The following is a 144,179-nucleotide window of genomic DNA, read 5'->3' as shown; positions in this document are numbered from 1 at the left end:
AAGCTTGTTCATTTTTACCTCAGAGAGCCATTGTCTTAGTTTGTTCTCCCTGTCTTCCTTTGCTACTGTAATGGATCAAGTCGCTCCCTTGGAAAACCACTTGGGAATATTGCTATGGAGCAACTAGACAAGGAATTATCTTCAAATGAGAAATTAAAGAGACAATCTAGTCCCTGCTCCACACTGATGGATCAGTGTCCAGTCACTTCTTGACATTTTCTGATGAAGAATATTCCAATCCTCACACATTTCTGCCACTATATATTTTTTTAGAGTTGATTTTTTCCCCAAAATCACATCTTCTTTTCTGTAATTAAACTGATCACTTCTTGCCAGCTGTGGAAAACAACTGGATGTGGAAAGCAATTAATCATTATGCTCTTCACAGTTGTCTTTTATGTACCAGAAATCTGTTATGATCACAGAATCACAGAATTTTCACAGTTGGAAAAAGCCTCTAAGATCACAGCATTTGACCATCAACATCCTCCCCACCCCAATAGAATAGGTAATATATATACATATATATATATAACAATATCTGATCACCTTGCCCACAAGAGAATGTCCTGAAGTGCCTCATCTACACGTTTTAAATACTCCCAGGGATGGTGATTCCACCACCTCCCTGGACACTCTGTTCCAATGCCCAACTACTCTCTCATAAATTCATCCTCACATCTAGTCTGATGACGTTTCCACTCCCTTCTCTCCTCCTAAGACCGAACAAAAGCAGTTCTTTCAACTGCCCTCAGAGGTTATGTTCATTCTCATAATATCATGGTTTTCCTTTCCATGCTTCTGGCATGCCTCCAGTTTGTGCCACCTTTTCAAGGGGACTGAAAGATTCAGGTGGGAAAAGGTCAAAAAACCAGAACTGAACAGAATCTCACTGTCTGGTTGCCAATTTTTTTTGGCAAAAAGGTTCCTCTTGTAACACAGTGGGCACAGATGCTCTCCGCTGAAAGATGCTTCTGCACAAGGGTACAAGCCCTCCCGATGGCTGTAGATTCCCCACGTTCCCACACGAGAATGTCCTCAGCTCTCAAAAGCAGAAAAATGCACCCTTTCAGGCCAAGGCAATCTAAAACCCCATATGCCCTGCTTGCAGAGCTGGCACACACAGTACGTGATGTGTCACGGTTTAACACTGGCCCGGCGATTAAACCGAATAACAAGACACTCTCGTTATTAATCTCTCTCTCCTTGATAGAGAAAGGAGAAGAGAATAAGGGAGAGAGACATTATGGGGTTGGAAAACTAACTACAACAACTTTATGAAACAGTAATGATAAATAGGTAAATTACTAAATTTTATACAAATATGACAGGAAAATGGAAACCACATTCCTCCCCCACTTCCCCACAATAACTCTTCACGTCATCACCGAGGCTGTAGGGCAGCCCCTGGGAAAGTCCAGGCTTGGATCCTGGAGTCCGGCAAGTCAGTCGGCCGACTGGAAGGCACGGGACACACAGATATGGGCTGGCACGGATCAGGAGCACAGGCCAGATGGAACGGACAGGATCCTTCCAGTTATGCCGGATGTGAACGGGAAGGAAGGAAGGGAAATCAGGAAAAGATCTGGCTCCGGCCCTCGTGATGCCTTCAAATTTATGCTGAGTGTGACGTATTGGGATGAATACTCTTGTTTGGTCAATTCTGGCATCTATCTTGTCTGTTCCTCCCAAAGGAGGGCTCAGGCGGGACCTCTGTTCCTCTGGATGGTAAAATGTTTTCCTCAGAGCCTGAGCAGTGTCCTTGGCTCTGTATACCAGTCTCTAGCAGTAACTATAAACATCAAGTGTTATCAATCCTAGAAGCATACACTGTCTGAGAAACTTGCTGTTAATTTCAGCAAGTGCAAGTAAAAGTACAAAACAGAAAATCACCTTTATCCTGGCCCAAACCAGGACAGTGATGCTACAAGGTATGAATTAATATCAGATTAGCTCATTTATTTTAGACAATCATTGTGCTTCTGCAGTACAAGAGGGATTGCTACTGCCTCATTTTATTTAGATTCACATTTTCTGAGGATTTGTGGGTGCAAGAAATATTTCCTGTCTTTTTCCAATAATAAAGGAGGTCATTATTAACTTAACCTGTATATCCACATCTGAGTCACTCTCTAGCCTAAGTACCTTTCGTTTTATGAATTATCTCATAAGCTCCGCTATGGTAAATTATGTCAAAGATTGAGCAACCAAACCAAAAAAGTCCGTGAAATTTTTACTGGAGGAACTCAATGTACAACAGAGACAGCTTTGCATTGGATCAAGCATCTCATTATTCTCTGTTCTTATCATCCACACTTCTGCCAGCTTCCCCTGTCATCTGTGTAACTATGTAAGGACATACATAGGGCCTTCCAAATCTCCTTCTGCAGTTAACAAAAAACCATAGACACTTCAGACACCAGGATTGTAAATGATGGTAAATGCAAAGGGCCAAGAAGGAAGTTTACACACTGAACTTGAGCATGTGTAACTTTCCTTATTTCTTATGTTTATGATAGCTTCAACTAGTTCTCTCTAAGGTTCACACATGCCCAGAACAGATGATAGCAAAATAGCTCCCTCAAATAGACGTCCCACTTCAGACATGTATCTTCCATCTTGCTCTATGGAAACCCCACTTCGATTGGTCTAAAACACAGCCCTTCTGTCATCTTAGGCACAGGAACTGTAGGAACGCAGAGACTGAGCTTTGGGCAGAGAACCCTCTACATGGAACAGCAGAAACCCAGGGCCATGTACCCTGCAGCTCATACATCCCTATCCTACACTACCAGTGGGACCAATACCAACATGAGCCAGGCGCACCAGCTGGATGTGTGGTCAGGGAAATCGCCTACCTGGCCTGGTAATGGGAAGGTTTTCTCCTCCACTAGAACAGCTTAGGACAAAAAGTCTTGAGTTTAGGTCACACTTGTGCACCCAATAGTATCGATTGAAAGCCATCTGTTGTTGGTAATTGTGACTCCAGCGCAGATTTGTGGATGTCATACAAAGGGGTTTAGAGGAGACTACAGACCCACATGGGTTTCTCTTCCTGTCTATTCAGGAGGCCATGGGTAAGAAATCCTCATTATATACCTAAAGGGAAGTCCCACTGACCAACTTTGTGAGATACCTCAATGCAAACTATAGGGTGAACAGGGCTGATCATTTCTCTCAGTGTTCTTTTAGCAGTTACATGTTATTTTATATTGAAGGAAAGCAATAATTTCTCTCATCAGATAGCCCAAAATATTTTGAAAATCTGTACGGTGAAAAGCAGTTATTAACATGCAGAAATTTCAATGTGTAAATTACAGCTTTTAATTGAAAACTGGCACTGGTACAAGCATGTTGCTGGGAAAGGAAATATGGTTTGCAAATACTAGCAGTGTTGAGCCCCACAGTGGGCTATTATTTAATGATGTTTTTATACATGCAAACCGCACACCCATTAGCAAGCCACTTCAGTAAATAAGTAGGGTACAACTGTAGTTAACAATTATAGCAACTAAGGCAGCACTGAATACAGGCTCTTCTGATCTGCACTCAGACTTTTCCCTTTAAGCTTGCTGCTTGTTTACGTGTGAAAAAATGAGCTCTCTTTTTATACGTTTATACTTGCCTTTCTGCATTATCTGCCGCACACAAAATAGCAGCAGGGCTGAAACCTTCAGCATGACTCAGAGAGCTAAGAAAAGCCACCAGCCCCACTGCTAATTGATGGAACTTCCTGCAGAGCTGCTAACTGCTTCCTGCAAAGCCTCCCCTGGGTAATACATCTTTGCTGACAGTCTCCATATCATTGCTTCCATACATAAATGTATACACACACCGTGGGGACAAGCACGGCACAAAAAAAAAATGTGGTCTGAAGTGAAGTCAATCATAAAGCTCCTGGTGGGTTAAACACTTGGCCTCAGGTATTGGAGTCTATGTGCTGTGAACATTGCATCTAACTGTGGGTCTGAGCACAGCGGGGGCATTTGCATTTTAGTTTACCCTGGAGGGAACCCCAGGAAAGTCAGTGTGTCAAAAGTATGACATGGGCTCCATACGTCACAGTGCCTGGCTTAGATATGAGAGCATCCCCTCACAGCTGCCATCCATGCAGCCCTTTTCTTAAGCACTTGCAGCTCAGCCTGTAACCAGGTTTGCTATTCCAGTAGGCACAGGATTGCTCAGCATCAGCTTCACCTTGTAACCCTGTTATTGCTATGACCCCTTTAAGGGAAAAGCAAAATCATACTGGAAGGAAGGAGGGAAGGGAGGGAGGAGGGAAGGAGGGAAGGAGGGAAGAGGGAAGGAGGGAAGGAGGGAAGGAGGGAAGGAAGGAAGGAAGGAAGGAAGGAGAAGGAAGGAAGGAGGAGGAAGGAAGAAGGAAGAAGGAATGAAGGAAGAACGGGCGAAGGAAGAAGGAATGAAGGAAGAACGGGCGAAGGAAGAAGGAATGAAGGAAGAACGAAGGAAGGAGAGGATAGGAAGAAGGAAGGAAGGAAGGAAGGAAGGAAGGAAGGAAGGAAATGTAATAAGAGCCACAGAAGTATTTCTCTGACCTCATCTTCTCTGTACAGACTTGCTTATGTTACTGCGATATACCATGTATTAATTCTCACAAGCAAAAACCCCATCAGAGTGTTGGAGACCATGCTTCTTTGTACACAGCTCCCTCTTTATGTTTCTTAAAAAAAAAAAAAAAAGCCCACTTATTCTGAATACTAATGAACTTCAATTTTTGCCCAACTCCCATTTTTCCCTTTCCAGCTTTCAACACAGAGTTGCACTGTATTTCAGCTTCAGTTCTTTTTTTCCCCTCTGCAGTCTATGCAGGAAGGTTCCTCAAGTGTTTTTTGGCATGTCACCAGTGCCATGACGCTGCTGTGAGCAGCTGACCGGTCCTCAGCTGATGTGTAACCACTGCAGCAAATAGGTCATTTTATGAACTTTCACATTTCCACTACGCATTCCCAACACCAGTTCAGGCAGTCCTGTGTTTTATCACAAAACTTCAAACGTTATATATTTATTTTTCCTGAAGTACAGCAGCACCTCACCACTTCAGCAGGTTTCCCCCCTTCCAGGTAGCAGTGCCCAAACACACTCCATAACAGGGACAGAAAGCAGAACAAGGTGCAACTACAAGTCTGGGTCTCGGGCTCAGTGCAAGCTGTTTGGGTAAGCTCTCTGGTCAGGGTGTGGCTGAGGAGGCTCAGAAGCAAGCCCAGAAAAACCAGACTTGTGCTCTGCTGTGTGCAATCATGTTCACTGCCAGGGGTAACCATGCCCTGTAGACCCTGGCATGGTTACCCCTGGCATACCCCCTGCAAATTCCAGCTCTGAGAATGGGAAGCTTTAGAGCAGAGAGATTTCACAGAATCACAGAATATTAGGTTGGAAAGACCTCCAAGATCATTCAGCCCAACCTTTGATTAACACCACAGTCAGCTACTAAACCATGTCCTTAAGGACCAGGTCCAAACACCTTTTAAATGCCTCCAGGGATGGTGACTCCACCTGCAGGACATTCAATGCCTGACAATCCTCTCAGTGAAAAAACGTTTCCTAACATCCAGCCTAAACCTCCCCTGGTGCAGCTTCCATCCATTCCCTCTGCTCCTATCACAGTTCCCTAAGGAGCAGAGGCTTTTTCCCTCCTCTCTCCAACCTACCCTTGAGGCAGCTGAAGAGAGCTCTAAGGTCTCTCTCAGCCTCCTCTTCTCAGACTGAACACCCCCGCTCCTCAGCCTCTTCCTCACAGGGACTTGTGCTCCAGGCCCTTCAGGAGCTTTGTTGCCCTTCTCTGGACACTCTTCAGCACTTCTGTGTCCTCCTATACTGAGGTGCCCAGAAACTGAACACAGGACTCAGATGTGCCTCACCAGAGCTGAGTACAGAGGATGATCACCTCCCTGTCCCTGGGTGGCCACACTGTTCCTAATACCAAAGCCAGGATGCCCACTGGCCTTCTGGGACCTGAGCACATTGCTGACTCATATAAGTAGACTGTAGCCAACAACCCCGGTCCCTTTCCAACTACAGCCTCTCTAACACACAATCCCAGGGTCCTGTAGCGCTCACCATGGGGTTGTTATGACCCAGGTGCAAGACCTGGCATTTGCCTTGTTTAAATCTCACACCATTAACCTTGGCCATTGGTCCAACCTGTACAGGTTCTCTGTAAGGCTTCCCTACCCTCCAGCAGATTGACACAGCCCCTTAGTTTGGTGCCATCTGCAATTTACTGAGGGTACATTCAATCCCCTCATCTAAATCATGAATGAAAATACTAAAGAGGCCCCAGTACTGAACCCTAGGGGACACCACTTGTGACTGGTTGCCAGCCAGATTTTGTTCCATATTTATTCCTCCCTTGCTGGTGTAATAGGTGACCTCCTGGCCTGGAGCAGCCAGTGGGCTGGGGGGGCACATTGCCCCTTTGTGCCAAGGATAAATCACAGCCATTCTGATTCAGCAACCTTTCAGAGATGCTGGTGCAGTGGTACCTGACGCCCTCTCCTCCACATCAATTTTCTGTTCACAAGGTGAAAACAAAGCCCATTACTGACCAGCAAAACACTGCAGAACAAAACCAGCCCTTACTGCAGGGAGTATGTGTTTTCTCTAATTAGGGCACCTTCCTGATAGCTCTGTTTTTAACTGCTATGGCACACGTTGGCATGAACATTCACAGATCAAATGGAATGGGAGGGAGGCTCTGAAACAAGTGGAAAGACCACATTACACTGTGCAAAATGACGCCAAATGCCAGCAAGGTTAGAATTTATTTAATAAGTGATATGCATCAGGTACAAATTTCTTTTGCCTACAAATAGGGTCAGAGGTAGAAGACTTACCAGCTGAATTTTCTGGAAGTATTTATCCTTTATAATTATCTTGACATTCTTGAAGTGCAGATGTATTGGTTGAAGGAATGAGCATTTGTTATCTACAACAAATCTGAGGCAATTACTCTTCAAAGTAAAAATGTCTTTAAATCAAATCCAGGGGCAGTCAAGCAGTGTTAAAGTTGTTCCTGTTTCTCTGGATTCAGTGCTTTCCTGAAGGAGCTGTAATGTTCTGCTCAGGCCAGGACCAGCACCTCCTGTGTTCAAAGACCAGAGGGGCAAACATGGGCACTACAAAGTTCTTCTGAGTCAGAACTGGCAAGCAGGGAGAAATGAAATACAGCTTTTGTTCTGCAGTTACAGATAAATGTAGATACAAAAATCAAAATAATGGAAGGCAATTGTGCTTCAGAGAAAGGGGAATGTAATATGAGTTAGTATGCTGGAACTATATGCTTGAGTGTGACATATGATTCCTATTTTCCTTCTCATTTCTAGATGGGAATCCAGCTTCACTTTTATCCCTCTTTACAGGCAAGCTCCTATTTTTGTCCTGTGTTGAATCTACACAAAATGCATGCAAATAAGATTTGTGAGGAACAAACCCAGTAGTTTCTTATCTCATTCCCATTGACAGCAGAAGACATTTCCTCTTCTTAGTTCTTCTTGATGTCTTATAATAAAATTCATATACTACAGAGCATGATGCAACCAAATCAAGAAAAGGCAAAGTTTCTTCCTCCAAAAAACACCAGTCAAGCAGTTTCACTACACATCAGTTTTCTAAATCCCTTTTAACAGACATAAATAACCTTTTTTTCAGTTCACAGTGTTCCAAGTTTTATCAGCAGAATAAATATCTCATATACTATTCCAAAGTTGAAGCACATATACATGCTGAAAATAATCTCTGCTTCTTTTGCTACTTCTACTAACTGGGACATTCTTGCCTGCTTCTTTATCTCTAAGCACTGCTGTGTATTTATGAATTTGAATGTATACAGCATGAAAAGGAAGGCAAGTGCATTTTCTAAATGCCTTTTTTAAAGGCCCCCCCCAAATAGAAGTTGGGGAGAAGCTGGCCTTGCCACAGGTTTGCCTGCTCCTCTGTCCTAGCTGCAGAGTGGAACCATTTTACTAAAGATGGAAAAATTGATGCTGGGCAAAGGGAGCTACCTCCCACTGATGATGTGTGGGGCTTCCTTTTTTTATGGGTGAAGTTAGCCAAGTGCTCTGCCAGCTTCCTCCAGAAGACTCAGGATTTTTTCTGGACAAGCTGCTGCAACGAATGGAGACAAAGAAAGCAGCATGTCTTATGCAGGATTGCAGATAGCATCAGTCCCAAGGAGGGCTGCACTGGGCACCCAGGGAGCAGAATTGCTGTGAAATTGGATCAACTTCTGAGACCAAGGCATGCTGAGCAGTGAAGTTAAAATCACAGCTGAGCCCCTGTCCCCACAGCAGTGCAGGCTGTCCCAGTGTGATTTCCTCTTCTGAACCAGAAGATTTTTTTCCAGTTTGCAAATTGCATGAGCTATCTGGACCACAGGCACCATAGGTGCTGTGGGCTGCTTCCCTGCCAAGACTTCCCTGATGGGACTGAGATATTATCCCAAATGAACTCAGTGCTGAGAGGTGAGAGTGCCTGGCCCAAGTACTTAAATGAAAGTGCTTGAAATGTTCTTTTTGCTCTCTCTGTTAAGGCATTATTGCTCAAATGATCTTTTGAACAGGAGAGGAAGAGGGGCTGTCCCTGTGCCTGGCAGCTTCTGCCAGTATGCCAGAGGCAGGGAAGAACCTCCTGTGTCCTGTGGAGTGGAGGTAGAGCAAGCCTGAAATGCTTAAAGACAAAAAAACTTGAGATTACAGCAAGGCTATCAGCCCTCTGGAGGCTATGAACTTCAGCTCATGAGAGCTGAGAGATGACTTGAAAGCTTGTCACAAGAAACCTGGCTCCCCATGAAATGACCACCAAAATAATCTTTTGTCACAGCAAGTTACACATGTAGTTTGCCCCTTTCTGCTTTCAGATATTAAGTGCCTACTTCCCAGGACATCAGCACCTTTTGGTCTGTACAGATCTAGGAGGAAAGCTGTATCTAGCTGAAGAAGCTAGACCTAAGGCTGAAGAGACAGCAAGGTACAGAGGAAGAACAAGGTAAGAAGAATGACATGGGCTTTCCAAATTATACCTCTGCCCTTCAGGGCTTTGCAATATTCAAGGAGGGAAAGGAAAAGGTTCCCACTTTGCCTCACCCCTTTCACTAGGGGTTTTCCAGCCAACTGATCTATGGCTATATCTGTTAAATTCTGCCACCTTTGGCCCTAATTCATCCTTTTCATAGCAACTTCATCTTTGACAGTTACTGATTCACCACAATTTCCAAAACAGTAGAAAGAACCCCTTGGAGGCTTCAGGGTACAAGGGCAGCTGGATTCATGGCTTAGAGTGAAGAAGGGGTGGCAGTTTCTGGCAATTGTGAAGATGTAACAGTCTTTGAACCAACAAGGAAAGGCTTCTCTTACTCTATCAGCTGCTTTTCTGATCTCAACAGTCATTCCTGAATGCCCACCAAGTCAATGTTAGTTTAAGTCTATAATATATGTTATTTTTCGCCCCGCAGTTCCCTCACTCTCTCTTGCAAAGCACCCTGTCACCTAATGGGAGAAATCCCACGCTGGTGGTTTCATGGCTTGATCTCCCTGACACCCACCAGCGTGGGTCCTCCATCAGAAGAGCAAGGGAAAGCAGAGCAGTGGCCCCAGGATGGTGGAGCAGCAGCTCCTGAGCTGGCAGCGTGAGGAGGCAAAGGCTGAGGACAGCCTCAATGAAATGCACTGCTGCATCAGGTAGGGGTGGCCAGGAAGCCTCCCTTGAGGAGTTTGGGTCAGAAGCAAGGATTTGCTGTTTTATAGAGACATGACATCAGGGGAGAGAGTATTGCTTTAATCAGCCTGAATCTGTGGGGGGAAAGAGGAGTAGTTTTGTGGAACAGGACTACCACAAGCTTTGGGGTAGGGAGAGAGCACTGCCCTGCAGGGAAAGGGGGAAGTGCAGGAACAAGAGCATCTGAGAGGCTGATAGGTTTGCTTAACATGCTTCAGCTATGAAAAAGCACAAGGATAGCAAGTATCACCTTGATAAAATAGGCTTTTTCACTGGAAAGAAGCTAAAAGGGTTCTAGAGGAACATTTTTTTGAGCTCTGTCAAATTCTGTGTGCTTTATGGTAATTCCTGTTGGAATTTTATTTTCCCTGTAAATTTTAAAAGTTATCCACCACAATTCTATAGTTATAGTCTATCTTTCTTTTAAAAATATAATTACTATGAAAATTCTTTTCAAATATCATAATTCTCTATGAAGTTTATGAGGAGGTCACCCAGATAATCCATGTGCATGGGAACTTCAGCTACATAAGCAGCAGATATGGATACTTTGTGGGTGTGTATCCCTTTGCAGTAACTCTTTATTATGCAGGTTTCCCAAATCAATATGTGGGTGGGAGTTAAGGAGTTATTTTCTTACAAATGCTTTTTCAAAAATTTCTTCTAGCAAATCAAAAGTAAACAACTTAAATACACACCATTTGTTCTAAATAAAGAAATTTCCTTGTTTTCTACATCTTGAAAATACCATTAGTTATTCTTAAATTCTCCAACCTCATAGCAATTAATTTATTAATTTATAAGCAGTCAAAGGGACTGGATTTAGAGAATGCTTTAATATATAAGTTATATAATTAATATATAGGTTAATAGATGAGTTTTTGCCCATTAACATTGTCTATTGGGTTGGTCCACTTACTGGACAACAACACACTGCCAGCAGCTTCTGAACATCCTCCTAACTTCCAGCTTTTAACATAGTGCAGATTCTCCAGTTGCTGATTTTCAGCAGCTTGCAGTGAATTCTGTTGTCCCAGCTGTGAAGTTTACAAAATCAACAAGAAACAATCCCTATTTTCAGTTTTTAAGAGAGAGGTTGGGCTTTGTTACATTCACTGAATTTGTTGCCCGCCTCATCCCTAAGATCCCTTCCAAACTCACCTTTTCAAAACCTCCTAAGGACACCCAGACATTTTCTTGTTCTCTTAAAAGTATGAATTGTCCCAGGATTTTACTCTCACAAGGAGAGACACAAGAAGAACTGAGAAAAATATCTTCTCTTCCTACCCTTCCTCCCATCCATTCACCCAAGTTCTCCCATAGTTTGAAAACCAGATGTAGCTGCAGTGGCAATGGAAGTGGCAATGGAAGGAGGCAGAGACAGTGTCTGAGGTGGCTTTGATGTCTCCTGACTCTCAGGCCCTTCAACAAGCAGTAGAAGTGAGGAGACATCACTTGGCCTTCCTGGGGCAGCCAAGGAATGGCTGAGCATTTGCAGATCCAGTTTGCAGCTTCTGCTCTCTGCAGCACCAGCCCCAAAGCAGGAGGACAGGGTAGTGATGCTCTGAGTTGCCAGTGTGCTGGACTTCATGTGGGCAGAGGAGTTCAAGGGCTTGCCTAGTGGATGTGGACCTCAAGACATCAAAATTTCTCCATCATCTACATTTCTGTGTGAAGGAAGAGAGAACCCAGTGCTCCTGAGACATTCCCAGTGTTACTGGTCAAGACAGTAAAGGGCAGTGTTCTTCCAGGGGCAAATGCTGACTGCATTTCTTATTACAGAGAATGCCACAGGATAAAAGATAAACTCCTGCATGGCCTAAAAGGGAAAATGAGGAGAAATTTCTTTTTATACTGCAAGATCTCCCTTGTGGAAATCAAGGCCATGACTGTGGATTCAAGTTGTACTGAAAAGACCTAATGCTAAAAAGACCTAATGCTCTAACGCTAATGCATTAGAGACACTTTCCTAACATCAGAAACCCTCTTTTCAATTCCTCTTCCAGTTTCTCTCCTATGGAGCTTGAAATTCAGCTACTGGTAGAGCAACAGAGCCTCTTTCACAGCTGCAAATTGTTTGTTTGTTTTTTTTATTTTATATTGAAGCCCTTTTGTCAGTAGTCATTTGGAGAAAAAGGCACATATTCCCTTTCCAAGCCAAGGGTGCCTTGTTGGGTGTGACACAAGCCAGGCACATTCCTTTCATAGAAAAACAGATTTAAGCTGGATCAAATGGGGTGGAAGAGAATCATATAAGACACTCCACCTTAAAAGATGGTCGCTTTTCTTGGGTAGGGCAAAGAGGGCATTGAGAGCAAGACAAAGTGCTGCCTTACCACTGTTGGCTCACTTTGGCCTGACTAGTGTCATTTAAAGCAAATAATCCATATCAGGCTCAGGAAAAGTCCATGAAGGCCACCAGGCAACGTTGTGATATCACAGTGTTGTGATCAGATCCATGTTCAGTCGGTGTTAGTCGTCTTCACATACCTCTGTCTTCTCCAACAGTGTTTGTTCTCACCCTGCTCTGACTCCCCAACAGTGAGCAGTCAGTACAAAGCCTCCTGTGGTTACCCACCTTTAAGATGATGTTATGTCTCTCTCACTTCCACTGACAATATAAAACATCTAGGAGTTTTTTGTACTAATATCAGTGTGGAAAATGTCAATACGTCTTGCCAGCAGCATAGCACCAAACTCTGACAATGATTTCTCTTTGACTTGGGGGGCTGATGACTGTATCGGTGAGAATAAGTAGATCATAGAATCATAGAATCATAGAATTGGCTGGGTTGGAAGGGACCTCAGAGATCATCAAGTCCAACCCTTGATCCACTACCACTGCAGTTACCAGACCATGGCACTGAGTGCCACATTTTGCTTTTCACCTGTAGCAAGATATCTTCTGAAAAGTTGAAGTATATTCTAGCACACATGCACACACACATGTACACACACACTCCTGCCCACAAAATTTGGCCTTCTTAATTTATATTACATGTGTATATATATGTTATATTGGTTTATTATACTATTTTTATATTTACTATTTTATATGCTTATATAGTTATATTTTTTATAAATTACTCACTTAAAATATGCTTAATTATAGCACATTAAAACATTTTGCCCTTTAGTCTACAAATGCAGCCTGCAGACATTAATATTCATTATGTCATATAAAGAATTAAATAGAAAAATACCTGTACTGGCATTACACAATAATAAGCACTGGTACCATAAACAGTTGATCAAGAAACTGATCTCCTTTGTAGGAGTAGGCAGGGATGTGATTTTTCTTTCTATGGGATATCTGCCCTTTTAGGACCCTCTCCATTCAATTCAGGTGGAGACGTTTCGTTCCAGAAGTGGTTGTCACTCAACTTACCATGCAGCTGTTTTCAATTAGTAACAATGGGATATTATGATGAAGCAAATGGCCTCTTAGTTCACATCCTGGTTTCTTTTCATGCCTCTCTCCCTCAAAAACTGACAGGCAGCTGCTCTGTGCCTTTAAACTGGTCCCTATTAATTTCCTATAGGGTGTGCCCTGACACGGATATGTTTTATGCATGCACACCAACACAAAAGAGCCTCCGTCTTGCTTCAAGTGTATGAAAATAATACATTGGACTAGGATGGCTGTAATAAATAGTAGTAATTATGCAGAAAACATCCATGTTCCCTTGGTGATGGCACCTCATTAATTTTGCTGAACCCTCCCTAAATTACAGCAGTGAATTCTGCTGTCAGGTTTTGGGTTGGGTTTTTTCTTTTTTTTTTTTTTGGTTGGTTGGTTGGTTGGTTTTCCCTTTCATGAGCAAATTGTGCCACAAAAGAGTAAGATGGGAACATTTCTGCTGGGTTTCAGTGAACAAATGGCCCATCAGATAAAACAGAGGTGGGAGAGAGGAAGAGCTGTGATGGATGGTACATGCTAAAATTGTGCTTGCCAACAGCTGTAGAAAAAGTATTTGACAAACAAATTCAAGTAGTTTCAGAAGTGAAGGATTTTGATTTCCAATGGATTATGTCTTGTGGGGGAGCTGCATTGCATGAAGGCTGCAGCATGAACTCACCGTATCAGTAGATATGAGAGAACCCTCCAAGGGGAAAGAAATCCTATGAATTCTGAGAAAATTGCATTTCGCCAAAGTTTTGGGTTTGGTTTTGGTTTTTTTTTAATAAGTATTAAACGCCAGATAATCTCCTTAGTAGCCAACCATTGGCAGAAGAGAGAACTCTTCACTTGTTACTGACCCTGTGCATCCTGCAACTGAAATTCAGCCATGAAACATAAATCACTGGAGACCTTGAAGACAGCCAGGGCATCCCTTCAGTCTTCATATGGATCCTCTGGCAGCTTGTACCACTTCTGCTCAGGCTGGAACATCTTTCCCTGGGTAACGAGTTGAGTGGAATTGCAGTCTCTTTGAGGCCTCCAGCAGGCTGCCCAATCTGGTCAAAACTGAACCACAAGTTTGAAAGTTATTGAGAAGGAAGATGGTGGTGGAAATATCTGTGCAGTAACAGAGAATCAGCTTAGTTTCTTAGGAACCCAGGCTAATAAAGAGCTGTGATTTCATTATCATTAGCTGAAGCTGGCTGATAATCATGTCACCAAGCTGATGGCCCTTACATAAAAGTCTACATGTATTCCTCTCAACATCCTTGACTTTGGAGGTCAGGGCCTTTAATACACATATTTATTTTCAGTGGACAAACAATACAGAGTATTGTGTTAAGAAGCAGCCTTCTACCCTCTATGTGCCACGTAACTTTTCAGAAGGAAAACTGCTCCAGCTCAGCAGGTAAAAGGAGTGACTGACATCAGGGCAAGACATTGTTGGCAGGTTCATTCTTTGAGATTGAGTCACTTGTGTGCTGAAATAGTTAATGAAATGTAGCTTCAGTGTTCACAGTGCAGCCTGGGAACCGAGAGTCACAGAGATTCAGAGATGGAGCAAGCAGCTACTGCTCCAGTGCTGTTGGACTCACACAGCCTCAGCACTTTTCAAAACATAATTATTTCAAAACATTATTATTCCAGTCTCTATTCCCATTTTCAAAAGACTATGAAGAGGCTTCTTCAAAGACTGAGAAGACACTCAAAGCTATTCTGATTCCATTTACAAAATATCAGCTAGATAACTCACTGCTAATAAAAACTCCACAAATCCCAGGGGTGTGTGAAGTGCTGTTCCTTATTACTCTTTGTGAAGTCCTAGAAAGGATTTCCTTTGGTTTGCATTTAGGAGGGAAATTGTTATTGTAGAGCCTCCTATACAAAGTAACATTGATTGTTAAGTGTTTTTAATGCATTTCATTTTATTCTCTATACTACTGGCAGCAGTAATAGGAACTGTTAATTGGGTTAATTCACCACTGTTGCCCTGCTGCACATAGAGGAGCATACAGATACAACTGCCATTTCTCAGGTTTGAAACTTTAATTTATTATTGGTGTGTTTCTGGTTTCTTTTTTTTTTTGCAGTCCCTTGTTAATTTTACCCCATCTAACCCTATAACTCCTTGTGAGGGAAGTTCCCAAAGAATCCCAAGAATTTCTTCAGTTTCCCTCACTCCCAGCTATGTCCCAGCTTTCACCCTGTCTACTTCTCACCACTGAAGGTGTTGATGAATGTTTTAGTATGCCTGATGTATGCCATGCTTTTCCATCTCTTGTGGTCTGCAAGCTGCAGCCATACAGCATCACTGTTTTATTGCATTCCGGTTTATTCATTCCTTCCATAAATCGTGTGTTTCCCAAACACTTCTCAAACAAATATGAATGTGCAAAAGAATCTTGATACAGAAAAAAGTTAATAAAAGTGGGGGGGAAAGAATTAAAATACAATCTGAAAAAAAATCAAAACAAAATTTGTATAGATTAAATAATTGGCATGAGTATGTGATATTTCTTTAAAAGCCAATGAGAAGGTTGGAGAACAGTTGGGAAGCCCCTGGGCCAGTTGTCCTTTCTGTTGCACTGCTGGAAGTGCACTGTTCAGTGCAGCCAACATGCCTGTGGAGCCAGGACATCACTTTCAAAGTCACTTAGCCTGACATTAAGAAATATTGAGTATATACAGGTTGTCAACTCGAGGTAGGAGTTCTTGGCTGTAAAAAATTGTGTTTTCTAAATTAAATCCCCAAGTGGGAAAAATATGAGTCAGTGCCTTTCCTACTAGCTGTTTCAATAATTCTCCTGTTTTAGTGTAGTGGCTTTACATGGCAAGATTTTGGTAGAAGGGGGACTGCAGGGGTGGCTTCTATGAGAAGATACCAGAAGCTGCTGCCCCCATGTTGGACAGAGCCAATCCAGATGGCTACAAGACCATCAGCAATGGTGGTAGTACCTCTATGATAATGTATTAAAGAAATGCTAAAAAACTGCTGGTCAACAGATGAGAGAGAGAAGTGGGAAAAAGTGAGAAAAAGAACTCTACAGGCACCAAGGTCAGTGAGGAAGGAGGTGCTCCAGGCTCTAGAGCAGAGATTTCCCTGTAGCCCATGGTGAGGACCATGGTGACACAGGCTGCCTCCCTGCCGCCCATTAAGGTCCACAGAGGAGTAGATCACCACCTGCAGCACCCCACAGCAGAGCAGGTGGATGTGCCCTGAAGGAAATAGCAGGCTGTGGAAGTCCTACTCTGGAGAAGTCTTCTGACAGGAGCTCCTGCCTATGGAGAGAAGCCCAGACAGGAGGTGATTTTCTGACAGGACATAATTAGGCTATGTTTGACCCCATTCCTGAAGGACTGCATCCTGTGGAAGGGATTCATGATGGAGAATTTTGTGAAGGCCTGTATCCCATGGGAGAAACCCCCCACCGGAGCCAGGGAAGGACACCAGTTCAACACGTTGTCTCAGCCATGATCTCCAACCCCAGTTCTCTTGCAGCATTCAGGAAGCAGGAGAATGAGGAGTAAAGTTGAGCCTGAGAAGAAGGGGGTGGGGAGAGAGAAGGTCTTGGGTTTTTTTCTCCGTATCCTACTCTGTGACAGTTACTTGGCAATAAATTAAATTTATTTCCTCAAGTAGACAGTTTTGCCCTTGTCATCAATTGGTAAGTGATCCTCCTGTCCTTATCTCATCTCATCAGTTTTCTTCAAATTTCCTCCCCTTGTCCTGTTGATGTAGGAGATAGGTGGACACCTGGCAGATAGTCAAGGTAAGCCCACCACATGCATGGATATAGCTGACTCTTTTTCAGAAGTCCTTCTGATTCTGTTTACTCTGTTAATCTCCTTATCTGATACACCTTATTTTGTCTCTCTTCTATTGGCGCATTTCTTACGTAAATAGACAATCACCCATATTTTTACTAAGCTTTAGTTACTAAAATTGCTTCATTTTTATTCACAAGCTGTGCTACTTAATGATTTTATTCCAGTTTGCTTGACCTTTCGAAGTCCATATTCAGTCTTTGTTAGTGCAACACATTATTCATTCAATTCCTGAGGTACTCATAGTTCTTATGACAAATGCAACAACAGTCCTGTCCTCTAACAAGCTTACAGCTGAAGAAATAGATGAGAGAAGAAGCCTGAGCTGGGGGCAATCAGGCAATGATAAGATTTGCACACTATACATTTGAAAATAAGTTGACCACAGGCTATATATATATATATCATCACATCCTTGATGGCATGTAACTGTGTCATCGAGGCCTGATAAAGGCTTCAAGACATCAAAGAAATGAGGTTTTAGAACAACCTTCTTGTTGGAGTTGTGGGGACAAAAAATGATCATTCTTAAGCCAAAGCCTGGTGTGTTTCCAAAATGGACTGTGTGATGCTGTTGCCTGCAGCAACATAATAGCAAAATAACAATTATTGTTGTTATTGTTATTATTATTGTTGTTGTTATTAATATAATTATTATTGGTTTTTATTATTTATTTCATTTTGGGGTTTTATTATTATTATTATCTTTATTATTATTTATTTTACTTTTTTTACAGTGTTTTTGTATTTGCTTACTGTGAACAAGGTTACTGGAGTGTATATTTGCAGGAGTTGAATGTCAAAGATGCGTGCATGAGGGACAGCACTCAGGGACCACCACCTTGTGAATGGAAGAAGTGCTAGCACAAGATCTAGCAAGATGGCAGGCTCATTGAGTGGCTTTCCAGAGGTTTTCCCATCTGCTCCTGTGGCATCTCCTGTCCAGGCTCAAGAGGCAAAACTATTTGGTTTATTCCACAAGAGACAGACACTGTGCTGCAGGTTAAATACTGATGCTGACCAGCAGATCGTGGACTAACCCAACAAGTGTGCTGTGCAGAGCTGTCAGCAAGTGGTGCCAACCCTGCTAACCTCCCAAACTCTATTAAAAGAAGCCATAAATTACTTTCCAAACAAGCTCTAGCTTTTGGAGAGCTAATAAAGGCAGGAACGAGAAGGAAGGTTGCTTGGTGGGTGGAGAAGAGAAGGGGGGAAGCATAGCCAGAAAACTTCACTCCTTCATTCGCTGCCCATTTCACCCTCCTCTGCAAGCCCCCTTTTGCTGCCTGGCTGCTGAAACCTTGACACTGCAAAGAGATTTCATCACTCTCTACAACTCCCTGAAAGGAGGGTGTAGCCGGGGGGGGGTGGTCTCTTTTTCCCAGGCAACGCTCAGCAAGACAAGAGGGCACAGTCTTAAGTTGTGCCAGGGGAGGTTTAGGTTAGATATTAGAAAGAATTTCTTTACGGAGAGAGCGATCAAGCATTGGAATGGGCTGCCCAGGGAAGTAGTGGATTCTCCGTCCCTGGAGATATTTAAAAAGAGACTGGATGTGGCACTCAGTGCCATGGTCTGGGAACTGCAGCGGTAGTGGATCAAGGGTTGGACTCGATGATCTCTGAGGTCCCTTCCAACCCAGCCAATTCTATGATTCTATGATTCTTTCTGCAATTGCTGTCTCCCACCCTTCCTGTCCATCTGTGTCTCACCACCCATGGAAGCCCATCAGCTAATTAGATTGGCCAGGGAAGTTCAAGGATGGTCTTTGGCCAGCACCCAGCATGCAAGGATCTGAGTGAGCAAGCACTCCTGAGTACAACAGGAACACAAAATATATTGACAAAATAGTACTTGAACTACAAGTGGAACTCTGTCATAAACACTCTCAAGAGCTTCTCTCCCCTCTCTGTGGCCATGAGAAATGGGGGGATGATCTCTCTCATTGTGCTGTCTTCACCAGATGTCTTTTGCAGCACACCCAGAGGGTCAGTGGGCATGGGTTATTTCAAACCAAAGCATCAGCCTTTAAGAGTATTCCTCTCTGAATCTGTATCTTGAATGAAGACACAAAAATAACATCTCCCTCTTCATTTTCTTGGAGATGCTTTTTATTGCATTTCATACTGGTTTGATTTGCTGTCTGTTTTTATTCTTAGGTGTTTTTCTGGCAATAAAAGTGTATTATTCTCCATGAGGGAGTGGAAAGTGTTTATTCCTCAGTTCTATAGATCTGCTTCACCTTACCCTGTCTTTTTCAGGATGAGCCATCACTGGCAGGGCTGGGGAAAAACAGTACATTGAACTTACTGAAGCCAGGCAGGAGCTAAAATTTATTGGATGTGATGATTCAAACATGGAGTGTCACAACACCTGTGCCACGGTTTTGGTGAGGGAAAGGAGGAAAATTATAGCAGTCCTCACTTCTGAGGCCTGAAGAAACACTTCTTGTGAGACTCCACCTACAGCACTGTGTCCAGTTCTGGAGTTACCAAAATAAGAACATGTCCAGAGGAGAGACACTAAAATGATCAGAGGGCTGGAGCACCTCCCCTATGAAGACAGACTGAGGAAATTGGGGTTGTTCAGCCTGGAGAAGAGGAGGCTCTGAGGTGACTTATAGCAACCTTCCAATATCTGAAGGGGGACTACAAGAAAGCTGGGGTAGGGCTTTCTACACAGCTGTGTAGCAAGAGAACAAGGGGGAGTGGTTTAAAATTGGAAGAGGGGAGATTTAGGTTAGACATTAGGAAGAAATTCTTTAATTCGAGGGTGGTGAGACACTGGAATAGGTTGCTCAAGGAAGTTGCGGCTTCCCCTCCCTTAGAATTGTTCAAGGCCAGGATGGATGGGGTCTTGTGAAAGGTGTCCCTGCCCATGCAGGAAGGTTGGAATTAGATGATCTTTAAGGTCCCTTCCAACCCAAACTATTCTGATTCTATGAAATTCAGGGATTGCATCCACAACCTGCTCTCCAGAAGACCAGTGGTGGTTGCAGACATGGCAAGCTCCAGTATATGCCTCTTAATTCTCAAGGAAAAATATCCAAAAGCCCTCATGTAGAGATACAACAATTAATCCAAACTCCCTGAAGGGAAAACTGTGTCCTCATTGCCCCACATATGGAATAAAAGCAGAGAGCCTGAGAGAAGTTTCAGGTTATAACCTGATACCTTCAGAAGGCTTCCCAGAAAGGCAGGAAGACAGGTGCCACCAAACAAAGTTCTTTTTTTTTTTTTCTTGCATTATTCCTTTATGTTCATATACAGATAACAACACAGAAGGTTCAGGCACTGTAATAGCTAAGATTTTTTTCCAGCTCAGCTTTGTTTGAAAAACAATTTCCATCTCAGATTAATCCAAAATTTGCTTCTCTTCTGACCTGGGACTTCGGACCAGCCAAAGTTATGTGTGAGCTATTCATAAAGCTAGTTTTGAACTTGCTTATAAGCAAAAGGCTTGTTTGGATATGAACTACCTGGATATGAACTGAAATGATCATTCATATCTTGATTCTAAAAGATGTTTTATGCTTTTTTGAATTTAAAAACGACAGCACAAACAGAGAGTTTGCTGATCATAAAATGGTTTCTGTTGGAAAGGACTTAAAGATCATCTAGTTCCAACCTGATTCGACCAGGTTGCTCAAAGCCCCATCCAACCTGTCCTAGAAAACTTCCAGGGAGGGGATGTCTACAACCTCTCAGGGTAATCCGTTCCAGTGTCTCACCATCCTCACAGGAAAAAATTTCTTCCTAATAATTATTCTAAACCTAATCTATTACCCCTTGTCCTATTGATAAATACCCCTTTAAAAAGTCAGCTTTCCAGTAGGCCCCTTTCAGTCCTGTAAGGCCACTATAAAGTGTCCCTAGGATTCTGAAGCTTTTTCACTTAGTACAACTTAGGATATTAGGAAAAAATTATTTGCACTGTTACTTTAAGCAATTAAAGAAGTACTATCATGTTTTCATGCTTTTAAATTTCCTGTATTACAGTTACAGAAGCATCTTAAACTTCATTCACTGTAGTTCTAACATCTGTATTTTCCTTGGGAATACTTCACTTATCAGAAATTAAAATTCATTAGCACTAATTAGGCATTCTGATTTCAAATTATCATTTCCGATTCTAAATATAAAAGTAATTACTCTCACATAGGAAAACCCCAGTGGAACAATTTTATCATCATTCCTGGAAGTAACATCAATGCTTTTGTTGTTTCTTGTAAATGAAAAGGCTTTACCATAATGACCTCCTGATAGTCAATAGAAGCCATTACAGAGACCAAAAGAATGAAATAATTGCATGAGGGATTTAGAAACATTTTCTACTGATGAGAGTAAGAAACAACTACAATGGACAGTTATTTAAGTTGCTATGTGGAGTTATTTAATGCAGGGTTGGTTGTTTTTCTTTTTTAAACTCATAGAAAAACTGAAATTCTAAAATTCTGAAATTCTAAAAACTGCAGCACCACCCGGCAGTGAAGAGAAGTTGGTGCTGCCTGTAAATCTCAATAAATAAAATTACTTTTTACTTAAAGTACTTAAATTACTTAAATAATTACTTTTTATTACTTGAATAAAATTACTTTTCATTTCGGCATGCCAGTATCTCACTTTGCAAACTATAAAAGTGTGCTGCAGATTCATAACCTGGGTGTCAGGAATAATTTTGTCCAATGCAAACTTGACATTTGTGTCCTACAGCACCTCTCCTTTTTCAGCACACCTTTTGCAGTAGGCAAACATTTCTGTTAGCATCACCATCCCCATTAAGACTCGGTTCCATCAAGCCTTTATGCTTTACGTTGGACTTCCTATGTTAGACATAGAGTGTCACAAGGTGACTAAAAAAGGACACAAGGAAATAGGTATTTACAGACTGGCTTTACCTAGCACTCATAGCTGAGAGCATCTAAATAATTTTTGCATTCATATACAGCCTGTTCCTATCCTACAGGGCAAAGAAGCTGGTGAAGGGTCTGGAGTACGAGTTTTAGGAGGGACCTCTGAGATCATCCAGTCCAACCCTTGATCCACTACCGCTGCAGTTACCAGACCATGGCACTGAGTGCCACATCCAGTCTCTTTTTAAATATCTCCAGGGATGGAGAATCCACTACTTCCCTGGGCAGCCCATTCCAATGCTTGATCACCCTCTCCGTAAAGAAATTCTTTCTAATGTCCAACCTAAACCTCCCCTGGCACAACTTAAGACTGTGTCCTCTTGTCTTGCTGAGAGTTGCCTACCCCTGTGTGTCCCTGTGTATTATAACACACCTCTACACAGCCTCACCCATGCTTTACAAATTAGATTTTTAGACCAATAATATTGAATATATTCAGAAGAATGAGTGATTAAGAATGAATGATTACATAAGGACATAAAGAACATTTCCTCATTGTTGACTATTTGCTATTGAGAAACTGCATTATGTACACACTGTTCTGGTTTATTTTAATGGGGAAATTTTTACAAATAAAGCACCATACTGGATATCTGATGAGATGAATACTTAGACAGATATTAACTATGCCCCCATGTCTATTGCCATTTCACACCCATTTGAAAGACATGAGAACTTTGTGAATTTTTACCCAAATGCTTCTTCTCCTGAAGGTAGAGAAGACCATGGGTGGAGACTGATGAAGAAAAGACAAGAAAGATCTTCTTGGACTGTCAGATCATGTCTTCTTTCATCTTTATCAGCCATAATATATATATTTTTTTCATAAACAGAGAAGTACACAACTTCTTTCCTCCTAGAAACCAGTTACTAGTTAGAATCATGGGGTTCATTTCCACTTCGAGATTATTCCTGTCCATGTTTATTTCAGTTGCTCTTGTATCACCAGTTAAATGCAACAAGGTCTTTGGTCACCTGTCAGAAAATGGGGTTTCCTTTCTTATCCTCCTCTCCCCTTGCCTACTACTCTTTAGAAAAGATGGATTATCACAACTGTGTGTGGTTTTTCAGATGGGAACTTACTAGTGGTTCACACAAGGTAAATAAGACTTTTCCAGCCTCTGCCAGATCCAGCCAAAGGCCCCTTGTTGGCCTTCCTGCAGTTGCATCTCAATCTGTTCACTCTGCAGCTGTTTAGTATAACAAGGTCTTGTTCCTTCCTCTTTTGTTTCCTGATGATGAATTCCAGCTTACAACAGGAATTTTTGTTACTTAGCAACATTGTAATTTTGACTTTTACAATTTCATTATTTACCTATGAAGTCAAGATTTAAGGTCATCCTGTTGTTCCTGGGCTGTTCCTGCCTCCCAGATGTTCCCATCAAGAGTTCTTCAGCATGTTCCTACTTGTTCTGCCAAACTCTCAAACATTTCAGAGCCCCACATCCAATCCCTGAGGAATTCAGACCTTCTCTTTCTTCCCGTTGATTAATTCCTCCTATTGATTAGTTCCCTCTGCTGCAAGCCCTTTGCTGTCTGCTTACTGGCCATCTCCTTAGCTATCATACACTAACCAACACAAAAAAACTCCAAACTGATTAATCAGTTCCAGTGGGGAAATGTTTCACTGAAGCCCAGACAGACTGGAGCTACTTCACTTCCCTTGTATCAAAAATTAATTGACTCATGAGAGATAATATTAGGTTAGACTGGCACAATCTACTGTCAGGAGAATATAAATCTGTGCTGTGTCTTAACCCATTCCCCATCTAGTCCTTTGCTTTTAGTTATTCTTTCAGACTTCTAGGACAAGAATTATCTAGCTTTCTAGTTTGACTGAATTCAGCATTTTTAATTCAAATTTGGTTATGGGAATCAGCACATTTTGCGATCAAGCTCAATGTTACTGGATTCAGTTGAAGATAAGGTAACATTTAAATATTTGTAAGGCTATCTTTTGATTATTTTATATGTCTATTGGGAATCTATACTGTTCTTTTTTGCTTTAAAGTACACTACAAAGTCTAAATAAGTACCAGTTTTCTACAGTTCTGGCTTCAGTCATAATCTTCTTGATTTTCAAATTGTCATTTTCTTTTGCTGATCTACCCCTTTCTTTGCTGATCAGTCTGACAAGTGCCTGGCTCTCTAAACACATCCTGAAGAGACTCTCAGTGGCTCAAACGTAGGAAGACTTTATCAGGCATTGCAGATGCCTGAAACCAGGAGAAATGAAAAGCAGCCTGGAAGTCTTTCAAATACACTGCAACTCGTTCTGAAGTGAGGCACTTAAAGCATAACACAAGAGTCTGAGGTTTGCTTGCAAAAAGCATTTGTATGATGCTAATTGTTCCTTTGAAATTTTTTTTTTTTTTTTTTTAGGTAATTAATGAGGAAGCTTGCTATTAATCACATCCAGGAAAATTGTGCCCCACTGTTATTACCACGGCTCTTCTTTCTACACTTGAGAAGGTAGTTTCCTCATTCATACTGCAATTCTTACTTGCTTTTAACTTGAAGAAGCACTCAAATATTAACATAATCAGATGCATCCACACAAGCAAGCATGAAGATAAACATTGGGGGAAAAAAGTCAAAGATGTGTGCATAATAATTCTGCAGCATACAGTACAGTAGTACATTTGCATTAGTAGAAAAAGTCTTTCTCACTGCCATCCTTACTGGCATCTTTATAATCACCTGAAATGTTTAGCTGCACACACATTTCTGGTATAGTAAGAGAACTAGGGAATTTGACTTAGCAGATAGATTTAAGAGAAACAAGACAGACAAAGGAAGAAATTGGAGGACTTCAAGGCAGGATGTTGCCAGGGTTACAGGAATTTGCTCATGCAATGCTCTCCACCACACTTGAACTATTCCAGGGCTGCTTCCTAGGCCCACACACTGACCTAAGTGTGTATGTTCAGGTCTTGAGAATGTAGTTTATATACAACAGGAAATACAAGGTGTGTTCTGTCCCACATGGCTCTAAGCTTTGTTTCTTATTTTTATCAAGCCAAGTATTGTAAGTCAAAACAAACAAACAAACAAATAAAAATCAATGAGATGAGCTTGGTTTGAGGAAGTTAATTGCACTGTCAAGATGTTTCAGTACTGTTCCCAGGATGCCATCATTTTAGTAGACTCTTAACATTTCATAATGGACTTCATGGCAGTGCTGAAGAGTAACAGAAAAGCAAACCTACTTTTAAAGTCTGCGTTGATGCATACGTCAAATTATCAGCATCTGACCAAAACAAAATGTTAGTTACAAAACAGTGCACTGTAAAATTCCCTGAAAGAAAGCCAAATGTTAAGATTTTGAAACATGTAAACCAGGAAATTCTCTGACCACATGTCCCTGTCCCTTGCAGCATCTCTTACTGACTGTCCATCCTGGTCATCGCCATGTCCCCTGTCCTGCCTCCTGCAGGTACTGCAAACTCACATCTTTCTGCTGCCATCTGGGCTCCAGACCTGACTCACCACCTCGCTTCAGCTGGGACTGGTGGTGGATCATGCCACTGTCACCCACCCACCCCTGCTCAGACCCTGCAGGACAGACCCTCATCAGAGAGGGCAAACTAAACCTGAGCTCCAAAGGCAACAGGGCTGACAACTCAGGGCAAAGAAAGCACAAGCCCTGTGAGAACTATGATAAGGATTAGTCTTCCCTGCTTCTTCTAGACTACTTTGACTTTCCAGGCTGAGGTTTAGTCCAATTGAGCACAACCTGGCTGAAGCCTGCCTACACTTCTGCTACAGCTCTCCTTTTGGACTATTTTCTGTGCAAGGATTATGTAAGGTAGTGTAGGCAGTAGTTAGCTTTGCCTGCCAGTGGAGTTTTGTTCTGCCTGGGAAAAGCCCTTCTTTTGCTGGATTACACCCATCATACCATAGCAGCTACCAGTAGCACTCTCCACGGTCCCCTGGGGGGATCCACAGGGCCCAGAAGAAGCCAGCAGCATGTGAAGCTGGATTTCATCTCAGAAATCTCCAGCTTGGCCTCCAAATCCTGATTGCTGCAGATGCTTACCACACCACGGGGTGTTAGAAACTCATTTTCTATGACTGCTCTGTAAAGCACCCCTTTTCCTCCTCAGATCATTCTAGCCCTTGTTTTGTTTTTTTCACAGCTAGCCACTAATTATTCCATTGATCAATGCAGAAGGCTGTGAGGGCACACCCCTTCTGACAGCAAAAAACTTTTTTTAAAAAAATCTTCACTGAGGAAAGTTGAAGATGTGGTTTGTCTGAGGCCCATATGCCTAGAGATATAAGACCTGTCAGACCCATAAGAAAAGATGAGACCAGAAAGATCTCACAGGCTATATTTTCATTAATAAAATTAACCCCAGCCAAGGGTTAACATGAGCTGAGCATGTCTTACCTGGGTATTTGTGGGAACACTTAGTACACTTCCCAGCACATCTCTTGGCTTGGAAGCACTCTATGGTGACACAGAATGGGGACAGGAACGGGTTCATCCTGCTGGTGGGCAGTCTGCCATCCTGACCATGTTACAGTGTTACACAAACATAATGCCAGCAGTCCCAACGCTGTTGAGGCACGTATGCACCAATGAAAGGCCCCAAGTTCAGAACAGAGGCATGATGCCCTGCCTTGCATCAAACCCAGCCCAGCCCAGAGGCCTCTTGCACAATGCAGCTCCAAGCCTCTTAATTCCTGATTCCACAAGCAGCTCCCAGAACTCAGCTGCAGAGAAGGGCAGAAGTCAAGCTGTGCTTCCTTCGGCTGCCCCTGAAGGCTCCTAGCCCTGCCTTAGAGAGAAGCAGTGCTCAGACCTTAGAGAAGGGTCTCCAAATCCCTGGGTGTGGAGATGATGAGAGAAAAGATGATGCTGGAGTGAAGAGATGGGACGGGAGAAGAGAACTCATTGTACTGTGACCTCGAGTATCAGTATTCACTGCGGAGACACATCCCAGGCTCATCACCTCTCCTTTGTTCCTGTTCCAAAGCATTCAATGTTCCAATTCTCTGCTAATCAGCATCACCCTTTGTGAGCAATACAGGAAGTTTCCCATTTTCTAGATACAGCAAAATAATGCCCTGATTGAATTTCCTCCCTCCAGAGAGACAGAGGGAGAAAGACCTTCTTCCATCCCTGCCTCTACACTAGGAGCCCCTTAGCACAGCATGATTTACAGTGCTAAGGAACAAATTCAGCTCACTGTCTCCACAACTGATAAACAGGACAATCAAGAACAGCGTAAAATCTATGCTGCAGCTGCTTCAAAACACCCTTTGACTGACAGCTCTGAAGCCCAATTTCAGAAGGGAGACAAGTCCAGGCAGTGAATGACTTAAGATGCCATGTGACATGGTTACAAAACCTAGGCTACTCCATCTCTTTTGCTCTGAAGTTTATATCCAGAGCTTTTGACTTACCAAGTAACTGTAAGCAACCCACTGCAGCTACTTTGTCTTCTTAAAATGAAAGCCTGACACTCTGTGAGCCTCAGCACTAGTAGTACGGTGACTGCAATAACTTAATTGGGTAGGGACAGTATATACCTGTAAAACAATATATATGTCTTTGCAAGTCATCCCCACAGGGAATCTTGGAAATCATGCAATGTGATTACTTTAAAATTTGTCTTAGGAACCACAAAGAGGTAGTATTCAGATGCTATCCACTAGAGATGAGTCTGGGGATGACACAGTGATGCTAGGGGTGAAACTAATAGCTCTGCTCAAGAGAAGTTTTTCCTCCACTAAGGACAGAGCCACAGACAGATGCCCTGGGCCTGGAAGAGAATCCCAAGCCAACAGGAAGGTTGTGTGGAGACAGATATAAGCCCTGCCAGTGAAGCTGCTTCCAAGGGGATGCATCTCAAATGCCTCTATGCAAAGGCACAAAGCATGGGGAATAAACAAGAGGAATTGCACCCATCTGCCTGCCTGCAGGGCTGTGATGTTACTGGTACCACTGAGGTGGGAGGGCTCTGATGTCTGCAGAGTGGGGATGGTTGGGTATAAACTGTTCAGAAAGGACAGGAAAGGCAAAAGAGGTGGGGGTGTCACTCTCATCAGTGATCAGCTGGAGTCCATGGAGCTCCACCTGGGGATGGATGAGGAGCTGACAGAGACCCTATGGGTCAGGATTAAAGGGACGTCAGGGGCAAGAGGCATCATAGTAGGGGTCTGCTACAGGATGCCACCCAACCAGGATGACCAAGTGGATAAGGCCCTCTTTAGACAGACAGGAGCTGCTCTGCACTTGCAAGCCATGGTCCTCATGGGGGGCTTCAATCACCCTGACATCTGCTGGAGGGACAACACAGCAAAGCACCAGCACTCCAGGATGTTCCTTGAGTGCATTGAGGACAACTTCCTCCTCCAAATGGTAGAGGTACCACCCAGAAAAGGAGCAGGGGTGTTGGAACTAGATGATCTTTAAGGTCCCTTCCAATCATTTTACGATTCTGTGATATAAAAAGGCAGTATCAGTTTGTGGAAATTTTATTCCATGTTGTAATGGTCCTTAAAACAGCACAAGTGGTACTCTGCACACAAAAAAGAAAACAAGAAGTAGGCAGGGGTCCTGGCAAACAGTGTAGTCATTTATTCTAATTAACTGAATTAAATTACAGGAGTCAGACAAACTCTTTCTACAACCAGCCAACAAAATCAATACCAAGGATTAGTCATATCAAATTTAACAGTGTTGCCTGTTACGAAGGTGGCTGGACATTTCCTATTAGAAGACCTGCTTCTGAATTAATTTTTCCTTGCAGAATTTCATCTGTCTGGACTGAAGTTTCCCAGATGCGATGTCTCATTTTGACTGATCCTTCCAGAAAACTTTGGCAAGAAGAGTTCAGCCATTTCCAAGAATTAAAACAGTACATAGGATACTGCTTTGGCCTTCTGCTTTCTACAACTTTTCTTTCCACCTTCTTGACCTTTGCTTTAGGAGAGGGATTTGAAATGCAGTAGGAAGTAGGGAAGCTAGTGTCAGGAACCAGATTTGAGGCCCCCCCATACAGCCTAGCCAAGCTCAGCTAAGTTTTTCAGCCTTCTTTCTGACACACCACAGATGCTCTGGAGACTTTGATAGCTTCAATGCCCAGAGGTCCAGCCTCATCTTGGGCCACTGGCACAACAACAACATATAGGAACTCCTCAGGGAAGCTCCCCTGAACATCAGCTCTTAGTCACTGTGGACCTACCTGAAATAAGCAAAGAATTTGTACTTAATTGTACCTTTGGTGGCACACAAGAAACCCAAGAGAGGGACCAAGTCCACTTTGAATAAGGGAGGGAAGTGAATCAAAATAACAGGAAAGGAAAAGTCTGTCCAGGTACAGGGGACTCAGACCTAGGCCCGGGACAGGAAGAAACAGAGGCTGTGACAAGAGGAGCAAAAGGATCATGCTGAAACCAGCACCCAGGTGACGGACCAGATGGAAGCCCTGGCACATAACAGCATCCTCTCCAGGGTGGTTTCCATGGGGAGAAAGATCCCTGGAGTTCACTGCAGTCCAGTGGTGCTGATTCAGTGTGATCAGAAAAGCCAGGACAGGAAGGAGGACAGGGAGAAAGTAGAAGATATGGCACACCAGCACACTGCAGGGAATACTGCTGTGAGTGACAGGAAGGTGGTGAATATTTAGTATGAAATCAAAGTTCTGATCAATAAGTATTAAAAAGACAATAAGGTAAAATTAACACATTAATTTTTATTAATCCTCTTGCTCTTCTAGGTGTGCTGTCTATTCCTGGCCCACAATTCAAAAGGCAACCAAGCATCATCCAGCCACACAACAGAGCTATCAAAAACTGTTGCCAGGACACTTCAAGGACTTCTCTCCTAACCTGTTTAGGTCCTAGTGAGCTTGGGAGTAGCTGTCAGATCAGACTTGATCTGTTCTAATAAACTTTTCAGGCCACTGGGGAAGAAATAAAACATTTTATTATCTGACTTGCCGTGGGCATAGGTATTTTTCATTTCTCAACTGAGAAATTCAACCTCAAAAAACTTTCTGGTCACTTCCTTGGGCTGGGACTTCAGAAGTGAATCTAATTGTGGTCCTATGTGTTCTGCAGAAATTACTGTCTGTTCATATGTTATCACTTCCTTCCTGGAGGTGAACACTTCCCCATCTCAGTCAGGAGAACCAAATGTCAGAGTTCTCCTCCACCAGTCCTCTGCCAGCAGTCAGGTTGGTTTACTGTTCGTTAGAAGGAAATTTAACCCACCCTGCCTCGCTTTGCCCTGAGGGGGATGAAGAGATCTCATGTTAGCTCCAGGTGGGGGAGCAATCACCTCTGGAACCATCACAGGCATTCCAGAAGGAATCATCTGCCTAAACTTATGTTGTGCAAATGCTTAGAGTAAAATTCATGTCCCAGAGCACCCACTCGCTGCCATAATTTAGCCCACATAATGCTGCAAAAATGAAAAGTGAGGACAACCCAGACGGGGTTGCATTTCAGCAGTTGACAAACATCTGAGTTGGAGACTTTGGCAGGGTGACTATAGATGAGCAAAATAATCTCAGCTCTGGCCTTTTCCCTGTATCTCTTCTCCTGTGAATCTCAAGTCTGAAAATGAATGAAGAAAACCAAATGAAATTCAGATAAGCAGTAGGTCATGCTTTGCTAAAAAAAAAAACAAAACACAAAAGACACAAATTTCCACAGTTTCGACAAAAAAAGGCAGGACACAGGGAAAGAATCTAAATGAGGCACATGCGTGGGCAAAATTCTCTCTTTTTCATTTCAAAACAATTTGGCTTCAGTATTCTTAGCAATCAGGTGTCCTTGTACAACACTGAATCAGACGTGCAGAACTGTGACTGATAGGAAGATCAGCCAGCAGTTCAACCTGCCATTTCTGCTATTTAGCTTCACCAGAGGGAGCTGACAATGTGAATGCTACCTGCCTATAGCACTCGTGAAGACAGGCAGGGTGGCCCTGTTAAATATTGCATCACCTCCCTTCAGTTTCCCTGTCCACAATGGGAGAAGGGAGCTATGAAACAGCTGGAAACACTCTTGACTTTCAGGATTCCAATTCTTTCCTTCACAATATAGGTTGAAAACCTGAAATCTTGTTTCAGTCTGTGCTAGCTATCAGATACCCTGATTTTTTCTTTTGAACTAACTCATTTTGTGGGAAAACCATGATATAAGGACCATTTTCCAGTAACCTTTAGAAAGCTGTTGCTTTTAGAAAGCTGCAGCTGTAGTTTCAGCTGCAGCAAATGTCTAATACCATTTCAAACAAGTCTGAGGAGAGAGAGAAGAACAGAAACCTAATTTCCTCTCTTCGTCTCAAGCAACAGCATTTAACAGTGTTGGCAATCCAGTGGCCAAGTCTGGTGGGAACTGCCCAAATAAGTTGTTCCATGGACAAAAAAGCAACTCAGGAGGTACAAGCCCAGGGAGGCATCTCACCTGTGATTCTCTTCCCTTGGCAGGCACATCTTGCTTTAGAGTGTATGGGCCACCCTAATGTGACTACAGCAAGTTTTTTTCAGAACTATAAATTCTTCTTTCCCTGCATTAATTAATTGGAAAATTGCTGTCAATCTTTTATTTTGGACATTGCTACCATTCTTTGAGACAAGAAAATAATCTCTATTAGGAGCTGGCAATTAACCTACCACAGAGATGACATGAAGAATGAAATATTAAAACCCTGGCTATGACACAGCACTTTACCTTCCTTCTGGTGCTCAAATTCTCACCAGCACTCATTTGGTTTGTTTTTTTTTATTTGCTGCAACTGTCTCTGTGTGGCCTTTTATGGTTTGTGCTTCCTTGAATCTAAACCACATATACTAAACCTCAGAAATGTGCTAGGTTACAATTACTAAAAATGAGAACTACAACAAATTGCCATTTTTTAAGTCAGTGCATAACCTTACTCTCTTCCAGCCCCAAACTTCTCGCATTCATGTAAATAGCACATAGATAAAACTCTTGTTTTCATATAATGTGTCTTCCTGGTTTCATTCCAGCACATCTTTGTTGTCATCCTTGTAGAAATAAAACATCTAGCTGTTCATAACAACAAGAACAAGATTTTGTAACAGAAAAATAGCTCAGGGGGCTCATGTTTCAGTGTTCTCTCCAGTCCTAGTCTCCTTTGATCCTTGAGATGAGAATATGGATAATTTGGCCTTTTGAAGATTAGAACCTTCTTGTTTTGAGCCCCAGGTTGTTAAACTTCTTCCCAGTTGGCACCTTAAGAAATCTATGCTTGTAGCTCTCCGGATGCTGACTCTTTCCATAGGATGTGCTTGCTGGTGAGGAGAGAGCCCTGTGCTCCTCAGCACCCCTGGAATCCAGCACTGAAAACCAGTGTGAGAACATTTGGGTATTTAGGCAGCACTGTTCTCTAACCCTAAGTTTAAATGCCAAAGCTCCCATACTCTCATATCTATGGCATCATGAACTATTTCACTTGGCATTAGTACTTCAGTTGCTCTCATGGCCAAAGCCAGCCTTGATCCAAAGACCCAGCAACTGTTCTGTTGACACCCATGCCCAGATTTTCAGTGAGATAAACACTTTGAAATATCTGGTTCCATTTACATCAACAAGGAGATCTGGCCTCTTAATGGATATATCATAGTGAGACAAGAGAAAGCCTAATGAAATCCATGCTGGGATATTTCATTATCTTGCAGGCAATAAAAACCATCAAAACAAAGCCATCCATTATCTTTCCTATTAGGGAGGAAAATCAGTGATCTCTATCATTTGGATTATCTCATTGTCCTGACTGGTCAAAAATGATAGTGGCATAACAAACACTAAAGAAAGCAATGTATATTACTCACTTGTTTCCACAGTGAGAAGGCAGTGCCTTAGAAGTAAGAATAAGCTTGAGGGCTCAGCTGAATAAAAATCATCTATTTTACAGATCATTGCATTGTTAAGTAACATTACAGTGCAATTTGGGCTTTGGGATATAGTTTTACATAGGGTAGACATAGCACTTGCAGATTTTTTTAAATGTCCCATTCCCCCAAATAGGTTATGCATAAGCAAATTAAATATTTGGATTTTAAAATCTGTACTAAGTGGAGATGACTATGAGCACACACGACAGCAGGCGGCTTCTGGACTCCAATTATGAAAACATAATTGTTTTTAAAGTGATATATTAAACACTTTGGAATTGCTTGTCTCTGCTGGATATCTTGTTAAAATAGATTATAAGCTCCTTATGGTAAGAGCTCTGTCACATCAACACGCCATAAGGCTGTGATCCAAATAAGATATTTGGTGTGATAAAAAAATACAACTATAATAATATTTTTGTCCTGTTTCATAAGAAAACGAGACTTCTGTGACTGCATCATTTTTCCCACTTCTTCCTCAGTTTGTCAGTGAGCTTCCCATAACTTTGGGGAAATTTTCAGTCAAGTGCAACAGAGAAACAGGGGTGTCAGAAATGTTAAGTTCTTCAAACTGTGGAAACAGGATAGAAATAACTAAGTAAAAGGCAGTTATTTGTGATTAAAAAGCACCAGGGATCTGAGCAAGTGCATTAGCTAGATGCAGGCTGGGCTGACCTGTACTACTACCAGCCCAAGTCCTAGCAGAAGCTCTGCTGGCTTGGAGTCACAGGCAACTGCTCTGGGGCCTCTTCTCTGATGGTAAGAAGAATGCTCAAACAGGGCACACCTTGCTCCAAAATACACATCTTCCATACCTCTCTCTTAACACGAGGGGAAAACTAAATTAGTACCTCAGCTGTTGCAAAGTTTGCTAGATATGTTGTTCTTATGCAGGAAAATAAGATATACTGGTGAGGTATTCTCCCATGTTACACATTCCTGCTCCTCCTTTGCTTCCTCTGGTACTTACTGCAAGAAACACTATATTTGGTGTCTTCTATTCTTGCTTTATTTTTCAATATAAATACCTGATTAGATAGCACTATTGAGCTACTAAGCCATATTAGATTATAAGGATTTGGTTTCAAGGTCACCTTCTAAAAAGGCTTAGCCATATCCAAGGGAGTGTCTGCAGAGAACCATCAGATCCCAACATGCAAAATGTGTTCAGCCTGAGATGGGCAGTTCTCAGGCTTCCGACCATTTAATGGAGGGGAGAGGGGAACCTTTACCATAGCAGAATCCCCATTGGTTGCATATGGAAGACACTCAGTACAGCCACTGTATTTCATGATGGTTACACCAGAAGCAGATCAAGGCAACTGTGGAGCAGATCTATCCAGCATTTGCATCCAACAAAGCTAGGATTTTACATCTAGGAAATTACTTTTCACAGTTTCCTTTTTTTTTTTTTTTTTCAGTTAAGGCAGAATGAGGATATAGTCTCCTTGGCTGTGGGAAGTAATCTGAAGCAAAAGGATATGGCTTAGAGGCAGAGGCAGCAATTGAATCAGAGGAAAACTCAGAAGAATGTATCATGATATTGCCTATCCTTAGATGATAAATTAGAAAGCAGCATCTGAAAGAGGAGCAGCATATATTTTTCTTTTCAGACTGGAGTCTCCTACAAATAAATTGGAAAGAAAAAACTGTTGGTAGCAAAGGCAGTCAGATTGTGTTAAAATAAGAAAGTTCCGGGTTTCCCCTAAAAAAGAATTTCCTGATAAAGAATATGGCTAGCATGCATGATTTTTATAAAGCTTAAGTGTAATAAGTAGGGTTTTTTTAGTAGAAGAAATAAAAACTCAGCAGGAAATAGTGCCATTTCATTTCACAATGGGAGGGAAAATTCTGCATTATGTTCTGGAATTGAATTCTTAATAAACAAACTCATTATTGAATATATTCGTTGAGGCAAGTAAAATGGTTACCTTGTGGTAGCACTTTCATTCTGTATTATTAAACAGATGGCATAAATGCCATTCTCCAAAACTGGACTTTCATCTCCAGATTCACTGCAATGTACAAATCTGTAATTGTTGGCCAGCAGTAGATGATCCTTTGTGGTAATATAGCCTTTAAGCAATTAAATTCTTAATGCCACTGTAACATAAACTTTTCCTACCATTTTCAGCTTAGCTGGAAGAAGAGAGCCAAATGGTGCCTTTGGGCACATTAATGTAAGCTACATGGACAGAAGAAAGAAATTCAATTGTTATTTGTAGTTACAAGTTCTCAGTTGAATCCAGATGAGCCATATCTGACCCTGGAGCTGTTATCTAAAACCTATCTCAGATTAGATCAATATGTATGAACCCATAATAATTCTTCTTACGTGAATTTTTTATCTCACCAAATACTTGCACATTGCTTTTCATCCGCAATGCTTTCCAGAGGAAACTGAGGAAACTGAGGCATGCACTAAGAAATTCATTCACCTGAGGTTGTGCTGTGAGGAATAAAACCCTGTTTCTCAATCCATACTTCTGCACTCTAGAAAGAAGACATCTTCTCTAGATCCTAAACCAGACAGGATCATATATGAACACATATATATCCCACATACTACAGTACAGGTCAGGGATACTAAAGCTACCTTTAAATAAGATTTTGCAGAAACTGCATAGTCATGGAAATAAGGAGCAGAACATGCAGCAATATTGGGAATGGATTTCTGGTTCCACAGATAGTATGAATAAAAAGGTATCATTTTCTTCACTGCAGGTTTCAGTAATATAAAGTAATAAAACTAAGAAGAGATGGTGTCCATCTCAGATACGTGGGACAAAGCATACTAGACATCCAGCTGCTGATTCATCAAAGGAGACTTCAAACTCATTTTAGAAGAAATTATAACTAAAAGCTCCTTGGGTAAGAGATATTAGAAAATACATATAAATAAGTAAGCCCTCAAACTGAAATGGACACAAATCTGCAATGAGAAGTGAGAAAATCAAGAAAGAATATTTTGCCAGAATCAATATTTATTTGTACTAAAGCCTGTTCCTTTAAATCTTCCTCAGGAATCTCACTTACTCAGTGACAGTGAAAAATGAGATGCCTGAAGTGCATGACATGAGATAAAGTAAGAAAAACATGGCATAATAGGCAATGTTACAATGCCATCTTTTGGAAAGTAAAGACCTTTTTAAGTTGAATATTTTTAAACTCTATGGAGAAGAACAATAATGTTTTCTCTGATACTGGGATATTTTTAATTATCGAAAAAGGTAGTCTGGGAGACGGTATAGGGTGTCCTGCTCTGTTCTGTTGTAAGTCAAAAGACAAGGCAGAGAACAGCAAGTCTCAGAATGAAGAAAAGCATCCATAGTGTTTGACTTCATATCACTGATGCAGTTCTTAAACTCCAACCTGAGCTACATTAAAAAAAAAAAAAAAATTTTGGTTACATCACCAGGCAAAATTTCACTGTTTCAGAAATGAAAAAAAATCATAGAAACACAGAATGGATGAACTTGGAAGGAATCTTAATGATCATCTAGTTCCAACATCCCTGCATGGGCAGGGACACCTTCTACTAGACCAGGTTGCTTAAGACCCCATCCAACCTGACCCTGAGCACTTCCAGGAAGGAGGCAACCACAATTTCTCTGGGGAAACTGTTCCAGTGTCTCACCACTCTTACAGGAAATAATTTTTTCCTAACATCTAACCTAAATCTCCCCTCTTCCATTTTTAAACCATTGCCCCTTATCCTCTCACCACACACCTATGTAAAAAGTCCTACCTCCACTTTCTTGGTACATGTCCTTCAGGTACTGCCTCTATAAGGTCACCTCAGAGTCTCCTCTTCTCCAGGCTGAACAACCCCAACTTCCTCATCCTGTCTTCACAGGGCAGGTGCTCCAGCCTTCTGATAATTTCAGTGTCTTTCCTCTGGACAAGTTCCAGGAGCTCTGTGTCCTTCTTATGCTGGGGACTCCAGAACTGGACACAGTGCTCCAGGTGGGGTCTTACAAGAGCAGAGTAGAGGGGGAGAATCACCTCCCTCAACTGGCTGGCTGTTCTTATTTTGATGCAGCCCAGGACCCAGTTGGCTCTCAGAGCTGCAAGTGTACATTGACAGCTCATGATGAGCTTCTGGTCCACCACCACCCCCAAGTCTTTTTCCTCAGGGCTGTCCTCAATCCCTTCTCCTCCCAGCCTGTATTGGTACATGGGATTGCCTCAACCCAGGTGCAGAACCTGGCACTTGGCCTTGTTGAACTTCATGCAGTTTGCATGAGCCCACTTCTTGAGCCTGACAAGATCCCTCTGGATGGCATCCCTTCCCTCCAGCATGTTGAGTTCACCACACAGTTTGGTGTTATCAGCAAATCTGCTGACAAAAAATGGCTTTGCTGTAGCGGGAGGAGCCATTCTTGCTCCTGAAGCTCGACGAGCTGCTGGTCTCTTCCAGGACTCCAGCCACCACACAGCACTTCCAGGGTAGAAGTGTAGCGGGAGGAGCCTTTCTTGCTCCAGAGGCTCAACGAGCTGCTGGCCTCTCCATACCTCGCACCAGAGTGAGCTGAGGTGCCTTCTGTGGGTGTGTGTCCCACCTTTATTGGCCCCCTGGTCTTGCTCATGCCCAATAGGGGCCTGTCCTAATCAGGCACAGGTGGACTCACACCCACTCTTTGGCAACCCGAGGCACCTGGTTGACAATGTTTCTCTACACTTTGCCATTTTCAGTGTAAAGAATCACTTCACCTTTTTGTCCCCCATCCAAAACATCTACACTGTTGAATATAATCATGGACAACATTTACTGGCAAATGCTTAGTAATTAATGACTTAAGGATTCATCTTCAGTAATTATTTTGTGACAATTATGAGTCAAATCATTTTCTGGCTGGAAAAAAACTGTAATTTTCAACTTTCAGAGAGATAACAAGTGCAAATATTTAGCTTTTTAAGGGACCATTCCAGAAGCATAAATAAGATACGGATGACAAATCTACTTACATTTTTTATACTAAAATATCTAAAATGTTACTTAAAAATCTGTTTACTTTTTTAAAGAATAAGCAGACCACCCTAGAGTAGAAAGCAACACAGCAGAAAAATACTGCTTAATTGTTACAGGATTGTTGTCCCAGCAATGGTGAACCAAGGGTAAAGTTTTCTTAGATCAGGTTACATTGTTGGGAAAATCAAACTCAAAAAACTGAAAAATCTTTTCAATCCATGAAGATCCATGAAGATTTCTTCAAGTTTGTTCCTCCTTTTCAACTTAACAGTTGAAGAGTTAACCAGTGTCAGAGCCAGCAAAGCACAGGGTATTAGCACAGACAGCAAAAGACACCTGGTCCTTTATCAAGCTCATGCTACTGAACACACTGCTGAACATTACCAGAATTTTAATAAGCTTGTACAGTAGGAAAAAAAAATTACATTAATTGTCACTCTTGTAAAGTAAGGTTCCTTACTGCTAAAGAAGCAAGCAAGCAAGCAGATTGGGTAACAGCCTGTTAACCCCTTTCACACTCATTCCCCTGCCTAACAGGACAAGATGACCAACAGATGCTGAAGGTATCACTGCAGAAAACTCAGTTTTGGGGAACTGGCACTTACACATTTTATTTTGTACCTAGATTTTTACTTCACATAGTCATATTTTAGCCTATTCACAGGCTCTTGGTTAAATTTTAACATTGACATCACTGCTACATTAAGCAGTGCACATAAGCATGAACTTTGTATGATTACTTTAACCTGCCCCACTAAGTCTTCTGTCAAGTCTCAACTAAAGCAATTCTAGGATGACTTCTACATACTTTTCAATTTAACAAGCAATCCTGCCTTTGATCCCCCGTGAACTCAGAGCTGTATTACCCAGAATAAAAAGCAGATCATTACATGTATAATCTCTAATTCACTTATTTATGCCAGAGGTAATCTCCCAATTCTTGCCCCTCTGGAAGACTGATTCTTTCCTGTTCACAATACAGTGCTGCTATCTAACTTCACACAGCCAGGAGAGCTTTGTGTCTTCAATTAGTTGGAGATAAATGTTTGGGGGTCAAAAGTTCTTTCTTAAAGCTTGTGTAAAACTGACAGAAAATGCTTCCAAGAGTGGTATCTTTGTAAGTCTGTATAGACAAGTCTGGCGATAATAATGATGTTAGCAATAAAACAGCATTCACAGAAATAACTTTACATCAGGAATCAGCTTTATACTCAATGCTAAACTAGGACTGACCAAACTTTGTAAAAGATGTGCCAAGACTAAACAAAGGGAAAGTGTATTAGGCAAGCCACAAGCCTTAGAAGTTAATGTCTTGACTGTTCAAAATTTTGAATGCTTATTCAATTTTTCAAACCTTGAGACTCAACCAAGGCATATGATTAGGCAGAAATGTGAACACGAGTTCAAGTTCTTCCAGGTAGTGCTTGCATTGGAACGATGCTGAAAGCAGTTTTCTTTTATGTTTACAAACTTCCTTCTATCCCTTTTAGAATAAACTAAATTAAAATCTTGCACAGGACAGACAAATGAGTAGCATGTCCAGCAGAGAAAAATAATAAGCATTCCTCAGCCTGAGGCTGGCACTAGCAGAGGCAAAGGTTGGCACAGGCTGCTATGAAGCAGCAGGGATAATAACTGGATGGACAAAGCAGTGATGCAGCAAGTTCTAGCCATTAGAGAGAAAAATAGAGGTGCTGTCATTTCTTCCCATTGAATCTGTGTCACACCACAGAAAAGGGTTCAGGACTTAGCTGGTCAAAAAGAGGAAGCCAGAGGGGTTCTTTAACCTATTTGTTATAGCACTGGTTTAGCAAATGGGAGTTCTATGCTCTGGCTCCTTTGCCAACGACTGGAATTGGCTGCCCAGAAAGATTGTGGAGTCCCCTTCTCTAGCGACTTTCAAGGGCTGTCTGGATGTGTTTCTGTGTCACCTGCCCGTCATGTCAGGGTTTAGGCCCAGCTGGTACCAACCAGGCCCCCGCTTGCTCACCCCCCACTCCCACTGTGGGGCAGGGAGGAGAAAATCCATCCAAAGGCTCAGAAATCCAGACAAGGACAGAGAGGTTTGCGTTCCCAAATTGCAGTAATGGGTAAAAAGCAGACAGGCTCAACTTGGGAAGGAAAAAACGCTCATGTAATCCACAAGGAGATAGAGAAAACATGGCCAGATTTTAGTACCTTCCCCCCCAAGCCCCTCCCTTGTCCCCTGTCCAGGATCCCTTCCCTGCTTCCTCCCTCTCAGGGCACAGGGAGGGGCAGGGGGGGTTTAGGGTCAGTTCCCCACACGCTGTTTCTGCCGCTCCTTCCTCCTCAGGGGGAGGACTCCTCACATTCTTTCTTCCCCCGCTCCAAGGCGGGGTCCCCCTCCCGGGAGAGTCCTTCAGGAACCCCTGGGACATGAGTCCCTCCCACAGGTGCAGTCCCTCAGGCACAGACTGCTCCCGCCTAGGCTGCACACAGAGTCACGGCTGCTGCGGGAGCAGTCACCTCCTCTCTCTCACACGGGCTCCTACACGGCTGCACAGACACAGCTGACCCTCTCCGGGATCCCTCACAGGCTGCAGCTCCATGTCTGCCCATGACACTTCAGGGGCTCCAAATCCAGATCAGCCCCACTGTGATTCTTCAGGGATTGCTTTCCCTTGCTTCTCCATAGGCTGCATAGCAGCAATCTGCCATCTTGTAGGGAACCAGCATAGAAGGAATGCTGCAGTATGGAACCCTACTCAACAGGCTGCAGAAGCAAAGGAGGGGGAACAGGTGCCTGGGCAGAGATTCCCCCACAACCTGTGGTGAGATGGCAGGTTGTGGAGTCTCCTCTAGACTTTCAAGGCCTGTCTGGATGCATTTCTGCGTGACCCACCCATAGTGATCCTGCTTTGGCAGGGAGGTTGGACTCAGTGATGTCCAGAGGTCGCTTCCAACCCCTACCATTCTATGACTATTTCTGCCTTTTGTTCCATTACCACTTAAAATAACTACACAGACCTGAGCTCAGGTGCCCTCTCTCCCTTGGCACCTCCTATTGCCAAACATACAGAATCAAACAGTGGCTGCTTCTCTGGTACAGGACCAGTGATGTTCTTTGCAGATGGTCCCTCTGCTGTGGGACAGTGATGAACATCAGCATTTTGAGTGGGTTTTAGCCCTGTTGAGCTGTCAGCCTCCAAAGGAGAGGGGGCCTGGCTGTCCCTGAGACTGAGGAGGGAAATAGCCATGTCTCCTACATGCTGGGGTAGTGCTCTAGGAAAGGGATTATTATTTGGCATAGGAGGGAGGCACACTATGTGATAAGATGTGAGAGCAGACATGCTGCATCTGCATGGAGTTGGGCCCAGAAAGGGCATTCAGAGAAGGCATACCCCAGCACCCACACCAGGGAGATGCTGGTACAGCATCAAGGCTGAGCTTACACAGGAAAGAATTACTAAATTCTAGTCCTTGACTAACACTGAGATTGTCTGAAGCCCACAGGATGGATGAACAGTGCACTCTGGGGAAGCTCAGGCTGCTCAGGGGTGAGTCTGCTTACCTGATCCCCCAAAACAAGGGAGTCAGTGAGAAACCATAAACCAGTGGTAGTGACTAATCTCCATTTCAGCACCTACACATAAGCAGTAGGATAATCTGAGCAAACACAGGTATCTGAGCCATTTGGGACAGGCTCTTCTTTATGCTTCATGACAAGAATAAAGCAACATTCATAGGTGATTCATCTAATCTGCTAAGGATGACTGAGAAGCACATGTTTTTTACCACTGATTATAAAAAATTCTGTGGTGAGTAGCTCACATATAGGCATCAACATTTAGCAGACTCGACACTGTGCAGGTGCTTAGCTTAGTATGGTTTACTTATTTTAAAACAAGGACCATGGTGCTGCATTTTACATTATGTCCCACCACTGAAGTAGGATACTTACCAAGCTCAAAGAGGATACAGATCAGGTCATCCAGGGAGTACTATGCTGCCTGGTTTCTGGTCTCACATGGAGATACAGCCCTAGAAACTCATGGGAAGATGCCTGTGTGGAAGTTTGAGGAAGCTTTCAGCAAAAAAGTGGCCAATGGGAAGGTGAAAACAACACCCATCTATGGTAAGAACCATTTTTGGGGGGGCACAGGAACACTTAATTGTTCCTACTGGCAGAAACTCATTAGATGCACGTTGAAGACTTCCGTGGTAGTGTGTCATCCCAGGTGGGTTCTGAACTGAATCACATCAGCATTGGGAATGGATCTTCAGTTTTATTTTCTCTAAAAGGAATTGAGGTCTGGTGTACAACAATTGCTATGGGAAACCAATCAAAACCAGTAAACAGAGTAAATTTGCTTCAAAACTGTCATTATTTCTCCAAATTCCTAATTTAGACTTAGACAATGAGAAACAGGTCCCAAAGGTAGCAAAAGATAGACAAGCCAAAAGACACCTGAGGTCATATTTTTATTTCTCACATTAACTCTGTGAAATCAGGAATTTATGAAGCTGTTATTGGTTGAGCTTATGCATAAAGTCAGAGCAGACAATTCTAACTACTTCTTTAAATATATGGAGTTTTGGATTATGTTTTAATTCAAGGCTTGAGTCAGTTGTTAGGTTATCCAAACTATGCTACTGTTAACTTGACTGGAAGCTTCCAACTGTTAAGTTTCTTAAATAACTAACAGAGAGCCAATAAAGGTAGAAAAGATAGACTTACCTTTCCAGGAGCACTTCTGAAACACAGAATGCTGTCTACACTTCAGGCAAAGATGTTTTCCAAGGCTCTGATCCAAATATGTGTGAACAAGTTACCAGGAGACCAATAAGGCAAACAATTTCCTCAACTCAACTAGGTAGGATGTTACAGGCAGAGAAAAAAAATTCATATACAAACAAACCATCAAAGCATAAAGATTAAAGTACATAGTTGCTACAAGATGAAAGACACTGTTACAGACATTATTCTAGCAGGAGGTCAGTGAGGTGCAACCAGAATGGCAGATCCTGAAACCCATGAGGAATTTCAAAGAGCAAGGAACTGGACAGTACTAAAGATGACTCACTTATATATAAATAAAGAACAATAAAACTGGTACACCTCCATGCTCCATAAAAAGTTGATTCACTTTTGTAAAACAGCAATTAAAAAAAAATGAAAACAAAACAAAAACCAACCCCAAAAACCCCCACTTTACAAAGTTTACAAAGAAAAACAAAAAAGTCAATCAACATCTCTGGAATTGCTTTTTAGAATGAATTTCCAACAGAGGCAACACAGATGTTTTCTTTGGATCACTAACAGACGCTTATGTGAACATTCTGAGTCATTTTAGGGGAACTATACAAATATCACACTCCTACGTAGAAGAAAATACATAGATTATTTTCATATCCATATTTTAGGTGAGTCCTTAATTCATTTCACCCCATAAACACAAAGAGGTTAACAATTCAGATATAACTGGATACCTGAAAAAACTGAACAGTACTAAGAACCTGATGCAGGCAGAAATACACGAGACACTAAGTTCACTGCCATTAAAAATACAAAGGCTGGTAACTGGGAAAATGAACAAACCCTCACAATAGGGTGTCAGAATAGGGTGAGCTGGGCAGAGGAAGAGCTTGTCTGGAAGCTATCACAGAGCTAACAGCTCCAATTCACCATGTTAGAAAAACAAGTGTTACGTGGGATAAAATGCTGAGGCACAGAAATGTATTCATGACTCTCACGCAGACACCCAAGTGAAGAAGACTCCTCCTGCTTGTGTGCCAAGATGAGGTGTTATTCAGCCCTAGGTACAGAAAGGATTTTATTATTTTCTTCCCTGTTCTGCTGCAGTGAGTGAGTTTCCCCAGGATGCCAGAGAAAGCCACGTGTTCCACCTTACTCCATTCCTCAGGAAGTTTTAGGACACTGAACGGATGCACACAGTGAAGTTGGGGGAAATGAGCTTCAGTCAGTTCCACAGAGGCTTCTACAGCCCCTGCTCACCTTTGTGCTGATGTGGCTTCACTGCCAGCTGTAGCCAAGCTGACTCAGAAATCCCGCATGCTGAAATTACACACCCTACTGTCATCAAGACAGTAGTTTTGGGAGAACCTCTCATTTGCATTGCTATGGTAACTGTAACATTGCTCCCACGAGGAGGTCAGCTCAGGCTGGCAAGTCTCTTGGTCTTCCCTTAACCTCTGCACCCTTTTGGGCAGCAAGCCCTGCCCTTGCAGTCATTGCCAATCTACCTTTTCCTTCCTGAAAACTTCATTCATCTTGGGGCTCCAATCCCTGCTTACATGAGTCCTTGAAGAGAGCTGAGCCTCTACTTTCAAGCTATTGCTCAAAACCTCCAGTGTCTCCCTGACAAGCTAAGGCTTAGATGCCTGCAGAGGAATTTAGGAGAACCATGCCTGAGTCCCATATCACTTCCAGGTGGCAGGAATCCCTCTTTGGTACCACGCTGTAATCAACAAAGTCATGATTTGTGTGCTATGAACATTACACTACTTCAATGGATTCAGAAAAACAGCAAGCTGCTATAGCATTCAGTCCACCTTTCCAAAAATACTCCTTAATGAGGAATAGTCTGGTTGGCCAAGCAAATCCTCCTCAGTGTCTCAGAAAAACTTCAGATATATGCATCCCCATTAGATTCAACCTCTCCAGGCATTACATTAACACATGAAGGTTATCTCCCCAAGCTGCTAGATAAGCTAGGAAAGAAACCTCATGGTAGAACATGTTGAAGTTTGTCAAGATGCTAAAGGGCTTCACCTGTAAACATTACAGTGAAACAGGACACAATGCTACTGAGATGTAATACTTGACTAGAGATATTCAGCACCAGTTAAGTACAATTCCTACCCCACAGCCACATCCAAACTCGGATGCTGCTCCCCATGTTTGCAAACAAGCACAGCCTCTGATCCAACTCTACCAAGCTATCAAACTTTCTGTGAGGGAAAACCTGAGTGTAGCTGATGTATCAGCACAGGACCATTTCCTGCATGAGGTCAATAAAGATTTTAAGTGTCATCCACCAACACACCCAAAATATCTTCTCGACACCCAACAAATCGTCAGCCCTCAACACCCACACCCAACAGATTTTCAGTCAGTTCTTCCCAGAGCAGTTTAGTTATCTCTAAGGCTAGTAAACTATAGAGGCTCGTAGAACATGCCCAGGAACAGATATGTGATCATCCAGTCTACCAAAATACAGCACAGTTTTGTCCCAGGATGTCTAGCAGTCTTTCTGAGAGTTACCATGCACCAAAGACCTTTGCCAGCAGGAAGCCTGAATGTGACCCCCTTCTCTGGAGGTAAATGAGTTTCATGGAATCATAGAATAGCTGAGGTTGGCAGGGACCTCTGGATACTGCCCAGTCAACCCCTATCTCAGAGCATGATCAGCTACAGCAAGTTGTTCAAGAATGTGTCCAGTTGAGTTTTGAACACCTCCAATGATGGAGACTCCATCACCTCTCTGGGCAACACATTCCAGTTTTCAGCCCACTGTACCATAAAAAAAGTTCTCTTTTAAAAACAATTCCCTGTGTTTCTGTTCCTGCTAATTGCTGCTCCTTCTGTCACTTGGTGTCACTGAGAAGAGCCTGGTTCTGTCTTCTTTATTCTCCTTGCATCAGGTATTTATAAACACTGATAATATCCCCCTTGAGCAATCTCTTCTCCAGACTAACCAATACTAACTCATCATATGATGGATGTTCCCTCTCCATAGTCCTTCCTTGGACTCAGTCCAGTATATCCGTGACAGTTTAGCTGTATGGAAGCAATCTCAGCCACTGCAGTTGGGAACAAAAGAGACAACTGTGTTTGCCCTAAGTTAGTATTACAAATACAGCCCTTGTGCCGAAGCAACAGTCAACTGAGCCAATACAGGGTCAAAAATAAAAATTTCAGATCATGCTGTGCTCCAATCATATATTAAAGAGGAGTTTTAATCAGTGTTGCTAACGTATTGAGTTTAGTCCATTAGGTTACCTGCCCAACAGTTCATGCTTCCTGAGGACGAGCAGCGGATTTGAGTCTATCAAGACATGATCAGGCAATATACAAGTGCAGATCAAAGCTCTCAAAATATGTTGCTCTTTTTAGATTTCTTTAATCACATACACCACTGTGGAACAAGAACACCAAAGTGAACAACTCTTTCATCATTACCCCTTACAAGAATCCAAATTCCATTATTCACATGCAAAGGGAAAACATACAAGCAATCTCACTTTCCTAAAATCTGGTGTGTATTTCTGTATTAGCAGGCTGTCTTGCTTGTCCCACCTCAGCACTACTAAAATATTGCTCTCTGCTAGATTGCTGTATTAGATGTTAACATAAAAATGGCAATGCATACATTTCCACTGAAGGTTCTGCTGCTGGAACAAAATGAGAAGTCTGAAATGATACAAAAGCATGCTTCACAAACATTCTCCTTCAGAAGGGTAAGAATCAACCTTCAAAATTTGCCTTCTGTCCATGCTTAGAAATTACTTCTTCAGACTTTGGACTCTCTGTGTAACGTGTGGCTTTTCCACATCCTCACAGAGGAAACTCTGGAGGTCACCTGGTCCACCCCTCTGGTGCTCAAGCAGGGCCACTTAGAGTCAGTTTTCCAGGACCATGTCCAGGCAGCTTTTGGATATCTCCAAGGATGGAGACTCCATAAGTTCACTGAGGAACCTGTGGTAGTGCATATTCACTCTCACAGTGGAAATGGTGTTTCCTGTTATTCAGCTGGACTCTCCTGTTTCAGTTTGTGCCCACTGGCTCTGGTCCTGTCACTGGGCACCTTTGAGAAGAGCCTGGCTTCATCCTCTGTGCATTCTCCCTTCAGGTATTTATGCACATGGATTAGATTTCACCCTCTCCTCCCTTCCTTCCCAAGCCTTCTCTCTCTCTAGGCTGAACACTCCCAGCTCTGGCACGCAAATATTTAGCCATCTCCAGGAAAGCAGGGCTTCATCAGGTGTAGCAGTGACTGGGAAAGCAAACAGCATATCTCTAAACATCTCTCCCTTTCTCCTTCTTCCTCCAGCTTTTCTTGCTCAGCACGATGCAAGACAGCTGGTCAGTGTATGCCAGCTGTCCCAGATGGGTCCCCAAAGCCTCCCTTGCTGGTGGGGTGGGGTGAGGAGCAGAGAAGGCCTGGACTCTGTGAGCACTGCTCAGCAGTAACTAAAACATCCCTGTGTTATCTACACTGTTTCAGCACGCACCAGAACACAGCCCTATCCTACATACTATGAAGAAAATATGCCCAAAATTAACTATCCCAGGCAAAACCAGCACACTCTCAACACTTCCTCACAGGAGGGATGCTCCATGTCTCTCTTGTACTGGGCAGCCCAAACTGGGACAGAGCACTCCATGTGTGGCCTCACCAGGGCTAAGGGGAAGGATCACCTCCCTCAGCCTGCTGGCAATACTCCTAATGCAGCCCAGCATTTGGATGGAAAAGGCACATTTGCCTTCTGCAGTTTTGGAAATGGGATGCTGCTGCTACTACTATCAGCTTGTGCCAGTGATGTGTGTAGTTCCAGGATGCTGCTTTGTGTAGCACAGTCAGCAGGAAGGGGATTGCTAAGGGTGCTGAGAGGTGAAGGCACTGTTTCCAGCTTCAGTCCAGGTTGAGTCTTTTTGTCTCCTCAGTTTTTTGGGTTTTTTTTTTGTTTTGTTTTGTTTTTGATAAATCACAGCTTCTCACGGGCAATACCACTGACACAACTAAATGAAAATTTCCCTCCTTGACACCACAATTAGCAATTGGCACCACAGTTCTTTAATATAGTAGCTAAACACTTCTGAATAACATAGTTTAATGTATTTCAAAAATACATTTGGACATTACACACAATTTTAAGAAACACTTCACTTTTTACAAACCAGTGGTCAGTGTATCTCATTGGGGAAGACATACAGTGACACCAATTCTGTAAATACCTGCTATTTCTAAGGCACACGTTTGCAAACCACCTTAGAAATCTAAACACTACTTTAGAAATAATGTTTAAATTTCTTTATCATTAAAGCTCCTTCTAGTGAAGAGAGAAATTGGCTGCATAACCTGAGCTTTTCTAAAGCAATGCAAAGCTCTCAAACTTACTGTTTACAAAGCTCTAAATAAGAGACTTGGTGCTTTTCTTGGTGTACAGGCATTTACCTTTTGATGAAGTAAAAAAGTCACTTTGCCCAAAACCAAGATGAAAGTTCAAAATTCAGGTTTTTTTATAGGAAAAGGAGCCCCATAGAAGCTGAAGCTTCTGTGAGAGCCCTGACAATGCCCCACTGCTAATGGGATGCAGCCCTAAACATGCTACAGAACCTCTCACCTTAACCTTTGTCTCAGGCTGCACTCCTGGCTTTGCAGGGCTGTCTGCAGTTTTCATGCAGAGGAATAACTTGTGATTTCTAAATTAAAATACACTCCTCTCTCCTACAGGGGAATGAGCCCCATGACCCCACGTGGAGTGGATGAGGGAAAACAAGGGTGAACCTTAATTCCCCTTATACTATTTAATTGAAATTAACTCAGTGTTGCACAGCTGGAGCCCAGATCATTCTCCAGGTTTAGGACTGGCCCTTCTACGACTTTCATACAAGTGCTGAAATTACATTCTGCCACATGAGTGCATTTACTTTCTCTCTTGTAAAATACAAATACAAAACCTCCTTCTAATATCACTATTGTAATTTTTTTAGGTCAGAAATATATTTGGTATTATTAGCTTTTCAGGAGAAAGAGCAAACTTGAACTTTTGTGAAGTGAAATCACTTATAATAGCAAAGTGAAAAGACTCTTATACAATATCAATTAGTATAATCACAAAGAGCTGAAATATAGCAACAATTTCTCTTTTGTACATATTGAACAGCAAAAAAAGTAAAAAAATATATCTCTACAACAAGCTTCACAGGGAAAAAAAAATGAAACAGTTCTCTAATCTCATGGATAAGACAACTTTCCATTACATTTTTAGTGCATTCTCTCTCATTCACAGGAATTAATGCATTTTATCTTTTTATTCTAAGGCAAACTGAAAACAATCAAATCATCCTTCAAATTAAGAACAGTGTGAACTAGTGAATTAATATATATTCACCTGAGATCATTCTGAAATATAGGACAAAATCAACAGTGATTAACAGCTAAGGTGCACAAACATTTTGTCATTTTTAAAGAGAAACGGCATTTATACAGAACAGTTTTTTTCTACAGCACAGTAGAACTGTCTTCTGTAAAGAGAATTATTGAAAAGAGTATAGGAGGAGACACTATGAGGGCCATAAGCAGCTGACTCTTCTACTTTCTTCTGTTCAGTAGTGTCTTGTTCCCAACTTTCTGTCACAAAAAAAAAAGGGAAATTAAGAATAAGCAGGAAAAAAAAAGTAATTACTAATAGTATTTATTCTCTAAATAAGTTTATTTCATGCTTATGTCAGTTTCTCTTAAGCCCATGGACTAACTCCAAAATCATCCTATGGTAAATACTACAAGTAGATATATTTCATTTAGGTCAAGTGGCATAATGCAAAACCACACAACTAAATACAGTCTACATGTGTATCCCGCTCTGACTAATGGGTAGAAATAACCCTGAGATAAAAATAAATGAATCAACACTTCTACCCTTCTTTTATACCTGGAATTAGTTATTTAATCCTTTCTAGAATACTTCTGCTAGATACAATTAGTATCTACCAGTGACATATTCAAACCAAATCAGCTTGACTACTGACCATTACTTAAAAGCATCACAACAGTACATTCTTCCAAGCACCAAAAAAGTCACAACTGCAATGGCAAACACAGAACTGCCATTCAGAAATTCCACTGAGAAAGCAAGATCAAAGAAAAAGGGCCTGTCCTGTACTACGTGTCAGTCTCAAGAAACAGAGACATAGCAATGTTTGCAGGTAGGAAGGATCTGGGCAAGAGTGAAAAAGAAGATTTCCTCTACTTGTTTTTGGTCACTCTAGGAAATGCACCAGGTCATGAAATCATTTAACATTCTGTTCTGCACTGTCATGATTTGGGAGTGTAATATTATCTTTAAGATGCGGTACATGAGGGGGGAAAAGAAATAAAGAGGGGGAAAGAAACTCCTGCTGCAGCTAAGGACTAAACCCGATTTCCTAGCATCTCATGCCAGTATTTTAATCATGAGACCATCAGGCTGAAAATGTATCATTCATACTCAGCCTTAATCATCTGCATGGCACAGCTGCTTAGAGACTACACCATGTGAGGGGAATAAAATCAGAGCAGAAAGTCATGTCCTGATACAGAAGTGCACATGCATCAGAGTACCACACCAGCCACAACTTCAGGGAATCTGTGTAGGAAAAATAAACTAAGATTCAAGACGTGATCTTGCAGAGGTGAAGTGGTCCAAAGGAAATAGGATCTCCAAACTGAGCAGAAATTTAGGGCTATCATGCTTACAGGTGAAAAAAACAACCACCCCAAGATCACTTTGGCAAAGCCTATGCTAAACAAACCTACAATTTTATAAAACTTCTTTGTATTTCTATCACTGTGCAGCTTCAATTCAAGTATTTATTTTGGGATGTCGTTGTTGGATCAATGCATCAAATGTAATTGCAGCTGCACTTTAGTTTTAAGGTGAAACATAAAGTCATGTCACCACAGTGTACTCCAAGTGATCCAAACTTGCAAACTGAAGTGACAAAGAAAACATTAAAAAGCGTTTTCATTATATCTTCAAATACTGACAAAACTTGATTTTGTGCACCATCCTACATATAAGCTGTACCAGAAACACTTAGTAGACTTTAATAAGAAAAATGCAGCGTTAAGCAGCAGAAGAGAACAATTAAGTGCTGCAGGCAAGGAAGGAAACATAAGCTCTCAAATGGGATTCGAAGCAAAAGGGACAATCAAGATAACTGTGCATCCTGTTCTAAGTCTAGAAGAAATAAATGTAATAAAGCAGTACCAAAATGATTTTGTTTACCTCAAAAGCATCATCCATTTCTGTGATCTCATAGAATCATTTCAGCTTGTTTCTGAATTAAAAAACTCTTTCTCTGGAGAGCTGTCATCACTGAGGTCACTGTAGCTGTCGCTGTTAAAAGCAAGAGGCAGTCAGAAGGATCCAGAAAAAAAATACTGCATTTAAAACCCTCCAACCCAGATGATGTATATGACAAACACTTTCCTCAAATGCAACCCATTTCTAGGAAACTACTTCAAGCTCATGCTCGATTTTGGTATTTGTACATGTTTCTCCACAGGAATGGATGAAAGTTTGGAGCCTAAGAACTGATGAAGAAAAAAATATTCTACCATATAAACAGTAAGTTCAATTGCTTTTTGCTTGGCTCTTGTAAATTTATTCTGTGCTTTGCCAATGCTGTGCCTGCAGCCATCATTAACAACATGGTGAATAATAGGTACTTGGAGCAAGGCTAAAAGGAATTTGTTCTTTTATAGTACAGGAAATGGTTGTTTTGACCAATGAAATAAATTAAGAAAACTTTATTTACTCAGAATGGTTCAATTTATACTTTCATTAAAATTCTTGCTATTCCAGTCAGAACCTAAATAATTTTCATTGCACCAAAGCAATATCCTGACAGCTTTTCCTGAGGTTTTATCCCCTTCCACTGTTTCCTGAGAGAAGCAGACTGTTTTTCACTGAATAAACTGCATTGTTTTGTACATGGCCAGAAAAAAAGAAAACAGCGAAGAACAGGAATCATTACAGTGACGGACAGAAAGAAGTGGCCATTAACCACATTTTCAGTCAGCTGTCTGCTAGGTCTCCAGGTTTATATTAACTCCAAGTGCACCTCTCCAGAAGAATCTCCAGCTTCAGTCTTGTGCTACCACACTTCACTTCTATAGTCTCTTTTCCAGATACTTGAATTTCCAAGAGCAGATGCCAGCAAGGGAAGGCCAAGGAACTGACAAGTACATTTGGACAGCAATAATTCTGGTCAGTCCTGTGATGTTGCAGAGCACAGGTTATGGTTAACACAATACAGGTGGAGATCTTAGACCTTATTTGTGTGAGTACCTCAGTGTCAGCCTCAGGTACCAACTCCACTCGAGGCACTGCATCCCTGTCTTGTCCCATCTCATTCTTACCACACCTACTTTGATCCTCCAGCCAACGGGACCCCAGTCACATCAAGGCCCCCACCTTTGGGCATGATCTCCCAATGAGACATCAAGTACACAAGCAGCCCATGAGCCACCCAAACAACTGATTTATCAGCAGTGAGTGCCTGCTGTGCAGTGTTGCAGGGGGAACTACAGAATCCCACAGCTGGAGATCTTTGATCTCCAGGGCAACGTGGAACAGTGAACAAACTGCATTCGGTGATGCTGGTGCTTGTTTACTGAGCACTGCTTTGTAGCCTGAATTTCACCCTCTTGTCTTTGCAGCAAAAAAGTAATCAGTGATGAAGTAAAAGAGACATTTTAGCAGAGTGGGACAGGAGTGACACCAACAGTCATTTAATTTCTACCTCTGACTGCTAGAAAAGCCTCCCACAGTTACAGCAAAACGCTGTGTACCAAACTGTGATATTCTGAGTGTTCTAATGATTATTAAAACTTTGCCTACAGCATTGTGCCTTTTCTTTGCATGACACACATGTTGTTGATGCAGTTCTTGTGAAGAGTGTCGTATCAGGCTAGCGAGAAATGCTCAATTTGATCACTCCACCAGCTGGGAAACAATTACACAGTTCAAGTGAGGAAAGTGTTGTTAACAGGATGATCAAGCATGCCAGATGCACACAGACAAACACAACATCACTGACGTTGTACTTACTTCTTTCTGAAAGTACCCATGGAAACATGGAATAAAAATTCAGTATTATTAAAACAGTTTTGCATTTTCACATCACTGCAAAATAGCAAAAATTGCCCATAGAACAGAGGGTAAAACTGTGATTGCAGAGAGCTGCGTAATCTGATGACAGCCCTGATTTAAGCTCAAAGCCTTCAGAGGAGGATTTTTTTTTTTTTTTTTTTTTTGGTCTCTGCTGCCCAGTGTCAGACACAGCCCACAAAACCACAAGCTCCCTATACAGTAGTATGAATAGATAGATGCTGAAGTAAAAATGATCTGGAGCCCAAGCAATGAGGTGAGTAGAGAATTGCCCAGCTTCATCTCTTGAAGAAGTTGGGTGCTGATCCCCAACCAGCACTCTCATCATTGGACCTCCCCACTCAATGACATCAGTTTTACAGGGCTTCACCTATAGAAGCAACCACACAGTGCTGGATGCTTCCATCATTTCTTCGACTTACCACCCCAACTCCTGTTTCCAGAAGCTGAGGGCCATTTGGCTGGGGACTGTCCCAGAGGCTAAAACACTTACTTGTCTGATGACAATTCTGTTCCTGTTCCCATACTGCCCCGTTCAGCACAAAGTCTGACCACACATCCCAGACAAGGGCAGGGCCCCTATCACTGCATTCTTGAATTCTGCAATAACATCTCACAGTTTCCCTTACTTTAGGGCTGTTCTGCTGGGTGTAAGTCAGTTTTATCTCTAGCAGGCAGGTCACAGTGGCAAGAAAAACAGGTGAAAGCCCCAGGTGAGGAACAGACCCTGGACTTCACTCAGGTAACTAAGAGCCCAACAGCTTCAGTTGCTTGAATTCTATCTCTCAGCACTCCCAGAAGCTGTAGCACCATGTTAACAAATTGGGCTCCAAGGACACCTGAACTCCTTGAAGAGATAAGCTGTCAGTGGACTTGAAAGCAAACAGGGACTCATGAATCTTGGTGTATCTGCACCTGGGTGCTATATCTTCAAACCAATGCTGATGTCCAGTTTGTGGATTTACTGCAATATGAACTGTATTCAACTGGTAAGTAATCTGAAAAGAACCCTCCAGGTGGTATTAACCACAAATGAGACATCACCTCTCTTCACAATATATTCTTCCTTCCAAATTACACTGAGTTGCTATGCAGATATGAAACACAAAAATCAAATGGGTATAGGTACAAAATGGGTACTCCTTGAATGTTCTGTTCATTTTGTTTGGAAAATCTAGATCAACATTCTTTAAAAATGAAGGATTTCACACAGTTTTAGAGGGGCTTTTTAAATTCTTTTTTTAATGTATCATTGAACAGAAAAAAGTCCTTTTTCAGATACGTAAGCAATTTGAACAATTGTTACAGTAATGTTATTCCCTGAAAAGACAGAAGTCAGACTAAGTGCATTTCTTCCTCAATGCAAATCAAAGATAAATATAATTACACTAAGTGCAGGCTGTGTCTCTTTAAAACAAACAGTTGTTATAGCTTTCATGATTTCCTAGCAAGAGGAAAAATCTGTCAATTATTATTCTTTATTCCCCCAATATAAAGCTGAATGATTAGAATTATTAGAGTCATTAAAAAGAATTTAAAATAAATGCATATTTGATTGTGTAATGAATAGAACTGCAGTCACCTGTATTTCTCAGTGCGTATTTCTTCAATCATTATATGATCATTTACTGTGATCACCACCGTTATATGACCATTTATTATGATCACCATCATTATATGATCCTATGCTTCCATGAAACATCATTTCATTAAAGAATCTCTCAGCACATACCAAAGACTCCCCATTTCCAACCTGCCAGACATCTCCACTCACATAACTGGACCTAGGACAACAGGTTTGTTAGGATCCAGCATTTCAAAAATGACAACCAAGATGCCAGAACATATTGAGGTGTTATAAAAGCCTAAGCTGAGCCTCATGTGTGGGATTAAACTCATACAGCTTTAGACACCTTCATCTGAGACAGATATGACAAAGTTTTTAGACTCAATGGAGAAAAGCAAGCGTTTGTAGGGCATAATGTCCTAACTGACTCAACCATTACAATGAGCTCTCTGACTCCTTTGAAGTGCACATTCACACAGCAAGGACAGAAAAAGGCTTGGGGTGACTAGCTCAGAAATATCTTCAATAAAAACACCCAACAGTACAACAAAAATGTATCTGCTATAAGTAATCGTTATTAAGTTCATCACTAAGTACCACTATGGCTGAGAACAAAATTCCTTACATTTTCTGTGATTTTCTGTATGAGCTCTGAGGGCACCAATAGGTCTTAGCTACCATGATCATTGCTGCCTGGGGCCTCCTCCACCCACAGGCCCAGGAACCTTGTCACCCAGTCCTTGGCTGAGCTATGCCACAGGCATGCCTGTACCACTTGTTGACTCAACTTTCTGACTGAGCCCTGACCCAGCTCCTGACTTTGCATTTCTGCACTGCACTGTCTAGGACTTGGTGACTGTCCCTGGAGTTGTTCACTTGCCTCCTTTGGCAGCTGGGGCAGTGACTCTTGCTGGTGAGAATACTATCCCTTAGTAAAGCTCTCATCCCTGGCTCCCAAAGGGTCCTCTTTTGTGGAGCAGCTCTTCTCTTGCTGCTGTGTTCAAGTCTTCAAGCCACAAGATTTTCTTCACTTTCCTCTGGATTGGGCCAATGGCAGAAATATGATGCTGTTACTTGTTGGGGACAATGTACCAGAGATAGCTGTGCTCACACCTCCCTTGCTCCTCACACACTAGAATGTGTCACACAGGCTGTTTCCTGTTATGTTTATAGGTGCTTGCTCAGACATCCCTACACAGCTGGTTTGGGAGACAGCCAGACAATGTAAGGGCAGTAAGCACCAGATGGGCAAATCTTTTGAGGTTTTTTTTTTTCTTTAGGCACCACTCCTCCTGTCCTCTGGACACTTTTGTTCTCTGTTGCTGAATGCAACTGATAAGTAATCTTTTATTAATAAACTGCCCAGAACTTAACAGATTACTCTGTGACTAGACAGCATTTCCATTAGCATATTCATTGATGACTTAAAAAACTTTCTTTTGGCAGCAGTCCTAATTGCCCACACTTTCTCACCTAGAAACATTCCTCACTTCTTACATTTCCTCCCACCTAGTGGACATTTGTGTTTAAATTATTTATCGTTAGCCTGTTACTGTCTTCCTCCAAAGAAACACATATTATCATCTTTTTCAGCTCAGGTTTTTAAACTCTCTCTTTTTATAGTGTGTCTTTCTTCTGAATAATTATTTCATCTCTTTTTAATATGATCTATTAAAATATACCACTAAAGCACAGTGGTCTACTCTTACAGGGTATTAATAAAGATGTTGGTTGAGGGAAAGAAGAAATAAAGCTTGGTGATGCTAAACTTGCTAAGGGAAAAACAACAAAACAGCAAGATGGCTTTATTGTACATCAGTGCTTTTGCAATTCATACGACACATCTCCCAGAGAAAGCACCATTTTTATTCCTTTCTTTAAGTGAAATTCTGTAAGAGTCAGTAAAAGCAAACAGAATCACAGAATCATAGAATTGGCTGGGTTGGAAGGGACCTCAGAGATCATCGAGTCCAACCCTTGAACCACCGCTGCAGTTACCAGACCATGGCACTGAGTGCCACATCCAGTCTCTTTTTAAATATCTTCAGGGATGGAGAATCCACTACTTCCCTGGGCAGCCCATTCCAATGCTTGATCACTCTCTCGGTAAAGAAATTCTTTCTAATATCTAACCTAAACTTCCCCTGGCACAACTTAAGACCGTGCCCTCTTGTCTTGTTGAAAGTCGTCTAGCAAAAGAATCATAGAATCATAGAATCATAGAATTGGCTGGGTTGGAAGGGACCTCAGAGTTCATCTAGTCCAACCCTTGACCCACCGGAGCAGTTGCTAGACCATGGCACTGAGTGCCACATCCAGTCTTTTTTTAAATGTCTCCAGGGACGGAGAATCTACCACCTCACCGGGCAGTCCATTCCATAGCCTAATCACCCTCTCCGTGAAGAAATTCTTTCTAATATCTAACCTAAACCTCCCCTGGCACAACTTAAGACTGTGTCCTCTTGTCTTGTTGAAGGTCGTCTGTGAAAAGAGTCCAGTTCCCACCTCGTTACAGCCTCCTTTCAGGGAGTTGTAGACAGCAATGAGGTCTCCCCTGAGCCTCCTCTTCTTCAGGCTGAACAGCCCCAGCTCTCTCAGCCTCTCCTCATAGGGCCTGTGCTCGAGTCCCTTCACCAGCCTGGTTGCCCTCCTTTGGACCTGTTCCAGGACCTCAATCTCCTTCTTGAACTGAGGGGCCCAGAACGGGACACAGTACTCGAGGTGTGGCCTCACCAGCGCTGAGTACAGGGGAAGAATCACCTCCCTGGACCTGCTGGTGACGCTGTTTTTGATACAGGCCAGGATGCCATTGGCCTTCTTGGCCACCTGGGCACACTGCTGGCTCATGTTCAGTTTCTTGTCGATGCAGACTCCCAGGTCCCTTTCTGCCTGGCTGCTCTCCAGCCACTCTGTCCCCAGCCTGTAGCGCTGCATGGGGTTGTTGTGGCCAAAGTGCAGGACCCGGCACTTGGCCTTGTTAAACCTCATCCCGTTGGAATCGGCCCAGCTCTCTAGTCTGTCCAGGTCCCTCTGCAGAGCCCTCCTGCCTTCCAGCTGATCCACACTCCCCCCCAGCTTAGTGTCAGCTGGGAATTTGCTGATGATGGACTCAATCCCTTCGTCTAGGTCGTCGATAAAGATATTGAACAGAACTGGGCCCAATACTGATCCCTGGGGGACACCACTAGTGACCGGCCGCCAACTGGATGCAGCCCCGTTCACCACCACTCTCTGGGCCCGGCCCTCCAGCCAGTTTCTAACCCAGCACAGGGTGCTCCTGTCCAAGCTGTGGGCTGACAGCTTTTTCAGGAGAGATCAACAGCTCCTTACAAAATGGTGACTTGAGTCTTTTCATGGCAAGATTTACAAAAGGTCATGATTAAAAAGCCTTCACAAGGAAATTAAGTGCATGGCTTTGTCTGATGGGTAGGTAGTCATGCCATACAGCACAAGGCTGAAGCCACAAGGGCAATGTAGATTCCTGACTAACACATCAGGTAACCAAGTACTAGCTCACCACTGAGTTAATCCAATCCTTTGCTCAGTTCTTGACTGTTCGTGTGCTTCAAAGCTGCTGGGAACTAAGTCTACCACATAGGATGCATTCTGGTCTCAAACCAGGCATGCTCTTGCCTTTGTGTAAGCATTCTCAGACTGCCTACTAGAATAGGCCTCACAAAAATTTAAGAGAAGATTTACTCACTTTTATGTATTTAGGGCACTCTCCTGGCAGGTGTGATGCACCTTTGAATTTACTGTTTGTTTTGCTTAGAAGCTATAGCTGTGGTCCAGGTGTCAGATGTTCTAATACTGCATACTAATTATGGGGCTGTAAAATGTTCTGGAGTAATGATTTCCTGCTAAGAATCTCACGCTGAAATATGTATTTCCTTATGTCTCAGGACAATCATTAACTCTCTTTTTAGTGTTTTTAATAGCCTACTTTAGGTAATCTGCTCAATCTGCTGGCTCTTTCAGGTGGCACCTTTGCTGTAGTCAACAGAATGACTACTATTCACATAGGCAATGCTGAATGAGGTGTGCAGAAAATATTCTCCTCAGATTTGTTTCAGGCTTGTTATGACATCCCTTAGCTTTACTGTTCAACGAAATTACTAGCATTCTGGGGTGAAAAGGTTTAAATTGGAAATCCTTTCCACTCAACAGGCAGGTATCTTAATATGAGTGGCTGTGCAGTAATTAGCACTGCCCTGCAAAATGCTCCTCTCTTAGACTTAAAATGTTTTTCTATTCCATTTTTTATTTCTATTCTATTTCTATTTATTATATTCTATTATTTATATTTTTATTTTTTATTTCTATTTCTTTTATCAAGACAGAGGGGTTTGCTTGATTGCTGTGTAACTAAATGAAAGGTAAAATTTTTGTTTTTGTATATAAATTCTGGGATATGAATTTTTGTTTTTGCTAAATGTTTAAGTGTTAATTTGGTTTTTTTGTACAAAGATGCAAAGAGCTGTGCATACTTTTTTATTAAATAATTTGATTAAGTGTAAGTGCAGCACACTCAGTGATTGCTGAAATTTAAAGTCAACATTAGAAAATATTTGCTGTGATGCTAAGGGATTTAAATTTAAATTGGCAGGACACAGGTAGATCATGCATTCAAAAAAAGTAATTTTTCTTTTATCTCAGAGAGACAAGTAGGTATACTCATGGGAAGAAGCAGTAAAAGAAAGGATTTTGGGACCTGGGAAACACAGTGAACTGTGAAGCAGAGTCCTCACAAGAGGAAAACACTGAAGATCACTGTAACTGAAGATTCATCTCCTGTGATGCACCACAAAAAACTTACCTTTGTAATGCACTGGCACAAATTTTAAAAGGTAGAAAATGTTATGACTACTAACGATGACAAGCTAAGGTTACAGGAGTATTTTGATCAAGCTGTAGTTTGCAGATCAGAAATTAATTTTCTCTGTGTGTACATTACTGTACAATCAGCCAGAGTGAGCAAAGATAAAGTGCATTTATGAAAGACAACTGATACCCTTAAGGAGCATAGATTCATCTGGTCTTGCTTTGCTATTTTCCATTACTACTGAAACATGAATTTCTGTTTCTAGCTTAAAAAGGGACATAATGTTAATAAAAAGTAGTACTAAAAAAACAAACAAAAAAAAAACCCAAACAAAAAAAGCCTCCACAAAATTAGCGTTTGGTACATTGTAAGTGCCAGTAAGCCAGAGTTGGTTCTCTTCTGTATTATTATTATTATGTGATTTTATTTTTTTTTCATTGTTATTGTACTCTAGGCTTCCCTCTGATCTCTTTATTATTGTTACTGTCATGAAACTGTAACTGTTATTAATATCACTGAAATGGACAAAAATTAGTTGACACTGGTTAGAAACTATTACTGCTTTCAATAAACCAAATACTGTGTCCAAGGGAACAGAGCAAAGGATCTTAGTTAGGCTGAATTACCCAGTTTTGATCTACATCCAAAACCTTCTTTAAGTCATAAAATATCCCAAATGTTTTGCCTCAGGGCTGCCTCCACTACCAGATATTTATTAGTTAGCTAGTGCAAAAGAAAATCAGTGTTCATTAACTATCATCACTCAAGTACAACTTGCTAAGAATTTCACTCCTTGCGTGATGCTCTAGCAAATCTCTTTCCCTGTGAAACTACAGTTTATAAAAGAACACAGGAAGCCACTAACTTTGCATGAATTTACTAAAGGTTTTTTACTTCTTCCTGGTTATAATGTATGGATCTGGCTTTAGCCCTAATAACTTCTGAAAAAAAGGAAGTCAAGACTTGTGCTTACTGCTTAGAGATACTATTACACCAGGGTTTATGTCAGGCATGCACAAGAGCAAGCAAATAAATGCACAAAGAACTTTTTTTCCTCTTCTTGAGCTCCAGATTGAAGGACAGTACAGTCCTCCAAAAACATGACCATCAAACTGCAGGCAAGTAAGAAAGATTACCTTGGAGACAATTTACATCCACGTTGAAGGTATGCATTGAGTGTCCCAGTTGCTGCTAGCAACAGTCCAAGGTATGGAGGTGAAGGTTTCATGGGTCTTGAGGAAAACTCTGGGTGGAACTGAACTCCCACAAAATATGGGTGATCTACAAGATAGATATCAAAGAAGATTATAAGATGTAGGAAGAAGATAGTAGGACAACTCTTAGGAAAAATGTTTATTGAAGATGCCACATAGGAGACCAGAATCCAGATCAGCACATGTGAATTAAAGAGCAAGGCAGCTGGAACCATAACTTTTTCCATGAAAAGCAACTGAAAACAGAGGCAGAAGCCTGGTAAGGCAAATTAAGGAAAAACCATGCCTTGCTTCAACAAATGCTCGCAACAATGTAACTAAAAGCTGAATAACAAACCTGTACCAATATGGCAGAGGGGGATGGGGGCAACACATACACAACCACAAATTCATCATGGTATTTTCATAGTATTTCTGTTTACAGATATATATGTTTATGCATGTATATTCAGAACATGCAAATGCACATACCTGAGGCAAAAATAAAACTGTTCCTAAAAGGCCAAGAATTACCATACAGCAACTATTTACACATTAAGAAATTGATATGAATGCAAAATACAAAGAAAATTGGGCAGGGAAGCTTTAAATAATTGCACCTGGAAGGGATGTCCTGGGACATTAAGTCCAATCTCCTATTACTGAATTCATCTGCATTGTGTAGTCTCATGTACAAAGGGTGAAGGCTCTACCATAACAACCCTTCAGTTTTTGTGCTCCCACTAGACAGCTCTTTTGATACTCTCTTCTTCTGCTTAGAAACCTTTTCCTAATTCCCAGGCCAACTTTGTTACAGCCAACTTACATCCATTTCTTAGGGTGTTCTTCTTTCCTGAAGAAACCACACAGTTTGGCCTCTGTGATTAATGATGACAGTATCATCACCATTCAACACCAGCTGATAAGCTAAACAAGCCATGCTGCTTCATCTTCTCTTAAATTTTCAGCCATATCCCTAACAAAGCACCTCTTTACTACTGCTCCTGCTTCCCTTTTGTCTTCTTCGAAAGAATAAAGGGAGGAAAAAAATTTTTGTACTCTTTCATTCTGAGCACTTGTTACTTATTTCAATATTATTTTAAAGAAGCTGACGTTAGCCACCTTTAGTGCCAGGACACGGGATGAAATTAACCACCAATTTCTTCTGATTCAACAACTTTCAAAATAATCCCAAACATTCAAGGCATTTCTCTTCAGAACAGACTAGGTGATAACAAGAAAGATGGGTTTTTCTTCTACAAAGATAAACGATATGATCTAGTATTCTGCTCTTCTCTCTGCTGCTATGTCTTACAGAGAACCTGGATCCTAAATTTATGCCATAACTTCTAACATGCAGTTTAGTTTTCTGAAGCTGTAAAACAAGACAGTGATAAAGCATCGATTATTCGCCATGCAGCTATTTTGCTTAAAAGTTTTGCCTAAGCTATCTGGGATGCTGTTATTTCTGTGCTTCTGCTCCAATCCTCCCTCCTCCCTGTGGATGATTGTTTTCTTTTAGTAATCAGAGTCTCCTTGCAGTCCATTGTGAAATAATTCCAGGTTTTACTGCTGCTTTTATTCTTCTTATAGTAACATGCAATTTAAAATTGTGCCTGATTTATTTCACAGTGCTCTCTATAGAAGTTGTTTCATGCAGGGCAGACAGAATAGCCTCCCAACACCAATGCATAACAGAGGTAAGCTATCAGGAACAAACTAAGCAAAGAACACCACAACAATTAGCAGTTTATCAATTCACATGTATTATTTGCTCTAAGATTATGGTGCAGTTGCTGTTATAAATAGGTGTCTATATTCAAGCTACTCTGTGCAGCATGCAGCATAGGTCCTTTTTATTTCAGAACCTTTTAGAAAAGGCATCAAGTTTTACTTGCTTAACTCGTCCAAATATACCAGATGCCCACAGTATCAAACTCTTATCTGTTTGAACCACTTCTGTGAAAGAAAGGAGCTTCCTTTCTATTTGACTTCATACTATATTTCTAAACAGAGAGTAACTGAAGGAGACAAACTGATAGGAAGGCACCTTGAGAGGTCTCTAGTCTCACTGTCTGCTCAAAGCAGGGTCAAGTTCAAAGTTAAATCAGGTTGTTGACAGCTTTGTCTGGTCAAGTGTTGAAGGTCTCTGTCTGCCAGGATGGACATTTCATCATCTCTCTAGGTAATATATTCCAATGCTTTTTTATACTTTTGCTATAATGCCTGTACACATATTTCACGTATCAAGAAAACCCAACATACACAGGTTGTTATTGCAACCTGACTAAGAATATTTGAAGGTGCACAGGGAACAGGCCAGTGTCATTATGGCTGTTATGGCTGTTACCTTTAGAAGGCCAAGATGATCATGAGAGGTTCCTGATGACTGAAAAAGGCAGTCACCACACCCTTCAAGAAAGACAGACACAAAGATCCATGGAGCTATAGGATCATCAGCCTCACCGCAGTTCATGACAAGATTATGAAACAAGTCCACCTCCAAGGCATTTTCAGGCACATGAAGGACTGGGCACAAGCAGCATAGTAACAATCACCCTTTGAATGCAGGGAAAGCAGTAGCCTTCCTTTATCTTTATGTTAGCTTGGCTTTTGATATGGTTTCCATATCATCCTTTTTCCATAGCATCCTGAGTTGGGACCTATGGACTGTGGGTAGACTACAAAGTGTGTTAAGAAGGGCTGGACAGCTGGGTTCAAGGAGCAGTAATGAGTAGTTTGAAGTCCAACTGACAGCATATTCAGACATACTCAAAACCTGACTGATATGGCTCCCAACAACCTGGTATATGTTTGCCCTGTATTAAAGCAAAGGGTTGGACTAGATGACCTCCCAAATCACTTTATGATTCTACATAGCCAAATTGCACTGAGCAGGAATTGTGACCTTTTGGAAAAGAAGCATGTTTCTCCCTGATAATTAAATACAGTCACAATTCTTGACAAGTCTAAGACTTCTCCCAACATCTTCATCCATTGTAAATGCAGGTGGAGTCAGCAATATTCCCCAACATGATATTGTCTGTTACGACAGCTAAATATTGTGCCTAAAAGCCATTTAACAATTTATAGTTTACACAGTTTTATTAGATGCAGAAAGTACTACAGACAAGTAAGACACTCACTCTCCAGTTCAATAATTTCCATTCTGTTCCCTTCTGTATCATGGCCAACAAATTTCAAACCTTTGTCTTCAAAGAAGTGAGTCAATTCTGGGTTCACCTGAAATATTGAAAGTAATAATGATTGAAGTTCTATTTCTTTTTTGATTTAACAAATGCTAGTAGTTAATTATAATGTTCTTAGTATGCACACAAGAATGAACAAAAAAACTGAGAAAAGAGTTGGAAACTTTTGCTTTCTAGTATTACCAACTCTCTGGTAATAAATTTGTAAAAATGAGCATGCTTATTAAATAAGATATGAATCGACAATTTTAAAACTTACTACATAACATTCAAAACATTAAAGACAGGCTGCCTTCTGCTTGCTGTCCTCCTGATTCTGAGCAGCTTCCATTCCTTGTTTTTCAGCCTCACTACAGTATGCGTAAAGTCTGACCTCCTCTTGGAACACTGCATTTCAGTGGTCATGACTCAAGCTGTGGTTCAGCTCCTCTTGCAAATTGAGGAGCTCTGTGCTGGGCTGTTTAATTTCCTTGGTGGTGTTCTAACAAGTCAGTAAATATTTAAACTACAAGCACTGTTACCACCATCACGTTTTCCACCCAGCTTTTTAAGGAAACTTAGCATTGTCTGAATCAGTTTGTAGTCTGCACACATAGTTTAGGACTCTTTGGGGTTACTGATGTAGAGTAAGGTCCCTTCTGAACTCCCTCAGAGATAACTCTAGGAGTCCATCAAGGAGTCTTGCCTGTGTCCTCAAACGACAGTATCATAAATACCTTTGCTTAGATGTTCCCAAACAAAGGAGGGCAGCTATACAAGGAGAGTTGGGTGGTAGGAAGCAAGTGATCTGAATCAGCCTCTGAGTTAATGCCTAAAGCGTGCCTACATTTAGGCTATAAAAGAATGTGCCAAACCTGAACATAATCTAGGCCTTTTAATAAGCCAAACTGGCAAGAAGCAATGCATTTAATGATTATATGCCTTTACCTTTCAAATGTTTCACAGGAATCATCAGGAAATCTCCAACATAACCCTCCAAGACCATTTTGCTAAAAAATACTGCACCATCTCTACCACAGAAAAAGCATACTACATTTCCCCTCTACTGAACATTTTCAAGAACACCTCTGTTCTCCATGAAGTGGCTAAACATTGGAACAGATTGTCAGAAGATGTGGGCTCTGTCTCTTCAGAGAGATTCAAAACTAGATGGGACAAAACCCAGAGTAGCCTGGCCTAATTTTGAAGTTTGCTCAGCTCCAAACAGAGTTGGACCAGAAGACTTACAGAGGTTCTTTCCAATCTAAATCATCCTACCTAACCTTTACTAAATTTTGGTTTATGTAAGAAATCTCCAACTGGCTTTCAAGAGAGTTGTGCCAACCAAGAGAAACATCATTTACTTAATCACTAACTTCTGAGCAAGAAGTACCTTAGTAGTGCTTACCTCATATCGATGCCTGTGTCGCTCCTCTACAAACATTTCATCACCATAAAGCTTCCCTAAATACACAACAAAAAATAAATTAATGTCAATATGTTGCTTTTACAGTAGCTGTTACAAATATTTATTGTCATGTAAATCTCAAATAAAAAATCACATATCACACTTAATCCAACTTTCAGTTTTTCTGAGTGATAACTACTTTCTTTTAACTTACTGTTAACTGTGTTTATTCAGGATTCCTACTCAACATTCCTTTACCAGATAGGTGGACTAGATTCTGAAGGCTACTATTTTAAAGTAATTTAAACTGTAAAGCCCAAAATAAAAGAAAAAAGTGCTTGAGTGAACAAGCAAGATAAAAATCCTCCAGGTTTTTACAGCAATTGTACGCAAAAGGTGCAGTGAAAGAAGCTCCACAGCCTTTCAGTAGCATCTGTTCCATTTAAATAGATTATGCATGGCAGCTGGCAAAATACCTTCAGTGACAGAGAATATTGTTTTTCCCTGTTTTCCTGATCTCATTACCCAAATGACTCTTGCAGTCCTCTGAGCCCAATCTGGAACACTCTACATTGCAGAGCAATACGGAACAAGCTGGAGGTATACAGTAAATCAGAATTTAATCACATCTTTCAGTTACGGTCACGGCTCAAACTCTGCTCCCAATTTGTCCTCATGTCATTAGGATTACTGTCTTGCTTAGGGGTTGGTGCAAGAACTAGACTGCCAAGAATTTATGCAAAATTTGTAGTACTGAAAGTTTACAAAAAATGGTATAGAAGTTAATTTTAAGGCACCACCTTTTTCAAAACCTTTAATTCTGTTCAAGTTGTAAAGCACTAGAAACAGGAATCAGATTTCTTCAACAGTCTATCACAGGTTTCTACAAGTCTTGGACAAACCCAATCACCTAAACATTTCATAACACTAACAAAGAGTTACAATATATGGTAATTGTTAACTTTTTCAAGAAGTGTTTAGGCCACAGATATGACACCAAAAATTGTGATATGCATATTTATATCACACCTAGGTAAAGTACTGCCCAGGTTGGTCAGATCACTAGTGAAGGCATTCTCTAGAAAGGCAGATTTTTAATTAACATGCATACATACTTTACTTTGGTCTCCTGCTCAAGTAGATGTCATTTTTAAAAGCTCAGAAGGATATGTTCCTAAATCACTAAACACAGAAATAGCTCAGACCAGTGTTAAGGTAATATAAGAAAATATCTAGTATTTATCGATGGACAAGAAACCACTTTTTAAACATTTTCAGCACCACTTCTGTAACTACTGTGTAATAGGCTGATTAAAAAGACACAATTATTACTTTAATTTCAAACATAAATATCAATGTATTTATTTTTTATAATTATGATTGCTTTTATTTTGCCTTTTAAAGCATTCAAATAATTTTCTTTTCAAATAATTTACTTTTGCAAAACAAGACTGTTTCCAGAGCAGGACTAGGCGTAGGCCAGTGCTGGAGTTAAGCAGGGCCTGGCTGTCATTAGGATACAAATGAACAAATATCATCAAGAAAAGGTGAGGACTAAGGCAGGAAAGCCAAATGACATTTAAGGCTAAGGCACACTGGCAACTTTAGGGAATGACAAAGTTCAGGTCTGGCAAAAGCACCATGGGTAGGAGGTTGGGTTAGTTCATCAAAATGCTTCAGGGGTAGATCAAGAAGCCCAAGATCACACATTCTATAAATTCAAGAGAGAGAATAAGAAGAAAATAAGAAAGAAAATAATAAGAAAACACTGATCTTGGCAAGCAAATAATTAAAATGCCATACAAGGCGTTTTAGTTATTTTGACAGCCTCGTCATTTTTTATTTGAACTTCTGGACTCCAACTGACCTTTCTACCAAGAATCCCAGATGTCTCTAATTTCTTTTTTTACCTTCTGATCCTGAGTAAATGCATATGGGAGTGAATGAGCTCAGGGAAGCTGTTACCCAACTGCTTGCTTGAGTCCTTTAACAAAACGTGCTTTGGAATTTTTGCTTTGCCTTCTTACTGAATTCTTATCCAAAGGGCATGTCATAAGAGCAAAATGTAACTCACTTAGAACAGAATTCTGTGTCTTGAAAACAGTCCTCCTCTTCCCCAGCCTCATTGTTCCACCCATATCTCCAGGATTGTGTTCAGGCATGTCAATAACCTGTAGAGAAACATTCCTTGAACAATTTCTTCCAAGAACAAAAAAATGCAACAATTGTGTAGCAGGTTGCATAGATTTATAAACAGTAATGTTATTAACTTTTTGTCCAAACATTCCCAATTACGAATTCCCTTTGTTTTTTCCTAAAGCTTTGCTCTCAGTTTTAGGCCTCTAATAGACTGAGGATACTAGCTGGTGTGAATGTTTCTCATTTAATGTTAAGATCAAACAGAAGCAATGTATTAAGTCCTCAATATAACTTTGGGGCTGAAAAAAAACCCTTTCTTTTAAACCAGATGCCAAAATGCTAGCAACAGGACAATTCTGCCAAAAGCTATGTTTGCTATAAAGGGTACACAGATTTTTTTTTAAAAAGGATAAATTCCTAGACACACACACAAAAAAAAAAATCCACCAAGCAATGAAAGACATCATTTCTAAAAAAGCAAGTCCAGGAACCACAGAGTGTTAGAGGCTGAAAGATTATCCTGGGTAAATACTCCTGTATGCAAGACCCTTTCTTATACTATTCTTTATACACAATGCTCTTGGTTACACTAAGAGGCACGAGCAGCTGTCTATTGAGGCAGTGGACGTCCTCTTTTCTGGGAAGTGGGATGAAGAGATGGCACAGAGCAGCAGAGTGAAGATATAAGAGGGCACTTATAACAAGACTATAATCCAATATTGTGAAAGTGGAATACTAAATGAAACTACTCCAACAGATGTGTGCTATTTCTAGATTATTTTTGTATTATCCCAGGCAGAAAATGAAAAAAAACTTCCTATCTAATTCACCTTTACTAAAAGGTTTCTCTGACTGAAAGAATCCACAAAATACTGGTTTGCCTTGTATGAAGAATATGCTGTTTAGTGTAATATTCGAAGAAGAGAACGTACAAATAATGGTTTTGAGGACTGGAGCAGATGGGTCAAAAGGCTGCTATGCAGGTCAGGTGCAATCCAGGATGGTGGGATTCAGGGCATGTGAGAAACCACAGCATAGTGGAAGAAGCAAGTTTAGTTTTGCTCAATTGGAAAAATCCAGCTGGGTCGAAATACAAGTGTGTTTAGAGGAAGCCTATCTAGAGAGGTAAACCAGTTCAAAATTGTAGAAAAACATGAGCTGAAACTTTGCCCTAAAGATTTGTATTCACATATACACTTTCCGTGAGAAATGTAATTGACAAAGAAAGGTTCTAAAAATACAAATATTCACACATAGATAATTTGGCATTGGGTTTTTATTAACCTTAATTTGCCCTCTGGGAGTAATGAAAACAATGTCTTATGATACACTTCATAAAGTGAAGTTATTCAATTTAGAAGGGATGGTGGAAAGTGCTTAGCCTCTGGCCTTATGCCAATGCATTTCAGTTGTGCAATTATCTCTGTATAATCATATACCTTCAAAATGTTATTTATAAGCTATATACTCATTGTAAAATGTCAAGAGCAAAAGTTGTGATCAAACCAATGGGATATTTCAAGTCCTCTAATTACCTCCCAAATAATGAAGGCAAGGAGTATGCAACACATTCAGCTAAAAAACCCCATAAACACAAAAGGAAAAAAAAAAAAAAGGAAAAAGAAAAGGACAAAACCATAACAAAACATTCAGTAAATCCCTATCATTTCAAAAAAAGAAGGGGTAAACTGTTTTTACTTTATTTCCTTCCATTTACTTTTTTTCTTTTTTTTTTTTTTTCCTGAAGAAGTGGCCACAGGAAGACACGGGCATCAGAAGCAGTTGCAATGCATAGAGCAGACTCTGTGTGACAAACACTGAGCCTCTGAAATAAAACACAGGTTTTCCAAGAGGAGTTGCTTACTTGTGTACATCCATACTACACATACCTTTCAAGCTGTGCTCCTGACTCTTCTTAAAGAAAACAAAATGGTTAACAAGGAGCTATCAAGTACCTCAAGTATTAGCTTCTCTTCCAGTTACAAAAAAATTCACTTTAATGTAAGTTGGAAGGTTGAAGTCAAGAGGAGACATTCCTTCATTCTCAAAAGAGTATCAAGCACCTAAACACTGTTCCCTAACCTCAGCTTTAGATTTTTCTTACTAGGAATTTGGGGCAGGATATTTTGGTCTAATTGCTAACTGGATCATGGTGTGTGGCATTCTCTGCATCCCTCTTCAAAAAAAAAAAAACCAAAGAAAAAACAAAGAAAAAAAAAATTAACTATTTTCACCTTTTTGCCCCAGAGATACTCTGACTCTGGATCATCTTTTTGATATTCTCTGTGGCTCTGATCAGCTTCAGTAACTATCACAGCACAACCCTTGATGTTTATGTATTACATGAGTTTCTCTGCAACAAAGTCTGTGCAAGAAGCTTTCAAAAGCAAAGTGACACTGCTGCCCTAAAGCCCAAGGACAGTAATAAGCATAGAAAAGCGACTCTTATTATTGAAAATTTTGCCATATTTTACGGAATTTGATCAAAGATGAACTTTGAAGTGGTGCTTATTTTGAGCAACTGTGCAACTGAATAGATTCTTCAAAGGGTTTACGCCTCCTGCCACAGAATAAATCAGCTCTTACTATGCGTTAGTTCTTTGAAAAGCACAGAACAGCACAGAACAACAGACAGCAAAAGCAAGAAAAAAGCATCAGTAGGGAGAGTGCAAGAAGACATAAGGCATTCATTAGGTCTTTCTTACCCAAATCTATGGAAATTGCCAACACTGCAGGGATTTTACACCACGTAAAATCATCAGATAGCCAACATGACATAAATAATTAACCATCCTGACAAACTACATGAAACAGTCCGATCAGTATTAAATCATGTTATTGATGAAGAGTGCCTTTAACTACCCATGAACTGCAACGCTTTTTCAGGAATTCACTGCTTGGATCATTTCATTGTTGTTAGGAAATATGTCAAAGCTAATGAGAAAACCTCCTAAGCCCAGAAGCTAAACATAAAGCAACCAAGGCCATGAAAACCCACCTTCTATGATTTCAGTAATCATTCCAGGAGCATTAAGTTTTGTCTTTGTTTTGCCTCACAACCTGCAATGCCAATCTGAGAAATACATCTATCTTGGTTACCTTGGCAGGGAGGGATCTGCTTGGGTTATGTTTGATGGTTTGAGGTTTTGTTTTGTTTTGTTGTGGTTTTTTTTTTTGGTGGGTGGGTGGGTGGTTTTTTTTTTGGGGGGGGTGGGAGGGGATGGGGGAAGAGGTTTGGGAATGGGGGAAGAGATAGAGAAGGAGGGGAGTAGTGCTTGATTTGAACAATTCAATGGTAAGTCAGATTTGGAAGCAAAGTTTTAGTTTGGTTTTGGTTTTGGTTTTTCTTTTTTCTCTGCCCTTGTCTGGTAAGCAAATGATTTCTCACTGATGAAATAAACTGCTATACATGTAAGTGCTGATCAAAACTTAAGAAGCTCTGACCCTAACAATTAATTGAACACTGAAAAGAAATTCTAAGACACGCAGCAAACGAGACGTGCAGAGGGAATGCTGACAGGAGCAGGGAATAAAGTGACAGGTACTGATGAATATTAATCCCTGCTGAACACAGCTATGAAAAACACCCAGCAACACAAACTGACAAGGACTCAACACTAACTAGAGGAACACATTATTTTATTGACTCTTACATCAGTTCTCTGAAGTCAGTCCTTGCTAGATTTAATCTAATCAGTTTCAGTCATAGGTTCATTAGTAAACAGACCCAGACATCTAGGAATGGGATGCTTATGCTAACATTTTAGAAACAATAGTACAATCATTTTAAAGAGAAAACTGAGAACACTGAAAGCTACAACACTGAGTGATGCTGACACCTTCCAACTAGGAAAGTAAACCAGAAAGACTCTTTCCCTGCTCATTCAAAATTGGGGTTTTAATATTTTAGTTTACTGAAAGAAGGTGCAAGGATCACGTATCTGCCAGAACCCCTTACTCCCTTGCCCCAAAGATATCTTAGTTCCTAGCAAACCCCTGCCCACCTTTCTAAAGCACTCAGCCCTCTAGGATAGAACTTTTTGCCATAAAGCCACTTGAAGATTTCAGGCTACTTAGTGCTCCATTACTGTAATTGAAATAATGTTTGTTTTCAAAATTATCAGAATCATCACGTATAAGATCAAAGCAGATATCATCAATACTTGATTCATGCAGCTACACAGTATCAGTAGCCAGCTTGAAAAATCCTGTCCTCTACTCTCTTCACTAAACTACAGCACAGTGTCCAAATAAACCAACAAATACCAGCTTAAGTTTCTTAAACTCTCAAAATCCCATAGCATGTTACTGCCAACCATCTTCCAGTTTGGGCAATCCTCTTTTAGAGAGATTTTTTTTTCCCTATTTTAGAATTAAGTATTTGACCATTTATTTAACTCAAGCTTTAAAAACTCTCTAACAAGGATTCTGCCTGAATAAACAGAATTTCTGGTGCAGAATGTTTTTTAATATTTTCTTCAGAAAAGGTCAAAGGGTGTAACTTCTTATTCAAACAGTGCTTATTCACTCTTAAAAGCATAGCACAGTGAATTGAAAAAGTTAATGTAGATGTTGATGTGCAAAGCCCACACAGATATTGCTTAGCAGCATTGCAGAAGTCATTTTAGTTATCCCAACCACATGTCAAAGAGATAGCTTAAAGATTTAATCAATTAGAGACTTTCAGATGGCTAATGTTAACAAAAGTAACAGGGTCAGACGTGTGTACACATGCTATTATGTAACAGTTGTTACAATGGAAATAAAATACATCTTCTTCTTCTATTTATTTGAGAAGGAAAAACATCCTATCAAAAAAGACAGCTATTTGAATAGAACAAAATAATAGTAGGGTAACTGTACAATAGTGTACTTGGAAACTTAAAAAGAGTCTGGAGTTTTCAAGAGCTTGACTCCCAAGAGAAAAAGCGAAAACACTACTGAGCACTTCAAATACATCTAAGCTGTAAAAATACAAATCTAAACATTACTGTATTTTTGTGGTTTAACTTCTGTTTAAGAGAAGTGGCTTTATTATGTTTGTGATTCAGTCTGATAAATCATTTTTGTTATCTGACAACACATGCTTGACTGAGATTAACAGCTTCATGCAGTTTAAGATGATTTCACTGAGTAGCTTTAGTTACTGCACATTTGATTAATGTAACATTACACTGAGGTTTTAAGATGAAGGAAAAAACTATACTAACACATTGCTTAGTAATGTCACAAGAAAATACCTGAGTAAACAAATGAAACAGAAATAAAGGATTTGAGCTTTATAGGAATTTATGTATTACAGATAAGTAGGAAGCAGCCCAGTACCACTCCTTCCAATTAGGGTATCACATATATCATGCCCAAAGATTAGTGGTAGACTCTGAGCTTTAATGACTGATCACCTCTTGAAATGCACACCAGAATTCAAAGCCTGGCATTTCTACAGCAGAAAGAGAACTCTCTGCTAGGTTAAGCTAAATTAGTATCTCTGAGCATTTTATGAAATCTTATGAAAATCGGCTGAAGAGAAGGAAAAAACATACATACTCAGAAAAACATCCCTAATGTTTGACTCCTAACTTCTAAGAACAAAAAAAAAAACCCAACAAACTCCTCAATCCAAGATTCTAAGTAAAGGCAAAGTAGCGGAAATAACTTGTATTGAAATGTTTTAAAGAGACTGCTGAATATCTTTGTAATATAAATCCTACTAAAGTTGTAGACAAGTGCAGATAATTGTGAAAATAAGTACTACTATACCACCAATGCCAAAATCTTGTACCTATCTAATTTATTTAGCAAGCAGGTCAGCAGAGTCCACTCTGCAAAACCACTAAACAACCAGCTCCTGCCAACCACCAGAACCTTTAATTGAAGCAATTTGTACTAAAGAGCAAGAGTTTTCAACTCTTCCTTTACATTTAAGCTGTTAACTTAGTAGAAATGAAGATAGATGTAGATGAGACCTAGAGTAGTTCTCATACTAATTTAGAGTACAGTCATGCTTCTTCACACCTTCTACCCACTTCCCTTTGTTTTTGTTTTCGCATTTTGAAATGGTATCTCACAGAGGATCACAGCCAGGAACAACACTGTGCAAGCTAAAGTAACTGGTTTTGGAAGATCAGCAGGATCACTTTTACTGTTTAAACAGAGATTCATATCTATGATGTAGACATGTTGGTATATTTTATTTATATTGATTTATATATACACAATATATATTGCCCTCCCTCTCTCTGCCTCTGTGAAAGTTTCTGGTTTGGTTTAACTCCTTTTTAAATGTCATGCCAGTTCCCTCACCTCTGCTAGCCAGTAACATTCTGATCCCCATAACAACAACATACAAAATGAAAGGACGTATAGACTGAAGATAGCCACTCCATTACTAAATGGTGCTCTCACTTAATTTACTAATTTGAGACATTCTAGTAACAATAATCTTATGGACTAATAACAGAATATACTATAACAAGGAATTTCTTGGCAGAAAGCCTCTGCCACAACCACTGTAATTTTAACAACTACTACTTGTATCCTAAGGCATGCCCAAGACAATACAAGTAACTTGACCTACCTGGTCTTTCATGACCAGAAAATTTTCCTAAATTATAGAGAACAATTGGAATGCAGAATATCTCATTAGGCATACAGTATGGACATCTAGTCCTCTGGAAAGCTCCCCAGCAATGAGTAATTTGATTTTCTTTCCCCCATGAAATCAACAGCAGTAGTGGAAGTCCAGGAGTGGTTACTCTCCCTCCTACACCAGCATCATAACATTTCTCATTCCAGCTGGAGAAATGAAGAACTAAAGCAAGTTTCAGGTATCACATAATGCTAATCAAGGCACAGACTTTTAATTCTAAGATTTCCTAAGCATACCATAAACTGTATTAGAATTAAAAAAAAAAAAAAAAAGGCAGCATAGGGAGATAATTACAATGATAAAAGTCTGAACAGATTATCTTGCAAAAAAGTACCTTGGCATTTTCATTATCGTATATCCAACAGCATTACAGTTTCAGAAAATCAAAGGAATGACAGATATTAATATCATAGCAGAGATTAATTACCTTAATTACCTCCACCAGCCATTTCAGGGATCCTTTGAGGTACATGCCCTACATTACATTTAGTAGTTTCCTGTTTCCACACAGAAAAGCTTCAGCTGGCCAAACATCATCTTGCCTGGAATAAAATTCTAGTGGAAGACTTATGACCTATAATCCAAATTTTTTTTTTTTTTTTACTTTAAGCAGAAACTATGATATCTTCCTTCTGAACAAGCTCCTTCTTGTCTCGCTTTGTCTGTTCTGCCTCCTCCAAATACCTGATAAACACCACTGTCCAGATCTTAATTTAACTCTGCACTTGTGATCCTCCCCCTAGCACATTAACTCCATCCCCTTCAACATCAAATGACAAGAACTCCTTGGAATTTGCTTTCCTTAATTGTGTTTATGAAGGAGTCAAGTTCAGACTCCATATGAAGAGACAAGTGGTTTCAAGAGCTGCATCCATGCCAGCTAAACCAGTTGGATTTAAGTAGAAGGTCCAGAATTAACATGACAGTACAAAGGTACCTGTGCAGCTCTTGTATGCTAATGGATCATCGAAACAGGTTTTGCAAATCTACATATTCTTTTTTAGAGATTAATATGGTACACTTTTTAAATATATAGTCAGACAGGAAGAGATATGTACCAGGACATAAGAGAGAAGCAGGGAGATGTGTGCATGCTTGTGGAGAACCATTAGCAATCAGGCCACAAAGGAGGAGAAATGGATTTTCAGATCATTACTTATTTAGCAACAACATGGTTAAAGCCCTCAGGAAATATTTTGCCAATATGGTTTCTACGAAAGTAACAGCTACAGAATAATGTCACCTTCATACTATCACAAATCAAGTAAGCTTTTAATTAGCATGACATCACATGAACACACCCAGCACGATTCAGACACCCTCTGTGAAAAGTGTGGGTGGCCAGGTACAGATCAATTCAACAGATAATGCACTGATCCATTTAAATGCTACAAATATTTACCAAGCAACCAGCAAAAGATATTGCCACACAGCAAAAATTCTAGGCTGTGTCCCCATGTGGCACAATCTCACACAACATGCAGGGAGCTCTCATACGGAGCAACACGGCACAGCTCGAACCTGGCAAAGGCAAAATAATCAGTTATTTACTTGTGCCCATACATAAGTAGTTTTTATCTTTCACCTGCACCTCTAATAGTTTGTCTCCAACAGCAGAATGGAGAGTCAGAGAGCACAAGAACTAATGCAGTGAATCACCTGTCAAATCCACTGAAAATGCAGTTGTGTTGTTCAGTGCCTAACTTCACAGTATGGAATCAAAGCCAATGACAGGAGACAGAGTTAAGAAAACAGAAAATCTTTAGAAGGAAGTCTTCCTTTTGGGGGAATCTTTCTATTATTCTTCTACCGCACTTCCAATAAATAATTTGATAGGGGACAGAGTATTAAAAATAAAAATGTGGCTAATAGCCTATTTTTTATTAAAATTATATAGTTCAGAACATAATGAGCAGACCACTCACTCATTAAACACATCCTGCAATACAACTATGCAACTGTTTGAATTCCTCAAGTTTTTCTTAATCTTGAACATATTCAATTCCAGTTCTCACTCCTGGATGCCTACCAGGCTTTATTAAAAAAGCCCTCAGATGCTGCACAGACCTCTTCTTTGCACGTATCAAGCCACTTTACAAAGGCATGCATGCTTCATTACCTCAATTTGGTATGAGAAAAATAAGACAGGTTAAGTGATTTGTTTCACCTAGCAAAACCAGGACTTCCATGACACCTAATCTTATTCCTACACTTCAGAAACAAGGCAGCTAACAGCACAAAAACTCACTCATTTCCAGGTAAGCTTTTGACAAGGCCAGTGTATTAATACAACCTGATCAGTTATCTAGGTGGGAGAAACTTCTATATAAATTGCATTCCTAATATTGGAGGTAATTTTATACAGTTATCAATGTGCAAACTGCAGTGTGCAGGTAATCTACTTCATGTTTCCTAGTTTCTAATATATATATTTTTTTATATACACAATTTCTGCAGGCTTGCTTGCATGGGTGGGTTTCTCAGGCAAAGGGGTGGAGAAGGTGTTAAGGAAGCATTATATTTATTAATAGATTAATAGAATCATAGAATTTTAAGGGTTGGAATGGACCTTTCAGATCATCTCATTCCAACCCCCCTGCCATGGGCAGGGACACCTCCCACTAGATCAGGTTGATCAGAGCCCTGTCCAGCCTGACCTTAAAAACTCCCAGTGATGGAGCTTCTCTGCCCTCTCTGGGCAACCTGTTCCAGTGTCTCACCACCCTCATGGTGAAGAACTCCCTCCTAACATCCAGTCTAAGTCTATCCATTCCCCCTAGTTCTCTGACTCCCTGACATCCTAAAAAGTCCATTGCCAACGGAATAGCAAATTCAACTTATTTGATAAAAAGAAGAAAAGAATGAACAGTAGGTGACAGTCTGCTGATGACACCTAATTTACTGAGGGTAATAAAGATGTGGGCTTACTACAAAGAATCACAAAAGGACCCTCTGAAACTTAGTGATCAAAATGCCAGATGAAATTCAACAGAATCAAATATAAAGCCATGTACAGGGGATAAAACAAGCTTACTTTCACATCACAGTTACAGGCCTTGAGCTGATCACAGTCTCTCAGGAGCAAGACCTTCAGACTACAACAGACTACTATGAAGATGTCAGTTCAACACTGAGTAACATTCAAAAGCTGTTCAATATTATAAACAATTACAAAAGGAAAACAGGACACAGCAAAGGAGATAATTTTAGTAGTTCTTATGGTCTGTGCTGGCAGTTTGGGTCTGTCCAGTCTTCTCTGTCTTGAAAGCATGTGAAATATAAGTTGTAGGAAATGAGAAAACATATTGGGAAGACATCACTGTACATCTGCTCTATTTAATTTTCCCACAGATAATTACTCATAGATGACAATGGAGACAGGTGATGGGCCAACTGCTCTTTTGGTCCTACATCTGCCTGTGATATAACCATAGCTGTGCCTAGTTCACAAATATATTTCATCAGTTTAATCTAAGAGGAAAGCAGGGTTCTTTGCTTTTAATTCCTTATATCAAATGAAGATACTCCCAGGTTTTGCTGAATTTGAAAGGATGTAGTAAAATGGAGAAGAAATTAACTAAATCAACTGACAAGATAATTTTAGAATTTTTTTCAGTAGTTTGCTTAAGTATAGCACTATAAGGCCCCTAAGAAGACAGAGATGATAAAATGTATCTTGTCGCTTAAGTTTCAGCTCAGAAAACACCAAAAAAAAGCAGTCAAATTGGGTTAGAAGGTGCTAATATACATATATTCAGTACATAATGGTGCTAGTGATACTGAATTTCAAAACCAGTAATTTATTTGGTGTTAGAAAACTTGTCTCATTTCTGCATACCATCACTTACAGTCCTAATTTGCAGTGAGAGAAACAGCAGGACAACACAAACTTTGCAAGAACCCTTATTTATCTCTACTTAAAATGGATTATTCTGAAAAAGCTTAGGATATTTTTCTGCCACAAGAATAAAAGAAGTTTTGCACAAAGTCAAGCTGGGCAAGAAAGCAATGGTTATTGACCTGTGTTGCTTGAAGACACAGCCTGTCTGCTATGATTTGTCAAAACTCATTTTTCGGTTTGCAGATTGAGCAACATTGAGGTTTTGGTGTCTTTCCCAAGCTCTTGAGAAACCGCTGGGCTTCCTTCTCACCACTGAGGACCAATGTTAACAGCTTCCTGGCAAGTTACGTCTCTGATCCTTACACAGGCTCTCTGGAATTACTCAGGCCAAATGATAATCTTAATGGAAGCCACAGCTAATTAAATGTGTATTATCTTCTAGCCACAACACAGTAACTACCACATAGTTTTACACATTATTATTACTTTCAAATGTATAATTCCAGACTCTTCATAACTACAAATTAGGGCTTTTTAATCCTAACATGTGATGGACAGTAGAAAGTGAGTGTGCAAAAGCAATGGGAAAGATCCACTTTAGTAATGTCTCAGGTGAAAACCACTGTCACTCCTTTTTCTTTGATGTTTCAGCAATTCTGACTTACAAAGGGCCATACAGCACACAGGTATATTGAGGTTACACAGATCTGTTCCAAACTGATGACAGCCATAAGGCCAACCTCCACATGGCACCTGATGCACACCCTTACAAGTTAATGACACTTACAATATTCTTATAAACTCCTCTCCTCTTTGGAATCCCCCATATTGCAAAGAAAGTTCTTAAAGCCATAACTTGTTAAAGCTTAGCTGTGAACTTCTGTGTATTACAGGAAAGAAAAAAAAGCAAAAAGCAAAGCCTTTCTGTGTTGAAGGCAAGACTAGTCACTAACCTAAAATAAATAAGACTGGATTTAAGGTTCAATTTTAAATTCAATTTAACTGACAGTTGGGTTCCTCACTAGCACAATTGAGAAACGAGTTATGACTGACATAACATAATTAATTTCATTTTATCACCAAATGCAAACCTCCCTCTTTGAAGTTCTGTCTTACAATTGTTTATAAACTGCTCATTTGATGCATTTATGGAAACTAAGAACTTCCAAACTGCTACTGCTGTCACTCTTTGAATTTACTATAATTCAGCTTTGATTCAGAAATCACAGGTAATTAGCTAATCTAAAATTAAGCTAGGTATATAAGCATTTCATGATGCTTTCTTGACTACAGTCTTTAGTAAGTTGAAATTGGTTGATTTCTTTCAATAGGCCATACTCACATATAAAATATTTAGATTGTTCTACACTCTTAGTTAGAAACTGCTACTCTTCTCAAAAGCCTGATTAGTTCCTCCTAATTTAACCTTTGGTCTCCCATAATTTCCTAGGGTAACTCTTGACTTAGTCAAAAAAGGGGCTGGGAGGGTTGCTTCCATTGTGCCAAATTCTCATTTCAGAGAGAACTGGAGCAAAGTTGTTCATGGTAATTTACTTGCAGAACATTTTGACAGTCTTCCTTTAGAAAGAATTTAGCAAATATCTATTATAATTACAAATCAAAGCATCAAAGTGCTAACAGATGTGGGACTTATATGCTGAAAGTAAAGCTGTGACTTTGTGACATCATTTTTGTTACATTTTACATTGATAATGAAAAGTATCCCAGAATACCAATAATAATCAGATTTTACATTGCAGGCTTGAAAACATCTAACTGAGAATTAGCAACTGGGAGCTCAACTAGTGCCTCTCTAAATCCAAGACAGAGATCCAAGGTTTGTACCACTATGCTGCGTATTTGTCTGCCTCCACATTTTATGCTGCTGAGTCTGACATGGCCAGCAAAGCTTATCTAGTTGTTCTTAAAGAATGCTGAAGGTAAAAAAAACAAACAAAAAACACAAGCAAACAAACAGAAAACTCAAAACAAAATAAAAAACCCAAACAAACAACCCCAAAAAACCCAACCAAAACAGATTCAGAGGTTGAAAGAACCAAAGAAACCTAGTAAAATTACCTCCATTTCTTTCTTCTTTCTCCCTAAGAGTACTTTTTATGCTTGCTGCTTCTTATTTCTTAAGGAAATCAGGTGATGGTTGCCTAGCACAAGCACCTTTTCCCAGTATTATGGCCCTGTTACAGTAATTCCATGCTACTTGGCAGCTAGGCCAGCAAAGCTGCAACAGGGTCACAGTGAGGGCCCCATCCCTACCTGGTGAACAAAGATAACCACGATGGTTCATGTGGTGAAAAATTCAGAGTAGTCATTCTTTCAGCTCCTGCTGTTTAATGTAAAAGTCAAAATTATTTTAAAAAGAGAAGCCAGAACACAGGACTCCCCATCTTCCCCACATGCACACATGCGTATTCTATCATATCACCATACCATCTCAGCCTGCAGCCCTTCATTAAAAGAAAGCATCACTAACTGACAGATCAGGCCCCTTTCAGTGAAATCTGGTAACATAAATTGTAAGAACACAAAATGGATTAGGTCCTGCCATGACTGAGACAACCACAACGTACGATTTCTGACTCACTAATAGGATTATTACCCCGACAGAGAATAGTCCTAGATTTGCAACAAAACAGATTACAGATATTTCTAAGCAAGAAAAAAGCTGGATGGACGAGTTTCTTACTAGCATTTTAGGTTTCTCATTGCCAAGTAATTCATAGAATCATAGAATCATAGAATCATAGAATCATAGAATCATAGAATCATAGAATCATAGAATCGGCTGGGTTGGAAGGGACCTCAGAGATCATCAAGTCCAACCCCTGATCCACTACCACTGCAGTTACCAGACCATGGCACTGAGTGCCACATCCAGTCTCTTTTTAAATATCTCCAGGGACGGAGAATCCGCCACTTCAGTGGGCAGCCCATTCCAATGCCTGATCACCTTCTCTGTAAAGAAATTCTTTCTAATATCTAATTCTTTCTAATATCTAATATCTCCTGGCTCACGGGGGACATCCCAGACGATTGGAAGTTGGCGAATGTCACGCCAATCCACAAAAAGGGCCGGAAGGAGGACCCGGGAAACTACAGGCCCGTCAGCCTGACCTCAGTGCCTGGCAGGGTCATGGAACAGATCATCCTCAGTGCAATCACACAGCACCTGCAGGATGGGCAAGGGATCAGACCCAGCCAGCACGGGGTTAGGAAGGGCAGGTCCTGCCTGACCAACCTGATCTCCTTTTATGATCAGGTGACCCGTCTGGTGGATGAGGGGAAGGCTGTGGATGTGGTCTACCTGGATTTCAGCAAAGCCTTTGACACCGTCTCCCATAGCATTCTCCTGAAAAAGCTGTCAGCCCACAGCTTGGACAGAAGCACCCTGTGCTGGGTTAGGAACTGGCTGGAGGGCCGGGCCCAGAGACTGGTGGTGAACGGGGCTGCATCCAGTTGGCGGCCGGTCACTAGTGGTGTCCCCCAGGGATCAGTGTTGGGCCCAGTTCTGTTTAATATCTTTATCGACGACTTAGACGAAGGGATTGAGTCCATCATCAGCAAATTCGCAGATGACACCAAGCTGGGAGGAAGTGTGGACCAACTCGAAGGCAGGAGGGCTCTGCAGAGGGACCTGGACAGACTGGAGAGCTGGGCCGATTCCAACGGGATGAGGTTCAACAAGGCCAAGTGCCGGGTCCTGCACTTTGGCCACAACAACCCCATGCAGCGCTACAGGCTGGGGACAGAGTGGCTGGAGAGCAGCCAGGCAGAAAGGGACCTGGGAGTCTGGATTGACAGGAAGCTGAACATGAGCCAGCAGTGTGCCCAGGTGGCCAAGAAGGCCAATGGCATCCTGACCTGTATCAAAAACAGCGTCACCAGCAGGTCCAAGGAAGTGATTCTTCCCCTGTACTCAGCACTGGTTAGGCCACACCTTGAGTACTGTGTCCAGTTCTGGGCCCCTCAGTTCAAGAAGGAGATTGAGGTCCTGGAACAGGTCCAAAGGAGGGCAACCAGGCTGGTGAAGGGACTCGAGCACAGGCCCTATGAGGAGAGGCTGAGAGAGCTGGGGCTGTTCAGCCTGAAGAAGAGGAGGCTCAGGGGAGACCTCATTGCTCTCTACAACTCCCTGAAAGGAGGCTGTAGCGAGGTGGGAACTGGACTCTTTTCACAGACGACCTTCAACAAGACAAGAGGACACAGTCTTAAGTTGTGCCAGGGGAGGTTTAGGTTAGATATTAGAAAGAATTTCTTCACGGAGAGGGTGATTAGGCTATGGAATGGACTGCCCGGTGAGGTGGTAGATTCTCCGTCCCTGGAGATATTTAAAAAGAGACTGGATGTGGCACTCAGTGCCATGGTCTAGCAACTGCTCCGGTGGGTCAAGGGTTGGACTAGATGATCTCTGAGGTCCCTTCCAACCCGGCTAATTCTATGATTCTATGATTCTATGATTCTAAACTTCCCCCGGCACAACTTAAGACCATGCCCTCTTGTCTTGTTGAAAGTCGTCTGGGAAAAGAGACCAACCCTGGCTACACCCTCCTTTCAGGGAGTTGTAGAGAGCAATGAGGTCTCCCCTGAGCCGCCTTCCCACATTATGTGCCTATGTGGTTTACTGAGTGCACCTCTAGATCTCAGTCCATCAGGTTTGCATTGTTGAGAGCTACAATGCTTATAAAACAAACTACAGAACTTAATTCTCTCTTCATCAACTTCCTTTTCAGAATGAAGAAGGGTTCTTGAATGCAGACAGCTGAGACACTTAGAGAGTCCAGGCATCTCCAAGGTCAGAAGATATCTGAGAAAAGATTTAATATCATCACAGAAATAACAAACTTGGTAGTGCCCCTCGTACAGCATTCCTTTACTTATGCTTATTTTGCACTACCCAAAACTCAGCAAAATGCCACTCCTCCAAAAATCCACGTTTTTTGCTGGGATGGAGATTTAAGCATTTTTGGTCACTCTTAAGATTAAAAAAAAAAAAAAAAAACCAACAAATCTGAGTTTTGAAACTAAATGTTCTAGGGATTTGGTAATTACACTGACTGTAAATTTCAGCTGTGGCAGTAACGACCTTATTGCTCTGCTGCATAAGCCAAGGTTCAGAAAGTGCAAAGATAAAACCTCTTCTGGAAACACATTCTCCCTCAAAACTATCTCCTGTAACAGACTATTTACATAACAGGAAGCTTCAGCAGTGTAATAGTTTGTCTGGTAGATGTATAGGTATGACAGCAAAAGCTGACACACATAGCTGCAATTAATAGCACATCACCAATTTAAAGCTGACTACAAGCAGCGCATCACATTAAATCATTCAGCCCCACCCAGCTCTGGTTAGGGAAACACCTTCCATGTCTCATTAGGTATATGTCACAAAGAAACCCTTGTCAGAATAACCCATATAGTTCAAGATGAGACAACCCTTTTAGGCAGCACCACTGGAGGTTTTACTACCAATGACAATTTTAACGTAAGGAATGCATCGTCTGTGACACACAGAGGATTTTACAGCCCCATCCTCAACTTCCATGAAACAGTTTCACACCTCACACCCAGTAACACACACGCTGAAAAAGGTTCCATGTAGTAGACTGACTATCAATATCCCAAATTTAAAACCTTTTCCTTTTTGCAGCTGGTGCAAGAATGCCTGAAGATTACTGCAGTTGCAGGACTGATTCTCTGCAGAACTCACCAAAGCCTTCACAGCCAAAATTAACACACATCATCGTAGCAGCAGACATCTGGATCTCCACAGCTTTCCTTTTATTGCCTACAGTACAAGTATTAAGTATATATACACATATATATATACACACATTCCTATTGATCCATTATTGCACATATACCCTATATCAGATACAGCATGGGGACTGGTATTTTACAACAGACATAAATACATTCTTTATACTAGCTTATATATTACGTCTTATTATAACCAGCTTTGTACAAATATGCCCTGTTAACTTTACTCATTAGGAAATAAAACTTATTTGACATCTGTACAAGATTTCTTTGCAAATCAGGTAAGGAATCATATGGTCCATAGAATCCCTAATCCAGCATAATTTACTTAAATTATCCCATCATCTTTCTCCAGTTCCACTACAGAAAATACCCAGAGTTACCAAAGGGCTTTGATCTAATGATTGATGTCTGGAAGTGAGAGATGATGCACAAGCAGTACACAAGAAGAAATAAGTCAATGTAAGGCACAGAACCACCCTCTTTTTTCTTTCCAAATACATAGCAGCCACAGATACATGTTCTCAATTATAGCTAATTTCTCCTTGACAGAAGACATTTCTATACTATGGCCAGGGGGTAACATAAGCATCACAGAGATTCCTCAGCCAGCTCAACAGTAATTTGTCTCATACACAAAGTAACAGTGGTGCTGCTACACTAAAATACACAGAAGGTGGAAAAATACTGGATGGTTAGGGTGTTAACCCATAGGGAACACTAAACAGGATGACAGAGATAGTTGCTGCTGTCAGGTGGCAGCCCCACCCCTGTGGAAGGTGCCCTTTCCCTTCCAACAGTGTCACTGAGTGGCACAGAAATCCACTTGTAGACCAACCCAATTTATTTAAAGTAAACAAGGAGCAGAGACTCACATACTATTCAGCCATCAGTGGTGGCAGGAAGGATGTGACAAGGGCACCTGAGTTACTATAGCACTTAATTAAACGTTCAGGAAGACCATATGACCATGATGCCATAAGCTCCACCACTCCTCCTACTAGCAGTGGTGCCCAAACATTACTCATCCCTATGGCTTGTATCCTCCTACTCGCCAACCTCAGTGGCATTGCTTGCTCCAAATATGCCAGCAGTTTACTAGAGCAACACTTAGCAATAGCCAATTTTGAATGAATATTCAATCTGCAGACACCACCACTGAAGGAAAATCACACCCAGGGACACGTGTGTGATGTGTATCCCTAAACAGACTTACAGCGTAACATTGACTTAGTTCTTTCTTTGCTAAAGGCTTTGTGTCTAAGCCACAATAAAAATGTCAATTCCAAAAGGATACGATCCTTACTAACATAATTTCTCTAGCCCAGGGCAACCCCAATTGAATTGTCATAAACTGCAGGAATTATGTATATTCATACATCCAAGAAAGAGCAGCTAAACACTGTAACCAAATCTGGACGGCTGCTTCTACACTGGGAATCAGCTTGAATAGTCATCAAAGCTTGACACCAAGCACATAAATAAAATGCTATCTGCTAGCCACATATCATCTAACCATGGCAACTGTTATATTTATTCTCTTCCCCTGATTTTGTTCAAATTCTTGGTCAGTGACCAGAATTCCTTACCCTTGGCTATCATTCTGCCACTGTTGGGGTGTGCTGGATAAGCTGTACCTGTTTCAGAATAGCACTTATATCCTACAAATAGCACTTATGCAAAGCCAGCATACTGAGGACTGTCAAAAAGAGTAGTTAATTTTGATACAGAATTCAGAGATACCATACAAATCATTTGAAGAGAGCACTGTTGTCTAAATGAGAGAGAGCAAAGCTTCAGGAGACCAAACTACAAATCCCAACTCTGCCACTCTCTCATTTACAGAGATCTCTTACAGATTACAGTGCCTGGTGGACAAAACTGATCTGAGGTGGATGGGTTCATCCCCATATTTGGCACACAATGTTATGCAACTCTTGAGCAGGTCACCTAAAGCTCCAGACTTGCACCTCCATGGAAGGACATTTCAGTAAAACTGGTTTTTTTGCTATTTTGCAATTAGGTAGTGTTACTTAATGAACTCTCAACAAAATAACACGGCCAATTTGCTGAATTCTTTGAATTGTGATCCCTCAAAATGTGATTTTTCTTCCATACTACTAAGCGTCTTATTACTACATCTTCAGAAGACAAAGATGCCTTTGACACAAGTAAAGGCAAGCCATTTGAATACCTAAAAAACAGTTTTGGAAATACTGTAATGTCAACAACACACATCAGGAACACCAACTTCCTGACACTGCTTCCAAAAGGGATAAAACACTAAGTGTGGTGAGGCTACCACAGGCAGGAGCTGTAGGCAAGAAAAATTAGCAGGCTGGGAATAGAAGTCTTAGCAAATCACCTGGCCATGCACTTTCACCATCTACCAAAGGCAGAAAACAGGAGGGAAGGCAAAAGAGACAGATATTCGGGTTTCATTTTGTTTGCAAAAAGAAGAGGAAAGTACTTGTGACTACCTTATGGTCATGATTGACCATGTAGTTCATGTTCCAGTTTGGTGTATGGGATTTGCCTTAATCCATACAATGCATTCTAGATGGGAACTCTCAGACTTGCTTGCACTGCAACCACCATCCATAGTAGCAGCAGCAGCAGAGGTTCTGTGGTAGTGATAATGGCAGTAGCTCCTGACTGCCTGTTGAGCCACAAAAGCAAACATGGGAGAAACTTCATTACCAGCTTCATCCCTCAGTTGGACTGGACAAAGACTGGGAGATGCCTGATCCCATCTCTCTGACCCTCAAGCTAATGCCAAGCTTTTAACGCTAAACTTGAAATCAAGTGCATTTGTCCTCCCCAAAACAAGATTCAAATAAAACGTCAAGAAAGCTGATGAAGACTTCCACTATGAAAGAGCCATAGCCTGTCACCTCCCTGTGTAAAATGGCACACAGGTTCTCCTCATCAACAAAATGCTTCAGGCACTATTTAAAACTGCAACACCATGAGCCCCCAGAGTGGTGAACAAGCTGTGGAGCTTTGGAGGCAGCATCTCAAGCATGATGGGAACCAACAGGAGAAAGTCAAGAAAAGATTAGAAATAGAAGAAGCATAACTCCCAAGGGAAGACCAAAATAGCAAGGATTTGTGATGTAAAAAAGGAGGACAAGGGATTTCTCTGATATGCTAAAGGCGATATCTATGGAGACAGGACTAAATGCAGCAAGGCATGTGGACAGTAGTAATAATGTAATAACAATGTAATAGTAAGATAAGGAACCACAGGATCAGACCAGATGAGGAGGTTGTGGGGTCCCCATTATTTAAGACACTTAAGAATATATTAAGTAGACAACCAACATATGTTGGACATGAACCCCTATGATGTGACCCTTCTAATACTATTTTATTTGAAACTTGGGGAAGTAAAAGCACACACAAGCAGGCTGCTAATGCAAGATGTCTATCATGACTAACATGACTGATCTAGCAAAGCTTGCCTAGTCTTCTCAGGAAACCTCCTACTTTTCTGTAATGGAACACTAGACCCATACACTTGCAGTTCCAAAAACACCCCTCCCAAACCATCCATCTCCTATAGACCCACAAAGCTCTGGGCTCAGTTATAAATGATGCAGTGATGATTCATTCTCTGTAAGTGATGGAGAGGGCAAAAGACTTGGTAAGTAAGCCTGGAGCAAAGTGACAAAAAAATGACAAAAGCAGGTATCAGGTAGATTAAGTTGCATGTACAAAACCACAGCAACTCAATAGCTGCAAAAGCAGCAATGTTGGGTCATGAAGCATCAACCATGAGCTGAGTATCACTCAAAAACGCCCCACACACCATCAATTGAACAAGATTTCAAAACCTGCAAAACACAGTACTTAATTATTAAGGTGTTCCCAAGAAGAAGCCATTTTTCAGAACCTTAGATTCACCTTTTCCATTCACAGAATACTTCAGGTTTTTTCCATTCACATCATGGAGTGTTGTGATTCTTAACACTAGCCAACAAAATTTTATCCCAGAGCAAATTCATCACTCTTCTGTACTAAGAAATAGTACAAAAAATGAGAACTGGTTTTGGCAGATTTGCACAAAGGTCAGATAGCTTATTCATATTTAATTTATTTACCTGGATCTTTTTAAAAGAAATTTATATTTACCATTTTTCAAAAATCCATTACAGTAACCAGTGGTATATACATATCCCCATGGGAGCTGTTTTCAGACTTCTTTCAGTGTGGTACACCTTGAAGTGTAAAATAAGCAAATTTGAGAGATAACATCTCCAGAACGGCCTCTAAAGACCAAGTAAAACTCCACCAAGCTCATCGGTCGATGATGGTGCCCACATTTCAGATTAGAAAAATTACTCATTTCTAATGCTAAAGTATCCTATTTCTTTTGACTATTGAAAGTACAATAGAACTAGTGCACTGACTCAATGACAAATGCTAGTTTCATAATGAGGGTGGAGCATGCAAGCAACTATAAAGGCTGCCCCAGTCTGAGACTCTCACTTCTGCTGGATACGTCTGAAAGCTCCGGATTTTGAGTGAGGTAAGTACAACCTAAACATCTCGGGTGTTTCAAACCTTTAAACCTAACTTAAACATTTTCCTTTTTCATGGCAATGCTGATTGAATTCTACAGGAAATCAAACAAAACAAACCCTGAACTTCTTTCATCTAGGTTAAGTATGAATTATTTCACATGGCTAGTAAACCAATGAAGAAGAGGTCGGTTGTATTTCAAAATTCTGATGCACAAGATTGTTATTGTCTGCTTTGTTTGCAGTTATTTATCAAGAAAACATCTGGGAAACATGGAGCATCTACTCAATGATAACCTTCTCAAGTATTTTACCCAGTACGCCTTAATGGAGGGTAGCACCAGTGCACTGTCCATCGGGGGACTGAAAAATCTACTTCAGAATCAATTTGCACAGTACCTGAAGGTAAGTTTCACTCTGACTGTATTCATTGTGCTCCCTATGAAATGGATAGGAAAAAAGAAATAAATACAATGGTATTCTGAGATTATGAGTGGCAAGGCAGATTATTGTGTCCAAACGGTTTCACTGCCTCCATGAATAATTCTTAAATAAGGCTTGGCTTGTAAAGCTTCATTCACATTAAGAGTAGATGCAAACAGATAGCTGAGGAGAGGGACTTTATAATAGTGCCCTGTGAAATAAAGTGCAAAAATATAAGCAGCTGTTTTGTTTTGGGTTTATGTAAACTAAATTTAACCTAGAATATTGTATCTGAGTCTAACAAAATATTTTTTGTTTCAATCTAAATAAACCTTGAATCTAGAAAACAGAGAAATCCATAAGGAAAGTAAATCTGTAGGACAAATTTATGAGACATGAGCCAATTTCTACCTAGATTAAGTTCTCACCACAACAAAATAAAAGAAGGCTTACCATTCCAGAAAGATATCTAGAACAGGAAAGAGATGCTACCAATTTAGAGAGACAAATACCATTTCCTGTAGCTAGAAAAAAAATCTAGGTTCTGCCAGACCTTTCCTGAACTGGATTAGGACTCAATTTAGATACTTTTGTTGGACAAATCCTTAAATACTGTGTTTTGGATATCTGAAAAAAGTAATTTTTTGCTAAAGGTCTGAAAGAAGTTGCACCACAGTAGAAAGATACTTGTAGTAGAAAGATATTCAGAGAACCTCAGTAATTCAGTTTAGTAATTTCATTAACATGAAGTGACATAAACCAACTTTAAATACTCCAAATAACACAAAGGGCTTTTTTCCCTTAAAAATATGTCTGAAGTTAGATGCTAAAAATTAATAGGAAATGTGCTGGTAAATTCAGAAATATAATACTTGTTATACTAGCTGTAGGTAATGTAGCACCCCCACTCATTTTCCCAGATATGTGTAAATTGAAGTGTTCAGGAAAGGCAATACTGATGCTTTCTGTCTGAATATCAGACATTTTCAAGCATCTACTCTGTTTACAGAAATATATGGCACCATAAGGAATCAACATAAAAGCAGGACAGGACATTTCAACACATAAATGAAGTATGAAAAAAAAATTATATCAAAGCTGGTTTTACATTAACTAACTGATCAAGAATGTTATCGGAATACTCACTGCATCACAATGTTATACACACTTCCACCAGAGACACACAAAAAAGGAGCTAATAACTTAGACTAGATTTAACATACTAGCAAGTATTTAACATAGTAGCAAGTATTACTCAACTGTGAATACAGTATTCCTAGTAAAGAGGAGGGAAGGAGAAGGAAAGAAACTACCAGGTCCTCATCCAAAGCAGAATGAAAGTAGTGACACATTTAAAAATAGTGTATGCTGGGTCCAAATTAGTATCTAATAAAACAGCAGGCAGTATGCATATTAATTTTTATTGGTGGCTACATACATTCTGCAGCTGTTCCACCTGCTGCCTTTGCTAAAATCCAAATTTACTCACAACACTGAAGTAACCTGTTTCAGTAATACCTGATACTTCTCAAATGTTTATCATATCTGTAGTAACTTTTTTGGCAGGCAATAGCAGACACTGTATTTCTAGTTTAACCAGCACAACTGGTACATACAACACCTTCAAATAACACTGACTGTTCTTGGCTACATTACTTCTTGGCAATATTCCTCATAGGCAAACTAGTCATGGCAATCATTTATTTACTTCTCTTTTTCTTTTAATTCTTCTCCTATGAAAACAGGATACATTCTCACTTGATAACTTAATTAAATCGTTGGACAAAAATAATGATGGAAGTGTCAGCTTTGATGAGTTTGTGATGCTTGTAAAAAAGATAACTGGTACAGGACAGTAAGGCGTCTGAAAGAAGAATATCACTGCTTTGAAGGACAAGAGCCTGGTCTTCGTCTACATGATACATACACCTAAACCCACGGATTTGTTACGATTTAAAAACATAAATAAATAAAGATTTGACATATAAAGAAGTATGTCTTGTCTTGTGTTACACGTGCTAGCTCAGCTGCCTCACAATTAGCTCAGAATCTCCTGTTTCTAATTCGCTTTACACTTGAAAGAGCATCCTTTAACAAGCCCTGCTGAATCTGAGCTATTATTTTGACCTCTAGAACAATTCAAATCTAGAACAATTCAAATCACAAATTTCAAAAAAAAGGGAAGTTGTATCATTCCATCTGAGGAGTGTCCCCTGGTATACACTATCCAATAGTCCTCACAGTTTAGTTTCATCATCCACAGAAGACAGACACTTCCAAATGATAAAGAGCTCCAGTTTTTAAAACATAAAAAACTTATTTCAACATCAGTATAACAATGCTAAGTATAATGACTATAATGTTACACATTCATTTTAAATTATATTTACATAAGTATATATTTTTGTTATTACTCTTGTAAATGGGAAAGCCTAAATGCATAGGAGCTGAGCAATTGCTGTTACAATCAAAACATTCATGAATGTTTTAATTTATGGAAAAAAAAACTTACCGTAATATCAATATGCTTTGTTATAAATGAAATATATCCCACACATATTTGTTTACTAAGCTACATTAGATACTTTACACTCATAAGTAAAATCAGAACTTTAGTGCATGCTTTGCTCTTGCAAAACTTTTGAACATTTTTAATGTTTAATGTTACTAACATCCCAACCCAGAAAGTGGGCATCAAGAAACAAAACATGTTATAAGAGTGTCACCTACTGGCAAAATCTATTTCTGCACAATTTCTCGAGTTCATAGAAAATGCACTTACTTTACCCAGAGCAGTATCTAAAGTTTCCTGATCCTACATAAGATGCAATAGGTCAAAAAAAAAAAAAAAAAAAAAAAGTCAATTAAAAATTAGCTTTAAAAAAAAAGTGCATAGGAATTATTTCTGGAAAGCAATTCTTTCTGAAAAAGTACTAGAACAGTACCAAATGCAGTTGCAATGAAGTTGACAAAGAACATAATTAAAAGGCTTATCCAAAAAAATAAATCAAGTTTAATAGCAGAGGAAGATGAAGGATATGGAACAAAACAAGTAAATATTTTGTCATCCAGTGAGTTCAGCTCAATTAGCAGTTTACAAACTATACAGTTTCTCTTTAAATTAGTTAATTTTTAAATTACCATTTGCAACAGAAAACTCATAGCAAGTGCTGCTCTCAAGCAAATGCATCACTTTTCTGAACAGCTACCTTCCTGCAAATAGTACAAATTTACCTATCACTATTATGCAAAAGGCTAGAAAGTAAAGCACAAAGCTTAAGAATATCTAATAGGAAGATGACCTACAAATATTCAACCAAGAACAAGAATCTGAAGAGCTGTGAGCAGAGTTCATGTACCTTTCTCTTGTTTTCCCTACTGAAATCAAACCTGAGTTAAAAAGAAACCAAAACCAAAATCTTAAGGGGGCATTTTGATGGTGTGGTAGGGTGAATAGAGATAACTGCCATATCAGAGGTTTGGGGTTTTTTTTCCATAGTACACTTTTTAAATTTAAGCCTAAATAAAAATACCTAATAGCAACTTCAAGTCTCTCAAATACAGCTTTTAAGTCACAGCTTATTAGTATTCTCAAAATCTAGCTCTCATTTTCTTCAAGTTTTCATCATACAGACTTGCAGCTTTAGGAATAATTTTCCCCTACAATATTTTAAAAACACAATTTTACCTGTTTTACATTGTTAAGTAATTATTTCTGTATGCAGAGGCTACTAGTTTTCCCAAGGTCTTTTAAATTGTAACTCTTGTGATATTTGCAGTCATTTACACGTCAATACAATTGATACCAATATTTCCTAAAACAAGCAATACAGGCTTACAAAGTTTGCCACCTACATAAAGTTACTCTGTCCTTTTATAGAACCCTGTTTGAGCAACATTGTTCTAATAATAGCAGAAACTGATGAACAGCTAAAACACAGTAGATATTCAGCACTGCACGCAACTCTCTACATTTGCACATTCAGTTACACAGATATTGTTGTTCATAAAGAACCAGTCACAATTGCCTAATCACATAAAACCCTTGTACAATGCTCACTACGTTTTACTAATGCAGACAACATTCCTCTCTAGAACAATAAACTCGTGTTATTTCAACTGAGAGACAGTTGCCAGTAATAATTTTTCATTAATTCAGCCACCTGTTTTTTCCTTTGGAAGCCTAATTCTCAGTTATAGGATTACTCAGGTTTTAAAAAAGGGTTCAAATTTCAATAGATGCAGAAAAAAAAAAAAAAAAGGGAGTCAGAGTAGAACAAGATATTTTATATGCCGTTTAGAATAAACTATTACCTTTGGTGAGAACAATTCTGAGTATTTGATGAGAAAGTTGGGCTGGTTCAGCCTGGAGAAGAGAAAGCTCCAAGGAGACATAGCAAGACAAGAGGGCATGGTCTCAAGTAGTGCCAGGGGAGGTTTAGGTTGGATATTAGAAAGAATTTCTTTACGGAGAGGGTGATCAGGCATTGGAATGGGCTGCCCAGGGAAGTAGTGGATTCTCCATCCCTGGAGATATTTAAAAAGAGACTGGATGTGGCACTCAGTGCCATGGTCTGGTAACTGCAGCAGTAGTGGATCAAGGGTTGGACTCGATGATCTCTGAGGTCCCTTCCAACTCAGCCAATTCTATGATTCTATGATTAGAGCAACCTTCCAGTACTTGAAGGGGGCTTACAGGAAAGCTGGGCTGGGACTTTTTACAAGGGTGTATAGTGACAGGAGAAAGGGTAATGGTTTTAAACTGGAAGAGAGTAGATTCAGGTTAGACATTAAGACAACATTCTTACTGTGAAGGTGGTGAGACACTGGTAGAGTTTGCCCCATACCTGGCAGTGTTCAAGGCCAGGTTGGATGGGGCTTTGAGCAACCTGGTCTGCTGGGACACGTCCCTGCCCACACAGGGGGTTTGGAACCAAATTATCTTTAAGGTGCCTTCCAACCCAAACTATTCTATGATTCTATTTAAATGCTTAGCAAATTAAGCAGCAACCTAACTAGCTATGTGTTTTATAGTTGCCTCTGAGTTCCCAGGCTGAACTACTATTTGAACTTCTGTCTTTTTTCCTTTTTCTTAAAGCAAAGAAACAAATAAACAAACAAGCAAAACAAACAAGCCAAAAACAAAAAACAAAAACAAAAAAAGAAAACAAACAAAAAAAAACTCTACTGCCTCACCAGTGCATTTCTTCCTCTTCAGTTTCCAAAGGACCAGGAACAAAAAGGAAAGTACACTGCTTTGGTCCTAAGTTAACAGTCAGCTGAACCACTCAATAGCATCAGAAGTGGCAGCCTATTTCCAGTGCTGATAGGGTGTTTCTAACGAGTTTCTCAGACAATGAAACATCTACATCAGTTTGGTAGTTCACAAGCCACCCTAATCTGCTTCTCGTCCAACAGTTTTTATTGGTTTGTTATTATAGAGAATATCTAAACAGTTTATAGCACAAGATCAACTGCTCAAATAGATTATGAAGCAGGTCTAATTATAGATGGTGGAACAATTTAAATCTGTTCCTTCCTCAGAACCGAGATGCCAAGGATCAGATTGAGATGCTGAAATATGATCAGTAAGAACCAATTCCAGAACTTTAATGTAGCTCAAAACAAAAGAATACCATGATACATACTGCAAACATGGTGCTTCAATTGTAAACAATGTATTAATCTTCTATGACATATATATCCACTCCATTATTTTCTCAATTTTATGTCCAACTAAGTTTCTCTTCAACATATATAACTTACTTGTCCTTGAATACAAACTGTACATCACCCAGTTAATTATTTGTAGAATAAGGTTTTGCCCTAAGTATAAGTGTGTACTAATACACACTGCAATTTCTGTAATAGAAGAAACTCCTTGTAGGGCTGCAGCAGACAAGCATCCAGACTTTAGCTAAGCCTGGACCTCCACAGAGCCAGCTACTGAAAGCAACCCTTAGCATAACGGAGAGAAACCAGGAGTTGGAAAGGGTGACTCACCCCCTCCTCATGATATGACTGCATCCTAAAAAGGTACCTGAGCTGACCAGCTGAAATGCAGTCAGGAAAAGTTAAATAAAACTATACATAAAAGGCACTAGGAACAAAGATGCCCCAGAATCAGTCTTCTGTATTATCCTTGCTTCCTAAAAAATTTATGGTAACCTTTCAACACCTTCTGCATTTTATTTACAAATATTTACAAATATTTACAATATTTACAAAATATTTCTGTTATGTAATTGACCCCCTCTAGAGAAAGAGTATGTCTTCACACACATTCAAGAAGGGTGAAGGAATAGACCTCTCACAATGACAAACTCATAAATTTGATGTCAAATGCAAAGTTTACCTCTGTTCACCTAATTACATTTCCAAATACCACAAAGTTTTAGCAGCAAGTCTCATGCTGAAACTCTGAAGGTCTCTTATTCAGAGACCAGATGTTCTCTTCCATGCATACAACCTTGACAAATAGGTCAAATGTCTTAAAAATCTCCTATTGGCACCTTAGAGACTAAGCAGATTTAGAAAAAATACGTTTTACTTACAAATACCAACAAAACTCTTTTGAAGGAAATTGACTCAGAAACAGTAGGTCACAGAGCAACCCAGTTAATTTATTGCAACAATAGATGTCTACATCTTACACCAAGATATGACTTTATTTCTCACAGTTTTCTTTTTAATTTTCTTTAAAAAAAAAACCTTCTTATTGATCATTTTTAACTTCTACTATTCATACAATGTAATAGTATAGTATCTTGGACTAGGAAACACCTGTAATATCTTTAGTCTAACATTCTACCACTGACATAGGATACAGTGTTCTGTCACATCTACAGCATTAAAATCTTTCTAAAAAGGAGGACTGAGATACAAGGGGGAGGAATGGTTTAGTGGCTATTTATACAAAGTGAAGACAAGAATTTTTCAACAGCTTTCCATATAATCTTTAACCTTTCATGTACTTTTATATTTTAGAAATAGCTTTGTGCTACACTTTCCAGCTTCCCTTTATATTTTATTTTCTAGTAAAGCAAACCTAATCATTATTGTCTACTCCCAGCATCAGACTACAGCTATGGAAACTATTAGAAAATTACAAAAATAAAGTTATAGAAAACCACAGAAGCAAGTAAGTGAAGGTAAAGGGCTATTAAAAGAAAACACCTTTTCAAACAATACTGAATAGGGACAATAGACACCACTTTACTTCCTACCATATGAAAATGTAGATAGACCTTAACTATACAAAAGTAAATTCTTTTTTAACAAAATATGTATGTTTGATGTTGCTTACTAACTAAGAGAAATTTTCAGGAAAAAAAATTACATAGAAGAGAACAAAGAGACACATAGAATAAAAACAGAGTTTACATAACATCAAAACAGCAAGAATTAGAGAAAAACAGACCCCTAGTCAACAGCCTGTCCTTGAGAAATAGGCCTGTGAGACAGATGAAAGGGAGTACTCCCCACAACTTACCATAGTTTATAGCCTTGAGCACTAGGTAGAAAACACTGACTAATTGGACTAACTATATTAACATATATTAGCATATTAATGTAATATTGGCATACCAAAATATCCACCTAGAAGGACCACTAGAAGGACCACTACTAACAAAAAGACCCCTAATCTTTGAGCATGTACAGTGAAATTTTTAAGTACCCTTACTTTAAATAGAAGCAAAGAATTAGTTAGCCAATCATGTACGAGTAATACTACAGAATTAAAGTAATTTTACATGTTTCTGTTTATAAAAGTAGCCTTTTATGATATTAAAGAAAATATCTTGACTCTCTGTTTGTGGATTAGCTTCTTGCACCCTAGGTGATGCACCTCACTTTCAAGACAAGTTCACAAAACATATGCAGGGGGAAAAAAAATCATTACTTACAACAGGGGCTTTTGTGTCTGGGTCAAATTCTGTAGAATTTGCATCTGAAACAGACATTCAAAACAAACACATTTCCATTGTTCTACATGCACTACAACTTTTTTTTTTTTTTTAACAGTTCCGTGGCATTCCCGAGCTTGTCTGCATTAAAACTAAATCTTGAATGTTGAAACACATCCTGTACCACCTTTGAAGCAACCACAGGAAGAATGTGACCTTAGCCTCACATATTCCCTCTTCCTACTTCCAAAACCTATCCATCTTAGCTGTTAGTGGTAGAAATTCATCAGTGAATTAATTCTCTTCATAATACTACTGCAAAGGCTATGATTTGGCTATTCCAACTGATGAAAACAAATGAGAAAACCACTTCTCACTTTTTATTCCTCACCACCCTGACATTCCAGAAAGAAACTAGAAGTCAGCTGTAAGCACACTTCCTCCTACACTGCTTGGATCAAGGCTACAATCGGCATAATAAGAGTTCCTACAGAAAGGTAGCACAGAGTGCTTAGCTAAAAATTATCAGGTTGCAAGAGCTAAGTATCTAATGATCATAGGATCTATATAGTAGTTGTAATAATAAATACACCTTTCACACACAGAATAAAATTTCTTCTAAGCAGATCATATTCTTACTAGCATACTCAGCTCACCTTTCCAATCCAAACAGTTTCTTGCAAACTCCACAACTGCTAATTGCATTCCCAGGCAAACTCCTAGAAGAGAAAACAAAACCCTAAAGTTTGAAAGGACAAAGGACTTGTTGTTCTGTCTTGGACTGACTGCTTAGAAATCTCAGTACTCGGTGTATATACACAGAGTTACCAAAAAACCTAAAACAAAAATGGCTGCTCAATAAAAAACTCACTCTTCAAACTTGGCCACACAGCAAATATATCTGACACAATTATGTGCTTTATGCCCTTCCAAAAACTTTTTTTTTCTTCTCATCTATTTTACAAATAATTACTGTAAAGACAAACACAAGCTGAAAGCCTGGGTAAATCTAGATTCAAATTTTGCTTTGGCAACCAGCCAAAAGTAGTTACTAACAGAATGATAAAAATTGTGGAGTAGGAACCAAAGCTTCAGAGGCACTTACTAAAACAACACTTAGCTTACAGGCCAGATGGAATCTTTAGACTTTATCATAATAAAATATACTAGTAAGATAACTCAAAAATTATTTAATATAACAAATGTGTCCAAAGACAGCTATGTTTTCTGCATGCTGATTAATATCTATAATGATGCTGATTTAATTACAGTAGGAAGCAAAGGCTCTCCACACAAAATGAGAATATAGCAAATACAACCATTGGGCTAGGGATAATCTTTTCCTTCTTTCTTTATACAGTAGATGTAGTACATGACTATGACCCTGGGTATTATTCACTGGGCAAATATTCACAACAGAACATATACTTCCCTGAGACAGTATCCTTCCCTAGTGTATGTTTGTTGTTGCTGGGGTTTTTTGGGTTTTTTGTTTGTTTGCTTGTTTTTATTCCAAACAATCATCTTGCTATCAATTAGTTTTCTAACACCTTCAAACCACAATAATTTCTGACTTTAATGATCTTACCAAGGAAAGGTTTTTTCTTTGTTCTTGCCCAGGAGATAGCTTGAAGTTTGCCTTCTGTTCCCCTAATTCCAAACCCTCCTGGGACCAGAATTCCACTGTAATGACAACCATATTTAAAGCAACCAACATGTAGTATCAAGCCAGCAATGGAAGTCCATACAAAATAAAGAAGCACTTTTGAGGTTATAACAAAGCAAATACAATGCAAAAAATCTAAATCTCCATTTGGAGAGTTGTCTCATCTACCCACCTCAGTTCTAATCTGATCACCTCATGCTTCACAGTGAAATTCCCACTGCTTAAATACATACTACTTAAATAAACTAGCTACATATACACTACTCCAGGATCTTACCACCAAAACTTCACTAAGTAACACAGAATAAATTAAATGCATTTTGACAACAAACAACATCCCTTTACAAATACAAATTGAAATTCTAGCAATAATTCTTAAGAGAGACATTTGCAGTGTCAATGAGAAATGATTTCCTGAAGCATTTTTCATCACATGAAATAAATATCACAGTGTGCATCTGGAATACAAAACACACAATGCCACTTACTCTGCTTTGCACAGCTTGTGCCACGCCTGGTGATATTTCACAGAGTTCTCAGCTTCTGTGGAACGTTCAAGTTCTGTTGAATCTATGTACTAATAAAGAAAAGCATGCAATAAAATAGTATTTTCTTCCACAGGAAGAGTAGCATGCACTTTATAACCACCTTTTAAAAACATTAAGACAAGCCTGTAAGTTTCCAAATTAATTTCCATGTTAAAAGAGTCTGATTCTTTGTTTTGTTAGTCTTTTTCTCAGCATAATTAATAGCATCCTTCTCTAAAGTCTTTCCCCCCCCAAAAAAAGATCACCTGAAATGACTGAACTTAAATTTGTGCGTGGAAAAATGAAACCAGTCAGACTGATGAAAGTTTTCCAGATAGGGTTGCCTTCTAGCAAACATTTTCTACTTTTTCCACACTCCAAAAGGCATCAAAAATACAACAGAAAAATAACTACTTATGATTGTTGTTACTCTATACTAGTAGGACACGATACTATAAACTAAAAGGACAGCTTGTCATGCTGCATGGTTGGGAAGCTAATTACTGCTGAAGTTAATTGGGTTTCCCTGCCAAACATATTGAGGCAGCACATCTATCACTTCAAGTAGCATGAAGATTTTGTCAGTCAGATGTGGATGTTGGTTTATGAGCTAGATGCCACATACAATATTAAACAGTTCCTTCAGAACACAGGATTACACAGGGAGTCTTTGGACAAAAACACTAAAAATAAGGTTAGCACATGCAACTAAATACAGTAGAAGCCCTTGTCTGTCCACATGCCAGCATCATACTGGAGGTACAGCAAGTATTGATTGACATGACAATGCAAAAGCTCCACCAAAATTAAGACTAGCTGCACACAAAGCTAACTGAGCATTTGCAGACTTGGTGCACTTCAGGTTTTTTTCTAAAAGCAAGGTTATTTTACATATAAAAATTTTCATTTCCCACTGTGCAGCTGCCAGTATAAAACACTACTTAGTGGAAGAATAATGTAGGTTGAAAAGGGCCTTGTGAGGAATCTATCCCAACCCCCAGGGGGTTGACCAAATCAGGTCAAATTAGAAGAGATTGCCTGGGGTCATTTCCAGTCAGAATCTCAACATCTCCAGCAATTAATTCTGCCTCTTCTCACTTTCCTGTTTTTCACGCACATGGAAACAACTTCTTGGAATATTTGCTCCACAATCTTCCCTGGGAATGAGGTGAGGCTGACCACCTGCCATTTCCTGGGATCCTCCCTTTTGGCTTTTTTGAAGTTTGGTGCAACATTTGCCCTTATTTAAGTCACCAAGAACTTCCACCAATTACTATGACCCTTCAAAGCTGATGGGAGAGTGACCTCACAATGACACCAGCCAGACTCTCAGCACTCTGGCATGCATTCTGTCTGCTCTCATATTTGTGTGTGTCCAAATGCTTTGAGTACTTCCCAGCTACATGTGCATGTGAATCATAGAAAACATTATGGAGTAAAGCTTACCTATTTCCTAAAATATTTTTTTTCTTTTCCTTCATGATACTACTTGCCCCTTCCCTTCCAGGCAAAGGAGACAGCTTAAGCCTTAAAACATAAGCTATTTTTTCCATAAACTGAGTTTCTGGTGGCGAGGTTTTGGGGCTTTTTTTTGTTTTCAATGATACCTACCAATTAGCTTCTTAGTCACATAAAGACATAGTTTGCTTGAATTCTGCTAGTCCTTACAATTGCAGAGTACTTCTTTTACCAGTGAACACTATGTGTAAGCTCCTTAGAATGTAGAAAAATGTTACCTCTTATTAAACACGAAGACAGGCTTGAGAGGTGGACCCATGCAAACTGCATGAGGTAAACAAGGGCAAGGTCCCTGCACCTGGGTCAGCACAATCCCAAGTACAAGCACAGGTTGGGCAGAGAATGGTTTGAGAACAGCCTTGAGGAGAAGGACTTGAGGGTGCTGCTTGATGAAAAATTCAACATGAGCCAGCAATGTGTGCCTGCAGCCCAGAATGCCAAAACTGTATCATCAAAAGCAGAGTGACCAGCAGGTCAAGGGAGGCAATTCTCTCTCTCTCTCTCTCTCTACTTCCCTCCTGTGAGAGCCCACCTGGAATACTGTGTCCAGCTCTGGAGCCCCCAGGAGCAAAAAAACATGGGCCTACTGGAGCAAATCCAGAGGAGGGCCATGAAGATGATCAGAGGGCTTGAGAACCTCTCCTACAAGGACAGGCTGACCCAGTGGGGGGTTGTTAAGCCTGGAGAAGAGAAAAAGCTCCACTGAGACCTCAGAGAAGCTTTCCAATATGTGAAGGGGCCTACAGAAAAAATGGGGAGGGACTTTTTACAAAAGCATGTAGTGATAGGGCAAGGGGCAATGTCTTTAACTACAAGAAGTTAGATTTAGGTTTGGCATTAGGAAGAAATTCTTCACTGTGAGGGTGGTGAGACACTGCAACAGGTTGCCCAGAAAAGTGTGGATGCCTCATCCTTATAAATGTTCAAGGTCAGGTTGGATGGGGCTTTGAGCAACCTGGTCTAGTGGGAGATATCCCAATCCATTCAGGATAGTTGGAACTAGGTGATCTTTATGGTCCTCTCCAGCCCAAACCACTCTATGTTTCTGTGATAACTTAGGACAAGAGTAGAAGGACATTAAAATAAGGAGTTTCTAGGGTTTTTTATCTTTTCTCTTGATAGGAGAGGCCTCATTTCTCTTCCCAGAAAATAAATCAACCCATCTCTCTCTACAGTAAAGAAGTTCTCAAGAAAAAAAAAAGTTCTGTATCTACAGCTGACTAGTGGGCCTGACAAGGAGGAGAATGACCCAGTGAGAAAAACACAGGGTGATTTCATAGCTCACAACAACACAAGCAACTGTGTGAAAAGTATATTCTACATCATCACAAGCTGCTGCAAGTACTTCACCATCTGATTAACAGTCCCTAAGAACCAAGCAGGATGGAAAGGTACAAAACCTAATTGGTTATCTTGTTCCACCAAGCCACTGAAATCACCTGAAATGGTAACACTCCTGTGACCTCAAGCAAATGGGTTTCTAATACAAGACACTTCTTTATAACTCAGTGTTCATGGCTTATGGAAGCTTTCACAAAAGATACTGAAAATATCACTGTGAACAGGAATTCCATGTATTCATTAGTCTATGCTTCATTAAAGTACATAAGCACCTCTGGTTGTTATATGCTTCCATTGCTTCTATGTGGGGTAGAGGGACTGAGGCGACAGACCGATGGCAATGTCTCTGGCCTGCTGCCTTTAGCAGCATCTGGATGTTAATGACATTCATTATGTGATGACATTTGAATGACCCTTTGAACGTTACCAAAGTGCATAAACACACAAACTTGCTCCAATCAGAGGCAGGCAGAGACCAAAACCTACCAAGTGCAGTACAGCCTTCAACTGCACATTTTGATCAATTTATCTTATGCAACGAATTGCTCTAAAGGACTGTGTCTCTGATGATTCTTCATGACATTTTATTACTGTTTTGCTATTTCAAGTTGCTAACATGTCCTCTGTACCTATTAAGTGCTGACAATCCACACTTCTATCCTGATTTTCTACCCTTAAATTGCCATCCCTAGCAACAAAACTCCACAATGGAAATTGATAATTAAACCAGCAAGAAAGCTGATAACAGTTTTTCCCCATGTAGCTTAACTTTCTATTCTCGTTAAAATAAGACAAATTAGATCCCTAAATACTCCTTTATTCAAGGAACTGCTATTCTGGAGAAACTACAGTTATGGCCCAATTGTGATATCATTAGAATCCTGCTGAAGATAAAATGCACAGCTCTCAGAATATTAAATGAAATTAAGAACAACAGCTTCTGGCACTGGATTTTAAAAAGAAACTCAACAGCTTTTCAATTTACCTGTTTTATCCTGTCTTGAAGCTAATCTCTTTAACATAATTAGCATTCTCATAAGAATATGTGAAAATCACCTTTGATAGTAAATAGAAATTTTCAATTAAAATCTGCTTTTTTATCAGATCCAGTCTTAGGTAATTACAGCATTCCTTTCAGATAAGTTTAGTTCCAAATAAAATAATTAAATCTGTAAACACTTCCTTTAAAAAAATGAGATGCTCATCGAGGCAGTGCTTATCTGCATGATTAATTTCCTAATTTCCACATGAATTAAGGTTGCCTTAAATGATGGAAACTAGTAGAGTTTATTCAAAGTATTCGTGAAAGGAAAATCCAGAAATATTCTCACCATTAAATCCAGTTTGTGATTAATTGCCAGTGCAGAGTGTTCCAGAGCCTTGAAAACAGATGCATAGCAATCACTTAGTTTTGTGTACTTCCCAACGAGAGCTATGGAACACACCTTCAGCAACCTCTCATATCTGTCAAAACCAAATCTTTCAGTTATTACACCAATTTACACAAAGAAAACATTTTAACAGTTTGCTTTTTCTTTAAGTTCACAAAACATGATCTAAAAATCACAAAACTGCTAATGTTTTTAAACCCATGTCATTCAACCCAGGTTGATCAAGCAGCACGCTATTGACCCCAGTCCAGTTGGTGACTTCATAGCAGTTAAAAGCCTAACTTGTATTAAAACACTTCTAGAAAAAGCAGCAGGAATTAGAATACCTGTCAGCCATTTTCTTCCATTTCAGTAGAAGGTCACTTGGCTGGTCATCAATAGGTAAATTTAACCTCTGTTTAAAATACTTAATAATGCCTTGCTCCTCCAACAGGATCGGTACTCGATAAGTGGAAGAAACATCATGGATAAATATGACCTAGCAAGAAATAGGTATAAAAAAAAAGAGAATTACCTAAATTTTTTTCATAAGAAACATACGTTCGATTTTTTTCTATGCTATATGTGTTTTGTATTCTATGTACATTCTAATTTTTAAATACTTTTCTTTCGAGCAACCAGGGTAGCACAGCCAATACTTTAGGTTCCACTAAATATACATGGAATGAGTTACCCAAAAGGTAAAAATGTGTTTCACTTCTTCACAATGTTATACAAAGATAGCTTGTCAAGCCTATCAGTGCATCAGTTTTAATACAAACATCTAGCCCCACAAGAGTTATGACTGCTAACACTTTTTTCTCTGTCTCTCAAAAGCCTGAAGAATATTAAATGGGAAAGAAAGAACATAAATGGAACCTACCAAAACAGACACAGCTAGCTTATGATAAAAGTTCAGGAAGGCTTTTAACACTGTCTTCTGTATGATACTAATTGACAACTTGTTCACATATGGGCAGGCTGAGCAGAGACAGGAAAACTGGCAGAATGGCTGTGCCCAGAGGGTGATGATCAGCAGCACAAAGCCAATTTGAAACGTGGTAACTAGCAGACTACCCCAGGAGTCAGTATTGGGTCTGATGCTATTTAACATCTTCACTAATTAGAAAATGGGGCACAGCATACTTTCAGCAAGTTTTCAAATTACACCAAGGTTGCAAGAGTGGCTGATATAAAAGAACCTTGGTGTCCTGATGGACACTAAGTTGAACATGAAATAACCAGTGGTATGTTCAACTGCATTAGAAGATGCAGTGCTGCCAGCAGATTGAGGGAGGTGATTTAACCAGCACTGGTGAGGCCACACCTGGAGTTCTGGGTCCAGTTCTGGGTTTCCCACTTAGTACAAGAGACACATGGACATACTGATAATAGTCCAGAGCCCCCAAAAGGCTGTGTAAGCAATTATGGGGCTGGAACATCTCTCCCTATCACTCTGTGGAGAAACACTGAGAAGAAAAGGCTCAGAGGCAGGGGTGGATAATCTCAACAATGCACAGAAATACAAGAGAAGTGTGCAAAAATGGAGGCAGGCTCTCTTCAATGGTGTTCAGTGATAGGACAAGAGGCAATGACCACAAACTAAAACAGAAGAGGTTCCCTCTGAACATCAGGAATAAAAAAAAATAATAATAAAAAAAAAAGGCTGCAACACAATATGGTACCTAGCACCATCCCACTTTAGTTCACTTGGCCTACCTAGCTGGGATACACCTGTATTACACAGTGCAGTACTGTGGATCAACATCTGAGCTAGCCAGAGCAAGACAAGAGTGCAGCACTTCTGCCCAGGATCATATATTCAGTTTCTCATGAAAGATGTGAATGGTACAACTAATGAGCTTCTATCCTAAAAGGCAGAACATTGGAAAAACCAAAAAAAAAAAAAAAAAAAAAAGTGCCATGAAGATGGCTCCCTCCTTGCCGAGGAGCTGACAGGGAAGTTCAGTTATGCAGAAGACTCTTGGTCCAGTAAGAGTGGCGTAGTAACTGCAGTTGGAAGCACATGAGTAAGCAGTATGTACATGCTTACTCATGGCCTGATACTGCCAGAAAAACACACGACATTTTTGTTTGATTTAACTTCCAGTTGTCTGCCTCTGGCTGAAAAGAAACCACAAAAGCATTTCCAAAGGATTTTCCAGAAGCTAACTCAAGGGTGTTGTCTTCCATGGATATTAAGATGGAAGCAAAGGGAAGGAAGTAATGGCCACATTACCTTCCATGTCCTCGTCTGGAATCTTATTATAAAAAAAGCCTTCTCTTACACTCCTGAATAGAGGGAAGTTAACACTCATGAATATTTGAACTACTGCATAACTATTGGCATCTATTATCCCTTTAATATCATCTGTTACATTGAAAAGTAAAATGCACTCGCAAAAATATTCAAGATAATTTGTTCTATTAAAATTAATATTTGAACAGCAATTAAACACTGAAACTATTAAGGCCAAGATTACAAGTGAATTATAAAAGGATATATAACTACATAGTAGATGTTCTAAGCGTGTTAAAGGGCACCAATAGCCTATTACCCATCACAGTGAGTCTTAACGTGGCTGTGATGATTTATGGACATAAGTGAAACTCCCAGCTTCAGCCACACTTGGTTTATCCATTCCCCTAACCACCTGCACACTTTTCACAACTAGGTATAGCATTAGCCATACACTCCAAATCTATTCCTTTTATTAATTTTTTTACATAACATGCATTTAAATGGTTAATGACTGACATAAAATTTAACACACATTCCCAATATTTTCAGTGCTACAGTGACAGGATATAAAAATTGTAGAAGCAATTGAAACAATTAAACAGCTTGCATGGGAAAATAGAAACACAGAAATATTTGCATGCTTTCCCACATTTTAAATAATGACAAATAAAATACTGAAGTACTGACCTGCTCAGGCTCCACATGGCAAAACATGGAAATCTTTTCCTTCACTGCCATTTCTATAGGTTTTGCACTTCTACAGACAATCTGTAAAAACGGGGAAAAAAAAACTTACATATTTACTAGGCTAACCAATAGAAGATCCTCAATACTGCTCATGGAGAAATTAATTAATTAACAAATTAACAAATGTGTGGGTTTGCTTCTCTTTTGGAGAATCTTTCTTTGGCACTCACTGTAATACTGCTTCCTCATGTTGTCCTTTCTTGTAGTTAATATTGTAAAACTCTTAAACTAAAGTTTAGCAATTCTGTTAGTATGAATAGTATGATGAATTAAAAGTAATACCAACATACTTTCAGCTAAATTTAGAGCAACAATACATAGCTTATATGCATGTTTTCTACCATTGCAATACTTCGACATCTTTTTGCAATTCTTAATTTGTACATCACATTAAAAAGGAGACTGAAGAAGAGAAAACTATTTCATAATTTAGTGGGGTTTTTTCCTGATTATTTTGCTGATGCATGTAAAACTCAGGAATTGTGAAAATACTGAAAATTTTTAACAATAAAGAAATTTTAATAAACTGGCTTCAGTGCAAATTGGAAGTTTTTTTCATTATATAACTAAGGGCAACTACCTCAAATTGCAGAACTGCTCTCTTAATATTTCTACTGATTACTTAATTAGTTCATTATTTTCTCTGTCCTTCTAGCAAGTGCAACAACTTAATGCATTAAGCCCTTTTTTACAGACTTGCAGCTTACCTTTTGATCACTTTGCTAGAAATGATACACAGACATTGATGAACTCTAATTAACTTCCCCTACCCTTGCAATAAATTCTAGAAAAATAATGCCAAGTATAATGGAAAATTAGTGCACATTCTAGTAATAAAACAAGAGTTACTGAACAATTTGTACACTATATTCTATTAAGCACAACTTATACTTAAAAATTGGGTACTGTTTGAAGACATAACTCATAAACCTTGATGGTATCAGATTTCAAAATGGATTTGACCATGGTATCATCCAACTTGCTGAGGCAAATTTAAAGGAGTCACAGAAATCAAAAACTTCAGAATAAACCTGAAAATACAAAACTGCAATAACAGCGGCCGAGGTGCATCTAAAATAAACATTATACAAATAAGATGAGGAACAATTCAACAGAAAAGGGCAGCACTGACAAGCGTGTAATGGGTTCTCAAAATGCTGTGACCAAGTCCATTAAATCTGCAGATACAGCTTACTCATTAAGAGCTTAGCACACCCCATGGAGAACAGAAAGGCTCTGGTACAAACACAGCTGAGACTGGCCCAGCATGCACCTTGAGGAAGCCTGGGACCAGTCAGGGAGGCAGCTGGTATCAAGAACAGGTCTGGCCAAGTTTTTATCAGACAACTTGGCAGCACAGCTAGTGAAGGAAGCCCTCCTGACTGCTCTGCTAGGAGCTTCCCCATATGCTGCTTGACCTTGGACCCCTGCCCAATTTAAACCATTTAAAGATTTTCTTGAAGCAGTGCCCAAACAGCTTTAGAACAGCACCACGCAGCTTTGCTGGCAGTGTAATCACTCTATGCTGTAGTGGTCAACAGCAGCTGTATCAAAATAACAGGGAAAAAAGAAATGTACTGCACATCTGGCATAACCAATACTGCCGCAAGCAAGAACTTGAGATGTGAGAAAGTGACTAGATTGGACAGTTTCCCTTTTATCACTCACATTCACACTTAGCAGGTTTTAAAAATTCATTTGAAATAAAAAAAGAGTCAGGCACTGGCAATTATCTTAAAGGCCTTCAAAAATCACAAGCAGCTCCATCTGCAATTAGCATCTTTGGAGGGATTTTGAAATTTAGGCCTTGAAGGTTGGAATATAGAGCTGCATTAAGTCAGTAAAAGTCACCAACAATTCAAAGCTACCTAACATCCTTCATGTTTTCTATTTATAAAGCCATTAGTTTTGTAGTTACAAACATTCTTTTTTATAAATGTGAAAAGAGTTTTAAAAAAATTCAGGAAGAAAAACAACACAAAAATTAGCTGTGGGACTTTTGAGAATAATCTTTCCATTCTGAGGGTATAAATATTATACAGAAACAGCAACTATTCTCAATTTCTGAGAAGGGATAGGAAGCTTTTTCTCCCAGTGGACTGCATGGAAATGGAAAATGGCCAGTAACTTCCAGGATCAATTATGGAAAATATTCTTTGACTACCAGCCTCACACAAAAGAGTAAAATTGTCCATTTCTGTTCCTGAAGCAGATTTAAAAAACAGAGTTTGTCTCTCAGCTGTACCAGCTGCAGCTCAGGAAGATATGAGCTGCAGTTTGGACTGGGGCTGTGTTGGCATTTGAAACTGTGCTGTCCTGGATTCACTGATATCAAAGTTTATGAAGATGGCAACAAGGAGTTCCAGTCTACTTATGTCTCATCTCTGCTCCCAGGGAAAAGTGACAGGAAAACAAACACTGCATCCAGGGAATACACACATTAGAGTATTGGGGAGAAAGAATGGAAGGATTTGAGCACTTGTCACCATTGCCAACTGGCATAAAGGGAAATTGGCTGGCTTCAGGTTCATTATAGTATGTGGTATAAGAGGCAGTAAAAGCAGCCTGGGAAGGGCTTCAGAGTACTGGTGGGTGAAAAGCTGTACATGAGCTGGCAATGTGTGCTCACAGCCCAGAAAGCCAACCATATCCTGGGCATGGCCAGCAGGTCAAGGGAAGTGATTCTCCCCCTCTACTCCACTCTCAAGAGACCCCATCTGGAGTACTGTATCAAGTTCTGGGGTCCTCAGCACAGGAAAGACATGGACCTCTTTAAGTGGGTCCAGAGGAGGGCCACAAAGATGATCAGATGGCTGAAGCACCTCAGTTATTCAGCCTGGAGAACAGAGGGCTCTCTGAGAAACCTTACTGTGCCCTTTCATTATTTAAAAGGGAGCTTGTGTGAAAGATGGGGACAAAGTTTTTAGTAAGGCCTGCTGCAACAGGATAAGGGGCAAGGGTTTTAAACAAAAAAAGAGGAGCAACCAGATCTAGTGGAAGATGTCTTAGACTAGATGACCTTTAAATGTCACTTCCAACCAAAACTCTTCTAAGATTCTGTGAAAAAATTGATGAACCTTACTTTGAAGATTCACCCACATGTTTTATATTTCCGAACAGGAATATTTTTAAATGCTGTATTTCTAAGGTAGGGTTACTTCGTCTTAATCATACATAAAAAGACATTTGTGAGAGAATGTTAGAAGCCAGAAGCATTCTAGGTCTTCCCACAAAGTGAACTGAGACTTCAGAATATATTTAGCAGTGCAGAATGATTTTTCTGGAAAGACACCTTCAGAAGAAGAGTATAGTTAAGGTCCCAAGATACTGTAATGTGTTATTTGAATTAAATTCACTTAGAGTGAATTTGAGTAATACAATTTCCTGTGGCCTTAGTGAAGCAAGGCAGTATGTTTTTCGCATTTCTTCTAATATTCTTGTCTCTCATGAGAAACTAAGGCTTATTCTTTGAACACAGGTTATTCAAGGACACTTCTAGATAACACATAAATAAAAATCTGTATTTATTGACTCACCAAATCTGGAGACAAGCCTAGACCCCTCAGCGCTCGAACGCTGTTCTGTGTTGGTTTTGTTTTCTGTTCACCAGTGGCATTAGGCTGGAAAGATATATTTTGAATGCTCAAATTGTAACAAACATCCACTAAGCAGGCACAATTTAAAAGAAAAAATTAATTGCAAGTTGTAAAACTTGCAAGTAAACATTTCCAGACAGCTGCTTCACTGTAAGAAAGTTATGTATTGGTTTAAATGACCAAAAGGGGAGAATCTCTTCCACGGATGTGGTCTGCCCAGAATGCTGCACATCAGGACCATTCAACACTACACCATCTGGGGCTCCCACATCCTTCCCTCCTTATACTGTTAACTCTAACAAATACAATTTTAAATAAGACCTTGGAGAATCTGAATGCCTTTCTGATAGGGTTCAAGATGTACCAGCATCTTCCAGTGCAAATCACAATTATGTTTAGTCTTCTACATAACTTAGTTTTTATAAGGGTTTTTTGGTAATTCAGAACACTAAAAAAAATTCTCACATCAGTAAAGTACTTATGAAGTGGTTTATTTACCCCAGTGTGGGTGGGTAAATTAGGGTATTAAATTAGGGAAGGAAACAAATATGAAGCCAAATGAAGACTAAAATCTATTTTATTAATTTGAACAACTTACCTGTGGTACTAGACTAACATGGATATTACAGAAGTTCTCTCTTTTTGCTTTGAACTGAAACTGTCTAAATGCTTCAATAAATGGCATTCCTTCTATGTCTCCAATGGTTCCACCCAGCTGAAAAAGAAAGCTTGGATCTGTCAGAATGGCAGAAAGCAAAAACAAAAGAAAAAAAAAGTCTACTTTTTATATCTTCAACAAGTTTTCTAAAATTATTATCTTTTAAAAATTGACAATTAAATTTGCAGGCACAGTCTGTAAAGAATCCTTATCTATTCTGTAGATTTTCCTGTGGAAAACATAAAGCAATTTTCCAGTTTTTTTATACTCACTTTATACTGTACACATAAGCTTCCCATGGGAAGATGTGTGGTTCTACTGAATAATGCACATTTTTATGTGATTTTCACTGCCTTAGAAGTGGTGAACAACTTATCTAAAGTTAAGCTGATATGAAGGGTTTTGTACAGAAAAACTTTATTTTCCTGCCTGACAGATTAATGAACAGTCGACAGCCTACAAGATACAGGCATTTAGCAATATTATCATAGCTTTCCAACACCAATAAATGCTATATGGACAATTTGAAATATTATTTCACATTACACTACTTTAAATGTTTATTATCTAGCCAAAACCCAAGACTAAGCTCATGATAAAACTTATTTGTAAAGGCAGAAATTAGATGCTTTTCAAAGATACGAAGAGCTGTACTAGACTAAGAGCTGAACAAAGCAGTGTTTAGCACAAGTGAAGCAGTTGCATTTCAGAATTATCTTTCTGTGCCATCATGTGGCTTTTAAAAGAATTGCATGTTTGTGGTCAGTCAGTACCAGGAAAGCTTCTTAAAACCACATTTGTATAAGGGACACATATTCCTTCAAAACCTTGCTATGAAAAACATTATAAAGTCCCAAATAAGATTATTTTTAATCAAGCTAAAACTATTAAAATAAAAATTAACATGCAAAAAAAAGCCTTCCATGAAGGAAACAGAAATAAAGCTTAATGTTAAGGGACTTACTATCCTATCACCTATTAATGTTTTATGTTCCTGTGCAATTTCTTCTAAATTAAATGTTTGACTCTCGCCATGCACATTATAAAAATATATCTATACCAGTAAGAATGTTTTAATTAAGGCAGATTCTTCTGCATAAGAAACACTGAGCAATTCTGTGGCCTGGATCACAAACCTTTTCACACTATTGCTGATGGTGGTTGCTTCTGGCATTAAATCTACGCAAATTTATTCTTCTGTGAAATTCTCAGGTATCACCTCCTGTGTTTTTCATTATAATATTAATACTAGCTATTACTGATTGCCTTTCCTCCAGCTGACTCTCTTAGGATGGGTAAAACTCTGTATTTCCATTGTATAGAACATCAGCACCTTAAGTGTTTAACGAAGTTATGTCCAGAGACTTAAAAATAACATTGGAAACTAACTTATACAGTGCTTAAATACATTCCTGTAAACAACCATGAGCAACCAGATGGACATTTGAAGTCACATGGAAAGCTAGGATGTTATAGCCTCTCCTACCACCCATAGGAAAATTCAGATACTACAGAGGCTGTCCAATACAATTAACATCATAGAGTGTCAGTCAAATGTCTGTGTCTTGGAACAGATACTTCATCTTGCAATAACTATCTTTTTTAATTTTATGAATTAATAAACCCTTCAGCACCTCAGCTCAAATATTATTCTAGAAGGGAGTTAGTAAAGTAAACAGCAGCTGTAGTGTAAGACACACTATCATTCTCAGAACAAACCAAAAAGTACAAAATGTGTCTTTGCATTGCTGCTCTCTATAAAACTTCAGTCTGACCTTTTTACAGTAAGTAGCAAAGAGAGTTCTTAGTGTTCACTGCAGATATATAACCAAAGAGGTTTCACACTTGCCTCAATCACACAAATTTGTGGCTCTTTTCTGTCATCATCCACTGGAACTTTTGCCTGATTCATAACCCATTCCTGAACTGCATCAGTGATATGTGGGACAACTACAAGACAAAACCAATGAAGGCAATCTTACTTTAGGCCCACAAACCAGGTTTTGCATGCAAGAGGAGGAAAATGAGCAGAAAGTCAAAAAGGAAACTACTAGCTCCTTTTTCTATTACTCCTTTAGTTGAATACAGAGGTCCAGCATTCCCACAAGAATACACACAGATCTCTACGGAAGAAGAAAGGAATAACAGGATGCAGCAAGGACCAACTTGTTCTAGCTGATCACTCTTTTGTGAAGACTGAATGGACCAGCACCTCACAGAATTAAAATATTACCTTGAACAGTTTTTCCCAGATAATCACCATGTCTTTCTTTATTAATGACATGCTGATATATCTTCCCAGTGGTGATGTTGTTATCTTTATAGAGACTGATGTCCAAAAATCTCTCATAATTTCCCAAATCTAAGTCAACTTCTCCACCATCATTCAATACAAAAACTTCACCTGAAAAAAAAAAAGTTAAAGCAGAAAGAAAAGCAATAAAATTATTAGAAATTATTAAACACACAGCATGAATATCCACAATTGAACAAATTTTTTTGACATATCATAACAACATATCAATAGCACACATGCTGAAACTCAGTCTGCATTGTCATTCTCTGTGACTTAATATGCAAGTCATCACATTTACATTGAATGCCTAGCCTCAGTCATGTACAGTTTTGTAAATAAATTGTTACATTGCCAAAATATTTAGATTACTTAAAAATACTTAACTGGCATTTCCAAAGCATGCTGCAACCCTTGATCAGAAAGAAAACAATCTCCAGCAATCATAAAGCAGCAACAAATAAAACATTAATTTGCATGTGAGAGCTGAAAGCTGTGCTTTTACAAGCATGAATTATCATGCATGTGTTTGTCTATAAACTCTGGTTCTTTGGATCTATTTTAATGACCAAGGCTTGGATCAGAAGAAGAAGTCATGATGAATGTAAATGCTTCTTCAAACATGATCACCATTTCTTAGTGTTGTTTCACCTTGTATACCTGCTTCACTATGGCCACAGTGAGGGTGTGGCCATAGTGAACATAAACTGTAGTGTCAATGACAGAAACATATATCCCACCAAGATACAAAACTCCAATGATTAGTTTTACAAAAAAAACACAATATGTACAACATAGTGGAAGATTTATCAGTGCCTGGTCCTGTGAGGCACTGAAGAGAGGAGATACTCCTCCACTATACTTAATTATCACTTAAGTCAAGAGATGCAGAGTGGAACAGACATTTTTCATTAAATAGTGTATTACTGAAAGAACTCTTCAGTTAACTGCAGATCACCAAATTAAAATCCTTTGAATCAATCATATTTCTGGCAAAATGTTAAGGAAAGAGGTATATAATTCTGGCAGGTGTGAATTTCTACTTACTACTCAGCAAGCCAGAGCTTTTTCACAAGCAGCGAGAAACTCTTAAATGAAGAGAAGCAAAACAAAATACATGTGGAAATGAAATGCCACAGTCCCCTCTCCCCCAGAGGAGGAAGACATCCTCACAATCTCAAGTGATCACAGGATTCTTACCACCACAGGCAGAGGCAGAACTTTTCCTGTCAACTGCCTAATAGCAGCACCAGGTGCACTTCTGAAAGAACAGTACTACTGGATTAGTTAAATTGGGCTTTTTGAGAGAAGTCTGATGTACTGTGATCTTCATCCTCTTAAAAAACAAAGTGGTCTTTTTTTGTTTCAGCTTGGGGGATTTATCACATTTATCTCAAGTTCCAAAAATTTTAGTCTAGACTTAAAAGTAAGCAGATGAAATCCAACAAACAAAAAGAATTAGAAATTTCTATTGGCCAAAGGTACTTTGAAAACCACTGTTTTTAATAAATGTCTGAGTAACAAGCCAGACAGCTGAAGGAACATTCAACATTATAAATGCACATCACATTGTCCTGTACCCCATCAACAATGTCGTAAATGCAACCAATGTAACTCAGAGAACTACCCAAACAAACCAAGCATCTGCTTTCAAATTACATCATTAATTGGCTCTCTAAGCTCCACTGATGGTTTCTACTTTCTCACTGACTAAAACAAGAACTTAATCTAACTCTCATGAAGACACACTAGAAGGCACTGACACCCAGGTAACAGCATCCACAGGTAACTGTGGAGGACTTAAATCCTCAAGTACATTTTAGAGTATTATTCCAACTTTTTTCTTTTTTTTTAAACAAGTTGAACTGAAGGTAGCATTCACTGAGCAAGGTCTACAGCTAGGATTTTGCTGCAAAGTGGTATTTCATAGGAAGGAAGCATCTAATCATAAAATCACCTTCAACAAATAGGTTTCTTCTCTCCTCACTTAAAGCAGAAAATGCCCTGGAGAACACACAGCAAGGAACAAGCTTGCATTGCTACACAGATTACAAAATTACTAATAATTACTATAGTACTGTTCTTAGGGAAAAATAATAATAATTAAAAAAACATTACTGGAAATCAAAATATTTATGCAAAAGGGAACAGCACTGTCCTTCATACCATGTTCATATGGTGAAAAGGTTCCAGCATCTATGTTTATGTAAGGATCAATTTTGATTGCAGTGACACGTAGACCACATGATTTCAGTATGGTACCAATGCTGCTTGCAATGATCCCTTTGCCAATGCCTGAGATGACACCACCAGTTACCAGGATGTACTTCATCGAAAAATCAGCACAAGCACGTTGATCTCAAGCTGGAAATCTAAAATGACAGAGACATACATCTGATGAATGGGAATTCCTATCAGGGAAGAACATCGCCTCACTATGCAAAGAATTTAAGTTGCAAAGACAACAAAAATTACTATTTTGGATTCTAGGAGTAGGATTCATCTCCTCCAGCTTATACACCAATATGTAAGCTGGCTGGCAAAGTCCAGTCCGTGGATAAAGGTACCACTCTGATACACTGCTCTGTAGAGGTACCAAAGAGGCACAGCTGATCTGACATATTCCTCTCCAGTGAGAGGAAGAGCCAGATAAGTTTTAGAACAAGTTAGGCAAGATGAACCTCACCCTGGATTCCTTGTAAAGTAGCTAATAATTTCACATGTGTTTTGAAAAGCTAGCTCAAAAACTGTCCATTAGTCCATTGGCCAGAGACTCATATTCTCTGCCCATCAGCTTTACTTTCAAAAACAGTGACTGTAGCTTCAAATATATATTAAAATTAGAATCTTATACCATCCATACCATTTTCCAGTAGCTTTTGTGTCTCTGACTCACAGCATATCAAGTATTTCACTACAAGTCTTACAATATCCTATAGATCAATAGAATGCAGTAACAGGACAGAAGCACCAAACAAAAATGTACATATTTATACTACAGTACGTTAATGCTCAAGAGGCTAGAGTCCTTTCTTCACATGTCTACCCATTCTCTGTCTCCAAGTAATTACTGTGAGAGAAAAATCAGAAAAATAATCATTTAGCATCTCTGTACAATGATGCAGAGAGAGTTGACGCTGTTCTGGAAAACAACATTGTATCTGCTTTAAGTTTCAAATTTGGAGAAACACCTGATGTTATCAAACACCTTAGCATCACGCATTCGGGATGGATAGAGCAGCTGTGAGAGCTATGTCACGACCAACTTGTCAGTTTCTGCTTTCCTGTCTAGACTACAGAATAAATTATTCTTCACAAGAAGGAGCTACAACTCCTGAATATTCACAAAAACTATACACCGAAGATAGAAACATGAAAATTAATCTATGTTATGGTGCTCAAAGCTTCATCAGTTACAACATCCTATTTCACAGTGCCCTATAATAGTACTCACATGGGTGACGATGGCTATTCAGATACAGAAAATTTATTTCTTTAAAAATTCAGTTCTAAGAAGCCTGCATAATTAAAACTTTTAGCTAAAAGCTCATAGTTTTAAATATCATACTAGACAAATCATACAATGGGGAGGTTGGAGTGATAATCTCAGAGACAGTAATATGTCTTTGCCGCCTTGCACTGTATAAAAGTATGAAAGGTAAGGGACCCAGAACCATTAAAAAAAAAAAAGATTGAGACCACTATCCCCTAAAAATTCTGATAATTTTTATCCTACCATGTTGACTGCTGTTGGTAACATCCCTGCAATTCTCCCACTTCACCTGGCTTTCACACACTCATAGATTTTTCCACCATTTCTGCACCCCATCTGAAGTAGGAGGATGCCCATATCTCATCCATAATTGCATTCACATTACACTCAGGCAGCTGTGAAGGCCTAATTAGCGGAATAATCTTGGAACAATGACAGCATGGCTCACCACAGTGCAAAAATTCCAGGGTCAGGAAAATCTTTCCTTACTTAAGCACCTCAATTGTTCAAAATAACACGCAACAGCACATGAGCTAATAGCATTCTCTATAAATCAAAGCAGAATGGTTCTTCAAATGCTGGCAGTAAGTGGTAGTGGAAGAACATTGTAGCCCTTCCTCCTACTATATTCAAGTAACATAAATAAGGTCTGGATCTTCAGGAGAGTTCAAGAACATACTAATGCTTAGTATCAAGGGTTTTATGATTGATAATACTAATTAGTAAAGTTTTGTTTTCCTGTCAATACAAACAAAAGGAAGGCCACAACTATCAGAAGTATTTAAATTGGGAGAAAAAGATCATTAATAGCATCAGTTCTAAGATTTGGAGCCTACTCCCTCTGTTACAGACTCTTCCTTAATAAATCACTCAATGTAGTTGTCATCATTAATATTTCACAATCATCTAAGCCATTTTGAAATCTTGAAAAAATCAAAACTCCTTAAACCTATCACATTGCTTACAAGAACCAAAATTAAACCACTGCTGTGATTTCAGCAACGATTTCCCAATATCTTAAGGAAGTACAATGATCGTTTGCACTAGAAACAGAGAATGCCAGGAGATTTGGAAAGTCACCTGTAAAAGGACACAGGAGAGGGAAAGCAAAAAGGGAATACTGGAAGCAAACATTTTGCTGGGAACTGGAAATCAGAACAAGCAGAGAGGAATGCCAATTTACTCCAGTTTCATCTGATCAACAGGAGATCATTGTCTTCAGCAGGGACACCACAGAATACTTTTGGATGGAAAAGTTCTTTAACAGTACAAAACAGTCACAAAACCATATCCCTAAGCACCACATTTATACAGCTTTTAAATACCTCCAGGGACGGTGACTCCACCACTTCCCTGGGCAACCTGTTCCGACGCTTGACGACCCTTTTGATGAAGAAATATTTTGTAACATCCTTTCTAAACTCTCCCTGTTACAACACAAGGCCATTTCCTCTCCATCTGTCACTTCCTACTACAGAGAAGAGACCCGACCTCCACCTCGATACCTCCTTCCACGTACTTGTTTAAAACGAGGTCTCCCCTCAGCCTCCTTTTCCCCGGGATAAACACCCACAGCTCCCTCGGAATCTCCTCTCAAGGCTTGTGCTCCAGACCCTTCCTCGCCCTTCCCGGGACACGCTCCAGCACCTCAGTCCCCAAACGGGCCGCTATGCGCTGAGCGGGCAGCACCAGCCGAGCCCGGGAATGAATCTCCCCCGTCGTGCCCCGCCCCAGCACCTCAGGGCAGCCCCGCCGCGGGGCGGGAAGGGGGTGGGGGTGGCACCCCGACCAGCAGCCCGGGAGCCGGGACCAGGCTCTCCCGCCGCGCTGCGCGACCCCCTCCTGGTTTGCCGTATTGAAGCGCACGCCCAGGGCAAGGTTGGGGGGGGGAGGGTGAGTGGAGGGGGTAAAGCCGACGCCTCCCCTAGAAGGCGAAACCCCGCGGCAGAGCCCCGAACCACCGCCCGCACCGAGCCGCCGGTAAAATGCCTGCGAGGGGCGGCCACTCTGCGGCTTCCCCCTCAGGGAGATCCGAGCCAGCGGCGACGACTGCCGCGGGGAGCCGCCCTCCGCCCGCCCACGCGTCCCCCGCGCAGGCAGGTGGTGGCGCCACGGGACCGGGACGAACCCGGTGTCAGTGCCTGTATTCCAGTCGGCCCCTCCCGCCCCTCCGACGGCGCCGTTCTCCGCACCTCGCACGCCGGCTCCGCCGCCCCGCCTGTGCCCCGCCCCCCGCGGCCCGGTCCAGCCCCGCCACGGGCGGAAGTAACGTATGCGGAAGGAGTGGGTAGCCCAGGCTTCCGCGTACACAGCTGCTGGCCTTCGGGCGTCGGGTGTGACCGTTAACGGCCGAGTGCGGCCGCCGCCGCCCCCGCGCCATGTTGCGCGGCTTGGGCAGCTGGCTGGGGCTGGAGCGGGCAGGCGAGGAGAAGCTGCTGTCCGCCGAGGAGAGGAGCAGGTCCGCGGAGGAGGAAGAGGAGGAGGAGGCGGCAGCCTGCGAGGAGCCGGCCGTGCAGAGCGAGGAGCAAGTGGATTCGGAGGCCCTCCTCAGCCAAGCCAAGGGACTCGGCAGTGAGTGTCCTGCCCGCACCCACCGGGAGAGCGGGACGGAGGCGGTCCGGCACCTCCTGTCCCCGAGGCACGCCCGCACCCGGCCAGAAAGCAGCCCTTCCGCTGCTGGCCGCTCCGCTCCCCCCCGGCACCCAGGGCCGCAGCGGGGAGGTGGTGTGTCCCCCTTCTGACACACACACACAGACACAGACACACAGACACACAGACACAGACACACAGACACACAGACACAGACACACAGACACAGACACACACACAAACACACACACAAACACACTGCTTCTGCCGTCCTCATGGGAGGAAAAGGCTTGGGTGGAAGGATGGCTTCTCTTATTGAAGGGCTTCGTTGAGCCTTGGTATCTTCACTGGCGAGTGCTATTGTGGTTCTATTTTTTTTTTTTTTAATATTCTTAGCAAAACTTCCTCACTGTGATGAGAGCAGGATAGCAACTGAAGAAGTGAAAGTAAATCAGTTTAATGCATACTACGTAGGGGAGAAGTTACCTGTATTTATCACTGTCCAGTCAACCAAAGCTTTTGTTGAACTAAACAATTTGTTGAACTATTTGGAGACCTTAGAGCTCTCTTCAGCTTTCTCAAGGGAGGTTGGAGAGAGGAGGGAAACAGCCTCTGCTCCCTAGGGAACTGTGATAGAAACAGAGGGAATGGGATAGAAGCTGCACCAGGGGAGGTTTAGGCTGGATGTTAGGAAATATTTTTTCACTGAGAGGGTTGTCAGGCATTGGAATGTCCTGCCCAGGACAGTGGTGGAGTCACCATCCCTGGAGGTATTTAAAAAGCAGACCTGTTCCTTAAGGACATGGTTTAGTAGTTAGATTATGGTGTTAGTCAAAGGTTGGACTGGGTGATCTTCCAACCTAAGCATTCTGTAAACAGTTAAAGATAGATTATGAGTTAAGCATGTTTATTCTCTCATCAACAAATGTAAAAGTCACTTTTCATCTACATAGCTATAACTTCAGTGCAGCTTGTATACTGAAGCAAAATAGGGAGCACGAGCTTGAAGTGACCAGAGTACTCTTTAAGTAAAAATAACTAAATTTTAAAAATTAAAAAAAAACAAACCACCAGCTCTGAAGCCTGCCTTTCCAGATGGAAATGGTAATTCAGGGCTCTTTAGCTAGTATGGAAAAAAGATCTCATTGAAAAAGTGTTGAAAGTCATTCTTCCCTGTCCTTTTTTTACTTATGTTTTCAGATATCTTTGTTCAGATATCTCTTTTAAATGATGTTTGTGAACTATGGCATTCTTTTCTAGTGAGTAGGTTTTCATGCAGCTTGTCCAATCTCTTTCATAGTTCTGGAACTATCCCATATAATTGCTGAAGCTTGACGTTTGGAACTTACTTCATTTTTCTGCATTTTTGAGATTCTCTTCAAATAGTAGTTATTAAGAATATTTTTTAAGTTGCTAAGAATTCTGTGCACAGGTTTTTGCCTCACTGGAGATAAAAAAACTAATTTCAAAAAATATGGATCAAGTACACGGCTGCAATTGTTAGTTCAATCTTCCTCAGAGCTGTTACTAAATGAACAGCATTTTTTAAAATATCTGTTCCCATGTTACTGTGTGAGGTACTTCATAAACTGGTGTGGGGTTTCTGTGATTTTTCTTTTCCACAGAAAGTAAATCTGGTTTGATTTTCTTGAATTCATCTGTAATGAGGCACAGTGTAATTTGCTATAGACAAGAGTTACTATTGTAGATTCATTGATAAAATTAATCCTAAATATGGCTCCATACTTAATTAAGTGTCTTTTTTTTACTGGTGCCATGCAATTCTGGATCAGTATCATCTGAAGGATTAGTCTGAAATTATATATTCACTGTCCTTTGGTTTGGGCTATTTGAGCTGCAACAAATTATCCATGTAGTTTGGTCAACTACTTTTTTGGTAGTTGTAAATCAATCCTAATCTGGTAATCAAGTTCAGGAGGGAAAAAAAGACTGAATTTTCAGAGGAAGAGGATGTAATTGACTGCTACAGATATGAAGGTCCATCCCATAGTTTGCTGTGAAAGTAAGACTTTGGTTTAGTGATCGAGGGATTTACTGTCTGTAAGAAGTAAGAAGACAGTGGTGGAAAGGCTTTTTTTGTAAAGATTTAGACATTGCTGTTTTAATATGTGATAACTCTAGAAACAGCTGCATGAGCAACAGCCAGAGTAGCTGTGTAGAAAGATTTTCCTAGCACATTTGAATTTTACTTGCATTACTTTTTGCTCATAATCACATAATTTTAAAGGTTAGGACAGTTTGTCGGTATGAAGTAATAACAGTCATACTGCTAGATACATATTCTTACTACAGACATAGATTTGTAAAGGGGAGGTGAGGGGGGAGTTGTAAACCTATGTGGTCATAAGAACATATAATTGTTTTTCCACCACAAAGTATTTTTCCAAGGATAAGCACTACCTCTGATTGAGGATTTGTAAGTAACCCTGTTCAGAACAATATTTGTCTTAAAAAGAAAAAAAAAAAAAAAAAAGGCATTTTGCTCTTATGACTTGCTTCAGAGCTTTCTGAAGCCACTTTGCCCAACAGTATCAAAATATTGCATGGCAGGAAATAGGTGAGAACCTTTTGCAGCTAAAACAAATGAAACATTTGTAGCATACATATGAAGAAGTTTCCAGGCATACATTAAGTAACCAGTAAAAGCTAGTAGATAGGAAACAATCCAGTAGGCTGCTGTTTCCCCTTCTGTCCCAAGGGAGACAGTGTATATAATACATCTGTATCTAAGTTGTAGAAGATAGGCTGGTGGGTTTTGCAACCTAAAGCATGTGAGGGTTTGTCTAGCCTGATAGCAGGTATTTAATATGCTAGCAAGTACCTGAAGAAAGTTTGTTTATTACCATCCAGTGGCTTATAAATGGAAGCTATGGTAAAAAAAACTGTCTGGCTAGACTGCATTTGTTGGTATTGATTTGATCTACCATTAACGATAGGATATTTTATATGCCACATTGTATCATAGTGTATACTGTGATATTACAGTAAAATAAAGCTGATATTACAGTATAATACTGTTGTTGAAATGTAATAAGGTGCTTGTGACATCATGTCATTTTCTGAGAAATAAACAATACCAACATTTATAAGATCCTTTGTAAATAAACTGATACTTTCTGTTTCTGAAGTTTTTTGATAACATCTTGCTGCTTGCAAGTTTGTTCTTACTAACTGAAAATGAACAATGCTGGGCAACTGTCCATGCTACATTGTTCTTTCCCTACCACCTTTCTTTACTTCAGCACAGCTAAAATAAAAAATGCTAGGTAGTCTTTGATAATATTTGTTACTGCTGTTCTGACTGCACATCTTCAGAAAAATGAGCAAGGGAGTTTTGCATGGTTCTAAGAAGAGAAAGACAATGAAAACAAAAAAGGGCAAGCATCAAGAGCAGGCTTTAATCTTCAAACTTCTGAAGCAATCTCAAATATTAAAAAACAAAACAATTCCCTTTCAGTACTGTTGCTACATTTACTTTATTGCTTAATATCTCTGAAACACTTCAATGAAATTAAGAAAGTTACATTGCTTCAGCAGATTCATTGGAAAGCAAGCAATATTTCAAGGACTTTTAGGGATGTTTGACTTGGTAAGTGAGGTTCATATATGTAAGTTTGATTTACAGAAAACAGTATGAACTGGAAAAGGATTAATAGGATTTTAGGAATTCTTTTAGGCCTCAAGCTAGCTTAAATGAATTTGAAAGAAGATTTCAAGTAATGATCCAAATATCTAAATAGAAAATCTAGTAAGATATGTAAAGTTTGCAAAAAGATCTTTTTCATCTCCTTCTTTTCTCATCTGTGAAAGGTTACCTCTTCAATTTTGCCACTGCTGCTACAAAAAAGATATCTGAATCTGTTGCTGAAACAGCACATACAATAAAGAAGTCTGTGGAAGAAGGAAAGATTGACAGTATCATTGACAAGGTATTATGTTTCTAAGTACTTGATCTGAAATGTCTGCTTGCTTACTGTTGTAATCTGGCATTTGATAATCTTTCTTTAGTCTGGATTTAGGAATCATGTATTTCAAGAGCTGGTATCTCCTATCATGATAAATTATATGACTGAAATATTTATTCAGGTTAAACAGGCTGAAAAATGGTCACTCTCCTTTACTCAGTAATATGTTCCATTCCCTCAGGATGTAGATACACTGGAGAAAACTGGAGGGAAATAGGAAGAATGCTGACATAGGAGGAAGGGTTGGAAGAGTTGGTAGAGACAGGAGGTTGGGGGATGTATGAGAGATCCGTGGGATGGAGTTTTTTCCCCAGTTTATTCAGGTGGAAAGGGGAATGCCATAACCTGCATCTTAAATGCATCTTTGAAGCAAGTTTCAGAATTAAATCATCTTTGTGGATATTGTATACTAAGGCTCTAGAGCTATACAGATATGGGTTTTGTAAGACCCAGTGAGTTAATGAAATAGCTTACTGTTGTCCTGTTCTTTTCCTTGGCCCTCCACTGCCACTTACCTCTTGTTCTCCCTGTTCCTGTCTGGCAGCTCCAGTTGCTTACCTTGTGCCAGCAAGTGTTCTTCCAATGCTTTAGGTCATGAACTTGGCATAAAGTTTGGGGTTTTTTTAAGAAAAAAAAAAAAGCCAGCACTCAGTGCTATGTAGTGTTCTGTGGTTTTTAGCAAGGGTATCTTGGAAGGAGAAGTGAAAGGGAGCTAGCCAAAATCAACCCAGTTGTAGTTGGACTGTGCATCCAGGAGTGTCCAATGTGGAAGATGCTGCCAGACCCCATCTCCTGTTTTCATGTTGTCTTCCAAATTAATCATCAAATGACACAAATTCCTGTTAGGATCGAATTTTATCTCCAGGTTTCTGTGACTTTTTAGTAACAACTGTCTATATATAATAGCAGGGTTTTATTTTCCTGCTACTGTAAATTAGAGACTTAAGATAATTTTGATCCCCATCAGAAAGGAAAAATAAAAAATATTTTTTGGTAATTTAATATGCAAATAGTAATGCTCAAACTGCATGGGCAGGAATACCTTCCACTAGACCAGGTTGCACAAAGCTTTATCCAGTCTGGCCTTAATGATAAATGCTGCCTTGACTAATAAGTTTACGTAGGGGAGAAACAGATTATAGCTGTATCATAGAAAAGGTTTTGTCTTACACCATACAAATTATTTTAGTCCATAAATACCAAAAATTCCTATAACTTACAACCAGGAGGAACCACAGTGATCTATTTGTATAACAGGCACCACAGTAGTTCTCTCTACTGATGTTAATCTTAAATTGAAATGTGGGGTTTTTGAAAGGAAAAAAAAGACCTTTCCAGGTGTTTATGAGGATTTAGCTTGAAAACTTTAATGTTTTTTGGCACCTTGTTAAGCCACAGCACTCCCTTTTTTTTTTTTTTTTTTTTTTTTCCCAAGTGGTTTAATTATTGGTTTCTGTCTTCCTGGGTTTTATCTCTACTTTCAACTACAGAACAACATTTGCATAGTTGCTTCTAGATTATGGCATACCAGCTTCTGAGACAACTCTCTGTTTTTTAAGACTAAATTCACTATAGGATATTTCTAAACATATATTTAGATGAAAATTTGTCAACAACATAAACATACTGAGAGATATTTCAGACAGATTTTCCTTCTGAAAATCATGCTTTAGCAATTTTAGTAGTACAATTTATTACAGTGAATATATTTCTTAAGCAACTCTTGAAACTTACTGCAAGGCTAAGGACAGCTTTAAGTTTCTAATGTTTCAAATACATATGTAAATAGGCTTAAGCAGTTAGTCTATGTTTTCTGTATGTGATATGGTAAAGTGGTAACTGTATATGCATAGCATCCTGATGTTCAGATAATCAGCAAAGTTTTTCCTTTTTTTTTTCAGTTCCAAGAACTTGAGAAAACTATACATAAAAACATAATTTTGAAATCATCCACTGTAGTTTAATCTTTTAGAGGCAAGATCAAATGTTTCAGTAAAGAGGAATGTGTGATTTATTAGAAGTACATTTAATTAACTTACAAAAAGAGCCACCAGGCATGTAAGGATATGACACTACACTGTATTTGAAAGCACTTTCACGGTGAATGTGACACAAGAGGAGTGATTTTTTTTTTTAATTGTGATTCCTTAATTTTTATTTTAGACAATTATTGGAGATTTTCAGAAGGAACAGAAAAAATTTGTCCAAGAGCAGCAAACAAAAAAATCAGGTAATATATGATTTTTTGATAGTGCATAATATTATATAAGGTTAAACTTGCTGGAAGCTGGATAATTGAGCCATAGCTAAACCTAATCTTATCAAAATTCTATTTAATGAAAAACATTATGGTGGAATCTAACATTTATTGTGGAATGGGAGAAGGACATTTTTAGGTGAGGCTAGTATTACATTATCTACTTCTTTCAGATTTGCCTTTTTCAGCCAAATTCAGCTTTATGAAATTAACTCAAAGTTTACTATGTTAGGAGAGCTGATCTCTTACTGTTTTGACTCTGAACCCTGTATATTTATTGAAAATAGGCATGCTGATTACCTTTCAAATGTTACCAATGATGTCACATTTTCATAATGAAATTAAAAACATGGGCTAGGGTTTGCACTGTAGCATTTAATTTGTTTGGGTGTAGGAGTTGCTCTGCTTACATTAAAGACATAATTGCTCTTTTGCTTTCCTGTAAGTCATTTGCTTTATAATTACCTGTGATCTAAATCCTTTGAATTACCCATCTGTTTACTATTGACATCAGTGGATCTATCCAAGACTTGAAAATAAACACAATTTTTTTTTCTATGTTGTGTTTCATCATTGGCTCTAATCTCTTTTAGTGTGTTACCTGAATACAATAATTTCTGGTAGCCTGAACATTTAATGGCTCTATTGTTAATCTTGAAAATGAGCTGGTTTTTAGTGGGTTGTGATACATTTTTTCATACTGTCTGTAGTTAGTATGTTAATCCTGTTTCTTCTTGCAAGACTGCTTATTTGGTCACATTGCCTGTATTTATATCTTTTTGTCACTTTTGGTAAACTTGGGCATCTGTTAATATATTTCTACAAGTTTCCTGAAAATAAGTAGCTAGGTTGATGAAATAAGGAGTAACAGATGGCCTAAATGAAAGGAGCATTAGCATCAGAGGTGAATCCATGTGGGTGAAAGATCTGGCTGATGTCAGGTGCATAGGCAAATATGCAGTGGTAGTTTTAAGTGCACAACTATTATTTGTTAACTGGTACACATGCATCATAATGTCTGTGTGGGCTAAATTTCTCTACATCTACAACATGCACTTTGTACAGCCTACACAACTATTTTGGAAGTATCTCTAAATCTATACATCAGCTGAACTCAAGTATGCTTATTTACTGTATAAGGTAATGTATAATTAATTTATAACTTATCTTTCTCCATCATTAAGGAATTGGTGTCTTTTGGCAGTTAGAAAATTAATGCAGTATTAATTATTTTCAAAACTTAATTTAGACAATGTTTATATGTTTACAGTGAATCTAGAAATTTGTATTTGCAGAAAGCTTAACCAGTTATATGGCACTATTTCAGTAAGTAAACTCAGAAGCAGCAAGTTCTGACTGAACAGACTGCAAAGAAGCTACAATTTTAGTTTTACAGTAACAGAGATCAGAGAGCATTTGTTATTTTTTTTATGTCTGATAAGCAAAGATAAATTCTTTGAGTTTCTCTTCTGTATCATGAGCTTAGGTTAGGAAAAAGAAACAGTGAATTGTCTTGCTTGGGGTTTTTTTGTCATTGAATGTTACTCTATGTAAGGAGTTTTGAGTTTGTTTTTTTTTTAAAGTAATACTCATGCAATTCTTTTCCTCCTTTACAGAAGCAGCAGTTCCTCCCTGGGTAGACAGCAATGACGAAGAGACAATTCAGCAACAAATACTGGCCTTATCAGCAGTAAGTATTTTGTTTCTTGAAAGATTTGAAATTTTCCTGTTAGAGAAGTTAAAACTTGTTCTTTTCTGAAGTAAGTTAGACTGGCATTATTAAATTACGTATTTTCATTATACTTCTTTTAAAGCATCTGTCACTGCACTGATCAGGTGCAAGTATACATAGAATTGTAGAATGATTTGGCCTGGAAGGAACCTTAAAGGTCATCTATCTAGTTGAGCCCTCTTGCAATGAGCAGGGACATCTTCAGATAGGTCAGGTTGTTCACATTCTGTCCAACCTGACCTTGAAAGTTCCCAGAGATGAGGTTTCTACCGTGTTTCTGGGCAACCTGTTGCATTTTTTCACCGCCCTCATTATAGAAAATTTCCTCCTTATGTATAGTCTGAATCTGAATTTAGTTTAAAACCATTACCCCTTGTTCTGTCACTGTAGGACCTCCTAGAGTCTGTCCCCATCTTTCATATAGGCCCCCTTTTAAATACTGAAAGGAGAGTAGGCTTTCTTTGACCTTCCTTTTCTGGGTGATGTATCATGTTATTCTTTGCAAACCCCATTAGTGCATGATCGCTGCAGCCCAGGCTGCCTCAAGTCTTGATGTCACTGATTCGCTCACTTGTGTTGCTGATCATCAGGTCCTGTATTGCATCCTCTGTGGTAGGGGTCTCTATTACCTGGCTGAAGAAGTTAACCTCAGTGCACTCCAGGAGTGTCCTGGATTATCTACATCTCACCATCCTACTTTTTCAGCAGATATCTGGGTGGTTGCAGTCCCATGCCAGGATGACGGCCTGCAAGCAGAATGCCTCCTGTAGCTGGAGTAAGAAGGCTGTGTCTGCAGGCTCCCCTTGATTGGGCTGCCTGTGGTAGATACAAACCACAGGGTTCCCTCTATTGCCTTGTCTCTTTTCAGCCTGCTTGTGGCTATTCTTCAGAAGCACCCCTTATCACTCTATCTATTTCTGGATATAGAGGGCAACACCTCCACCCTTCTTTCCATGCCTGTCCCTTCTAAACAGCCTGTAGCCTTCAATAGCAACACTCCAGTCATGGGATTCATCCCACCAAGTTTCAGTAATGGCAACAAGGTCATAACTTTCTAGCAGCACTGTGGCTTCCAGGTCATCCTGTTTGTTGCCCATACTGCATACACTGATGCAAAGGCATTTCAGCTGGACTGCTGGTCATGTCACCTTCTTAGAGGAACACCTCTTTATTCCTTTGAGGTATTTCAGCAGTGTTTCCTGATTGGTTTCTTTTGCTTCGGGAACTTCTGACTCACCTCTGTAAGACTTCAAGCGTGCTGCAGTGTAGCCAGCAACTGGCTGAGTCCCCTTGCTAGCACCCCATCCCTCTAATCTTAGCATGTCATCCCACAGCTTGTCAAGGGCAAGCATGATATTATCCCCCTCCCTCTTCAAATAGTTATTTCAGTAACAACTTGAGACAAACTATACCTGCAATATATTTTTTGATTTTTATAAAGCCTTTACAACTTTGTGATATGATAGAATTATGTAGGAAGTAGGATTGTTTTGCTGGTCTTATGTGTGAAATATGATAACCTTTTTCTGATACCAGTTAATGACCATAATTATGTTCTTTAAAGGATAAACGAAATTTTCTGAGGGATCCTCCAGCAGGTGTGCAGTTTAATTTTGACTTTGATCAGATGTACCCTGTTGCAATGGTGATGTTACAAGAAGATGAACTTCTCAATAGGATGAGGTTTGATCTCGTTCCCAAACAGTAAGTAATTTCTGCTGGTAACTATGTAAAGTTGCACTTTTAATATGTCTGTAAATATTAATAAATTACTCCTTTTTCATTTTACTTCCTTTAATTCTTTGTGTACTTTCTCTTTATGTGTTCCACGCATTTCAAATGTGTGGAATATGCCAGGTACATTGCAATTTAGCAACCAGAGGAAAGAGCAGAAGTGATCTTTTAGAAATTCAGAGCTAATAAGGCCCTGTTGACTTCAGTGTGGGAGAAGCCTTAAATTTTTTCATGTCCAGTGTGCTAAATTAATAGAAAATCTTTTTCCCAAACAAAGGAAAATGCAGCAACAGATCTGTTGGTGCAACTGACACCCCAAGAAGGCTTGAGAGAGTCAGAGGCCACATGGAGAGATGGTGAACGAATGCATCACAGAAATCAAGAAAAACTGTGTTTGAATAGGCAGTGGGAAAAGCTCTGTATTGTAACTGCCTTCTAGTGGGCCTAACTAAAAGATCCATAAGGTCTTCGCCCCAACAGTTAGGCTGTTCCAGTATGGTTTCTTGATCCAAGCTTTCTCAGTGCTGTTCTCCTTCCATGCCCCATCCCAGACTGTGCTCCTAAAGCTTATTTTGTAGTTCAACATTCTTGTTAAGTAGGAATGCAGTTAGCCTTTTTGTAAATAGGTAACATTTTTGGTGGTGGTGGTTGTTATTTTGAAGTCCATTGTAACTGTCTTGCATGAGATTAAGAATTTGTACAATGATGGATTTTGTTTTTTATGTAATTATATATATATAATGTATTTATTCACAAGGCAGCTATTTCTACTCCTTCTCTCTGCATACTTAATTTTATTTCATTGCTAGATGGTAAAAGCCATATTTCCAATTTTAGTAATCAAAATCTGTTCTCTCTAGCGTAAAGGAGGAGGTGTTCTGGAGAAATTATTTCTACAGGGTGTCCCTAATTAAACAGTCCGCACAACTCACTGCACTTGCAGCTCAACAACAAGCAGTAGGAAAAGAAGAGAACAAAGACAGAGAAGAGGATAGTGAACTGAAAGGTATGGAAAGGATTTGTTTTAGCACAACTCATGAAGTTAGTGTCATGTGTACTGACTGCATACATCAGGGGGCACTGAACTTTTTTTTGCATTTCCTACTTGCTTGTCCAGATGGGGAAAAAGGGGACTTCTAGTGCTGTTAAACCATTTTCCAGTTTCAGACAGCTTTGTCAGAAGGGCAGAAATCTCAAGAGATTAAATTTTGTACTTGGCTTATAACAATTTAAGATCAGGAATGATCTCTGGTGTGCTTTTTTGTCTTGTCAGAAAGAAGTAGGTGGTACCTTTGGTTCAGCTGCTAAGAGGTACTAGCCAGCCCAGCCAGTTGGCATATGGTTTGCTCTTGTTCTTTTGCTTAGGCTTCAGGCCAGGCACAGTTAAGGCTGTGGAGGTAGAATTACTCTTGATGATAGAGGGACAGACACATGCAAGGCATGGAATGGCATGGAGTTTATTATAGAATTGGTGGAAGATGGGGACATGGAGGCCTGAGGGGATACCTTGAGGTGAAAAAGCCACTTTAATGCAGGTGTCTTCAGTTACACTGAAGTAACTTTCACGGTTTATACAGATTATTCTTACCCTCTTATGAACCACTGGGCATTTTTATCTGCATGTGAACAAATTCTGCAAGCAGGAATATATGTAGCTCTCCTTTTAGTTCTTGCACTACTAATGATCCCATCTTTCTAAACTTACCTCAGGTTATCATTTCACCTTTTTCATTTCTTTAAAGACTTCTCACAGCTCTTTTGCATAACTTGGTAATTTTTTTACACAACCTGAACTAAGGTTACTCAGGTGGGTCTTGGCTTCTTGGATGCAGGTAGCTGGATCTGGGGGCGAATCAGGGGATGCAAGAGAAATAATAGAGTCAGGCTTAAGATATCTTTTAAAAAAGAACTCTAGTGGTTTTCTCAAGGTTTTTTTGTGTGCCTTTGCAGTCAGTTTCCTTCATTCTGTTTCTCCAGGTGCATGTGTTAGTGTAGGCAAGGTCCCCATCTCGAATGAATGTAGTAGTTTTCTCAGAGTTAAACTCCAAGCAGTGCTGACAGTATGGTTCACTGCAGAATCTACTTCAGACCTAGAGGCTCCAATGATGACTTCTTTTATCTAGGACAGTTGTCTGCTGTGCCAAAATGGTCTTATGTACAATCAAACATTGCAGCATGTCCCCATATTAAACAGCATTCTGTCCATCACAGAAACACCACACATGCTATTTCAGCTTCGTAAGATTAAAAGAAATCATGGCCTCACTTTGAGCATATTACACAGAGAACAGAAGAAATCTAGGCGAAACCCATGTGAAGTGACACAGGTCATGTGCCCTCCAGAGGTTCCTAACTTTTGAGGAGAGAATTGCCAGCCTGCACACACGAGTGGGCTTGGGGACCAAGGCTCCCTCCCTGGGAAGACTGGCAAAGATAGTACAGAAGTAGCACAACATAAACGTGTTTACTACACTGATGTAATTGTTTTGGTCAGTATAATGCAAAAAACTGTTCTAAGCAAAGGAGCACAGAACTTGTGTTTGGGGGTTTTTTTTTGTACCTTTAATTTAAAGTGTATGCAGGTTACTAAATGAAGTTGAGATTACATGATAGTAAATCTTCCTACTGTTTTTGTAGTTTTGTAAGTATGTTGTTTTCTCTCCATAGTGGAGAAGAACAATTGAGGAAATGTGATTATGTGGAAAAAAACTGATCAGTTGTATGGAAGCTGAGACCTTTTTTTTTTCCTTGTGAGAAAGAACTGCTCTTAACTGTACTACACTTATTCTTTCACTACGATAGAAAGCTCTTGTCTTTACCTTTAAGTGCAGACTGTATTCAGGCTTGTTCCCTACTTACCTGATAGTGTCATATCAATTACACACTCCCACCATATTCAGGTCCCATTTTTTGCAATTTTCTTTGAGCAAATTGTGCACCCTCTGCAGGTGCCATCAACTCAAGAAGACATTGGAATTGTCATGATTTTGTAAACCTTTGCACCTAACTGGCAGATAAATAGATTCATCTAATTTTAATTCTTTCTTTAATTTCTTTAATGTTGGGGGGATTTAATCTTTCTTGGATTTCTTTCCCCCCCCCCCTTTTTTTTAATTATACCACCTGATAGGATTATATTATAGACTATTAAGAGTAGCAGCTGTCTTCTGCTCTTGTTGCTGAAGTGCCTCACAGTAGGTCTTTCAGTATTGGATCCTTTTATTTGCTACTGTTGAAAGACTAGTAGCATGAATTCTTCCAAAAGGTTATTTCTTCACTGTTGTTTATCAGCATACTCTCTGCAAAGTCCATTTACTACCAGTGTGCTATGTAAGATCTATAACAAAATGCCAAGTTCTAGTCCATCTCCAGGTGTTAGTAGCTGTTTACTTGGGAATGGAGTTACCTTGGGGGCAGAGATCACATCAGCAGTGAAGTGGATGTTGCCAGGCCAGTAGATCCAGGACAGTGCTTAATGGTCTGATAGTCAAATCAGGCTGGTGCTTGGCCCAGCAGAGAGCTGCTGTGGCACTTCTGCATGAGGGCAGCAGATGGAGCTTGAGGCAATTCTCTTGCATGGTGCTTTGGACACCTGGTGCTGAACAGCCAAGAGTTGGTGCTCTGTTCTAAAGGCTTCCCAAGCAAGGAATGCTGGAGCCTCTTTGGCTATGGTGTTGGGTGCAGCAACTGATCCCCTAAAGACTGGGAAGAGGGAGAGAAGAGAGAGGATGAGACAGAGCAGTGGGCATTGAGTAGATGAGCTGTTTAAGCAGTGACAATTAGGGCAATTTTCATTTGAGCTGTTCTTAATTTAAAACATTAAACCTGAAAAAATTCCCCCTTCAGCAAGTGCTGAATAAGCAGGAAGGGTCCAGCTGAGCACACTGCAGTAAGCAAAGCAGCATGCTCAGAGATGCTTTGCATGTTTAAACAAATAGAACTGCTAAGCAAGCACTCCATCCCTACTGCAACCTGACCAGTATGATAATTGTTCATGCAGTCACCTGGATCTTTATTGTCTCTCCTCTGCCCAGCCAGTTGCCTGAGGAGAAAAACTTGGATGTTCCTTTACTTGCCAAGAAACAAGATCTGTCCTTGCTTGTAAACAATTGTTTTCCTCCTTGCACCATGCTACTAAATACAGAATGCACAGTGAAATTTCTTAAAAACTGGGAACAGGTTCTAGGGTTTCTGTTCTTCAGTGACTTCCTTTGGCTGCATGAAAGAAGGTCAAGTTGTGGTTCACTCTTCTTGAGTGTATTTGGGAGTGTGTACAGATACGGTCTGGTGTACATAACAGCTAATTAGTGCTCCTGTCATTAGTAGTACCCAGCCAGGGCATTTTGGAAACTTCTATGATAGTCTGTAACTGGGTTCATGCCCAAGTCTATATCGTTGTAACTTTAAAGATGTTGTTATATGTGTTGCAATCTGTGTTTTATAAAAGCCATCTTTCAGGTTCCAGGCTGTTCCTTTTTACATTGTTCTTTGGATCATTTTGAAGAGTAGACAGGTTCCTGTGATGTAATTTCAGAATCATAATGAAGAAAGATTGCTAAATTTGCCTTAATTAATAAATAGGAAATTGCTTCTCTATTTTGCTGTTGAAAATGTTTGTCCTATAGCTGAATTCAGACTCTAGCCACTAGGATTGATCAAAACTTAAAATACAATGCTTCTTGTACATTTAATGACTATGCAGATTAAAGGAAATTTTTATATATTTAATTGTAATTTGCCTTTTTTTTTTTTTTTTTCTTGATAGAAACAGTACGGCCCAAAACACCACCTGTTACAATAAAGCCACAAATAAAATCTCAAGAGGTAAAAACACTGTTATATTTTGTCTGGTACTAAGTATGTGAAACTGATACTTAATCAAAAGGATGCATAATTACCTACTATGTTATGCTATGAAACCATAACAATATAGTATCTGACAGTTGTAACCTGTTCCTCTTCTGCTGTGGTATTAATTTTTAGTGTGTATACTTTAAACTAATTTTCAGTAGAAAAGACAGACTTTTGTCTGAAGAATACTTTCTTTAGTCTCCTTTAGTTAGATTAGAAACATGTTTATAATCTAAAGCGTGACATTTCCAAAATGCTGTAGAAGGGTCTCATTGTATTCAGGGATGAGTGTTACCTTCAAAAAAATACAATCTTGTGCCATGTGTTGCAGTTGCCAGGCTTAAGCATCAGAAATCTAAATGGTGCCTTGCAATAGCAACATTATTTTATTGCAACAACAAGAAGAGTTTTGCTTGATACTGCAGAAACCTTTAACTTAGACACAAAATGACCCTTGTTCACTTCTGGATTGTAAAATCAGTGCCAGAGAACACTCTTGGCAGAAGTAGAGCTGTGTATTCACTTGCCAGTAATAATGCAGTAGACTAAATTAAGGTAGAAAGATTTCCAACAAACAGTCCTCTCTCATGTGTAGAAAACTGCTACTGAATTGTGGTCAAAACTTAGTATGAGTCTTAGGTACTGCTCTAAATTGTTTATGAGCTTATTGTTGTTTCTGAAGATTAGAAAAACAATTAAACTTCTTAACACAAAAGGGAGTCCAGGATGAAAAGCAGATAATTTTCAGTATAACTGTCTAACATTTTTGTTTGTGCTAAAATATTCCTAAAGGAAAAAAAGCCCATAAAGAGAAGTTGTTGCAGAGTAATGCTTTTAGTTTGTTTCTTTGCTGACTCTATCTCAAAGGCAGTCAGTCGCATGAGTACAAGTACGTATTGGTGACATTCTTTCCCCTTTTTGGATAAACTTATACAAAACTGTCTTGCTCCAGGATGAGGAAGAGATTTCCACGAGTCCAGGTGTATCAGAATTTGTGAGTGATGCTTTTGATGCCTGTAATCTGAATCAGGAAGACCTAAGAAAAGAAATGGAACAACTGGTGCTAGACAAAAAAGGAGAAGAGACTTCAGTAGTAGAAGGTGAAGCTATTATTACTTTTTGTATTTTAAATACAGTAATTCTAAGATAGGTTGATTTAAAAAGAAATTACTGTAATTCAGTTTTCAAAGTGTATGAAACTACCTGCAATGAAGTACTGCAGAAATTAATGATAATTCTTACAACAGTCAAACCACATCTTATACAGAACGTTAGCCGTGAGTTTCAGTCCAAAGAACCTAGCAGTTTTTGGGTGGCTCTTTTATGAAAATGACAGGTGGAGTATTCTTTTCTGTCTACCTGCTCCTTTCCCTGCCTTCTCTTTCTTAAGTCCTTATGTGTATGAATATTTCTTTTCTAATTTGGCATCCTTGCAGGTACAATACAGTATTTGGAAGTTGAGCTATGTTTTCGTCTTGTGACACCAGCTAAAAAGGCAGTATCTGCATCAGACTGAGCTTGCAGATACCTCTGCTGTAGAAGTTTTACATGCATTTGGAACAGTTAAAATTTAACAAATAGATTTGAGAATGATGAGAATAAACAAAGTGGGGCTTCTACTTCATTCAGAAGAATTGCTATCAGTGCAAAAAGCATCAAAAAACTCAGTGATGATGTGGCTCCAGCCACACACAGTAAACTATTTAATGAGAGGATATTTGTATCAGTAGATGCTTATCATAATACAGTTTACAGAATTCATCTTACAATATGTTCTGGATGTTGCTGAAATCTTGTTTTCTGAAATTTTTTTCTTTCTATACGTAGCCAAGCTTGAGGAATTCTTAAAAGTAAAAGTGGTTCCTTACATCTAGCTTTTTGATGGAAGTGTTTAGATAAAGTCATTAATGTGTAATTTGTTCAGAGAAATCTCGGCTGGCCTTACTGACTTGGACTATGGAATTACGTACCTTCGTATCTAGGTTGAAGTACTAACATGTAACACATAAAACACCCATCTCCTCCCCCATACTCTTGCATATGATAGGCAGAGCTAATTAAAACAGATTAACAACACAGGAATGCCTTCTGACTCATTTTTTGCCCTCAAGTATGAAATATGGTTACCTTTAACCTTGATTAAAGGAGCTTGCTTAGCTGCAAATCACAGTGAGAATACTTACTGCTTTTTTTTTTTTTTTTTTTAATTATCCACAGTATTTGGTCTTGACTCTTTTTGTAACAGTATATTCAGCAAACATAGGAACTTAATTTTTTTCCAGAGATTTAAAAGTACAAAGGAAGATTCAGTTGATAGAAGACTGAAAGACTGTAGGCAAAGAGTTTGTGAATGGATGCTTTTTAGAAGTGAGCTGTCTGTGTTTTATATTTTTATTATAGTATGTACATAGGAACACAAGCTGGTGTATTAATTAATCTCTGTGGTCAGTAAGATGATGAAGTTTCTGATTGTGAAGTTTATTTAATTTTTAAGAATTGTCTATAAAGTCCAAGGACTGTAAGAGAGTTTCAGTACAAATTCATATAGGTTTATATAAATAAGCAACATTCTGTATTACTGATTTAATTCTTACACATCATTTATCTCTTGTAGAAGAAACTGCTGATTGGGAAAAGGAATTACAACAAGAGCTTCAGGAGTATGAGGTGGTGACAGAATCAGAAAAGCGAGATGAAAACTGGGATAAAGAAATAGAAGAAATGCTGCAAGAAGACAATTAAGCATTTTCACAAAATCACTATAACCCTAAGCTTTTCCTGAGGACTGCCGTGTATTTCTGCTTTCATATTATGCTTACAAAAGATCTTCAAAAGACATTTAAGAATCTAAAATCATTATAATTCCCTATGGGGATACAACCAGTATTTCTGTTCTTTATATGAGCAGTTTCTGAACTTCTACATTCTTCAAAAGAAAACTTTAAAAAAAAAAAGATGAGACAGACACTGCAGACTACATGTCTTAATTAAAAGTGATAACATTACATGAGGCAACAGTTTAGTCTGAGGGATTTTTAGGTGATCAAGAAGCTCTGCAAATAGATTTCTAAATCTAAGAATATCAATTTGTTGGCTTACAGACTTCTGTTTGGGATGTAAAAATGGAGTTGTACGTAACTTTGTCCTTGAAAATAGCTCTCTCGTCACATTTGCACTCTGATCCCTGTATAATCTGTAAATGTGTACTATTTTAAGGTACTTGTAGCTATTAGCTTTCATGTGTATTTATCTTCCTTAATGTGTGTAGCCAAAGAATTTATAGAAGACCATATCGGATAACTTCTGACAATTTATTAAAAAAATACTAATTTAGACTCCAAAGGAAGTACTGATTAATTATTGATCAGATATGATTAACTGGCAATCATTTAAGTATTTAAATAAGAACAGTCTTATTAACTGCTTCAATTAAACTGTTGGTTTGTTTTTTTTTTGTCAAAATATCATTTTAAGGTCCTTCCTTTCCCTGTAGAGAAAAATGGTTTAATGCATTTAATGAAGATCGTTATGTTTCCATTTGATTTTGCTGTCTAAGTGAGAGGAAATTAAATGTTTCTTTTTACATGCTGAAACAATGTTAAAACTTTGGCTGATTTGGACATCTTTATTAAATACTGTAGATATGTATGAAATTGGCTCTTTATTTGGAGGGAAGAGTGAGGTGCAAACATATCTCAGACTTACACAGATTTCAAAAGTATACTTTGTCACAGTGCTGAAGACAGAATTTCAAGAAAAAATAGTTTTCTTTAAAAAATTTTTTGCTTCTTCTTCAGTATCTGGATGTTTTCAGTAGTTTTACCATTTTGAGTATGTATATAAATGAAAATTTGCTATTCTATTTGTTATCTACTTCATAAACTTCCATGACAAAATATTCTTTAAATTTCAATTATGTAGGAAAAGAGGTGAAATTAATTACATAGGAAACATTAAGCACAATTGAATTGTAGGCATGTTACAAGCAGTAAGCTCTGTCTTAATTATATAATTCTGCAGAAAACTTCTGTAAAGAGACTGAAAACATTATAACTGTAATTATTCAGTCAATATTCATCCCGTGGGAACTGGAAAGAGATAAGTAGTTTTAACTGCTGCTAACTGTAAGAAAGGATTATTTTAAATTGTCTCAATTAGCAGCTTAGAAAGCCCTCCTGTATTTCTCATTTCATGGAAAATGAATTGTTTGAAACTACATTTCTCAAATTAGTTTCTTTACTACTATATGCTTTCTCAACTACAAATCATCTCGAGCTTGGTTTGTATTTTATAGTGGTTCTCACTATTAGTTAATAGATGCAAGAGAAGTTGAGGTCAAGGCCACAAAAGTTTAAATCTGTTACATTCATAAAGATCAGACTATTTAAAGCTTAATGTTTACTTTTGACAAATAACAGATGTTCACAGATTTAAGCTGGAGACATTAGGATCTGTCTACTGTAGTTTGACTCAACACCTTTGAAAAAGATGGGTACTTCTATTCTGATAATAGCAAATCTCCCCAAAATGACTCAGAGCTAAAAAATGCTGCTCCCCATGTCCCCTTTCTTAAAAACCACTTGATCATTCATAGTGTTTTTGAGATTTATGGCATGCATATTTGCATGGTGTTTCTACATCAAGCTGCAGCTTTTCTGTCCATGTAAGCATAGCCTATATAATGGGTATAGGTGTGAAGCTCCACCTTTCATAAGAGATGATTCCCTACATATAAAACTGTAGATTTTTAATCTTATGAAAAGAAGATATGTCTTAAAAAACAAACAAAAAAAACCCTACAACACTAATTACATTTGCATTTAAGAAGGCAATAATGTAGCAAGGCTTAATCTGACTGATCTCTGGTAATTAAATTCTACTCTTAATATTCTCAAATCTGCATATCTAGTTTTAACCTGGAAAGCTAAGTAAGTTTTGTGTAATCCTGCACAGTTTTCAGGACAGATCTGTGCCTTTCATTTCATTGCTAAAAGTGCCAATCGGGTTTTATTGTCCATGGAAAGAGGCAAAGTGTCTGCATTACACTTGTCACAGGAGCAGGAGATGAATGCAGGTGACTTCATGTTCATGGTGGATTTTATTGGCCTTAGTAGTCCAAATGTGTCTTAATAATGTATTTGATAAGCAAGTATGCTGGAATTTTCTTATCATTCCAAGCACTGGGATGGTGCAGATGGTAAAGTCCAGCAAAACAACAGTATCAAGGACAAAATGGAAAGAAACCAATAATGAGTGTACATTCCCAACCTGTGGACACAATGTAACAGAAAATGCAGTTGTTCAAAACATTAATTAAAAGCAAAAAAAGAAAAAAAATCTCAGTAACTTTCTTCTAAGAAAACTAAACTTGCAGATCTTGAAATTTACCTCTGAGGGATGGGGAAATAGTTCCTGGGATCCATTTAGGTTATCTTAGAGCAGTGATACCACCTTCTGTGATACCAGCATCTCCAGTTATACTGTGTACCAAAGCATCCTGTTTTCTAGCCCAGCTGCTATTACTTAATATGCATAGGGAATTTAGGAAGAAGAGGGAAGAGCATAAAAACCTGGAATAAAGAAAAGTGTAGTTAAAAATATTCCTCTATGTTTTTATTAAATTATTTAAAGCTGTTCTCTGATGAAAAAAAAAAAAAAAAAGTTAACCAAAGCTTTCAACTTCCTGATTGTTTTCTGTAAACTTTAAATTTCTGTAGTTTGTCACTTCAGTTGGTTCATAAAACTATTTTTGTCCTTGCTGTTTGGTTGTCTTGGTGTTTGTTTGGTGGGGTTACATATATGGTACTAAGGTGCAGGATGTCAATTTTAACCTCATGCCTTTAAAGAATAACCCTCAACACAGAAGCATAGCTCCTGACTGTGAGATGCATCCTTGAACTGTTGGCCACTCAGATATTATTGACTTTTCCTTTGCAATAGGTATTACATAAAATGGAACGAAGTGTGTCTGGTTACTCACCAGTGCACTGCCAAACAACAGCAGCCACCTCAGGCCCTCAGCTCATGAGCTGGGTACAGAGTGATTGGAGAGCAGCCAGGCAGAAAGGGACCTGGGAGTCTGGATTGACAGGAAGCTGAACATGAGCCAGCAGTGTGCCCAGGTGGCCAAGAAGGCCAATGGCATCCTGGCCTGTATCCGGAACAGCGTGGCCAGCAGGTCCAAGGAAGTGATTCTGCTCCTGTACTCAGCACTGGTGAGGCCACAGCTTGAGTACTGTGTCCAGTTCTGGGCCCCTCAGTTCAGGAAGGATATCGAGGTCCTGGAGCAGGTCCAAAGGAGGGCAACTAGGCTGGTGAAGGGACTTGGGCACAGATCCTATGAGGAGAGGCTGAGAGAGCTGGGGCTGTTCAGCCTGGAGAAGAGGCAGCTCAGGGGAGACCTCATCACTCTCTACAACTCCCTGAAAGGAGGGTGTAGCCAGGGGGAGGTTGGTCTCTTTTCCCAGACGACTTTCAACAAGACAAGAGGGCATGGTCTTAAGTTGTGCCAGAGGAAGTTTAGGTTAGATATTAGAAAGAATTTCTTTACGGAGAGAGTGATCAGGCATTGGAATGGGCTGCCCAGGGAAGTAGTGGATTCTCTGTCTCTGGAGATATTTAAAAAGAGACTGGATGTGGCACTCAGTGCCATGGTCTAGCAACCGCAATGGTGGTTCAAGGGTTGGACTTGATGATCTCTGAGGTCCCTTCCAACCCAGCCAATTCTATCTATTAATTCTATCTATCAATTCTATCTATCTATCTAACTGTACCTAGAGTCTAGCTCAACAACTGGAGTGTCAAAACTCACACTGAGAATGGTCTGGGTTTCAATTCAGCAGAAGTTTAGAATAGGTGCTGCGTGGCCTGATCCTCTGTATCTCATGAAGTTCTGATTGATGTCTCTGTAACAACAACTGGATAGTAGCCTAGCCTTAATGTTACCCATTAGTAGATTTTTGTTCCAAACTGCAAACTATCATTCTTTTTTCCTTTGTTTAAAAAATTAGGGGGGTTGTGTTGTGCTTTTTTCTTTTTTTTTTTTTTTTTTTTTTAGACAAGATGACAAGTAATAGAGAACTAATTTTGTGATGTATTTTTTTTATTGTATTGAGGTTAATTATTTCCAAAAGCAATTCCTACAAAAATGTCTGAAGATACATTCGTTTTCTTCATTTTCTTCTCGATATAGCCCAATAATGGCTCTATGTGTATACATATGCATACATATAAATGCAAACCCACATGTATTAGGGTGTCTAAATATATTCAAAAATCTTGTACTTTTCCTTTACAGCTGTTACGTTTAACTAGATACCATTGTGAGAGGAGGAGCATCCAAAATAATTATCATTAACTTGTCACTCTATCAATTTTAATGAGACAGTGCTTTGCAGAAATTATCTTGAAGAGTGAATCACTAGCTTCATTCCATAAAAGCCTGGACTTCTTTATGGCACAGACTGGAAATGTTTTTCCTTTGCTCATTTGGGGATTCGTGAAGCTATCACAAACCTCTCCAGATATACTTAATCGAAAACTACCTGGGCAGAAAGTTTACTTTTTCTCAATATGAATGATCCCAACAGGGCAAGGAAAGACAGAAAGAAAATGCAATTAGTTAAGTGTTATATATAAAATTAAAAGAATAAAGATTTGATACCTCCTTTGATATATGATGCTATGAAAAAAGCCATGTTTACTGTGGGATTTTTTGTATTGGATGCATGCACAAAACCTTAATATTGCGATTGCTTTTATTTATTTGTTGTCTTAAGCTGTGTTTTCCAGACTCAAATGTGAAGGTTTCAGAGCCATATAAAGCTTTAGTTTCTCTGCATTTCCTACCATTCCTAAGGAGAAATAATGACCTGCAAATAGATTGCTCCCACCCAGTTCCTTGTCCCACTTACTTCAGAGATGTTTTAATGCTGGCCATGTGCCCTTTTGTGACTTTGATGCCTGCAATTTGAACATCAAACAGTTTGGCTTTTGCTTCATCATCACCATCTTGTAAATCTGCACCATGTGTAACAAGACTTTCAAGCCCATCCTGTGTTGGGTGGATGAAAGCGCTGCTGTACGAGTGCTACTGGGGTGGGGAGGAGCCTCCCCAGACATTCAGTGTGGACATGGAAACAACAATCTTTCTCAGTGGGATGTGGTTGTCAAAAAAATTGTGAGCATGTGAACAGAAGAGCTGAAACCATTGCCTAGGCAGGCAAAAATACTGGTGCCTGTGATCCTCTTTCAGGTGGAGGAGCTGGTGTACTGGGCACAGTGCCAGTCTCTCTGGCTATGGATCTACCAGTCAACTGATGTGTCTGAGCACATGTTGAAAACAGAATGTCTAGAAACAGTTAGAAAGATCCTTGAAATTGTTTGCCCTGAGCCAAATGGCAATCTCTCCATCAGCTTCTGGCCCTGAGTTACTCCCAGTGAAGCTGGCAAGCAACCCAGCTTAGGAGGCCCAACAGGCCCAACCCTGAGGGGTACAGCAGGGAATGGTCGGCACCTGTTTGCTCTGGGTGCTGCAGGACATCACCAGCAGATGTAACTCACAGACACACACATCGCCTCTGGCTTGGGGATCCTGATTCTGGTCCTGGCTAGTGTAAACAAGACATGACCAGCATTAGAATAAGCAGTGCCAGGTTCATCAGATCCCCAGCCTGACCACCTGCCTCAGCACAGGGAGCCAAGGCTCACCTCAAGGCCCTGGTGGTTGGTATCCTAGTGCTCTCTCAATGTACATTTGGACAAACCTGTAACTGGCTCTCATTCTTATCTGTACAAATGTCCAGTTCCCTTTTTAATCTAGTTCCTTATTTCAGTGGTATTGTGGGGTAATTAATTGTTTAATGTGTGAGGGGGGGGAAATTTTTTTACTGGCTTTAATTGTGCCACTGTGACATAGGAAAACAGAAGATCCTGACTTTGCTTTCTTTTCATCATGTCTCACTTGGTACTTTCCTGAGCCAAAGTGAGCAATTTCAGACTTCTCATTCTTGGCATACGTGAATTTCTCTGTGACCCCAATAATTTGTGATAGCTTGTCTTAACGCTTATTTACCTTTGGAGTTCATTTTCAGAGAGGGAGGTATGACATGTGCAAGGAGATTGAAGGAGACTGCACCACCCAGCTGACACATGCTGGTTTCATTTTCTGTACTAATCCTCTTCCCTTTCCCTGTGTAGATTGACATCGTGGGTTGGTTTTTAAAAATTATTTATTTAATTATAGCTGTATGTTCAACCAGTACATGTTTGCAACATTGTATGTATTGGACCCCGGGCAATTTTCCTAGTAGCTTCCATTTAATTTTAGGATCCTTTAAAGCAAAAGACTGGTGGTTTGGATTATTTCATTTGGTTGGTTTGTATTTTTCTGTAATCCTTCTGCCTTCATTTTTGTTTTTGATTTGGCATCCTGTGAAAAACAACATTGAAAGAAGTACAGTTCCTACTCAGCTGAGTGGTGTGGCTGACACACCTGAGGGATCCAGAGGGACCTGAACAAACCTGAGAATGAATCACATGAGGTTCAACAAGGGCAAGGTCCTGCACAAGTGTTGGGGAAACACCCAGTATCAATACAGGCTGGGGGATGAATGGATTGAGGGCAGCCCTTAGGAAAGGGACTTGACAGTATTGGTAGGTGAAAAGCTGGACATGAGCCAGCAATGTGCACTTGCAGCCCAGAAAGCCAACCATATCCTGGGCTGCATCAACAGAAGTGTGGCCAGCAGGCTGAGGGAGGGGATTCTGCCCCTCTACTGCACTCTTTCAACACCCCACCTGGAGTACTGTGTCCAGTTCTGGAGTCCTCGGCAGGGGAAAGACAAGGACCTGTTGGAGAGGGTCCAGAGGAGGACCACAAAAATAATTAGAGGACTGAAACACCTCTCCTATGAGGACAGGCTGAGCAAACTGTGGTTGTTCAGCCTGGAAAAGGCTCTGGGGAGACTTTATTTGAGCCTTTCAGTACTTGAGGGGGGGCTTATAAGAAATATGGGAACAGATTTTTATAACAGGGCCTGTAATGATAGGACAAGAGGTAGTGGTTGTAAACTAAAAGCAGGTACAAGATACAAGGGGGAAATTTTTTACAATGAGGGTGGTGAAACCCTGAAACAGTTTGCCTGGAGGAACTGTAGATGCCCCACCCCTGAAAACCTTCAAGGCCAGGTCGGACAGGGCTTGGAGCAACTTGCTCTGGTTGATGTCCTTGCTCACTGCAGAGGGTTTGGAGTAGATGACTTTTGAAGGTCCCTTCCAGCCCAAACTGGTTGGAAAATTCTGTTGTCCCAGAGCTTCTTGAAAATCTTGCTGAAAGCAATCATGATAGTAATCATGATGAAAAGGATAAAATTAAATTCAGTGCTGCATTTCAATAGTTTCCTGACTGCCTTGCATGTTGTAACAATGCTGTAAGAAAATGCTCAATTTCATGGTTTCTCAATTGTCTCCATGCCAATAAAGGCAGCAAAGAACTTGAGACCAGTGATGTGCACGAGCTTCATGAAGTTAGACTACTTTTAAGTATGGTAATAGCTACATAATCTGGTTGTAGCCCAAAATACAGATTACCCTGAAAAGTTATAAAATTGATGACTAAAGATTTTTACCAATGGAAGTTTAGTTATATCCTAAATAATAATAATAAAAGAACTAATTTTCCTAAAATTTCAGCTTCCTGCCTGTCAAAACATGAGACCACCACTTCTGGTGCCCCATAATTAAGCACCTCCTCAGAAATGGCCATTTGGGTGGAATATCTACTTGTCTGCTCCTAGTAGATAGCCCATGACTGTTCCTCCCTTGCAGAAGCAATCTCCAGCAGGGTCACTGACAGGGCACAACAGCAAAAATGTTCTCATCCTCCTGTCAGAACAGGTATCTACTTGCTGGAGTGGAAAAGGAATTTCCAGAACTGTTGATACTTTGCTGGCAAATGCATTTATGCAGGAAAACAATTAGCAAGAACTCATGGAGAGAGCTATAAATGTAGCTGAAAATGCTAACAGTAGTTATTTTGTTCAATAACACGCTTGTGTTCTTCAGAAGACAATGGCACAGCAAGCCATCAGTGCACCAGAGATGTGTGACTGAGTTGAGAGTTTGACTGTACGTCTCTTACTGTGCCTGCAGCAATCCTCTAAACCCCCAAAACTGGTAAAAACTGACTTATTAGGAAGCAGTACTTACTCTTTCTTCCAAAATCGTTTATAATTGATCTGCATAATTGTATCAGCAGAAAGAAAAAAAAAAAAAAAAACAACCCTGCCAGTTCAAGTGTGAAAAGAATTACTACTGGAAATAGACTCTCTAACATCTGGTAGTTTTTTTGAAGAAAATTGCATCCCCTTTGACAGAACAGCTTGTGTCTGCTGCACAATGAGTGCTAACATCTCTGGCACCTAAATTCACCAAAACAGGCCTCATAATGAAGTTTATTATAGTAGAGGCTTACAGCCAGCAAGAACTCTGTGCTGTTTTTTTCTGTTCTCTCCAAAAGTAGTTCATATTTGTAATTAGACTTCGGTTCCAAAAACTGCCT

The 144,179-nt window shown here is 39.8% G+C and overlaps 2 protein-coding genes across 4 annotated transcripts; one reads left to right on the top strand and one right to left on the bottom strand.

Moving 5' to 3' along the window:
• Positions 1-47,967: 47,967 nt before the first annotated feature.
• Positions 47,968-117,549, bottom strand: CTPS2 (CTP synthase 2). 3 transcript variants are annotated; one of them, XM_030469117.1, is made up of 19 exons: positions 117,441-117,549; positions 114,144-114,349; positions 111,918-112,088; positions 111,534-111,634; positions 109,625-109,741; positions 108,967-109,050; positions 105,371-105,451; positions 102,789-102,940; positions 102,403-102,535; positions 98,174-98,262; positions 97,608-97,702; positions 96,676-96,738; positions 96,020-96,063; positions 66,837-66,933; positions 64,763-64,818; positions 63,313-63,409; positions 60,110-60,254; positions 50,698-50,808; positions 47,968-49,061 (listed from the first exon to the last, which is right to left on the bottom strand). In XM_030469117.1, the coding sequence occupies exons 2-18, from the start codon at positions 114,307-114,309 to the stop codon at positions 50,739-50,741; spliced, it is 1,761 nt and encodes a 586-aa protein (XP_030324977.1). In that variant the 5' UTR covers positions 114,310-114,349; positions 117,441-117,549; the 3' UTR covers positions 47,968-49,061; positions 50,698-50,738. The 3 variants fall into 3 exon arrangements, with proteins under 3 accessions (XP_030324977.1, XP_030324978.1, XP_030324979.1); XM_030469118.1 differs by lacking the exon at positions 117,441-117,549 and adding an exon at positions 116,990-117,027; XM_030469119.1 differs by lacking the exon at positions 117,441-117,549 and adding an exon at positions 116,976-116,990.
• Positions 117,550-117,730: 181 nt separating this feature from the next.
• On the top strand, positions 117,731-138,378 carry SYAP1 (synapse associated protein 1). The gene is made up of 9 exons (XM_030461197.1): positions 117,731-118,041; positions 121,891-122,009; positions 124,209-124,275; positions 125,919-125,992; positions 127,599-127,738; positions 128,629-128,774; positions 132,534-132,592; positions 133,572-133,719; positions 135,234-138,378. The coding sequence occupies exons 1-9, from the start codon at positions 117,849-117,851 to the stop codon at positions 135,359-135,361; spliced, it is 1,074 nt and encodes a 357-aa protein (XP_030317057.1). The 5' UTR covers positions 117,731-117,848; the 3' UTR covers positions 135,362-138,378.
• The last annotated feature ends 5,801 nt before the right edge of the window (positions 138,379-144,179 follow it).

Source organism: Calypte anna, chromosome 1 (assembly GCF_003957555.1).
Source record: "Calypte anna isolate BGI_N300 chromosome 1, bCalAnn1_v1.p, whole genome shotgun sequence".
In the NCBI taxonomy this organism is placed as follows: Eukaryota; Metazoa; Chordata; class Aves; order Apodiformes; family Trochilidae; genus Calypte; species Calypte anna.
Note: the sequence above shows the minus strand (reverse complement) of the source record. Positions and strands in the feature narration are given on the sequence as shown.

What these genes read in the sequence shown, in the direction of transcription:
- CTPS2 (XM_030469117.1), bottom strand. Translation starts at nt 114,309, where the DNA reads ATGAAGTACATCCTGGTAACTGGTGGTGTCATCTCAGGCATTGGCAAA. An exon ending in CTTTTCACCATATGAACATG is followed by an intron (nt 112,089 to 114,143) that starts GTATGAAGGACA and finishes TTTTTTTTTCAG; the next exon opens with GTGAAGTTTTTGTATTGAAT. An exon ending in GACACAGGCATCGATATGAG is followed by an intron (nt 63,410 to 64,762) that starts GTAAGCACTACT and finishes TCAATATTTCAG; the next exon opens with GTGAACCCAGAATTGACTCA.
- SYAP1 (XM_030461197.1), top strand. Translation starts at nt 117,849, where the DNA reads ATGTTGCGCGGCTTGGGCAGCTGGCTGGGGCTGGAGCGGGCAGGCGAG. An exon ending in TTTGATCTCGTTCCCAAACA is followed by an intron (nt 127,739 to 128,628) that starts GTAAGTAATTTC and finishes TGTTCTCTCTAG; the next exon opens with CGTAAAGGAGGAGGTGTTCT. An exon ending in AGAGGATAGTGAACTGAAAG is followed by an intron (nt 128,775 to 132,533) that starts GTATGGAAAGGA and finishes TTTTCTTGATAG; the next exon opens with AAACAGTACGGCCCAAAACA.